We start from the raw sequence: 144,179 nt of genomic DNA on the forward strand, positions 1-144,179 counted from the left end.
CCGGGGGGGGAGAAGGTGTAAGACATGCAATTACGCTCGCTGGATGCCTTTTCCACATGGTTCAGTGTCTTTAGGGTTCCGAGGTGATAAAGCCGCTATAAGGCTAAGTGAGCCCTTCCTCCAGGCGGCTTTAATCGTCCTGAGGATGAGACACTCTTTCACTTTCCCGTCACACAGCGCAGGGAAAGGATGAGGGGGCGAAGAAAGGAATTGAAAGACTCATTACACCTGAATACAAAAGACTGCCAGCGTCCTCTTGTCCTTGACATGTCAATGCAGCCAGCATGGAGAACAGCGAGGTGCACCAGAGACGTGTTTAACACAAGCAGTGTTTGGAAGCCTTACAAAGAGCACATACAGATTTGGATTAAAAAAAAGAAACTGGGGCACTATATGCATTTTAGGACCAAGATCATCATCCTCACAAAAGACATGCTCGGTATCTGGAGCAGGTCTTACATTTTTCCTACAGAGGCAATTCTTGCTAACAAAGCATATAGTATCCGATTATCATTCAAAAAGTACAGTGAAACGTCGGCGTAGAACATCCCGGCTTACAAATTTTAATTTTAAGTACTGAAATTTTGCAAGAAATTTTACACACAGCATACGAAGCATTTTCAACATACGAGCAACCAAACCAAACCGAGCTGAGGAGTTAGCCTAAGTTGCGCGTAGAGGAACCGTTTTAAACTTTTGTGTCAAGTGAATACAAGTGAAGCGAGTTTACATACCTTATGTGTCAATGCAGGCTTTTTGCATTTTGTGAAACATTTACTGAAGACACAGCACCATGGGTCCCAAGAATGTTAGCAAGAAGAAAATGGAGCAACTTTTAGTTTGTTTTTTAAAGCAGAAATTAATAATTTCTTCATAAATTAAGGTTAAATGACAATTTATTTCATATTTTATTTACATGTCTTTTAATTGTTTTTATATGCAAAAATATGATAGTGTTGGACATTGGTAATATTTTTGGGATACTGGAACGGATTATCTGCATTTACATTATTTGCTATGGGAAAATGTGTTTCACAATATGAAATTTCACCTTAAGAACTCGCCTCCTGAACAGATAAAATTTGTAAACACAAAGTTCTGCTGTAACCTCAATCTAGTAAATGTCATATATTTCTTATTACATTATTACAATGAAACAAATTTATGATTATTACTCAGACAATTCAATTCGTTCAATTTTTCGTTCTGTTATTGGCAAATAATTTAGCTACTTTCTAAAAATGAATAACTGAAATTAGTAAAATAACAATAGAACAAGAAATTTTTAAGCTTAAAAATCATAAAATAGCATAATTTTGCAAATTTTAAACATTTGGTTCTAGAAATAAACAAAATTATCTGCCAATAAAACAAGAAGGTTATGCTTTAAAGATTAGTATAAATATATATTTATACTAAATATAGGCTTTAAACATTTCATAATCAGAAATGAATAAAATCAGCCTAACATCTGATACGCCGGACTGCATGAGATACACACGTTTACGTCTCATTAAACTGCATGTAATCTTTCCTTTTCCTTAGTGAGAGCGAAGGATCAGAGGAACAACATTTTTTATTTATCACTCGCTGCTCCAGGTTGCGATTAACACTCAGGTCACACCGTGGAGTTCCGAATATGCTCTTAGCTATAAATTATGCTCAGACATGTTTAACAGGAAATTGTAACAAGCTAAACATAACACACAGCTGCTTTTTCAGCCTCTCTAAAAGGTAAACTGTTTATTACAGGGTTCCACATGGAACCTTTTATAGTTCTTTAAAAGGACTCGGGATACAAGAGCTACACACTTTGACTCTAATGCTAATATTAACCCACAGTCATACTGTACAGTAGGTGCCACAAGTAGTACTATACATTTTTTAAAAAGATTTAATGTGGGAACTGAACAAAAACCTTCCAGAAAGGGTTCCAAGCAGAACCGCTTAAGGAAGCCAGTTACTGAATTTGACAGAACATACACCTAGGTAAAATGACAAAAACTGTCGCATGAATAAGGCATCCTCGTCATTTCATTCAGACTGACACTCAAGTCAAGGACACTGACATCCATTTTGTTTAATAGAAGAAGAAGAAGAAGAAAATACTCCAGGAAGTGATCTTTTTACATTATTATCAAGGTTACTCTCAAGCTCAAAAGAAGGCCATAGAAATGAAACATGCCTGCCTCATTCAAACAACATTTACAAGCAAAACAAAACCCAAAGGAGGCGAGAAAGGCAACAGGCTGTGCACAGAAAAGGCAATGTAGAGTCCTATATCGCCATGCATTGTATGACTGGGTAGTGAGCAGTATATTAGTTTATCGGCTTTATGAAGCCGAAGCATCTTCAAGCGTCTATGAGGGGTGTTCAAGTCAAACCAGGACTTGTGATGAACTTCATTGTGAATGAAGGCGTAAAACCGTTTGACTTCAAGCACAGTACGGTGATAAGACTCTTATTTGAATGATGCAAACGTTTATTTTTTTAAAAAAGGTTGAATGACCGTGAATGACGATCCAGGCTAAAGCGGCTCGGTGCACGCTGCAGCCGTTCCCGTGAAACACTAATGAAATGCTGGGATAAGCGTAGCAGGGCATGATATGGAGAAAAAAAGTTAGATTTTACTCTGATTCTTGTCTTTTTATAAAATCTAAAGTCCCGGTTTGACATGAACGCTCCTTGCATATTTTGTGTAAATACCTCACAGATAGAACGCGTTCTGACTGTAAAATAAATTAAGGTTCAACTTAATTGCAGTTTAGATTGAGCACAGTATGAAAGTCATTTTTAATTGACTACGACGTCCTCTTCTGCACACCACAGCGCCCTCTGCTGATAGGGAGAGACTTCACACTCCATCACGGCTCTCCCACTGGTGACTGTGTTTCCGGATGAAGGACAGAACTTGGTCTTTTGAGAGCTTCTGGGGATCGATGCGGTTCTGGGAGTCGTGAACTCTGACCCCTTCCTCCCAGGCCCAAAACAATCTTTCATGATGGCAGACGCTGGGAAAAAAAAAAAAAGAGGAGGAAAAATTATAAAAAGGATATATTTAGCTTTGGTCGTTACTAAGAAAGTTGAAAAGCTGTTGGTTTTACCTGCTCTGATTAAGTAATAAACATTTTTTTTTTAAATCAACATTCAACACAAGTTACTTTAAGGTATGCATGTGCAAATGTTACTTTCTAGAAGAATCAGGACAGTGAGAGAGTTAGACGACTTCATTGTATTTTATATTCCATGTGATAAACTAAACAAATCATTTGCACTACTTTTAAATGATGTAAAGCATTTCTAAACATGATCATAAATTTTCTTAAACAATACAGCATTTTTAAGTCTACAAATGTATAGTCTTTGGAATGTTAACTACTTCTCCTATGAATAATACGTATGGTAATGTTCAGATCCTGCATTGCTGATTTTCTTTTTGTTTCACTTCTTTTCCAAACACGGCTGTTTCAGTCTCTGAAGCTTTTAATAAACTTCACCTTTAGAATACAGGGACCAGAATCATCCATGTTCGGAACCGTATCAAGTATTTCCCAGCTGTTTTGAGGCTTTTCCCACCCACATTTCTTAAGAACAAAATAAGGGGCGAAATTTAGCGATATAAAAGATAAAACAGGTAGCGTTTATATTGCTAGCGGCCAAAGCGCAGTACAGGCGCTGATTTTATTTACATTTTTTATATATAATACAAAAAATGTGTGCCAAAGAAGCTACTTTTGAAGTTTATGCAACATGGAAGTGACGGATCTTGCTTCCATAAAAAAGTCAAGTTGCTAACTTTAGCCGTTTTGTAAGAATTGCTGCTTAAATCGCTTTTTGGTAAAAGCTTAAAAACAAGCATAGATCGGGAGATAAGGAAGTATTATGAAAAATGTTAGAATGTTATATGACCCTATGTACGAATTCACTTTTTCACCTAGCTGAGACACCTTTTAACATTAATACCATAGATGCAAATATGGCGATGACGTTAAAAAAAATCGTAAAACGTAATAAAAGAGTGTGTGGAAGATCCAGATAAATTAGACGAAGAGTTCAAGACAGAGAACAAGTGAAGACGAGATCGGGGGAAGAAACATTAGACGTTTTAAGGAAGGCTGATCTGAAAAATTGGTTTTAAGAGGCCGGGAAGAGGAGTAAGAAAGAGCACTACAGCCGGCGGTAATGTACCTGGATTTCAACCACTGTTAAACCACAAAAAAGAAGAAGAAGAAGAAGTAGTTAAAACTAAGAGCTGAAAAAAACTAGGTTAGACATTAGATGCTAACCACTAAGCTTGTGAATAGTCACTTACAGCTAACCTAGGTTTATTTACTGTAGCTTTAAAAAATGTGGGCCTGAAGAACAGTAGAGCTGGTGTGTGAGGTCATAATAGGGAGAAAATCCCATCTGATTATGATTAAAAAGTAAATTTTGCTTAATATGTCATCTTTAAGGCAAGTATATGGTTTGTTTTAACCTGATTAAGCTAATGCCCATTTTACTCAGGCATGTAAATAAAAAAAATAGTGGTGCACATTTATCTGCCCATCGATAAGACGTTCATTGATGGTTGAGCTGCACTTTCGGGATACATCCAATAGGTGGTGGTAGAACACCTCCAAAAACAACAAGGTTGAAAAACATCCTGGGAAAATCAGCTGAACTACAGTGTCTCAGAGAAAGGTCAGCACTGTGCCTTCTGTAAAAACATGTTCCTGTGACATTACAAGAGGAGGCACGAGAAGCAAGGTGTTTCTGTTTGTTTTTTCTAACCACATTTACATTCATGTTTCACAAACAAAAGATTGTTGGCCCACACAAGTACTGAAACTCTTCTTATTGAACAGGCAACTGAATAGGAAGCTAAATGGCTTTTAAAACAACTAATTTTCAATTAGAAAAATGATCGTCAAAATATTATGTCAAAGATTCTTTCATAAATTTGAAAGGCTGAATTTGTGACCTTTCAAAGATATTTATAAAGAGCTTAAAAACATTAAAGAAGTTTTTTTTTTAAATGAAACAGGGCCAATAAATTACAAAAAAATGTATATTAGCCAAATTATTATTTTAATGTAGCTATTGGTCCGGAATATCAATCACGGCATCCCTAAATGTTGATAAAGTGTGTGAGTGTGTAAGGAAATTATGTTAAAACACCAAAGTTTTAGACAGATTTAGACGGCCATGATTGCTGAACAAATTCCTTACATAACAGAGCGTAATGTTTGCAGGAGGAGAGCCAAGTCAAGATTAAAAAGTAAATTTAAAAAAAGGTACATTGAATTTGGGTGAAATAAAAAGTGATTTAAAAATATTGTGCACATTACAGTAAAAAGACACTACACCTGTCAGGGAAACACTAACATTATAAGAAAAAGGATAGGTTACTATTTTTAGCCTGTATAATCTAACTTCTTTGCTTTAAAAAGGATTTCAATCCACTTACTGCAAAAGAAAAGAAATAGCTGGTATCTGCTACCATAGCTGTTAATATTTTGGGAATGTATGGTTTCTTAATATTTGTTATGGGCAGAAAAACTCAAGTGTTGGCCAAAAACAAAACATTTTCCATCACACTTCTTTTCACAGATCACCAGACACACTCACACATACATCCCTACCTGAGGGCAGAAAAAAAAAAAAGACACTAAACCTACAGTGTTATTAAAATCTGTAGTGCAGGTTTTGGAACATACTCAAAAGGCGCTATAGCGCTCTGATCCATGACGTAGGTGGACTGTTTTGTCTGTTTATTATAAAAGAATTTCATCTTCGACCTTGAACTGAACGCCATCGTCCACGGGTCTGAAATAATAATTTTAAAAAAAGAAACATAAGAAAGTTACACTTATACACTGAATAACAATTCTGAAAGTCCACAAATCCTCTCCCGCTCCTCTCACCTCTGACCGTTTTGATGATGTAAAGGCCGCTGGGCAGGAAGTGGCGATCGTCGCGGCCCGTGTAGGACAGCCGCGGCATTCCACCAGAGCTCTTGGTTACCTTCATTTCCAATCTGAAGAACATCAAACCTGCATCACACGCTGAAGGTTACAGAGGAGCCAAGGACACGTGCTCACAGAGGTACTCACCTTAGGAAGATCTTGTCCATCTCCTCCAAACGATACACCTCTTTTACTCTGGAAAACAACAGTAGATGTTTACAAACAGACAATGCTTAGGGGGATATTAGTACAAGTTGTCCCCGACTTATAAACAAGTTTTGTTCCAGGAGCACATTTGTAAGTCAGATTTGTTCTTTAGTCAGACAAAGTGAGTTTTATGCGCCTTTGACAAAAATATAAAATCGAAAGAATACGAAACTTGACTAAATTTGTCCCATTTCTCCACACTGCCATCATGTGACCAAAAACTGTAATCGCGCAGAAGAAAATTTATCTCACACACACGTAACAGTGTTTGACCTTTAAATCGAGAGGAGAATCCAGGAAGCCTTATTGTCTCAGAGCTGTTTTCCACTGTATTGGACTGTGAACTCTGTTTTGTGGAGGATTCTCCAAAATTAGGATTATTCACCATCAGGACAGCTTTAAAGGACAGACATTTTTTATCATCGTGATCTAGGACTGATTCATTGAAACCGGTGAGGCCGACTTGTTTATTTAGTATATAGAATATTTCCATTATGGATTTTTTTTAAAAACATTATTTGGACTCTTTTTGTTTTTTGGTAACGGAATGATCAACAGTCTGCAAAAAAACATCATATTAAATACCATAACATCATTCCTAACATGAAATATTGTGATTTTGGCCAGGTTCTGTTCTGGAAAGCAGGAAGCATAGAGACATGCTTAAAAGAGTGAGACAGTTTACCGTATAGGGTTCATATCGGGCCGACTGGGTTTAGACACAGCTTTCACAAACTTCTCAGCCATCTGAATTCTGGACCACAAATTAAAATAAATTACAAGGAATGCAGAACATAAATTAAGATATAGCGAACTTTGAATCACAACTCTGATTACATTATGTAATTGTAGGTTTAACAAGGACTATTACAGCAAGTTCATGTGTTGTGGCCTGGGAAAACTCTTTACAGGATAAAAGATTACCTAACATAGATGGACTAAAAAAAAAATTAAAAAAACTTTTCAAATATAATTTTAAATGGGACATGGGTGAGGGAAAAAGAATTAGTTCTTGAAAAGTTTTGCGAGATCTCTCAAAATGTTTGCGAGATCTTGCAAAACTTGACTTGCTTTCCATGTCCTGTTTTTTGCCCCTTCTGCAGGTTTTTTTTTTTTTTTTTGCATCCCATGTCCCATTTTCTGTTCGTCCTCAGATTTCTTTTTTTTTTTTAAAGTGATTCACTGATCAGCCATGTTGTTTAGCTGTAACCTGAGGAATCATTTTAAAAGACCTCTCTACTTCACAGACTTTTGCACATACAGAAGATATTTCTTTCTCAAGTGTTACGTGTGTCTGAGGTGAAAACAGACCTCTGGTTAAAATGCTGCTCTCTGACATCGGTGCCGTTGAGAACCAGAGCATCGAGGACATGAACGGCGTTGATCCTACGCTGGGCTTTACCCTGTGAACACAACACACCTCATCACTGCACGAATGTAAACGTTTTCAACCCGAGGTAAGGTACTGAGAAAAGGTAACAAACTTTAGCTTTTTCTTTGTTACTAGACAAGTGAGGTCTTTAATATGTCCTGGAAATAGGTTTTGTTGGAACTGACACCATAATGAGGGAACTGAATTGATGCAAGCTGAAGTTAATCAACTCTTAACAGGTTTTTGTTTTAGGCACTGAATGCAACTTTTATAAATCTGGTTTGGATCAGAGATCAGTGATTTGTACACATTCGGCATACACGTATCTGTAACAGGAATCACTCTGCGTGGATAAAAAGGTTTCCCATAATGCCCTGAGAGATCTCACCTCTCCCTTGAGCTCCTGCACAATCTCCACACTCAGCAGAGTGTCTCTGGGCAGCTCCAGTTTAAAGCCCTCCAGCTTCTTCCAGCGCACAGGAGATTTGCCATCCCATGTGTAGATCTGAGATTTCTACATAGACACACACAGACATTTCGCTAGGGGTGTAAGAGAATGTAAAGACATTATTTTATATAGAAATAAAAGGAAAAGATGAGGCTCTAAAGCTCACGGGTAAAACGAAAATGACTATGTTGCAGCGGTGCGGGATACGTTCAGAGCATCATTAGTAGCTATTTGATCGAGGAGGTTTACACTAGGCTAGTAGATTTATGAGGAAAACCTTTTCTTTAGTGAAAAAAAGGAAAAAAAATAAAACCTGTTCCATGCACATATCTCTGGCAGACAATTTCTGTATGAAATGGAGTGATGTACTGTAGCTGAAGTGGACATTTCTACTTCCACTTCCAAGTGGACATTGTACCTATTAGTGCACTTCATTCTCGCAAATAAACCCTTCTTTTTAGGTCACGGGTGGTCGTACAAGCATTTCACTGCATATTATACTGCGAATGGCTGTGTATGTGACAAATAAAATTTTAAAGCTAGTGGAAAGCCTTCCCCAAAAGCGTGAAGCTTATTATAACATCAAAGAAGGAACAAATCTGGAATGAGGTGTTTATCAAATACATATGAGAATGTTGGTTAGATGTCCATAAACCTCTGGCTATATAGTGTTTTTATTATATACAGTCAAATGCTTGACTGTTTTGAATCCAAACTTTATTTCACAACCAATCTCACCCCAAGCCCCAGGAGAAAAATCTGTTCTCCTCCTCCGACGATGCACCGGTGGTCCAATACATGCTCCAGTTTGTCCAAAGTGGTGAGGTTGAGGGCTGTGGGCCGTGAGTTAAAGCGGTCGACATCTGATCTCTAAAAAAACACAAACACACATATATTTCTTTGTCAGGTAAGAGATAAATATCAACATAGAAGCTTTATGTATTGAGAAAAACACCCTTATAATAACTTGGGACACAAAAAAGCCTTTAAGTGTCCAGACTAACCATTGAAAAATAATGTACTGGTACTGGTCGTGTGCTGATGAGCCAAAGTGCAACGTGTTACACACACAAAAGAAAATGGAATTCACTGCCTTGTAAAGCAGAACAGTTGTTTTATTCAAGGACGCTGGATTTACATCCCTAATACAGCACACACTGAGCTTTAAAAAATAAATAATAAATGCTGTTTTTTAGGAACAAAAATATGCAGCTTACATTCATCAACTCACACTCAGAACTTTTTTTCAGCATTCAATTTGGGTTTTAAATTAGGATTAGGGTTTATTCTTTTCCCCCCCTTAATATTACTGGAGGGGACTATAATCTAAGGACAACCTGGTGTTATATTAAGAAAAAAAATTAATAAATCAAAGTCTGTGAACACTGACGTTTATGAGCTCGTGGAACTTGGATTTGGGGTCTAAAGGAGACGGCGCTACTCTGACTTGATCAGGAATCTGCAGAGAGAAACAGAAATCCAGATAACTGTTAGTATTGGACGAATAAATAAATAAATAAATAAATAAATACTATGGGTGAATTATTGAAAAACAAAATACTACTAAATATGTAAATAAAAATATTATAAATTAAAATATTAAAAGAACAGTAAATAATATATATATATATTATAATTATGAATATATAAATATAATTTTATTATAATAAAATCACCTCAAAATAAAACTAACTTAATTAATAAAAAAAAAAATTATAAATAAATAAATGAATAAAAAAAAATTGTAGGAACAAATAAAAACATTAATAAGCGGTGAATAAACAAATCACTGTGACACACAAGTAACTTGAGGCACATTAAACAGATTAATAATAATGTTATATAATGTTGTATTTTATGCTCAAAAAACTTTAAAACAGTTAGGTAACATCAGTTAGGTTTTTTTTCCGTGTATGTGTGTGAGCGTGTGTGCGTGTGTTGATAATTCCATACCCCCCATAGTCTGAGACACTCCTTGCGGATATCAGCTTGCCTCGGCTCAGACAGCGTCCTGTTCCAAGACAGTAAATCCCAAATTAAACAAATATGTACACACACACACACACAGTTAAGTCAACATAAAGAAATAAAACAAACCCAGAGGAATGAAGAACGCGTGACTTACGTGTCTCTCACAAAGGCATGGATCTTAGCGAGAGCTTTGATCTGCACAGCGCAATGACTGAAAGACAGGAACAAAGAGAAAGTCAGATCGACTTTGTGTGTTTAAATCAGATCGACTTTTATCCATCATTACATCCTGGAGTTCTTCCTACTTCATTTTCTAACTAGTTGGCTCTATTGCGCACAATATAAACTACCTGCCTGTGTTATTACGGTAGCACAAACCTGAGAAGTCATGAAACTACAATATATGACCAGACGTTTATTAACCTACTGTATCTTCTTGAAGCTGATGCGACAGCAGCACACTATACATCTGTGTGTTTCTAACTTTATGGCAGAGTTCTGACAGAGTTCCAGCTGCATAGTGTGTATGTGGCTGTCTGAGGTAAACACGCAGGATGTCCTACCTCTCGTTGGAGTCCATCATGTACTGGTAGAAGTCTGTGTCTCCTTTGATGATGTGCAGAGGCACCACTTCTGTGACGTCGCTGTCCGAGTTCCTGAGGTGGTTCAGCTTCAGGTTCACCTTGAACAGGTAATCTCTGACTGCATCAGAGCCTGGCTTCAGACTTTTACACACCACATACCTACACACACACACACACACACACACACACACACACACACACAGTATGATAGAGCCTGATTCACATCAGTCTGTATATGTACAGTAGCACACTAAAGCAAAGGGTCAAGGGCAGTTATAAGTATCCCTAATAAAGATTTAAACGAACAAAATAATCAATCAAACAAATACAGTAACTATATATAAATAAATAAAAACATCAATATGGGTAAACAAACCAACTATCATGGATAAATCTTTTAAATATTACTGTGTGTAAATAATAATGAATAAAAAAAAACTATGGGTAAAAAAAATTACTAAATATGTAAGCAAAATAAAAAAATATTCATAATTAGTGAAATGTATAGGTTAAATTAACAGACAAATAATAAAAAAAAACGTATAAATAAACAAACCTGTGGGTAAATAAAACCATATCAAAATGAATTAATAATTTTATGAATTTATAAACAAATAAATACAAATACATCCCAAAAGTAAATAATAAAAAAGCATTCAATATTTAAATAAATAAAAGAAAAATAATTTTTTTTTAAATACCATTCCATACAAAATTAAAACTGAATGAATGAATAAATTATTAAATAAATAAATAATTGTTTTATTTAAAAAAAAAACAATACAAAAATAAGTAAATAAATGGATGGAAATAAATAAAAACATTAATAATGGTGAATAAACAAAACTATTATTTTAAAATAAAAAAAGTAAACTATTGGTAAATGAACTATTGGGGAAAAAATTAAAAAAAAAAAAGAACATTATGTTTATGCAAATAAATGCATGAATACATACTAAATGTTAAAAAATAAATAGATAAATAAAATAATTACAGCTGAAAAACAATTAACTAACTTAAATAAATAAATCTTTCTATGGGCGAATAAATAAGAACTATTCTGACGTAATTTTTAAAGAAACGGTAATGTCTTTTTTTTATTATTGTTGCTTAGAGAAACAAACACACACTCATACACACACACAAACAAACAGGGACACACACCTCTCAGAGTTGGCGGGTCTGCTGGTGACTGGTTTGAAGAGCGACACTCTATCGAAGCAGAAATACAGCAGGTAGATCAGACCCACACTAAAGGGTGTGAACAGGTCAAACGTCTTACACACAAAGTGGCCTCCTGAAAACACACACAAAAAAAATAAATAAATAAAACCAGACATAATAAACATCAGAGAAATACTGTATATAACATAAGATTTCAACTGGGAGGGAAAAAATGTGTCAGAGAGTCACCTGTTCTGACGGTGGACAAGGCGGTGAGAAACTGGCAGAGCAGAAGCTGCTTGCTCAGGATCTCCTGCAGGTTCTCCTGCCCCTCCACTGAGAAGCCCTGCGTTATTAAACACACCACTACTCACATTTCAGCCAAGCTCCATAATGCACACCACCATAATTACATCTCCACTCATCTCATGCTAATCACTGATCAAACTCACGCCGTCAGCCATGAGGAAGTGAAGCCCTCGCTTTTCCGTGCTCTCCAGGACGAAATTGCGAAACGCACTGATGTTCTCGGGACGCGTGATGTCTCCGTCACCGTCGATGCCACCTTCACCTGTAGCACACCATCGGGTCAGGTTCATATTTTAAAAGCTGCAGTGAGACGTTTTCAGTAATATGACCGCTGGGCTGTTTTTAATTTACACAACTTACATAGCAGGTGTAAAAAAAAGAAATGAAAAAAAAAAATTTTAAACTTTACCATAATAAGGTTCAAAAAGTTCACTGGGGGCAGAGTAGAAGTCCTCGAGTTTAAAATCATTAGCTCCTTTCAGAGTCATGCCGAAGCCTTTGGAGTGCCAACGTTTCCGCCACAGGACGTACTCGGAAAATCCTCCGGGCCCAGCGCACACGTCACCGAAATATAGCAGCTCGCTTTCCTTATCGCGAAATACGAGTTTCTAGGTAAGCATACACACAAACACACACTTATAAAACATAGAATGTGCCTCATTCCTAAAAAAATACTCTAAAAATGTCCCACAATAAATGGTTTTTCTTGGCCTTGTGCATGAACATTGATAAACTGTCAATTACCAGTAAAGTACAGTAAGTCCCCGACTTAGGAACGAGTTCTGTTCAGGGAGCATGTTCGTAAGTTGGATTCGTTTGCAAATTGGATAAAGTGAGTCTTATACACCTTTGACACGAATATACAATGTAAAACGCTACTGTGTTTACTGTGTTTACTGCACGCTTGAACGGACGTCTTTTTGTCTCAGAGCTGTTTTCCATTGTATTGGACTGTGAACTCTGTTTTGTTGAAAATTCTCCGAATTCACCATCAGGACAGCTTTACAGGACAGACATTTTCTATCATCGTGCTCCCGGACTCATTGAAACCGGTGAGGCTGATGCATTTCTCCCGCACACAAATGCAGTATATCGGACTTTAGACATTTTATACATTCACTTACACATTGAAAATATTGTATATAATTGTAAATGTTGGTATCTGGTGCACTGTAGTGCCTTTTTTTTGTTTGTTTAATACACGTGAGCTAGTTCCGTGATTTGTTTTCATCTACGAATGTTCGTAGATCCGCGGTTCGTTCATATCTTCGGAATTTCGGAAACCGAAAGTTGGTAATTCAGGGACTTAGTGTACCAGATTTGCATTCGGTGATGCCCACAAAACACCTTAAAATGCAAAAATCACAGAGGTAAAGTGACAAAAAAAAGGAAAAAACAGACATAGCACCTCACAATATATGGATTTCTATTAGTACTGTATGTTTCCTTATATAATATTTCTTTATTTTGATACTTCTTTCATTAATTTCATAAGTACAAAATGCGAGGTCAAGACAAGGGTCTCCTTGAATTTAGGTGTGTATTCAAATAGGTTAAAGTACCCCTTGGGAGTCCTTTGGATTGGTAAACATGTAGTCGAACACATGGTCCATGTTTGCCATCTTCATCGCAGCTCTGAAAGAAAGAGAGAGACAAAGAGAGAGAGAGAGAGAGAGACAGAGAGTTCACTGTTACAACATAAAAATTCTAATATTAAAGTTTCTAGATTTGAGTTTATAAATATGTTAATAAGTCAGTGGAACGTCTAAATAAGTCTATATTGTGTATGAACTAATTGACAGGATATTAAATCTTCTGTGTGTGTGTGTGTGTGTGTGTGTGTGTACCTGTTGAGGAAGAAAGCACCTCGTATCGTTTCATAAGGGTTGGATCTTGTACGAGCCCGCCTCATTTCTTCACCCTCTAAATTATCAAACACACTCTACAGTGTACACACACACACACACACACACACGGCTTTAATGACAAATTAAGCAGTTCGACATGACATTAGAACTGAAACCATCACTGATGCGTGACCGTTATTTACAGCTTGACTAATACACTCTGATTTTTTGCAAAACCTGGGGGGGAAAATAAATCAGACTAATAGCATAAGCAGCTTTGCATTGAGCTAAAACCTTTTCACCTTGCAGCGTAGCAACGCGTGAAGAAGCTCCTCTGAACAAAACTCGGTCTCGTCCTCGATCCTTAGTTTCCTCTGCAGACGATTTGAACAGCGGGCGTTAGGATGGCACGGTTTGGCATTTTGGAATATTAGCATGTGTAGTTTATGTACAGAACGGTGCAGTACCTCGCCTATAGTCATCCAGTCTCTCAGCTCGTCCGAGTCTGGCATTTCCGTAGTGCATTCTGGGAACCAGGACACTTCTTCAAAAGCACTAGGCTGAGTGAGAGAGAGAGAGAGGGGGAGAAGGAGGGGAAAGCAGACACAAATTAATATAAAATTTCACACATAAGAAACATCGGGCATACTGGTTTATAACGGTGTGTGTATAGTACAGTACCCACCTCGATTTCGTCCTTCCACTCGACGTTGAGATCTCCCTCAAACCCCTGCAGCATCAGACCCAGACCTCTCCTCCCGCGCTGGGTAGACGCCTCCACGATCTCTCTCCGCCCCTGACCAAACTTTCCCAAACCTTCCCCTTCTTTAAAACCCATTTTGGCCTGGAAACAAGAGAAAAGGCTTTGAAGTACTGTTTTACTGTAAGTACAGGCGATATTTGTGTTCCTCAGCTTTAAACCAATCAGACATATTACCATGAGCTTCTGAGAGACGCTGTTGTACATGGAGAAGTCGTTGCCGCTCTGTGAAGCTTCGCCGCCCGAGGCATCGTTGGAGACGGACGGTTTGGAGAAACTGGGTCTCTGGTCTTCGCCGTCACTGAGAGACTCGCTCTGACTCGAATCTGTAAGAAACACAACGGCTACCTGTGTCAGGCTGGAGAGGCTTACGTGTAGGGTTAAGGGCAAGTGTAAAGATTTTGATCAGCTGTGGAAGCCATAAATAAATATCATGTTAAAATAAAAATGTAGACCTTATTGGAAAGGACTTTGTAAATACTGCTTGTAACCAATAGATTTGATTTTATTTACTAATGGACATGACTATGGACTTTATCAAAAAGAACATACAGTAATGTGTCAAAGCATGAGCCCACCCTTTAAAAAAAAAAAAAAATTCCAGACTTTCTTGTATGTATCCCAGTCATGTTTTTTTTTGTTTGTTTGTTTGTTTCTTAGGCAACACAGTGTCCTGTAAATCATTCAAGCATTAAAAATTAACATCTAAGTTAAGGCACGAGAAACAGGTGCATATGATGTCAGATGATCAGGCTGGTGATTTGTATACTGGTGATGCTGAATAAGTGATTGGAACAAGTTGAGAGGGGAAATGAGGTTGCTGCTGAGGTTGTTACATAAACAACCAATTGTTTCAATTGTACTTCGCTGCACAAATGATTCTTCAATTTAATACAAAGTAATGAGTGGTGACTTTTGCACAAGAGCCATACTACAGTTTTCCAAGTATTTTGAAAAACTAAATAAATATAAATATTAGATAAACCAAACAGAAAAGACATTAAAGATCATTATTACAAGCCGGCCACTGAATTTGTTTCTCATCCCACATATCATGGAAAATTTTATTATTAGGATGCAGTGGTGAATTATTTAACTTCCTGCAACCCAAACATACTCATATGACATCATGACGTGAGATTTTCTCCTAACAATATATATGTGTGTATGTGTGTGATCCTCATAGGAGGTTGAATTTCTTCCAACTTGTTCACAGACAGGTGTGTGTATGTGTTTGTGTGTGTGTGTGTGTGTGTGTGTGTGTGAGAGAGAGAGAGAGAGAGAGTGGAGTAAGCTTAGTTATCGAATGCTAATAAAAAGAAACAGTAGATTCTAAGACTCAGGAGGTTAAATTAAGGATTAAGGATATTAAACGTCTCAGTGACAAACTCTGGCTTGGATTCTGATTTCATCATTAGTTGGTTTGGATAAAATGAAAAATGAATTAGTTAGATACAACGAGATGCACATCGAAAGGCAAGGTTAACTGAGTCGGGTGTTCCTGCGTGTACACCGTATCAAAAGCTCTGGCGTCTGGTGAATGACCTCATCGCCACAATGATGTCATCGTTCATCCCGGACAAAGATCGACCCAGACCCACCGTGGCTTGTGGTTTTCTGCGAGGACTCGTCATCTTCGTCGGAGCTGGCCTCGTCCCGTTTGGCCTTCTTCCACTTTATCGCCTTGTCCGATGCATTTAGTCTTCTCTTCATGGTGGCTGCAGGTGAACTCCTGCACAAACACCAAGCAGACAAGATGCGTGTATTCACACTAGGGCAATTCTCATAACCTTCTGCTAAGTCACGTACAGTATGAAAGCATCAATGTGTTATCAAACTCAGATAAAACAGCAATGTTGGTCGTTTTTTAAAGCATAACATGAATAATGTGATGAATTATCTCACAGCCTACTTCCTGAATCATGAGCTCTGTTTTTAAACGCGGATTAACAAACCTACATATCATAACGTATAACCGCTTGTATCATGATATCCGAGGGACGTTCAAGTCAAACCGGGATTTGTGATAAAAACGCGTATGTGAGATGAACATTTACAGATTGTGTACACACAATCATTCACTAACACCACTTGCATGTTGCAGGAACTCATCAAGCTTATTCCAAATGTTTGGGTCATTTAAGGAGTTCTTTAGACGTGAGGCATAGAAGAAAACTTTCGACCTTGAAGCACTAGTGAGACACTGGGATATGTTCATTAGAGTAGCAGGAGATCATATAAAGAAATGAAGTGATTTTTTACACTTATAACTGCGTTCCGGTATTCTGTACAATCAAAGTCCCGGTTTGACTTGAACATCCCTTGTGGTTTTCCCAAACATCCACAGGCAGCCCGTCTCAAGTGTTTCAGGGTGTTTCATTTTGTTCAGCTCCATCTCCTGGAGTTTTGGTTCTTGCAGTGAAGACTCTCTAATCATTCACTTCTTCATTGAGATATACGGTATGTGGCCAAAAATATGTGGACACCTTGTCAAATAATTAAGTTCAGCTTCACTCAATGCCTATTGATGCAGGTGCACAAAATCAAGCACACAGCTAAGCAACCGCCACAGACAAGCACGAGACTTTTAACATGGCTTTAACCTTTAGCCTTAAATCAGGAAGTGTGATTTCTACCGTGTGTCAAAAAAATAAATAAAATCACCAGCTTTCTGGACGGAGTTCCTCAACAACAACTGCCTCAAAAACAACTGTGCACCAGGAGCTTCACAAAATGGTTTGGTGTGGGAGAGATATAATGGTCTGGGGTTAATGGACAGAGTTTGGGCGAGGCCCTTTAGTCCCAGTAAAGGATGAGGTTAATGCGGGTACAACTGTATAATGCTGTGCGAAAGTCTTCGGCACCCCTAGGGTTACTGTTTTTTTTTTTTTTGTCCAAACGTTGTTATACATGTTTATTTTATGACTTCTTTATTAAGTCTGTATGACTAATTTCAAAACATTAGCATTGAAAAACAAAAAAAGTTTAGTCTTACAGGAAAACATCTGCAGGCCAGAAAAGAAAGCGGTCTGTTATGTAAAAGAGCAAAATTCATTATGTAAAAAAAAAAAAGCTTCTGGGGTTTTGCTGCATGAATGAAGAAGCAGGTGTTATAAAGTCCTCAGAAGGACCATAGCTGGTTGTACAGGATGTTCGGTAAAACTAAGCAGCTCATTTTTATTTCCTCATTTCCAGCTCATAAAAAACGGCACACACTGTACCTGAGAATATATTTTAAGCAAAGCGTTGGCACACCAATTATTCACATTGTTTCATTAATTACTTTTTTTCACTGGGATCATCTTGAACGTACAAACATCTTTTTTAAAAAGACATACTTTCACTACAGCTGTTATTTGCAGACTTTTGCACAACACTATTTGTGGCAATAATTTAGGGAAAACGCTCGTTCCTGCTGCACGACAATGCCCCGGTGCACAAAGACACGTCCATATAGATGTGATCTGACGAGTTATAAGTCTTAAACTCCAGTGTCCTGACCATGACCTCCGCTGCAAGCCAGCCCTCCTCATCCAACATCTTATGATCTTTTTACTGGAGGAGCACAAATCCAAAAACACACAGATAATACACTACAAACCGTAATTAGGTACAAATCAGAGGCAGTCCCATGTTAATGCAAATAATGTGAAAATTGGGATGTTCAACAAGCTCATAAAATACCTAACTGTTCCCTCTCTCTCTCTCCCTCACTCGAGCTACATGCTTTATTTATAAAAACATACACAAGGGTGAGTCAAAAATGATCCGCACACCGGTTACGTTAATACTTTTGTCCTATCAGCGCTTTCTGTTTAAGGCTTCTGTCTCCCCGGTCACTGCTGTGCAGGTGTGAAAACAACTCACGGAGAGCATAAACAGAAGCGTTTGAATATCTGCAAACTAATCTCGGAATAATACTCTAAGGAAGGTGAAAGTTTCTTAAAGAGAATCATTACTAGTGACGAGACACGGATTCATCACTTACGAGCCTGAGAGTAAACGGCAGAGTACGGAACGGAAACTTCCTTAATCGCAGACCGAGAAAAAAGTTCAAAAGTCAACCATCAGCTAAAATATTCATCAAGGGCCAGAAATATTGGAACATAATCATGAAAAAAAGCAGTCATAAAAGAGCGAAGATTCCCTCTGATAAAGAAGTGAAGATAGCGGTGCATTCGTGGCAAGGGAGTACAAAAGCTTGTTGGACAAAGTGAATTGAAAATCAAAGAAATTACGTCGAAAAATTATGCATGTCCTTTATAAAAGTTAATTAAAATAAATTCTGCAGATAAGTTTTGATACATCCATATAGAATTGAACTAAAAAAGCTTGATGGTCAGAGTACAGTTTACATTATGCACGGAATATCAAGAATTAGATTATCAAAACCTATTTAAATTAAAAAGATTCGATTAAATAAAAATTAGTAGAAATAAGTTTTTACATTACACGCAGAATTGCTTTAGGGACTCACTTTATCGCTTTAAGATGATCTTGAGGTTGGTTGTTTTTTTTGTTTTGTTTTTTCTGCTTAACTGAGACAAGTCATGCCTGTCTCAAATAAAGTTAAACTTTTAAAAAGAATAAATCCTGGCCAGGGTTTCTGATCTCTTCTTCTTCTTCTTTTGGTCCGATCTCCTTCTCGCTCCCTTTTATCTGGAAACCTAAACTGGAGCTGAAATCAGTAACTTAGGATTGAGTTTCTGTTTCAATTTCAAACTAGTCACTTAGGAAATAAATATATAAATATATATATGAGTAACAAACAGTTTCTTAAGACAGATTTACCCAGGTTTTAGCCAGGTTCTAGTTCTGATGAAACCAATATGATGCACTTTTGCACACTTTCGCAAAGCAGATTTGATTAAAAATGCAAATAATCAACTACTTCACAAACAGGGACAGGATAAGGCTAGCTTGCTAAGCTAAATGTCAGCAAATTTCCCTCCCGTCGGCGTTTTAATGATAAAACATGTACGAAAGGAGCAGAAATAGCCAACGCAACGTGGATATTTTCGCCACATCATTTACAAGTGAAACAACTTTGTGGATAATAACATTCCCTCCAACGTCAACTGCGTACTAATCCCGCGTTCCACTCTACACTGGGGCCTGGAAATATCACCGGCGCATCGTGATGACGTAAGAGGCGTCCAAGCAAGTGCCTGAATGAATAGATTAGGATTTTACTTTGTTTTATTAATCTATTCTGCATTGATTTGCTAATTGAACATATTTTTAAAAGATTATTTATTTAATAGGGTTTTTAATTATTGCATTGACTCTAAAATGCACATCTGTGCAAAAAAGTAGCTTTTTTTTGTAAATACAAGTAGGCTATAGTATGATTATGTACAGTTATTTGAAAGTTAGTTTTTTCACTGTGTTTGGAATTTAAAGTACAGTTTAATTAAAACCATTAACCCACCAGATGGAAAAAATACCGATTCAGCTTAGGATAGGCGGTTCTGTGGCATAGTGTTTAGCGTAGTGTTTAGTCCCCTCGCACCTCCAGGGTCCTGGTTCGATTCCCTCCCCGGGTCTGGTTGCATGTTTGCATGTTCTCCCCGTGCTTAAGTGGTGTTTCCAAATTGCGCATGGTGTGTTTGCCCTATGAGGGATTGACACCCCGTCCAGGTGTACCCTGCCTCGTGTCCTGGAATAGGCTCTAGGCCCTGTGAACCTGTACCCAGAATAAAGCAATATGGAAGATGAACAAATTTTCCCCTTTTCTCCCTGTGATTTTTATTTTTATTTTAACCTATTCTTAATATTCTTCTACACCTTGTTGTATAATCTGTGAACTGGCTGATGTAATTGTACAAATTCTTTTTTAGAATTAATAAAATTATCTATTTGTCCATCCATCCATCCATCTGTCGATCTATGATTCCCTCTATAGTGAATAAAGCTCCTAGTCCCAGCTGGAGAGAGGTACAAACTTCTAAACTGAATAAACAGATGGACAAACTGAGAATACAAATTAGTAAACCAAGAAAACAAGATAATCCTTCTATTGTGACTAGTGTGTAGAGACTAACCATTAATGCCTAACTCAGCCTTCTTCAGCTCCTTTTTAATCGCTAAATATTGAGAGTGTCCTCATGAAGTAATGTTTTTACATACATTAGCTCCACTGATTGTGTTCATCAGAAAGCAGGTGGGAATGGCTTGATAAGTTCCCAAACACAGATGTTCTGGATGATCCCTGCATTCTAAAATGCAGCTGGAACTTTAACACACATATTTTGGTCTTAAGTCTTAAGTAAACTTGTTTAAAAAAGGATGTAAGATCATAATTTACTCCTTTTAGAACAGATTTACTGAATAATCAATCATTATTAGCAGTTAACAGGAAGAACAAAATTGTTGAAGAACCACACATTTCTTTCTGTTTACTTCATGCATATTTTCTTATGAGTTATGGAACAGTATTATATTTAAACTTTTGGCCATGTTGATATAGAAATAAAAATGTACCACCTGCACATTAATGCATCACTGTAATTGTTCTTGTAGCTGGCTATGGCCAGAAGAAGTTAAAAGGCAAAGTAAAAAATGGGACAGATGGGTTCCACATACACAACACTCAAAGGTTTCACTCATTTGTGCTGGGAATATTATTATCCTAATAAGGTATATTAAGAAGTTAAGAAGTGAATGAGGCAGCAAATTGCATTGTATTAAAAACGTATGTGTAACTGCACTCATCATGCACTAACCCGTCTCAGTTATACTACTAATAAAACTTAATTCATATAAAAAAATAATATTTATATAAAAAAAACCTTTGCATTTTAAGGTAGTGCATCTGAATGTACACGACACATCATTTCTTTCATGTTATTCATACAGTTTTAAGATTTATATTTTATATCTGCTGGACAAAACCAATTATCATCAAATAAAACAACATCCACAAAATGTTTGTGAGGCAATGTCCTGTATACTTAAAATATATTCTCTCTGTTTATTTCTGGATTCATTATTAATGAATCTGCTGCATTGTGCAAATTGTTTTTATTTCTTTACTTCTGTTTCTATAAGGTCCAAAGTTACACGTAGACATAAAACTATATTATTTATGATATATGTACAGTTAAAATCCTAAAAAAGAGGTTTACATATCCAGTACCTGAGCCAAATACAATTAAACTCACAATTCCTGACATTTAATCCTAGTAAACATTCCCTGTCTTATTTCAGTTATGATCAGTACATTATTTTAAAATTGTGAAATTTTAGAATAATAGTAGAGAAAGATTTATTTTAGCTTTTATTTCTTTCATCACATTTTCAGTGGGTCAGAAGTTACAAACAACTAGTCAGTATTTGGTATCATTGCCTTTAAATTGTTTTAAATGTTTCGTGTCGCCTTCCATAAGGGTATAGTTTAAATATAGCATACTATCTTTAAACCTCTATACAGTACATCCCATATGGTTCAGGAGCACCAAACTGCATTCGTGCCTTTTTAGTGCTCTTAGGGGCCCTGAGGAGAACACCGCTGCCCTTGCATCTCTGTAGCATCACCAAGGGGCAAAAGTTTAACATCACTATTACTCCCAACCGATTTGACCCAGGACCACCAAACTTTCAAGCATTACTCCTTAGTCTCTTTACTTGCCAAAGGGCAAAAGATTTATGCCTTATAAATCTCCCAGACGGTTCAACCCAGGAACACTACATTTTGATTCACGGTGCTCAAGGCAAGAACATCAAGAAGATGGCCCAGATCAGCATCTACAGTACCAACTCACTCCCACCATGAAAGAATCCCTTACAGGTTACTAATGCAGGTCAGTGGCTGCCAGTGGGATGCTTCATGGATGAAACCATTGTGCAGCAACTACATCAGATTATTCCATCCTGACGACCATATCACAGAGGTACCTGTGAACTCCAGGTCCACCAACGACCAACAAATATCTCAGACTTCAGAGCCTCACAAATTGTAGCTCTGAAAGATTTGACTGTGAAATTACAATATTCACCACCAAAACCAAGAGCCACAACCACAGTGACTTACTGACTTCCGTTTTTGTTTTTTGTTTTTTTAATGGGCCGCCAATCATGTATCCTGTGCTGGGATTTGTTTAGCTTAGAATTAGGGACGCTTCATTATTTCCTGATTAGTCAATGATTATGGCGTCAATAAAACGTGAAACTAGTTTCTGGACCTAAGATTACGGTGTCACTCATGAAAAAAAGTAGTTGTCATCTTCTTGTTTATGCTTGTCCACCACGTCTTTCTCCTCTTCTACCTTGGGTACTTTTTTCTCCACCCAGGACCGCCACATTTCTTTCTTTCCCACCTGAAATAAAAAAATGGCAGACTTTTCATTTGCAGGCAGAAAGATCTCTTTGTGGGCAGTTAAGTAGTACGTGTGGTTAAGAACTGTAGAACTTACAGGTTTCTTAAATTCTGCCTGAGCCTGCTGGAGCTTCACTGCAGCGCGATGACGCCGCCTTTCCTCTTGGGCCATCAGCTTAAGGTGTTTCTCTTTTTTCCTAATCCTGGGGGAACAGACAGAGAGAGAGAGAGAAAGAAACAATGAAAATACGGTTTTCAGCAACTTTTAACCTTCTTTTCAGTCATTACATGATGTCACTTTTGCATTACTTTCTGTTCAGCCCTCATTTTGATCTCACACCGAGAGAAATGTAACCGTACCTTCAAGGTAGACCTGATTCTGTCATTACCCTATTGGTGAAAAGGTGTAAGGTGTCCAGGTGACCACCTTGTAGTCTTATTATGGGTTTTAAAAGGGTGGTCATGAGTCGCCATTATATCCACTAAGCCTACTGGAGAATGTTCCCGAGAAATCTAATTAATATAATCTCAGCTGTGGTCCAGTGATGTTCAGGGTAAAATGGGGGCTGATTTATGCACAGAAGCATCGCTTATTGTATACCTGTAAAAAAAAAAGGTGCACTAATTACATGTCCCCAATGAATTGTGTTTCTGCACGTTCTAACCTGGCTATGTAGTCTCTGCGGTACTCTTTCTTTATAGTTTTCAAATCATCCTCCGGAAACCTGTCGAACTTTTCCAGCAGGTCGTACAAGCACATCTCGACGCTTCCGAGCAGCTGACACGACGTCTGATTCTCCGGTGCGCATCCCATACTGACTCTGTACACCTCTTTGATCTTTTCATACAATTGCTCCAGGACTGCATTCTGAGCATCTTCGCTCATTTGGAAACTTTCGATTTTCTCCTGTATTTCTGCTGCTTTCTCTTTGTTTTCATTGATGGACTTAGTCAGGCAGTCCATCTGCTCATTCAGCCGGGCCGTCTCCATCTCCCTGCATGTACACAGACAATCCAGCGGTTAAAAAATGTAGTCAGAGAGTCTACTTTAGAAGAGTGCATTAGAGGTGTACGGGCTCCCACATGACCAAAAGTTGCAGGAAGGAGCAGGTGATTTTATGGCTCTCATGTGGTCAGTCAGGCAGATATGAAGCCTGTAGGACAAAGGAAAGCCACATTTATTATTATTATTATTATAATTATTATGTGTACAGTATGTGGCGTGCTGTTAATGCAGCTTAACTGTGTTCATTCGAGGTGATGGAGTTGTTCCATAGCTGAAATATAAGTTCGTTTTTGTCTGGACACACACGGACATAAAACCTACAATAACTGCTTTTTACTGTATTGCCCTATTTACATAAAACTATATAATGGTTCAATAGAAACTTGTTGTCTTGTCCGTCTGATCCTAGCACTTTTATTTATAGGATTTAACAGCTCCATTCGATTATGCTTTATAGGCGAGTTTTTCCCTTTAAGATTCTACGAGGCGGTATCAAAATGTTTTGAGATTCGGGTGCCACCGTTTTTTTTTCAGACTGTACATCCTCCATCAGACGTCTTAAAAACTCGGAGTAGAATTAATTATCGACAGTCTGGCCCCGGGGGATGAATTCTCGATGCACAATGGCGTAAATACCAAAAAAGACGGTAAGCATGCACTTGGTCGAGCAGTGAACCTGCATCGCCTCGCCAGTCAAAACACCTTGAATGAGTCGTGCCAATCATCCCTTGCCCAGCTTCACACAGAATTTTACATTTGTTTTAACTTGCTGTTCATGATGAACCAGGTGGTCAGGTGAACACCAGATCCACAGCTCCCGATGTACACAGGATGATGTCTTTTGGCACACTGACTTATGAAGATCGGTGCTCCGTGTGACTGCAGCCTTGTGCTGCCATCTGTTACAAAACTACAGTAGTCTTGAAACTTTTTGATACCACCTCGTATGAGGTTTGATTGTTAGTGTCACTTACAATTGCTTGAGCTCCTTGACCTCGTTTTGTCTGCCAGACTCCAGAGACCTCTCGATGTAATCTAATTCTTGAAACAGATGATTGGTCTGTTCCTCCATCTCTAGCATGATGGCCAGCAGCTGCTTACGGTCCGTAAAATAGAGCTGAGGTTTCTACACATGCAGGCACACAAACTTCACCTTATAAATGATCACATAATGATCAATAATCCTTAATCTTTAAATAAAGCCTAAAAGTAGATATACTTTTTATTCTGTAGTTGTCTAGTAACGTAATCAGCACAGCTTAACACTTCTGATTTGGACAGTCAGATTATTCCAATTAGTCAGCTGTATCTGCTGTAGCGTTTGCATTTATTTACTTTTTATCAGTTCCTGTTTAACTGTTTAGTTTTTTAGTTTTTTGTTGCAAAACTGAATTCTTTTAATAAACCTTATAAGAAATACTTCGATAATAAAGAACGAAGCTAAATTACTAAATTGAGACTGCTCTGTATGGAACAGGAACTGAGATACTTAATTCAGTATTTGTATAGCAAAGGAGCACTGAACATAAGATACAATGAGATGAGATGAGATGAGATGAGATGAGATAAAATAAAAAAGAACCTCGTAGAACTCCAGGTTCTCAATCCCCAAATCCTCTTCAGGCTTCTTGTCACTGCTGAGGTTTCACAGATAGACAGCATTAGAAATACGAGATACATATAGAAAATGCATGTGCATGATACGATCCTCATTACCATTTTAGTAGAAATAAATATGAGGATTGTATATAAAGTAATAACAGTTTTAATAACTGACGCAATTCGTTCAAATTACACGTGTTGATAAGACCATCGACTGTGACAAAGCAGATTTTTAAAGAGGATTCGATGGCACAAATGCTCGGCCTGTGGTGGAGTCTATGGTGAGTCGAGCGTTTGTATAGAGAGTTATTATACCAATACAGTATGTGCAATTTCAAGGACCTTAATTTCAAGCTACAGTAATAAACAGTAACCAACACTTCTGCATTATGTTTGGTACAGCCCTACTAGGGCTGCATGATATATAGAAAAATTATCGTTATCGCGATATTGGTATACGCGATATCTGTATCGCAAAGTTATGTGCCAAGCATTTGTGTCCAAATTGCCCAATCAGATAGGCCCTTACTATCTTTATACCCGCTTATATCTTTATACTTAATAGTATTTTTTTATTACATTTTTGTTTAATAATATTTATTTTTATTTAAAAAAACAAAACAAAACAAAAACAGGCAAGCCAAAGGAAATATTGTGTTTAAAAGATGCTCTTGTTTTAAGACACTTTTAATGAGTGTATGGTTACACGTAAATAAAAAGTAATGTTTAAAAGTAATTCATATTGTGTTGACAGGTCTATGATAACAGCAAACCAGAAATCAGAATATCTGCTGAGGGTTTTAAGTCATTCATAGTGTTTTGAAGTCAAAATATTTGCAATTTCCTTGACATATAGTTTCTTTTCGACACCAGACGAATATCTATTACCTGTTTATTTTAGTATGATCATTACATATAAATAATAACAAAAAAATAGGCAATAATAATAAAAACTGCATTTCTCTAGGGAAATGTTATATCGCAAGAAATATCGCTATCACAATATTCAACAACAATATTGCATATTGCATATTTTCCTAATATCGTGCAGCCCTAAGCCCTACCGCATTGGATGCACTTATATTTTAAGTGACTCTGTTAGACATTGGGTGAAAGATCGATTCAGTGATGTATCGCGATTGTTTTGTGTATTAATTAATGTATCGTGACACTGATTGTTGTTAAGATATATTGTATGACCCCTTTCTATCTTTTGTGACTGTGTGTGATTTTCCTCTTAGGCAACTGCTTGGCATTTTGATTTCGACTTTCTGTGTATGACTGTTCACATGTTTTGACCTTGTTTTTGATTTGCCCTTCTTGGTTCGGACACCTTTCTGCATTTTGTAAATACATTTTGTATATATAGTGTATTGTAAATAGTGGTTTGGTAAAGGTCGACTTCATTTTCTCTTGCTTTTGGTTAGTAAGGGAGTCAGGGTAGTGTGCTGTATCTTTGTTGATGTAGGTATTTCACTTCAGGACTAGTTAGAGGGTACTTTGGTCTATTATTTTGTCCTTGTCAGCTCCTGAAGCTTTTGGGGGATATTTGCAAGTTCACTGTGTAAATGCTAAGCAAATGCACTATTGGTGTCACCTACTTTTAATTTATGGATCAACTTTATTTCTTTTTTAGGGCCCAAGCACTATGACATCAGCGCAATGAATGATGTCATTTTCATCGTTATGATGGTACTATCTTGTTAGAACAACTTTCACTATGCATACCATGGGCTCTACTCAAGAGAACGTCACCCACTGTCGTTCTGGTCCACCCTGGGCGGCAATGGCACCGGTGCTTTGGCCCGATCATCAATCATATTTTTTCTTTTTTTCTTGTTGGGGTCAAGGGTTGCTCAGCGGCATTGGACTAAGTTAAGTAAGTTAAGCCTTTATTCGTCACACATACATTACTGCATAGTGAAATTCTTTATTCTTCGCATATCCCAGCTTCTTGTTAGTAGAAAGGGGTCAGAGCGCAGGGTCAGCCATTTTTACGGCGCCCCTGGAGCAGACAGGGTTAAGGGCCTTGCTCAAGGGCCCAACAGTGGCAACCTGGCGAAGCTGGGGCTCGAACCGCCGATCTTCCGATCCGTAACTCAGAGCCTTAACACACTGAGCCACCACTGCCCCAAGTTTGGAAGGTCCTCTCCAAATTATAATAATAAATTGGGATATTTATAAAATTATAATACTTACAGAATTGCAATTCAAATCAAATTGCCACCTGGATCTCATGATAATATCATATCGGGTGCTGATTCCCAAACCTAGACATTATTTTTTCTTACTCAGACCTCAGGTCAATTCACCACCTCATGTCATGCCCGTGTGACTGATAACAAATTGCTTTTTTGCGAAACCCTTATTCTTTTTCAATTAGTTTTATTGATTACTCAACCAAAAGTTGGATTTGGTTTGACCAGAGCTGTCAGGTTTGATGTATGTGTGTATGTGTGTGTGTGTGTGTGTGCATGTGCCTGGGTATGTTTTGTTTTTTCTTACTTACTTTTTGCAGTTTTCCTGGGAGGCCTTGGAGTTGGAGTTCTGGTCCGTTGGGGGAAGCGCTGTACTAAGCCCACTGATTTGATCTGCAGCTGATTATGATCAAGAAGCCTTATTATATCCGTATTAGGAAGTATATTATCAGTATTACAGTGACAGGAGACTGACATGATATTTTTCATAAAAATTTGAAAAACTGAACTATATGATCTAAACTAAAGTTTAGACTGTTTGCAATCAGAGCACACTTGTGTCATGGGGTGTTTTAATAATTAATCGGCACTCATTATAATGAGTATATAATAACTTATTTATTATTTTGTGTTATATAGCAATGTTGGACTATTGCAAATATATATATATATATTTGCATATCACTATTATACAGTAGCTACAGTAAATCATTCATTGCTTGTTTGCTTGTCTGTTTTCGGTTCGTCCTACCCATTATGCTACCGCTTCCCAGAGAACTATGTGAACATAAATACGAGTTTATGTGCCGATAATTGATCTTAAGTGGTTCAAATCTAGAACGTGGCTCTTTTGAGGTCAGGTGTGTGAACATACGCAGGTCAGCTTGTGCATCCTGTTCCCTCTCATGTGCAGCTGCCTTGATTTTCTCAGCGATCTGCTTCCTGGTTTCCTGCTGCTTCTGCCATTGAGGAGGCGAGATGTTCCAGAGGAACTCCTGACACATTTGATAGTGTCTCATCATTTCCTCATATCTGGCGATTTCCCTGAGAGGAGAAAAAAAGTAGCTTAAATGTTTGTTTACACCTAAAAGCATAAGAACCCTGAACCTAAATGAAACCTTTTCTATTTTGGTTATCCATTTAAAGAAAGAATACATTTTTTGAAAGTTTTTAATCCTCTTAGGAGCCTACTTTTTTATTTTCACAACTTCGTTACTGGTCCTCTGGATCTCTTCCCTTTTCAGCAGTAAGGCTTTGGTTCCTTCTTCAGCACTACACCATGAAAGAAATCAAGAAAAAAATGACAAAAAAAATTTATTAATTTATCCATGATATTCACAGAGCTTATAATATATATAATAAGCAGCAGAACCATAATACACAGTTACAGCCAAATCACCTTACACTGCCAAAACTGCTTTATCTAAGCAAGAGAAGATACAGGGTCAGGGGTAGCTCGGTGGTTAAGGCATTGGACTACGGTTCGGAAGATCCCAGGTTCGAACCCCACAACCACCAAGTTGCCACTGTTGGGCCCTTGAGCAAGGCCCTTAACCCTCAACTGCTCAGATGTGTAATGAGATAAAAATGTAAGTCGCTCTGGATACATAAAAATGTAAGTCGCTCTGGATAAGAGCGTCTGCCAAATGACTAAATGTAAATGTAAGATACCTTAAATATTATTAAATATATCTACACTAACAAACCAAATATAAGCTTATTCCTAGTCAAAATTGAGTCGAAGTTTAAGTAAAAAAATACTGTTTAATAGACAAAGAATTTTGGAGTTTATTTCTTGAAAGAAGCTAAATTCTATGCCAAGAAAACAAGACAGTTTTGCATTGCAATTTTGGTAACATTTGACCAGAACTATGCTGAATAATCTTCTATTGGGTTTGTTGTAAGCTGATTTTAAGAAATTATAGGTAGATTCATGAATATTTTACCTGCAAAATGTAAAAACAAGGATCACCACCAGTCACCAACCGATATTATCACGATACCGCTGTGGCGATTTCATTAATATTCTATAAATATTCTATAATTCTATAAATTCTATTCTATAAATATTCACAATTCTTTAAATATCTCAATAAGATTTTTTTTTTCTTCAAATTTTATTACAATTTAAGAACCTTGAACCTTTAAAGAAATAAAATTAAGTCATAACTCCAAAGTTTTATACCTTAGCTTTATTCATTAGCTTCATAATTGAACATGAGTAATTAAATGTAGTCGGTTCCTTAGAGAACACTCGTGTTGTTTTGAGACGGGTGTAGGCGTGTTTAATGTGTAGGTTTGAGATTAAAGGAGACTTTTTAACACACAACCTTTGATAATGTAACGCCATGAAAATGTGTTTCTGTTGCACCACTCGGAAGCTCGTGCACTCAGCACAGAATAGGTTATATCCAACGTGATCGGTCATCTCTGATCAAGCTGAACAACAGCAAATTAAATCCATTTTGTTGTCAATGTGGCGATACGTGAATTGGCTCACAAAAGAATCACCTCCACAAAGATATCATGTTTTTTGGAGAGATTGTATAAAGGTGATCCTCCTTACGTTTTCAGAGCCAGCACCGTGTTCTCCTCCTTCTCCTTGACATACTTTTCAAAGGCCTCTTCACCAAATGATGCCTCTGCTTTTGCCATCTCCGCTTCATTCATTGGCATCTGGTTTTTCAGACCCTGAACTCTCTTTTGGCTAACTGAAATAGAGTACTGAAGAGAGAGAGAGAGAGAGAGAGAGAGAGAAAGAGAGAAAAGGAAAAGCAGTATAGAAGATTAATGAATATTTGTTATCCTGATCTTTTTTTTTCTTTCGTATTTTGCCCCAATCTGCATGTCTTTGGGAGGAAACCGGAGTACCCGAAGGAAACCCACCAAGCACGGGGAGAACATGCGAACTCCATGCAACCAGAGGAAAATCGAACCCGAACCCTGGAGGTGCTAGGCGACAGTGCTAACCACTAAGCCGCCGCACCGCCTAGTATGATGCAACAGATTAATAATATTTTCTACTCAATCTCTCACCTCCAATTGACAAATCTCCCGCTCCTTATCGACAAAGTCTCTGACAGACGCCATGTGGTGATATTCTGGGAGAAAAACAAGACACAGGAGAATAAAGGGAAGATCTCAGATCTGAAACAGACTGACTCATTATTATCCAATGTTTTTGGTTCATGTTCATCTTTCATGAAAACTCTATGGCTCTAATAAATGATAGTAATGAAATATTGCTGTAAACATTTAAATGATGTTCATAAATTAAGTTGTGTTTTTACTAGATCGCTAATAGCTTATGCTAACACTTTTTCGCCAGCACAGGCTGAATTACTCCACTTGCTCACCCCACTCGGGCAGACTGCATGCGTCTAGAGGAGCGATCTTGGTATCCCGACGTTCTCTCTCCTCTTCTTCTTTCTCGCCCTCCTCCTCCTCAATCTCCTGGAGGTAGCGTGCGACAATCGCGCGGGTGCTCTCTCTGGGTTTTACTCCCCTTTCGTATGCCTTCAGGTTGAGCTGCCTCCCTAGATCCTGAGATAAAACAGGTTGATGGAAATGTGTATACTCAGTTAAATGAAGGATGTGTGGATGTGTGTGTGTGTGTGTGTGTGTACATTCCAACCTGTCTCTTCTTTTCTTTTTCCTGGAAGCTGAAGTGTAAGAAGTCCCCAGGCATACTGAATGCGTTGCTGTTTGACGACGTCATTTTGATGCTTCCTTTCTCTGATTCTGGTCTAAAGCAGATTGATTCATGTTATTCTAACTAACAGCCACAGGATTATAACCACCCCTATTCCTCTGGAATTTACATCAAGATCAATAAAGTATCTATCTACCTATCTATGTATCTATCTGTCTATCTATCTATCTATCTATCTATCTATTGGTCTATTTTCTACAGATCCCCTCTGCTGACACTAAGGAGAAGAAACATATTCTGTCGCCATGATTTACTAAGGTGATAATGAGATTATTCATGTCATGTCAATATTCATTGTAGTTTTGAACTTATGCTGTGTGTCATTAAGTAAATAAAAGTAAACATCCATCTATACTCACAGTTATAAACAAAATCTGTTTTTAATTTATCCATAGGCTATGACATTATTAAATTGTGTCCACGACATAGTACAGTATCTCATTCCCACATCTTAATAAGTCATGGTCATAAAATATTTTTTATATTATTATTATTTTTATTAATATTGTTATTATTATTAATAATAATAATAATAATAATAATAATAATAAAAAATCTGATCTGTCTATTAGAAAAATGACCTAATGTTAATTGGGGGGAAAAAAACCGATTCATCCCGCGCATGCGCAATAATACCAAAGTTTAAATTTATGCTAATATCAAAGCAGCGTTTAACCAATCACGTGACGGCTCTTAAACCGTCAACTATGGTAACGGAAATCTCACGTGAACGCACATGTCATGCGCTCGTGGGCACACCAGGAGGCACAAACCCATAAACCAATCATATTGAATATAATTAAAACAATATCTATATAATTAAAACAATATATATAAACAAAAAACTAAATACCTTAAATTCCTCCAATTAATAAAAAACAGACTCTATAGTGCAAAACGATCCGCTGTTTGTGTCCGTGATTTATTAGACCATACGATTTATTAAAACACGGACACAAACGTTAAAACCAAGGCTTATAAATGTGTCAACTTCGTCAAGTATTTAATAATAAAAAGAGTAACTACAATAAAGTTCAAATAAAGAAGCATCAATTGTACCTGTACCCATGCAAATCTTTTGCGTTGTACGTGCCATCATATACCCGTGGATTGTGACGTCACCGCTTTGTGAGGCGCGCTCACTTTTGTGATTAGCTTGTGCATCGCTGACCAGAAGGTGGCGGTATAGCAATATAGTGGATGGCAAGCGCAGGTCAACAGCAGAAGGAGATTTACTAGATAGCAAGCAAAGCTAAGCAAGTAAAATTAAATAAAATGTGCAATAACGGTACCAGGTTGTACAGTACCAGATATATCCACTAGATGGCATACAGTACTATCTCTCTCCCTATATTTAGTGTATATCTATCTCTCTACCTATATAACAATACCTATATATATACATATATATAAAAAGCAGACGGGTTGGGTTTAGAAAAAGACGTCAGCCTTATATATGTGCTAACATCATGTCATAAAATATATATATATATGGAAAAATAATATTTGTTATGAGCTGTAAAAAATTAAGCGTCTTTTTTCTGAACCCCTTTAAATCACATCTGCTTTTTAGCATTAAATAATGTGTGTTTAAACAGGTAGTTCCGCTACAGCCGTGTCACAGGTACTCCTCCCTGAATGTAACAGTAGGCCCAATTTATGTCGTTTATGTGTGACGTAACAGTAAGGAGCATAAGTCATCACTGACTTATGACTGAGCGTGTCACAGGCGCTCCTCACTGAAAATAACAGTGGCGGAAACGGTTAGGTCCAGGCCCAGCTCAGGGTGACTGAAACCCCGGATCAGACTATAACGTGTCTGCAGCGACAGAACACACGACATGCAGAAGTGAGGGCTGCTGGAAACATTGGATCAGCGTGAGGAGCAGGAGCGAGTTGACCACACACGCCATTCACGGGTAATTTTTTCTTTTTTAGGTAAAGAGGACTATAGTGAAAGAAACATCAAGGCAGATGGATATACTGTGTATTAGATCAATGGAAATAATAATAATAATAATAATGCATGGTAGTGTGGTTGTCGCCTTGCGCCTCCAGGTGTTCGATTCCCACCTTGTGTGCATGAAGTTTGCACTTTGGTTTCTTTTTTTCCCACAGTAGTCCTGTCTATGAATGAGTGCATGTTTGTGCACTGTTGAGGATTGGCACCCTGTCCAGACAGAATCCGATAACACACATTCACAGCAGAGGTGCACATATTTATGAGCAGATAAAAGATCCAAAGACTGGTTCTCACTAATTCTCTCTTTATGTATTGAGAGGAAATGTTTTGCTTTTTCGTATAAAATTTCAAACCAGTCTGTTTTAAAAGAATGGTAACACCCTGAGATTCCTGGACACACGTGCAGTGAAAACGTGGTGGGTTTTTCTCACACTTTGACAAGCAGAGGAGAAAGCAGGTACACAGCCATGTGACCTGTTACACAAGCAGCCTGTCGAGATAACTATCTCTAGAGAACTCTCAGAACAGAGCTTTGGCAAAGTGATGTGTCTGAGCGTGTGAGAGTGAATGCATATGTGTGTGTGTGTGTGTGTGTAGGTGCATGTGAACGAGACAGCTTTGTCCAGGAACCTGAACTGTGAGAAAAGTGATGTTGTCCCAATTTCGACGCCTGACACCAGGATATATTCGATACCTGCAGGTGAGAAAGAAAAAACGTTAATTTAATGTGACCTGTATATTATTCAAATATATTTATAATAAGTAATAAAGAAATTTACACTCGAAGTTTTTTGACTCCTGACTTTTGACTTTGCTCCTAAAGACTCGTGCAGCATGGAGCAGATGGGAGAACGAGGGATCTCTGGTGGCACGGTTCGCCATGCTGCTCGGCCTCATGGGTACTGGGATGTCAGGGTACGGTTCCCGTCAGCTCACTTTACACTACGAACCATCGCCACATCTGCTGCGCTGACGTAGAAGAGGAGAGAGGACGAGATAGAGGACTTGAAGCTTATTGAGTAATAATTAACATTTCTATATTATTTAATTCTGTGTCGTTTAATTTCTGTATCATTTCTTTATTTAAATAATAATCCTTAGTAGTCAGCCAAGCTCTCCGTGAATAGACAATCCCTTAGCACACTTACAAAGGTTTATTTCTTTACTTTGTACATATATATATATATATATATATATATATATATATATATATATATATATATATGTACAAAGTAAAGCTTATACAATATATAGCTCATACAAAAGAGTGTATGCATTTCATGTATTAATCACGTATCTTATTAACACTAGCTGTAAACCTGTCTTTAGCCGGTCATGATAATTAGAACCGGCCTTAAGATCTTGGCTGTCCATGGCAGTTTATGACAGCGTTACACTAACACTTAAGACTCCTTCGAAAAAGCTTGAGAAAATCTCCTTACAAACCATTTGTTCATATCAGTAATGACACCTTAGTCTGTGTCTGCAAAAGAAGTCCCTGTGTGCAATGAATAGCCATCATATTAACGCCATCCATCCATCTACTGTAGGAACCTCTGTTGTCCAACTAGGGACCATAGAGGCCAATAGTGACACACACTGTTTTTACTCTGCACTCTGTCTTTGGAGTGTGGGATTTAAAAACCCACCAAGCACAGGAAGAACATGCACACAGACCCTCAGGCGGAAATCAGAAATCCAGACCCTGGAGGTGTAAGGTATCAGTGCTAACCACTAAACCACTGTGCCGACAATATTAACACCACATAATAATAAATAACACATCAACCCCTGTTATCGGTTATATAATGACTGGATCATCAGGGACACCAAGGCTCACCGATGTCCTTATGGAGAAAAGGCCAGCCTGTCTGGTCCGATCCTAAAGAAAAGCCAGTGCCGGGCAAATTGCTGAAAAAAATCAATGCTGGTTATGATAGAGCACCCAGTGCACCAGAGCCAACAGGTAAAGAGCCCAAGGGTGCTAATCCAGCCTCTGAACCCCCTAGATCCCAATCTAATGGACGCCCCACCCTGCCACTCACAGCACCTGAAGGATCTGCTGATAATATCGCATGCCAGACACCACGGCACACCTCATCCTGTGGGGTCATGCCCCAGGGCTTAAAAAGGGCAGAAAAGGGGAAGCTACAGAATATTAAGCATAAGGTTTTGCACCGTAAAGCCATGGCCGGTCTGTGTAACTATAGAAACCATACCATACTACAACAAATGTATTAAAGGATGGATTTTTAATCCAATTCACATTTTGTCAAATTCAGCACATTTTGATCATCTGGCCCAGTTAGCCTTGGTACTGTACGGTGTGTTCATGAATGTACTGGGCGAATCTTTTAAATAGATAATTTAATATTTAATAATATGAATAATATAGATATGTGTTTTCTTTATTAGGAGACAAACTTTAGAGGAACGTCTAAACGTTCTGCACTTTCTAGGTGAAAAAATGACCATCTGTAATTTTTAAAAAGGAGAAAGAGAGAAAGAGAGAGAGAGAAAGAGAGCGAAAGAGAACCTTGAGAAAGAGTTCCTTCAAATTCCTTAGATCTTAATCCACATGAACATATTTGGGTTGTGCTTGGGGTCATAAATGTCTGATCCATGGAGGCCCCAGTTCATAATCTGCTGCTGGGATTGTGTTAATTGTTTGATTTTGCATTATTATAGAGTTTATTATTTCCCAATAACGGCACTGTGTACAGTATAATTTATTTATTAACAGCATCAGTGAGGACACTGAAAGTGTTATCATGATGAAACCAAGATTGCCGAGTCATGCGATGAAGAGACCGTGCCTCGGATTAAACCAGGAAAAACACGTTAATCCGCTCTTCCTAATCTGATTGGCGCCTGGTGCATGGCGTCAACCGTAACATCGACGTCAAGTCAAACCCCTGTGTGTAGGAGACAGTGTGAAGGACTGGAGCCGAGACAAGATCAGGACAAGATCTTATCATGGGATCAGACTTTTATATAGACGGTCGAGGGACGTGAAAGCACAGGTCTTTCTCAGGTCTTTCTCAGGTCTTTCTCAGCAGTCGAGAGAGGGACAAGTGCTTCTGTCAAATGTCTGAGCTCACTGTACTGTACAGGGTTTTTCTGTTTTTAGTAAGATGCCAAATGTATAATTTTAGAGTTGCTGATATTCCTTTATTTATTTTCTCTGCTGTGTTTGACTGTAATAAATGTATTGTTTGTACTTATTAAAAGAAATAGACGTACATCAATGTGAATAATGTATTTAATAAAGATGAAAATCACTTAAAAGTCTTAAAGTAAAAAAACATTTACATTTTACACACACACACACACACACACAAACACACACACGCCAAGACCTCCAGTATTTTCAACGCACACACGCACACACACACACACACACGTATACACACACACACGTATATATATACACACACACACACGTATACACACACACACGTATATATATACACACACACACACACACACACGTACACACACACACATGTATATATACACACACACACACACACATGCACACACACACACATTCACACCCATTTACACACACACATGCCAACACCCCCAATACCTTTATCACACACACACACACGCAAACACACACACACACACACACACACACACACATACACAAATATACACACACACGCCAAGACCTCCAGTATTTTCAACACACACACACACACGTATACACACACACACGTATATACACACACACACACACACACACGCACACACGTATACACACACATGAATATACACACACACACACACGTATACACACATACACACACACACACACACACACACACACACACACCTACAAATGCCAACACCCCTAATACTTTTAACACACACATACAAAAATAAATAATAATATAATAAACTTGTTAATGGACACATTCATCAATATACCAGTATAATATATTGTAGGCGTGTGTGTGTGTGTGTGTGTGTGTGTGTGCTTTTAGACAGTCACTTACAGGCATTACAACATTGTTGACGAAGTGACCCAGTTCACTAATCTGTGCAAATCCAAACCTCTCTGCACACACACACACACACACACACACTCCTCATGATTACACATAACATGAATGCAGAAAGATTTTTAATGAGCACAGGGTTGAGTTACACGCCCACTCCCACCACGGGCCGCTCAGATGGACGGTCCACGTTAAATGAAATTTCCTGAAAGGTGATACGCCGAAGTCCTCTGAGTGCACGTTATCTATCTTACAGCATTGTTTGGTGTGTGTTATCTCCCCGAGAGAGCGAGAGAGAGAAGCTCAGTCAGGATGAGTCAGCTCTACTGAGACCTCACTCCTCAGAGAGTGAAGAAATCTCTGCTTTTTATTGATTAACCTGTTACAATATGATGAACGCTATCGGAAAACAATCAGTGATGCTGTAGTTTCGTGCGACCTGATGTGAAGAAAGTTGACGATGATTTTTCATGTAATAAGATCTGTTTTAGAAAGATTTCCTTTTTTTGTTTTTAAAAACCACAACTTGTCATGGAATCAAAAAACTGAAACCCTGAAGACGTTCTTTAATGAAAAACGGTGAAAAAACGTACCACCCCGAAACACTGACACCGGAGACCCCTGACAGAAATCTACACCAGATTGATGAATGATGCATTTGTCTGAGAAATAACAATATATCCTTTAATCCTCACTCACTCTCACCGCTTTATCGTGTATACAGGGTCGCGGAGGGGCCTGGAGCCTATCCCAGGAGACTTAGCGCACAAGGCGGGGTACATACTGGACAAGGTGCCAATCCATCGCAGGGCACACACTCGTACACTACGGGCAATTTGGGAATGCCAATTAGACTAATCTGCATGTCTTTGGACTGTGGAGGGAACCAGAGTACCCATAGAAAACCCACCGAGCACAAGGAGAACATGCAAACTCCATGCACGCAGAAACCCCGGACCCTGGAGGTGCCACCATAATTTTGAATATCATCCATGAGACAGACTCGATTCCCGTCTCTGTGTGCATAGAGTTTGCATGTTCTCCCCGTGCTTGGTGGGTTTCATCCGGGTACTCCGGTTTCCTCCCACAGTCCAAAGATATGCAGATGAGGTTGATTGGTGTTCCCAAATTGCCCGTAGTGAGTGTATGTGTGTGTGTGTGTGTGTGTGTGCCCTGTGATGGAATGGCACCCTGTCCAGGGTGTACCCCACCTCGTGCTCTAAGTCTCGCTGTCCTGCTGTACGTTCATGAGAAAAGAAAGGCGTGAAGAGCTCCAGACAAAGAGAGCGAAATGTCATAGCAGAGATCCATGCAGAAGCACACCGTGTGCCGAGCAGGGAGACAAAATGTTCTTCGGTGAAATAAAGGTTAAGGACAACAAGTCCCCTCTGATCTACAAGCATCTGCAGTTCTCTGGCTTTATAGCTTGGACGTGTGCCATTCCAGAGAGAGACTTGGTGCAGCGTGTGCCAAAAGTTTAAAAAGCAGAGCTTGCATAAACAAAGTGGAAAATTCTATTTAGGTACATGTGCCATTCAACTGATAATATTAAAAGCCACAGTTCAGTTTTATATCAATTTAAATTGAATCTGAAACTTATTTGTTTTGCTTGAGGACCGTCACAAAAATGCCAGACTGACTCCTAACCACAGATGTAGTTCTTGAATGAGTGCGCAAGGAGTGACCGTGACACTTAAACACTCTTATAGAGATGACATGAGGAAGAAACACTAAGAGATTTTAAAGGCAACTCCGAACTAATTTTGTAGAAATAACAACTTTTAAAACTGCAAAGTTGACAAACTTCAATTAACAGCACGTCATAGGGTGTTTTATCCCTTTTATACCAGCTTGCTATTATATCAGTCTGTCCATCCATCTAGGAACCTCTGTACTCCAACTAGGGGCCGTAGTAGCTAATGGTGATTACCGTTGTATTTATTAGGGAAATTAGGGAACGCCAATTAGCGTAATCTGCATGTTTTTGGTGAGCACTGTCGCCTTGCACCTCCACGAACCGGGTTCGTTTCCCGGCCAGACTCGATTTATCTCTGTGTGTGTGGAGTTTGCATGTTCTCCCCATGTTTGGTGGGTTTCCTCTGGGTACTCTGGTTTTCTCCCACAGGTAAAAGACATGCAGATTAGGCTAATTTAGTGTGTGAGTGTATGTGTGTGTGCCCTGCAATGAATTGGCACCCTGTTCAGGGTGCACCCTGCCTTAAGCCCTAAGTTTCTTGGGATAGGCTCCAGCCCCCCCCCCTCCCCCCCCGCGGCCCTAAATACAAGATAAAGCGGTATAGAAGACGAGTGAGTAAGTGCATGTCTTTGGAGTTTGGAAGGAAACCTACAAAAGCCTTGGGAAGAACATGCAAACTTTATGCACACAGACCCCGAGGCGGTATTCGAACCCGGAATCTGGAGGGGCAAGGCGACAGTACTAACCACAACGCCACCGTGTGCCTCAAGTATTATTATTATTATCCAATATATTATATTAATCTCCAGTTTGTCATATTACTTGAAAAAAAACACAAAGCAATTAATCTGGTAGATTTTCAGCTTTACCTTTTACAAAAAGCACTGACACTAGAGACTCCTTCCAAAAACAGCACTAACCATTCAAACAAAGTATTCTACAGAGATGTGATATAAATAGAAATAATGAATAAAGACTTTTTAGGTACAATATCTCTGAAAAGAGAATGTCATTTCATGATCTGAAAATGCCGTCACTGTGATTGTGATGGTGAAATCTTTGATTAAGAACATTTTGCCTGTATATCAGTGTTTATCTTAGTGATTTTATTTCATTTCATCCTATTTCAAAACAGCCCTAGGCAATACTTTCACTGGGTGTGTCCTCGAGGAGCTTTAAATCATCTCTCTTTCTCTCTCTTTGATCATAATCTAAGGGCTTCATCATGTAAGATCTCTCTCTCTCTCTCTCTCTAACATGCGTATCCAATATATGGCATTTTCCGCTTCACTTATCTGTGATATTTTACAAAAAAGTATGCTCATCAGAAGTGCATAAGAAACCCACACATCCCCAAGCGCACACAAAAAAACACACTAATGTATTTCTGGCTTTGATCTTTTTTACAGAAAAACAAAATAAAAAACTTTAACCTTGTCTGACCCTATTACCACATTAATGCTTATCCAGCTATCATAGAACAAACTCACAACTCACAGTGCCATCTGTTTACACACAACATGAATAAATGAGTACAGGTGACCTTACTCTCACCCTTTACCTTTCAGCGTAGACATGGACGTAGACCTGCATGAGGATGTGAACCACACAGTGACTCCGTGAGGGTATAACACTGGGCGCATTATGCACCAAACAGAGAATCTGGAGCTGTTCCACAAGATCATTGAGTACTCAGTAAGTAAGGAATGAAACACCCGGGGTTGTGCTGTTGTAGAAAAAGATCAATGATGTTGTGGTGTGAGGCGGCCCGAGACAAAACAGAGTTACTGTTACAATCCTAAAGTGGATTATTTTCCTAAAACAGAAGTTTTTCATTCCTCAAACATGACAATAAAGAAAAATTAGCATCAAGAATGTCTTCCAAAATGTTTCAACCATAGTATGATTGCCGTTCGAGTCAAACCGGGACTTTTGACTGTTCAGATTAACAGAAAAAAGTTATGAAAGTAAAAAATTCTCTATATAATCCCCTGCTGCACTTATGCTCATACCCCAGTGTTTCACTAGTGCTTGGATACCATTAGGGTAGAACGTTTTTTTTTCAGTTATCCAGAACCATGATCGGACTACCTGCCTCACGCTGGCCTCCCAGGAACTCCTTTAACCTCTCAAACATGCGAAAATGGTAGGAGCAAAAACTCCAAGCTTAGTTCCTGTAATGTGCAAGTGCTGTTGGTTTATGATTGTGTGTACAGTTTCTACAGACAGATGTGGCTCGTTCGCAAGTTGGCGCACAAATATAAACCTATAAGGTGAACCAACGAGATTGGTGCGGTAAAAACGTTATAGATGATGAGTGAATAGTTTAGTAAAAGGTTCAAATCCCAGCACCAATAAGTCGCCATCGTTGGGCCCCTAAACAAGGCCCTTAACCCTTAGGTGCTCAGATGTATAATGTATAATGTGACAAAGATAAGGGCGTCTGTCAAATGCTACAAAAGTAAATGTCGAAGTCACACATACACAACAGATGTGAAGGCTAGAAAGTGTGTAAAAAAACAAACAAACACTCGGGAGTATTCCTGTAATTCACGCTCGACTGCAAGTGAACGCAAGTGACGGTCTGGTAGTTCTCTCCAGCTCAGTTGTTTACATCCACACACCTGAGATGTTTGGCAGCAATTAATGACATGCCAAGGGTGGACTCAGTGACTACTCTATGCCTAGTGACTAGTGCGTCACATGCAAATAACACTACTGTGCAAATGCAAATGAATGCAACGTCAAAGATTGAAGCCTGTTTACAGTTTCAGTTTTAGAGTGAAGTATTCCGAGACTTGTAAAGTATCTGTGCATGCGGGTTACTGATCATAGTCTATCCAGACTACGTTTAGGGCTGAAGCTGTGTCGCAGTGTAATTTAGAGCAGAAGCAAGATCATGTGTTAAACATTTAATTTATTTAAGAAATGGTATGAAATTCTTTAAAGCTCACATATTACACCTTTTTTAAGCGAGATAACATAAGTAATAGGCGACATGGTGGCACTGTGGCCTCGCACCTTCAGGGTTAAGGGTTTGATGCCCACGTCAAGTCTGTGTGTGTGTGTGTGTGTGAGAGTTTGTATGTTCTCATCATGCTTGGTTTCTCCTGGTACTCCGGTTTCCTCCTACAGTCCAAATATATGCAGATTAAACTAATTGGCGTTCCCAAATGTCTTGTAGTGTGTAAATGCATGCGTGAATGTTGACCAGATGTTCTACTACAGTCATAAAAATAGGAATAAATACAACGGTCTCCATTGGCCTGCACGGTCCCTAATTGGACTACAGAGGTTCCTAGATGGATGGATGGATGGATGGATGGATGGAAGCTCCATATCAACCCTATTTAAAAAACCGTATACGTATTCTGTCATGAAATAACACTCTTAAATCCAAACATAATGGATCTGTTGCTATTAAAATAATAGCCTGAAGTTTTATGTATCCTGCTTCAGTGTGCAATACAACTTAAGGTAAGCGAAATTAGCCCCAACAGCAGAGCTTTTGCCATGTCTTGATTTTGGCTTTGACATGCAATAGCTCTCTAATGCTCCAGGTCATGACACAAACCCTGATGGGTCCGTTTGGGGTAAATAATGCCCGAAGCTGCAAAACGTGCACTATAGTGCTGTTACTTTCTAAACATAATGTTTCGATTTACTGTTATTACAGCAAACGGTTTTCTCCTGCACATGGCGCCCATTTACAGGACGTTCACTATGTCTGCCTTAACAAGTCTCTGAGCTATTACAGTCATGGTGAAGAAGTCATATCACAGAAAAAGTATTCTGCATTCTAACTGGACCAAAGGTGTTGATTCATTATCTATACAACAGTTTGGTGTGTAATTCAAATGTGCTACAGTATATGCATGTACTTAGTCTAATATGTTCAGATTATTCACAGGGTTTTGCATCATGGATATACAAGGTTATACAGCTAATAATAAATAGATGACACTGATCCGCCATAACATTATGATATGCATAATATTAAATACGACTCCTTTTTTTTTACATCACAATAACAGAGATGCACTGTGTGTTCTGACACTACACTTTCTATCAAAACCAGCATTAACCTTTTCATCAATTTGATCTACAATCGCGCCTCTAATGGATCGGACTACACGGACTACCAGCCTTCACTCCTCATATGTATCAGTAAGTTTTCCTTTCTTGGATCACTTCTCACAGTAGCTACATTTTCAATATCCTCTTACTGCGGCGTCTGGAAGTGGGTGGGATACGTATTAGGTGGCAAGAGAATCTTTTTTTTCCCTGAAGTTGGTGTGAATTCCATGAAGTTGAAGCATAAAACTTGGGCAAGCATAAAAATTTCAGTGACTTTGACAAGAGCCAAATTGTGATGGCTAGAAAACTGGGTCAGTGCAGCTTCAAAACTGCAGCTCTTGTGGGATGTTCCTGGTCTGCGCTGGTCAGGACATACCAAAAGTGATCCATAGAAGGAAGGGTGGTTGGTGGCCAAGGCTCATTGATGCACATGGGTACTGAAGCTGGCACGTGTAGTCCGATCCAATAGAAGAACTAGTGTAGGCGGGTGGGTGCATGATGTTAGTGCATGTTGCTATTTAACAGTGAGAATAAAAACAGTAATAAACTGTAAGGAGATGTTTATGGAAGGAGTCTCCAGTGTCACCTCCTTGGAACATTTTAATACGTTTTCTGTCATAAGAAAGCCTTCAGGACAAAGATGGAGGACTTTTCTGGTTTTTTTGCTTAAATGAAATGCTAAAGAAGTAAAAGAGGGCCTGATGAGAGAATTTCTGTTTATATATTTTATAATATATGTGATAACAGCGACTAGGTTAAATGAAAGGTCAAAAATTGTATTGCTTAAAATTTTTTATTGCTTCGTCTAAAAAAAGTCTATACCTTTACAGAAAAGCCTTTGACTATTTGGGTAGTAGAGACCCTTTACTTCGTGATGAGATCACACGACACTACCTGGGTGTTGATTATTTTCCTAGAACAGCACAACCTGAAGTGTTTTAGTCCTTACACATCGTTCACTACCTGATCTTCTCCAGTGTAACTTCATTATACTGTCTATGTGTATATGAATGATTCTATTGATACCAGCGCCTTCACTCCTACTGTACGTAACCTAGTATAAATGTTTCCCTTATAACTCATTTGCCAGGCAAGCAGTCAATAAATATGAACAAAAGGTGACCTGTTCCTGTTAAAAATAACCGTTTATATAAAAAGATCTTCATCTGTAAGACACATCCTCCCAGAGACAGGAGTTCTTTTACAGGGGAAAGAATTTGTGGGTCTGTGTTACCGACATAGCTTAAAGTAAACACAGGAGTGTTTCAGTTTCCACCTAATCCTATTTGGGGAGTGTAAAACCTTAGGGAAAGGAGAAATAACTAGTGTTGGACATTCGGATAGAATTACACAACAGCAGCATTGCTAAGATGTGATCTCATGTTTGGTGGGCTGATTATTGGATAAGACTGTTATTATTAAACTAACATTAAGCAGATTAGTTTCTTAAAATGCTGGCGGAAGTAAACATACTCTAAATATGGTCAAATGCTTGGATTATTAACTTTTTAAATATATATACTTTTTATTTTTATTTTAAATAATGCCTTGTCTAGTTCTCAGCATGGGCGCCCCTAGAGATTTTGGGCCCCTTGAAAACCCAATACACCGGGCCCCGAACCATGATGAAGTTAACGCTGTTCGACTGCCATTGCATTTTAAACGGCACGATGGAAATAGAAAGGCTTTGAGAGAGAAAAAAGGTTCTGTTAAAACAAGAGAAGGGATTGCAGTGATGTATTGATCCAGTCTCTGGTCTTAGGCACCACCAGAAGTCCAATAGACCTAAAAGCAGGAGTGTAGGAGCTCGGAGAGATAAGGCAGTGCAAGGTATTGCTGAGTAAGTGTGTATTGGATTGTCTGTGCGATGAGTAAACAGCATAACTATTGGAGTATAGGTGAGATCTGGGATGTACGAGTAAGAGATCATAAAAAAAACATGTTTATTTGTCTATTTAAAAGTTTACCAAATGTCAAAGAAGGAAGAGGAAATTACAGTACACCAACAATAAGTGTTATTATATTGTGCCAATATTTTTTTTATTTAGAAGAGGTTGTGTTGTCGAAAACATGATACTTAGATCACGATTTATTTTTTCAAAAAGTGTAATCAGTGACTCTATCTATATCAAATAAATTGTTTGAGAGTTTACACAGAATAGTTTTTTTAAAGTTTAGAAAGTAACATTTTTAGTTTTTTTTTTTTTTTAGTTGGAGTAAGTCATATTTTTAGATCTTGAATCCACTCATGTTCTTGAAGTGGGAGGAAGGTGTGATGCAATGAACCAACTAAAACAGGGATAAACTAAGATTAGAGCTATTTTGGGAGGTGCTGCCTGTTTCCGGGATTTCGAAACAATTGAACAAATTGATATCACATTGGTTCTAGAAATTCAAGGGGAAAAAATCAGGCAGAGTTGCATAAATGATACCCGTGATTTTCATCAGAGACTTAAAAAGGAGTTAACATCTATATCAACTCAAAACTTTTGTGCTTTAGAGAGTTAGATGCGAATGGGTCAAAGATATGTCTTGTCAAGGTTGGAGTATATCCACAGTTATACATCAAGGATTCTAAAAGGAGGGTCAAATTGTGCAGAAGTAGAATGCGAAACCCATCATTATGTGGCCAAAGCTACTGTATATAGTAGTTTATTTTCATTATTATTTCCCTAACACACTGAAGCTTTTTTTCCTGATAGGTCTCACTAACAAGTGGTTTATGGACACACAGCTGGTTGGTGTGAACGTTGTTTTTTTTATGATGGAACTTCACCAACTGTTTTAGTTGGAATCATGGTTATTACATTTTTCTTTTTCCAAGCACATTTCTTCCATATACAGTATGATATTTCAGTGCTAGCTTGGTTTTAATTAATAATAATGCTTTGGATGTTTTCTTTGCTTGATGCATGTTTGTCCCCTTTTTTGAAAATTCGACTTTGTTTTCCCCAATCATCGTGGCTATTATAGCTATTTGATGCTATGGTTACAGTAAGTGAGCGTAATTCAAACATCAGAAACGTAAAAACGCACTGGTCTATAAAGAATGTGTTGTGTCAGAGCTCAGAAATAGAAGGCTCTAATAAATAATTTAAATACTGTTTAGGTTTGTAATGAGATGGGCTGTGGGGGTTATAGTATATTACTGTCTTTAAAAAAAATGAATAAATGAATACAGTTAATGCAGAATGAGGAGGAGCTGTGGTGAGAAAGTAAGAGTGTGAGCTTGAGGCTCATTGCCTTTTTTTTTTTTTTGGATTTTCAGCCTAATATACTGTACGTGAACCTCTGATATTTTTATCTAGGGAGTCTAGCACAGCTTCAGAAATTTGCCAGATCTCTAAAAAAAAAAAAAAAAAAACAGCTTCAAGCTGGTGTAGCCTACTCTGATATTTAAAAAAAAAATTAACTTGTTTGCTGTAGCGCAAATTGGCTTTTTTAGTAAAAATGGTAGCTAGTGAAAAGGGTGAAGGGTATTATTCATTAGATTCTTCTTATTATTATTTCTTGTATCTATAATCTTAGTAACAGGCTTGAATTATTAGGAAGTTGTTGGAGGAATTTAAGCAATGCGAACAATATTGAAAAATTTATTAAATATTTGGGACGTACTCTTCTCTTGGCTATTCTGTTAGAAAGAGTCTGGGTGATAAATCTTTCTGTTTGTTGTGTGTTTTACTTTTCCTTGAACTGGGTAACTGGGTTTCAGTAACAGGGTTCAACATACACAAACAACCAAGAAGTAAAGAGACACCCATAACTGTATGATAAAAATTTATTATAAAATTACTGAAATTATTGCTGTTATTATCTTATTATTAGATCCCAGATAATAGACCCACCTTGACGCATGTCTAGAAGTGAGAATTTCAAAGACAATTTAGATTAAATTCTGTTGCTCACTTTGGACGGTCACAGAGACAAATACAGTAGTTAAGAATCTTAAAATACTCCTTTCCATTGTTAACAGAATTACAGTAAATAAAAAGGGGTAAAACATCAGCAGCCTCACAACCTGATTGATCTGGGCCTTCTGAAAGGCGTCTTTGTGCTGTTCAAAGATCTATTGAAAACAGCCTTTGTTTAAAAGCTTTAAAAGTGGCAGAAATATTCCAAATTAGACCAAGAACAACTAGGTTATTATGAATGTGCAGGCAGTATTAACTAGCTCATTAATTATTAACTCATTTCAACCATGACTAATATCAAGAAGTGGTGTCTACTTAATTTTTGCACATTTGTATATTCGATGGGAAACATAATTTTATAAAGGGAGTTAATTAAAAGGAGGTCATTGGGAATGACATGAATGTGTTTACCTTTAATTTACACACATAACAATTTCACCCGACAAAAAAACATGCATTTGGTCATCTCTCTATAGCCCTTACCCGTATTCTGTACTATAGAATATTTTTTAATAACGTTTATATATTTTTATTTTAGAATAAGCACTGTAGCTTCGCACCACCAGCGTCCAGGGTTCAATTCCCGCCTCAGGTCTGTGTGTATGGAGCATGTTCTCCCTGTGCTTGATGGATTTCCTCCCACAGTCCAAAGAGGCCCGTAATGTATGAATGTACTTTATATGTGTGTGTGTGTGTGTGTGTGTGTGTGTAATGGATTGGCATCCTGTCCAGGGTGTACCCTGCCTCGTGCCTGAATAAGCCTCCAGGGATAGGCTCCAGGCTTCCTGTGACCCTATACAGGATAAAGCAGTATAAACGATGAACAAATGAATGAATATAGAAGACGGCTACTCTGCCTCTGGGGATATTTGATATTATGATATTATTAGATATTACAACTTGGATCCTGGAGGTGCAAGATGACAGTGCTGACCACTAAGCCACCATGCTGCCAGAGGTGAGATTGGGCAAGACGACAATGCTGACCACTAATCCAAAATACACGTATAATAAAAAAAAAAAAAAGTATTAATTTTTTTTTATTATTTTTACAGTAGCATAGCGGTTAGTGCTATGACCTTGCCCCTCCACGGTTGAGGGTTCAATTCTCACAGGCAATTTGGAAACGCTGATCAGGCTACCCTTCATGCCTTTGGACTGTTTGAGAAAACTGGCGTACCTGTAGGAAACCCACCAACAGCACAGAGAGAACATGCAAACTCCATGAACACAGACCCAAGGTGGGAATCGAACCCTCGACCCTTGTCAACCATGTTTTTTTAATTTTTGCTATAACTTTTTTAAAAATTTCTTAATATTCTAAGTGTGTATGTTTTAAAAATATTCATAAGGAAATCCCTAACCCCAATCACAATTAACAATGAGACCTCCCTACTGTTGAGACAGTTACTGTTCTTATTGTTTTTCTTAATATGGATGTTTTACTGATGTTATTTATAATGTAATCAATTTTCTATAATTGCTTTGGCAACTATATATATATATATATATATATATATATATATATATATATTTATTTTTTTTACATTCATGCCAATGAAGCCCTTATGAACTAAACTAATCCAGAATATTGGAGGAACACTCCAGCTAACGGTTTTGGAAACACACTAATAATGGCGGCTGGGAGGATTTTGTGTGTGTGTGTGTGTTTATACAGGAGCTAAGTGCACTAGATAGAGCACAAGGGCGCATGATGGGCCGCAGTCTGGCAATCTGATCTGAAGAAGAGGGGGCCGGAGGGAGGAGCAGGGGTGTGTGTGTGTGTGTGTGTGTGTGTGTGTTGGGGGGGTTTAAGGAATATTCAGGTGCTCAGATCCGGCACAAGAGGAGGCGCAAGACGGCGGGATAAGCTGAATACACAGGGCAGCGGCCACTCCCGACCACACGGAGATAGAGAGAGAGAGTGAGAGAGCTAACACTTCGGCTTTGTTTCATTTCGCTAATCACTGTTTGATCCGGTGCGTCTCTTTGATCTCCCCTAAAATCAGTTCGCTCTCGAAGTGTGGGTGCAAATCGTGTGCCTCTGAGTCCTTTCCTCTCCCTCTCTCTCTCTACCTATCTATCTTTATCTCTGTATATTTCTCTCTCTCTGCCCTGCGTGGAGATGTTTAAAAGGAGCAAAAGCGAAGTTTTAGTGGACGATGAAACGTCCGAAGGGGAAGAGGACGCGCCCTGGCATCGGGAGCGCGCGGAGAAGGTGAGCTCGCGGATGGAGTGATTTAAACAAAGACGTAACGTATTCAGCACGAGCTATCACGCGCGAGCGCCGGTTTAAACCGCATCCATTTGGCTTGTATTTATTTATTTTATTTTATTTTTTATAATTATTTATGTTCTGTTATATCACTTATCACAAGCTTAAATGTAGAAAACTGTACGGCTTTACGAAATTGTTTGATCCAATCGTTGCTAGGGTCGTTGCTAGGGTCGTGTAGATATGGCCACGCCCCCTGGCAACGCCGGCGTTTCAAAAGCTTAGTTAGTTAGCTACGTAGCTAGTTTTTTTTTCTTACTCTTTAGTACCACAGAATGATGGTTAACACACAGGTGGAAACATATCTTCCTTTCCTTTCATTTACAGACTGGAAACTTCTGGAAAATCTCCCTTATAAGCTTATTTCTTATCTATCTAAATATTAAAGAGAGGTTTTGTCTATACATTGGTTAGAACTCACTCTTTTAATGATATCTTTGTTCCATACATGTCTTAGACAATTTTGTTTGTCTGTACAGACAGATTTTTTCAAAGCATTACGTAAAACTGGCTTTACAGAATTTAAAGAAATGTTTGCAGTCCTTAGGTTTTTGCCTAAAGGTAAATTTGCGCCATAAACGAAATCAAAATGTTGAGTAAAAATGAAGTTATGAGCAGTTATGTGCCAGATTATGTTACAGCTTCATGCCAAACTGGCTGGACAGAATTGAATGACACTTTTGCAGAGGACAATTTTAGATATCTGAGTTTAGATTAGATTTTAGATTCTGAGTTTAGTTAATATTTTCACCACTGAAATAACTGTGCTGAAGTGATATAAGTGAATTTTAATGTGCTGGAGTTGTTTTAAGACAAAACTTAATATTTATCCTATCTACTTTTTCGGTTTCTCATTTGTGATTCACTGTCCGTTTACTGAACAGAGAGTGTATTTGGCTGACGATGAAAGAAGTACAACTTGGCGAAAACTAGCTGTTTCTATATCCTCTCTTTCCTATTGATTGTAATAAGATGAAACGACAGTAGATTCAAAATCTTGCCGTGAATTAGGTAAATTTTCTACAATTTCCTATTATTTAGCCATAAATCCAGTGAAACCAATACAATATAATGTTATGCCAAACAAAAGTTAGTAAAATTACCGTTAATTTTGTAAAATTGAGGGGTTCATGTTCCTGAAATAATACTATCACTGATAGCATTATAGCTGTGGATTACAGGTACTTCTGCTAGACATTAAACATGTATAGTGCTGTCCTATTTCAGGAACTGTTACACATTTACATTTATTTTCATACACCGATGACGTCCATAGGGTTAATTTTTATCTAATGCAACATACAAATTAATGAGGATATAGTCAAGCATTTAAGTGTTAAGGTTTTTGCTCAGGGATGAAGTGGCGAGTTTCATGGTGCGGGAAATATTTTTGCTACGATTAGCTACGAATTCACGACTTGTGGGTAGTTATGTGGCAAAAAATCATGGTCTTAGGGTGTTTTGTAGCTGGTCACCATGAGCTAAGACCATTTTAAACAATAAAAAAAAGTGGTGGACATATGACTTTTAATGACCCGTAGGGCTGCCGTACATCCAGCGTGTGTGTCTGGCCTGTTTGTGGTCTTCCGTAGTCAATCCTAGCCAGCCAAGGGGCTATGGAGGTGCACTTAGAGCTATTATAGGGTTACGGCAAGCAGGAAGTAAAGGAACTGTGAAAACAGAGACAAAGCAAGGGAAAAGTTAAAATAAATATCCTTTGCAGCACTTGAATATCCTTTCTAGGTCCTACGAATTGCATTGTGTCACGTGACGACAAAGGAGTCCATAGGCACCATGGTGTGACGGTCATTTTGTCTGTTTTCACAGGCTTCTCTGCAGGGATTCGTAGACCCCACTAGCACCTCCTAGAGCTGTTCGTATTTAATTATTATCATTTGTGGCTTTACTTGTACATGATTGTCCCTTTTCCCTTAATCAGGTCATTTAGGGTGGGTTTTTCCTTTAATGAATACATTACATTCGACTACATGTGGCTGATGCAACCTATTAAAGCCTAGGTGTTCCTACTACAATTGCTCAAACCTTTCCCCCCGTTTTTGGGTTTATTCAGTAATCTCCCACTCTCAGACATTTGGTCTTGAACTATGAGAGTGAGCCCCAGCAGCCTTGAGGTTCAGCCCGGTTCAGGCAGCATGGTGCACGGTCTCGTTCTTCCCAGCAAGCCTTGCTCTGTAAACATCCATGAGCCACAGCTGTGACAGAGTTCAAGCTACAGCTCCCACATCCTAGTCTATAAAAAAGCCCGAAAGAAAGCCTCATGAGCGGTTCCGTTTCATAATCAATTGACTTACATAACGCTGTAAGACCTGCTGAGCTTCTTCTCTCTTTCTCATTTTTTTTTTTTAAAAGAGTGAATTTTACTGAAATCTGATTCTTAAGCTACAGTATTATTTCCTACTGGATCCTGCTTATATTTTCCCAAGGACAGAAAGTCTGTACACAATTTTTTTGTACTGGTGCATTAGCATTTGGAGGCTAATTCCTTGTCCTTGGTTGTCATGTGACTTGCAAAGAGATACTATGAGGCTGTTAAGCAAAAACGTAAGCTAGCGCATTATGCTTTTAAATCCTGGTACCGTAAAAGGACAGAGACATAAAAAAAAAATAAAAATTATCCAGTGCTTTGAGTCTGGCTAATAGGTCCTGATCCTTAAGTCACATGATTTACTGATGTCATTCGACTGATGTCATAGGGTCAGGTCTTGAAAGTTTTTAAAGTTTCACCAGATATAATTTGTTTGTAATAAGATATAAATTATTAATCACGTATGCTAAAAGCACTATCCATTGCATGGAAGATGACTTTGTCATGAACATAATTATTAAAAATCTTTGCAGCTTAGCTAAATACTTTATAACATCTATCTAAATATTATGGAAATCTATAATAATAATAGTAATTTTTATATATAATTGTTGTTGTTATTATTATTATTATTATTATTTAGCAGATACTGTGTGCTTTTGGTGCAGGATGATGATTCATTCCGCTCTGTAATGGTGCAGTAATAGAAAGTGCACACCTCCATCCTGGACACGATCTTGTGCCTATGCCTCATCTCTAACAGCACTCGAGTTTCATATTGTATTTCACAGAAACAGAAAATATCCCTCATACGATTTTTTTCCCTCTATCCAGAATGAAATTAGTTTGCCTTTAGTTCTGAAATGGTTTAACTGCTTTAAACACGGCATGCATGGTGTAATCCCAAGATCAGCATTAGAGAAGGAAGGAATGCTCTCTGACTTGAAAGGCATTCTGATATTTTGATTTTATCATATCACAGTCATATAGACGTCAAGTACAGATTTCCACGAAGTTTTGAAAAGACGTTCATGTGAGTGAAACTCATGCTCCCTAACTCGCAGGAAGGCTGGGAAACTCCCTGATCTTTCGCCGTTCTCACCCCGTCACCACCATGATGAAGCGATGAAGAGTTCAAAGGCCGAAACATTTCAAATATTTTAAGTATTTCATATTTTTTACCCGGCGTCTGCTGCAAATCTACCACTGAATATTCCTTTTGGAGTTGGGACAGCGTGTAGACTTCCTATTCTTTTTATGAATACAGAAAAATCTTTCGCTCTTTCCATTTAAAAATATTAGTTACTTATTATCCCAGGATTTGGACTAAATGATTGTGTGTCTAGAAGAAAACCACTTGTTAATGAGATTTATAAAAAATAAAAGGCTTCAGATTGTCTTAGAGCATAAAGTTCGGACTTTGGAGCAATGGAAAAAGGTCATGTGGTCCGAAGACTCTGGATTGACCCTATTCCAGAGTGATGGGGCATCAGGGTAAGAAGTCAAGAGCTGAAATCAAGATACAGTCATGGCCAAAATTGCTTTTTGAAGTATGTTTGAGGTCATTGTCCTGCTGGAAGACCGAAGATCTCAGACGCGAACCCAGCTTTCTGACACTGGGCCCTTTAATGCGACCCAAAATCCTTTGGTAAACCTCAGATTTCATGATGCCTTGCACACAGTCAAGGCCCCCAGTGCCAGAGGCAGCAAAACAACCCCGAAACATCTTTGAACCTCCATATTTGATTGTGGGTACTTCTTACCCTTTTCTTTGTAGGCCTTATTCCGTTTTCAGTAAACAGTAGAATGATGAGCTTTACCAAAAAGCTTTATCTTGGTCTTATCTGTCCAGAAGACATTTTCCCCCGCAGGGTTTTGGCTTATGCAAGTACAGGGTTTTGGCACACTGTAGTCTTGCCTTTTTATTGTCTCTGCGATAGTTTGCGCTGACACTGATGCTCCCTGAGCCTGCAGGACAGCTTGAATTTCTTTGGAACTTGTTTGGGGCCGCTTATCCACCATCCAGACTATCCTGCCTTACAACCTTTTATCAAATTTTCTCTTCCGGCCACGCCCCATAATTATTATCCAAAAATTTTGTCGAGCCCATTTTTGGAGTTTTGTGTGACATTATGTCAAATTAGCTTTTTTTTCTCCCTTTTTTGGTTTTGTTCCAATACAGACAAAGGGAATAAACATGTGAATAGCAAAACGTGTAAATGCAATACTTTTTTGTGAGCAATACTTGATTTTCTGGAAAAATTTCGGGGGTGCCAACAATTTTGGCCATGACTGTGGCCAAAATTGCACACTGTGCACAATGTAGGCAGTGTTATAATCTGGAGTTGCCTCAGTTTTTCAGGTCTAGGCTCAGCAACGTTATGTGGCAATAGAATAAAGTCAGCTGACCACCTGATTATCACATCTATGGAGTTTTTTTTCCCTTGATGGCACGGCAATACCCCGGGACTTAAAGACACATGAATTGGTCAGTGTGTAATCAGTCGAATGAAATATCAGTGTTTGCATTCAACTAATTTGTTAGTTGCCAGGTTCAGTGGGTGTGTTGTTGGTGAATTGTGCTGGACACTCGCCCACCAGAACGGGATTTGAAGAGCTCTGATGTGTAATTGTTGATTTGGCGATGCTTACTTTAAAAAGGACATATGTTTTAAGTCTTATTAGATTAAAGTAAGTAAAAAAAAACATTAATCACATAAAACCAAAAAACGTAATTGCTATATAGACCTGTGCAATTATTTAATCATAAATGCTTTTGCAATGCAATTCATTATGGATAATATTTGCTAGTCAGAAATTTCGTGAATTTTGTGATTAATTGAAGTAAAGTATTTGTTTATGATTGTAAATAATTTTAAATTGATTAAAAAATACTGGCGGACACCACCTTAATCAGATTATTTGCCTCCATCTTTAGCCTACATAAATATGTTGGAATACCAAATGGGACATTTAATAGATTTATGTCTCAGTTCAAATTGCAATCACATTATGTGTCGAAAAATCGTAGTGTGTTTTTTTTTTTTTTAACAAAATAGTGCAACATCAAATACTGTAAATACATAAAAAGCCAAAAACAAAAAGGTGCCTGCTGACAGCATAAATTTTAAATATGTTCAAGGAATGTAAATTGGTTCAATTTTAATATTTAATAATAAAAAAATGACTAACACAAAAACTCACAGTTGAGTCAGACAATTCAGACAGTCCATGACTATTCTGTGAAATGTAGTTCAAAACAGGACCTTTTTGCATATTTTTCCTTAAAAAAAACAGTTAAACAATTTACAACAATTGAACAACAGTTTATTCGATGAATAATTAATAGTTGATAGATTGATAGATTTTCTCAGTTTTGCATTTGAACAATAGGCTAACAAAAAAGGCTATAAAAAAAATACTGATTTTGTCTTTTTGTCATCATTCAAAAATGACACCACTAAAAATACTGCGCAGCAAGTGCGTCTGTTTGTGGTGTACAAGTTAATGCATATGTGAGCTACAGGGAAATATTATGCCAAAGAAACATTATTGGTTATTTTTTATTTCTTTTGAGTTTTTTTTTTTTTAACATTTTTGTCTCTTCTAACAGGATCTAACATGGACGGTCCACAACATTTAATGTAGAAAATGTAGTAAAAAAAATGATGTAAAAAATTTTTTAGTAAGTTAAAATTGTACAAATTTTTAATTGTGAAAGAATTGTAACATATAGGTAATATAAAAGTAAAGAATAAAACACTTTTGGGGTGCATGTTTAATTAGGGATGGGAATTTCCAGGCATGACTGGATACAAGGTTATCACGATACCTACGTGCCGATACAGTTTGTATTGCAATTCTTCAAGTATTGCCATTTTATATTTATCCCGATCCGATATTATGTTTTATCGAAACTTCACCACAAATTATCTCCTACCACACAGGATGCTGCGCTGCCGCCAATGTATGTATAGTTTAGAGTGCACCACCTGTAGGATTATAGAGGAACTGCAACACTTTTTTTTTACCTCAGATGAAAGATTTAATTCCATAAAAATAAATCGATTCTGGAGTCGGTGTGACAGTACATGAACTTTCAAACAAAAGCACTGCAACATGTACCTGATTATTATTTTCCTCCATCTGTTTATTCAGTGTGGTAACTCCAAATCTCAAACCTACTTTATTGTTGGAGATTGATGTCCTAACTAAACAACAAAGAATACATTTAATTGATTTCATCCAAAACAGCGGCACGAGTAACTCGTACACACTCCAGGAGCTATTAGTGGCCGTTCAAATTTTTTAGCGAGAGGAAGAAAATAAACTGAGGCAGAACCTTTGCAAGAGTTACTATTATTGATCCTGTAGTTAGAGGTCACAGTGGACATGCTTTCTGCCTTTAGTGGGCCATTGTTAATGGAGTGTTGTCATAATGGTTTCTTCTGCAGCCTGGCCTGGGAAATAACGCGCGGGTCCACTGTCGCGAATACTGAAATACTTTAGTGACGTCTGGCAGTGTGTTGATAGCTCGTGTTCTTTACACCACACGTCTTTGTTTATGTTTCGCTACTAAAAATATTTCTTCTCATTAGCAGAACTCTGTGTGTGTGTTTCCTTATTGTGTTATTCACTGGCTTCTGCTTTTCAGGATAAAGAACCAGAGGGAACAGAGGAAGCACTGGGCCCCTCAACCAAGGTACACACATACTCACACACACTCACACACACGTGGTCATGCACACACTACTCAATACACTCGGTGCGTTTAAAATAGCTAAAGCTTCTGCGCCTATAACACGGTATCAGGGTCTCAGTGGAATACAACAATGTTTATTGTTAATTTCCTCACACACACACACACACACACACACACACACACACACACACACACACACACAGGGATACAATAAAGGAATGGAATTACCTTTACCCCATATCTAGACAGGTTGGTTTGTGGTTTCCTACTTTAGTTTTCCAACAGAGCTGTAGGCTTTATGTTTTAGATTGTACATTATATAACAGCGTATCGTATCATATACCACAGTGTTTCATATCATTTGTAAATGTTTATACATATAGGAAGTGATTTAATTCATAATTCAAATATCAGAGCATCCTTAGTGTTTAGAGGTAGGTAACATGATACAATGCCAACATGTGTGTTAGTATTATTAGTGTGAGTGGTACCTCGGCATACAAAGTTAAGAGTTCTTAAAGCAAATTTTTTATTGCGAAACGCATTTTCCCATAGGTAATAATGTAAATGCAGATAATTCGTTCCAGCCACTTAAAAGTACTACCAATATTACCCATTTTCAACAGTATAATCATATTTTTGCATAAAGAAATGACCAAAACATTTAGAAAATACATGTAAATTAAATAAAATATAAAATTAATGGATATTAAACCTCAAAAATTATTAAACCCCAAAAAGTACACGAAAAGTAAAAATTAAATAAATGAAAATTATTTTAATAAAAATTAAGTTTTTTTAAAGTTTTAAAAAATTGTTCCCTTCCGTGACGCTGAGGTCACGTGACCTCATTATAATTTTTTTTAGAAACGCCCATCATGGCGGACATAGAGCCAACTTTAAAAAAAAAAAAGAAGCTTTTTATGAGATCTGCCAAGAAAAATTTTCACTTGTTTGGGTTTACCTTATCACGTGGCCGATGCATTTGTGTTTATACAACACATTGTATTTTCTATAGTGACGTTATTTAATTTTTTTATGTAGTATAAAAGCAGCTCCCTTTTCTTCTTGATAGTGTCCTTGATAACATTCTTGGGACGCATGGTGCTATGTCTTCACTGAATCATGCACCAAATGCCAAAGAAAACAAATAAACAAAAAAAACAAGTAAAAAAAAAAAGTTAACTTGCTTCACTTGGCTTTCCAAAGACGCAAACAAGTTTTAAACGGCTCCCGGACACACGCACAACTCAGCCGGTGTTCGGCTTGGTTCGTTGTAGAAAAGACCGGCATTGTCACATGGAACCCAGACAGCCCACGTTGTATCTTTTTATTGTTAATAATCGATTTATATTTGATCTCACTGCTGTATTTGTATTTATACATCATTCTGTGTGTGGTAGACTTCCATAATGTCTTCTTGTTACTACAGTGGGGTAAAAAAGTATTTAGTCAGCCACCAATTGTGCAAGTTCTCCCACTTAAAATGATGAGAGAGGCCTGTAATTTTCATCATAGGTATACCTCAACTATGAGAGACAAAATAAGAAAAAAAAAATCCTGAAAATCACATTGTGAGATTTTTGAACAATTTATTTGCAAATTATGGTGGAAAATAAGTATTTAATCAATAACAAAATTTAATCTCAATACTTTGTTATATACCCTTTGTTGCCAATGACAGAGGTCAAACATTTTCTGTAAGTCTTCACAAGGTTTTCACACACTGTTGCTGGTATTTTGGTTCATTCCTCCATGCAGATCTCCTCTAGAGCAGTGATGTTTTGGGGCTGTCGCTGGGCAACACGGACTTTCAACTCCCATCAAAGATTTTCTATAAGGTTGAGATCTGGAGACTGGCTAGGCCACTCCAGGACCTTGAAATGCTTCATATGAAGCCACTCGTTCGTTACCCGGGCGGTGTGTTTGGGATCATTGTCATGTTGAAAGACCCAACCACGTTTCATCTTCGATGCCCTTGCTGATGGAAGGAGGTTTTCACTCAAAATCTCACGATACATGGCCGCATTCATTCTTTCCTTTACACGGATTTGTCGTCCTTGTCCCTTTGCAGAAAAACAGCCCCAAAGCATGATGTTTCCACCCCCATGCTTCACAGTAGGTATGGTGTTCTTTGGATGCAACTCAGCATTCTTTCTCCTCCAAACACGACAAGTTGAGAAGTTGAGGTTTTTCATCTGACCATATGACATTCTCCCAATCCTCTTCTGGATCATCCAAATGCTCTCTAGAAAACTTCAGACGGCCAGGACATGTACTGGCTTAAGCAGGAGGACACGTCTGGCACTGCAGGATTTGAGCCCCTGGCGGTGCAGTGCGTTACTGATGGTAGCCTTTGTTACTTTGGTCCCAGCTCCCTGCAGGTCATTCACTAGGTCCCCCATGTGGTTCTGGGATTTTTGCTCACAGTTCTTGTGATTATTTTGACCCCACGGGGTGAGATCTTGCATGGACCTCAGATCGAGGGAGATTATCAGTGGTCTTGTATGTCTTCCATTTTCTAATAATTGCTCCCACAGTTGATTTCTTCACACCGAGCTGCTTACCTATTGCAGATTCAGTCTTCCCAGCCTGGTGCAGGTCTACAATTTTGTTTCTGGTGTCCTTTGACAGCTACTTGGTCTTGGCCATAGTGGAGTTTGGAGTGTGACTGTTTGAGGTTTTGGACAGGTGTCTTTTATACTGATAACAGATGCCATTAATACAGGTAACGAGTGGAGGACAGAGGAGCCTCTTAAAGAAGGTGTTCTGAAGAAGAGGTCTGTGAGAGCCAGAAATCTTGCTTGTTTGTAGGTAACCAAATACTTATTTTCCACCATAATTTGCAAATACATTCTTTAAAAATCCTACAATGTGTTTTTCTGGATTTTTTTTTTCATTTATTTTGTCTCTCATATTTGAGGTGTACCTATGATGAAAATTACAGCCCTCTCTCATCTTTTTAAGTGGGAGAACTTGCACAATGGGTGGCTGACTAGATGTTTTTTTTTGCCCCACTGTATGTATATTACTCTGATTAAACTTATCCTCAACCTCAAGTGCGTCATTATTATTATTATAAGGATTTTTTAAACCTTATCGTGCGCTTCTTCTTGACTTCCGTGACGGAATTCCATATATAATCTTCCAATCTGTCCAGTATTCTGTGTATACAGTACGTACGTGTAAGCACTTTGGTTTCTGACTGAAATCAGTCGTGACTCGAGTGAGCTTTGGTAAGTATTGTCCCTGGATTACAAGGTACAGATGGGGGACACTAAAACAACTTTAATGCTAATTGGCATACAGTAGATGTCAAAACTGACATTTCCCATTCAGTGAGTCCTCATGTATGCACTGTGGATGGAGGGGCGGGGTCAGTCAGGCCACGCCCATTTTAGGATAAAGGTGAGCTTTGTGCCGTATTTATAATGATTTGCCGTGATGCTTGCCTCTAAGGGGACAAATATAGGAAAAGTAGGAAAGCAAATTCAATACAAGTGCGTTCAAGTCAAACTGGGACTTTTGATTCTCTTTATTTCTCTATATAATCGGCTGCTACACTAATGCACTTATCCCAGTGTTTCACAAGTGCTTGGACACCATCGAAGTAGAAAGTCTTCTCAGTACGCCGGAATTCATGTTTAAAACTCCGGCCTCCCAGGAACTCCTTTAATGGCCCAAACATGTGGAAATGGCTTAGAGCAGGGTCAGGACTGTTCAGGGGATGTGGCAATAACTCCCAGCCGAGTTCCTGTAATGTGCAAGTGGTGTTAGTGAATGATTTGTGTACAGTTTGCACGAAGAATCGCGTTTCTTTCTGATTTTCAAGGATAAGGTGTTCAATTCACTGAATGTACACCTTCATTCCTGAGAAATTTCATCACGAGTCCCGGTTTGACTTGAACACCGCTTGTAAATAAATAGATTAAAATAAACAGGTTAACAAATAAATGCCCTCACAGCGTAACAATTTTTGAATTTTCCAACAGACTCACAGGAAAGGTTTGTGGTTGTTCGGTCGCAAGCTACATATGGGGTGATAATGATAATGATAATAATAACAATAATAATAGCCACACATAATTTCCAGTGATATTAAGGATTAACACATGACCTGAGCACCGCACTGCTCTTTCCTAATCAGGACACACCACTTATGGTATTGTTTAATATGGATACACACTCGTCAACTGTTCCATTTCTGAAAGGACTCCAATTCATCCAAATCGACTGAAGGCTGTTTTTTTTTTTTTTTTTTTTTGTGCGAAATTTCTGCATCAAGGTCACCGGTTTCAGACGAACGAGGCTCGTCTTCTAGACAGTTCGACCTTGTTTTGTGAAAAAGGATGTTTGTGCGTATTCGAGTGGTGAGTAAGCGTGTCCGCTGTAATCTGCAGGACGCATTCCTTCACAGGCTGGACCCAAGGAAAACAGTTCAGGGAACAGCAGCGGGCACGTGTTGCGTCTGCTTTTACTCCGACGGCAGCTTCTTACAAAAGCCTTTAGTGTACGGCTGTGTGTGTGGGGCGATTCACCGCAGTCCTTCTGTTGATTTGGAAAAGACAGGAAGTTTTATTTCTCACTGTAGATTGCATTCTTTAAGTAATTTTTTTTTATGTTAAATGAACACAATTAAAACACACCTTTAAATAATTATTCCAGTAGACGATCACAGGCCACTTTGTCCGGTGCTTTGAACCGGTCACATGACTTCTAAGATACAGAACTTTAAAGGATCTCTCTAGTTTTTTTTTTTTTAAGATGGAATTGGAATTATTTATGATATGCACATTAGGCCCAAAGCGTAACAGCTTTTCTCCAAACCAAATCACTGAAGTGCTTTATAGTTTCTATCAAATGCTAGTAATGCAAAAAATTTGAAGTCAAAGTGTATGAAGATAAAAAACAACAACAATAAAAAAAGGTTTATGTTGAGTTTTAATTGAATTCAAATACCCTTTATTTGTCCTCAGGGGACAATTTGTACATTTGTACATCTAGGCGTTTAGATGGAATGAGATGGGCTGACATCAGTGCAAATAAAATAAAATAACATAAAATTGTTGTAATGATAATTAGTTAGTGCAAACAACTGCAGGTAAACAACTGTATACAATAAATGTACACTGTATAAATAGCTAATGCACTGAAACAAAAAGAAGAAGAAGACGATGAAATTAGTAAAGTGAACAAACAATTTATAAAATTTTGTGTACAATTTGTAGAAATCCTTTTAGGATTAATAAAGTACTTAAGTAAATGTACCTTTAGGTTTTGCGCTTTTCTAAGTTAAAGAAGAGTTGCAAAGTGTGTAAAATAATTAAAATATGATGTAATAAAATGGATTGCATAATAAAATACACTTTAATAATGTTAAATAATTTAACAAAAGTAATTTTAGTGCACTGTAGTCTTTCACCTCTCACCAGGATCTGGGTTCGATTCCCGCCTTGAGGTCTGTGTTTGCATGTTCTCCCCATCCTTGGGTGGTTTCCTCTGGGTAATCCGGTTTTCTCCTAAAGTCAAAGACATGCAGGCTAATTGGCGTTCCCAAGTTGCCCGACATTGTGTGTGTGTGTGTGTGTATGTATCCTGTAATGGATTGGCAACTTGTCCAGGGTGTACCCCGCTTCATGCCCAAAGCATTCTGGGACAGGCTCCATGCTTCCTGCGACCCTGTATACAGGATAAGTGGTGTAGAAGATGTGAATGAATTTTAGTTTTAATTTAAAATCTTAAAAATGAAAAGAAAAACGAAAGTCAGTGATTCTATTGTTACTGCAGTTTGCTGCGTCCGCAGTAGATGGATGTAAAAATGACATAAGTGTATAGCTATTTAATAAAAGTGCATTGTTTGTCTTTATTTGACAAGTGTTCAGGAAACAGACGGGGAAAATCGCAAGTGTTCTGTGATTCACTGTTTGGAAGCAAACACACCCGAGTAATCTCGTTAAATTCTAAACAAAATTAGGTCGTTAAATTAGCTCAACTAAGCACACGGTTTTGACTTCCTTATTTAATCAAACTTAATCAAGCGCCGATCGCGGATAAGATACCGATGATTATGAAACCACAAAGGGGAATTTATTCTTAAGGGAAAAAGGAGACGAAGGAAAGATGGGTGTCTGGGTGAAAATTTTAGGCTAATCAGAGCTGATGTTAGATGTAAGAGAAAAAAAATTGAATACATCTCAAATACGGTGTTCATCAGAAGGGATTATCGCCTGATATGATATCATGATACCTAGTTTAGTTTGTATTGCAAATTTTTAAGTATCACGATTTCAAAATTAATCCCATTGTCTTATTGTTGTGTTTTTTTTTTTTATTATTACAATTCTAAACAAACTTAGCAAATAATGTTCTCCTACTACACGGGATGCTGTTCTACCTGCCAATATGTGAATAGTTTGGAGCACGCCACCTGCAGGATTATAAAAGAGCTGCAACATTTTACCACCTCAAATGCAAAGAAAAATAAGTTAAAAAATAATTTTAAAAATATGAGAGTCTGAGTTTTAGAGTCCGCGTAGGGATACATGAATTTGCCACCCAATGGAATCAAAATACATCATTCAATCATTCACCGTCTAAACTGCTTATCCTGCATACGTGGTTTAGGGAGCCTGGAGCCTATGCCAGGTGACTGTACCTGGGGTGCCAATCCATCGCAGGGCACAAATACACACTCACTCATTCACACACTACAGGCAATTTGAGGACGCCAATTAGCCTGATCTGCATGTCTTTGGACTGTGGGAGGAAACTGGAGTACCCAGAGGAAACCCAGCAAGCACGGACAGAACGTGCAAACCCCATGAACACAGACCCCGAGGCAAGAATTAAACCCTCGACCCTGGAGGGCTAATCAAAAATCGTTGTGGTTTTATCACACAGATGTTACAGTGCTAATCAAGTTGGGTAAAAAAAAATGAAAAATCAAGGTCTAAAAAAGATGAAAAAGTCAATTTATTTATGATTTATACTCATTCTTATGTCTGTGCAGATAAAAAACAATAAATACAAATAAGTGTGTCTGCTAAACGCTCTAAGTGTAATTAAAATAAGTCTACATGAAAATGCACCATACTACTTTTGAAGTTAGGGATACATTAGTCAGCTTTTTATGTGTAGATTAACACACACACACACACACACACACACACACACACACACACACACACACACACACACACACACTCCAGAACCCGAGCGGGATCTCCAATGAATTTCTGACTTTTGTTGATTTTCATCTATTTTCAGTCGAACAAATAAAATCCGTCTGTATACAACTTGATAACTGAAGCCTGGCGTGCTAAAAGAGAATTACCATTCTGTCCAGACTTATTAGTCAGTAAGCTGCTTACACACACTCACACTTTTCGAGTGTTCTGTGGGGCTACACACGGGTTGTGGTCATTTTTAGGTCACCGTTTTTCTGTTCAAAAGCACCGGATTTGATTTCTTTTAGCATTTCAATGTGAAAAATGTACTACTGAATCTTCACACACACACACACACACACACACACACACACACACACACACACACACACAGGAAGATCATGAGTCCTGTGGGTGAGAGGTGAACCTGGGTAAATGTTTTTTACCTCCATAAGCTGTAAAGCCAGCCCGGTATTTAAAATCCCAAGCTTCTGACGAACTCGCGCAGGAGGGCAGCATGCAGGAATGCGTACGCTGGCCAAATGCCCCTCAAGCACAGAGCATATAAAAGACTTCAAGATTACAGATTTAATAAAATAACAATCAAAGAGTTGGTCTATGGGCAATAAACCTGAAAATAAGTTTGTGTATGTTGTGTACTTGTACGGTAAAAAATTTTCAAAGATACTTTGAGCAACAGAGATCACCACGATATCCAGGTGCTGATTCGATTTGTATAGTCATTCTCGTGGAATCGCAATTTTTTTACAATTTTAAACAAACTTGGAAAATAATTCACTCCTGCTGGACAGGATGCTGTGCTGTTCTTCCAATGTGTAAATAGTTTAGACTACACCACCTGTATGATTATAGAGGAACTGCAAAAACTTTTTCTCCTTAAATGCAAAAGTGTGTGTGTGTGTGTGTGTGTGTGTGTGTGTATATGTATATAAACCTCGGATTGCGAGTAACGCGGTTTGCGAGTGTTCCGCAAGACGAGCAAAGATTTTTTATTAATTTTGACTTGGAAAACAAACAAGTCTTGGTTTACGAGTACCGAGTATCATGCATGCGCTTCTTGTTTTGACGCAGAATTGTGGGTAATCGTCTCCCCTGATGAGTCTTAGTACGTGTCTCTCACTGGTATAATCAACATCCGTGCACGCGTGTACTGTTTACAATAACACTGTGACCACGTGTTTGTGCGTAAAACATCTTTTTAGTATGCACGTCATTGGACACCGTGACCCTTCATACACACACACACACCACTCTTCCTCTTGCCTTTACACACACACCCCTCTTTCTCTCGCCTTCACACACACACACACACACTCTCTCTAATGAAAACACTGCTCTGTCGCAATTCTTTTCAAAGGTCAAGTGCAGCTCACGCGAGTGTCATTAGCGATGTTCCTTGCTAATTTTTTCCAATGAAACAGTCTTCCAGTTAGTGTGTGTGTGTGAAACTTAAATAAGACAGGAAAGAGGTTTACTGTGTAAGATGAGAAGAGGGAAGGGGGTCTGATTCCTCCTCTCCTTTTACTTTAGCTTTACACACATACACAAATTCACACACAGCGCCTGCGTGCATAAAAGCAAACACTTAACTGTTGGGATTTCTTTTTTTTTTTTCTTTTTTTTTTTACAAGTAAAGTGCAGGTTAATTATTTTCTTTTTACTTTATATTTTGTATTTATTGAAAATTTTTTTTTTTTGCGCTGTGGAACGAATAATTTGAGTTTCCATTACTTCTTATAGGGAAATTCGCTTTTAATTTACGAGTGTATTGAAATATGAACCCGTTTCCGGAACAAATTATGTTTGTAATCCATAATCCAAGGTTCTACTGTGTTTGTGTGTGTGTGTGTATATGTGTGTATATATATATATATATATATATATATATATATATATATTAGTGCTGTCAACTGATAAAAAAATTAATTAGTTAATCACAGTGATAGTCTGTGATTAATCATGATTAATTTTGATTAATTTGATTCATAATTTCAATTTAAGAATATTCAGATTTACTTGTGTTATAACTGTGCAAAGTTGGAATACAGAAATGCCTAACAAGCTGACTAGAGGAAACGGGCACATCTGGTAACGTCGCCTCAGTCAATTATGGAAAGCCACTCGGGTCAAACTTGGTCATATGATTAATTTGCAGTAAAAAACAGTAAGGTGTTAAAATTTCTAGATTAATCACTTGTGTTAAAATTGAAAGCTCTAATATAAATACAAAATGAATAATATATATATTCTGGAATCAGTGTGGCGATACACAATACATCGCTTAATCTTTTTTTTCCCCCATCTCTACTTCATCAATAAAGTTTGTGACGGTATGCTTGGAGAGCTCTTTTTTTGTACACCGCTGTTTCGATTCCTGCAGGAGCTCTATATAAATCCCTGTGTGATTTGTTACTAAAAAATTTCGACACAATAGAATAAGTGTATTAATATAAATTTTACTGAAGACTTGAAAGTTACTTGACTTGAGAGCTGCTGTTATAGAAATTAAATCAACACCTTCTGACCAATCAGGTCAATCAGGTTCGAGAATTCAACATCACCGTGGTCTAACTGAAGTTGATCAGAGTGTTTATTATTATTATTATTATTATTATTATTATTATTAGGTGTGAACTCTTAACATTACAATCAAGATGTTTCATGGCTGTCGTTTCCCCACAGGACACCAAGGCCAAGAAGGTGAAGCCTAAGAAGGACAAAGGGGACAAGAAGCTATTTCCTTCACAAGACGATGAGCACTTCCTGCTTAAAGGAGTCACAGTGTCGCACAAAAAAGGGTAAGCTCATTCGACGCTGCAAACAAACGTGGAAATGTCCCAGGAAATCGGAATTAAACCCCAGATTCAGACTGAACCACGGCGATCGTTAAACTGCTGGAATCATTTTTTCAAAAGCTACTAGTGTTTAAAGTGTAGCTGGATGTAGACAGAAGTCCTTTACAGAGTGCGTGTGGACTAACGTAACACCCTGAAGCATTAACGTAATGGAGGAATCCAAACATCTCACTCATGCGCTGCGAATGGAAACCCCACCCCGAGTCTTACACCGTGTCCTTCCTCTCAAAGCTGGGGAAACTATGTGTGCCTTAAAGCTCAGCTTCCTGTCGAAGGGCAGTAAATTATCATACCTGTCCTAAGATCATGGCAAAAATGTCAGGCACGTCTGGTGTAGAACAGCTCCACTCATTCTTTCATACAAACATGGAATGTGGGGTTTAAGTGAGTTTAAAGTTTTCCGTTGGTTCATTCCGTGTTACTGAAAAACAAATACACCCAAGTTTCTGGTTAGAGAGTTTTTTTTTTAATGTTCCCCTGTCTTTTATGGATGTCATCATTATACAAAAAAGTGTAGTGTATTTGTTTTAAAAAGTAATCAGGACTTCAGTGGATGCTGCATCACCTTCCTTCTTTCCACATTCCTCCACATTCATTTTCTTATTTGTCTTGTTATTCGTTGCGGTTTTCTTAGCGTTTTCTTATTGGTTCCTGACTTTTTTTGGAACATCATGTATTTATTTTTTATCATTTATTTATTAAAATTTTCTCCCTAATTTAGTCGTGTCCAGTTCCTCCCCATCACTAGGGGGCGCTCCCACATTAAGGCTACTACTACCACTCAGTCATGAGGGCTGAAGACTATCGCGTGTTTCCTTCAAACCACGTGACGCCACCAACCCCATCTTTTCAGACTGCTTGCTCACGCACTGTTGGGGTCGGAGTAACACACTCGGAGGACAGTGCTATCCGCTTCTTCCGCTTGTGTGAGCTTACAGACGCCCCTGATTGGCTGTAGAGCCGTGGTTAATGTGGGAGCATGAAGTACCTCTCATCCCTCCCCTCTGAGAGAGCTCGGCTAATCAGCTCTCTCTAGACCGCCGGCTGCGAGAGGTTACAGCAACACCCGAGGAATGGAACTCCCGATCTCTAAATGATAGGACGAGCTCTTTACCACTGCGCCACCCATTTTTTAATAATTTTTATAAAAAATTTAATAAAAATAATAAATACATGGTGTAAAAGTGAAATTTGACTTCTCCTGATGTCCTGCTGCGAGAGAGGACAAGTGCCTTCATGGAGCAGTTAGTCTTTGTTATGAGCTCTCATGAGGTTTTCAGCTGGTCGATACTACTAGTGTTGGCACTACTAGTTATTTTGTCACACAGCTGTTTAACGCTGTTCATCTAGGGTTACATACGCTCCTGTTAAGGTGCATTTCCTTTGCTCTCTGCATGATGTACAATACATTATTATTATGTAAATGATTTCTTACATAAAACCAAGCTATCCAAGCTGATTGTGTTTACATACGTTTTCAGATGAAAAGTCGGTAATTCCTCTTCTGGTTTCATCCCCTTGAAAAGGGCTAAATTTATGTCTGCAGGTTAATTGAGGCAGGTGGAGACTTGTTTTTATTCCATAGCTCGAACAATCTATCTTATATCATGTTAAACATAGTTTACAGGTTAATTGTACCATTGCACAAATATCACAATAATGTATAATTGATTACAGCTACATGTGTACTTGTTGATGCAGTTTATTTGGGTCGACACGACACCATTTAATTCCCACTAACGATACATATGATGTATAAACGCAGTGTAGGCATGCAACTGTTAAAGTTTTCATTCTTCTCTCAGGTCTGCTAAGAAGAGCCTGGAGGAAGAGAAGGAAAAAGCTAAAGCGCATTCCGAGAAAGACCGTGTCCAATGCCTTTGGGACAGCATCACCATGACCATGCGTCAGATCACCCCGAACCGGAAGCTGGACAGGATGGAGGGCTGGGAGCCGCCGCAGCTGGGCGAGGAAGCCGAGGGGAAGAAGAGCGAGGGAGAAGGGAAGAAGATCGATTCGTCTCCGCTCTCTACCGGCCTCTCGCTGTCTCTGCCCAGCTCTTTGACCCTGCCGTCCTGGACGGGGATCGGCTCAGAGGAAGACTCTTCACGCTACTCCAGTCTGAGCGAGCCTCAAGCCACGGGACCTTCGCAGTGGGCCGCTCGTGCTCGAGATAAACTGGCGGCTGTGCGACGCCGCAGCCCCGGCAGCCAATCAGAGAGTGCGTGGGAGGGGCTTAAGTGAGAAATCCGACCTCTCCCTAGACCCCGTATGACCCCGAACACTCAAGCGCATGGAAACGTAACTCGGATTGGATAGCATGCACAGAAACAAGCAAACAACAAAACAGAGGGAGCAGGTGATCAGAATGAGGACGTGCCCTTTTGAGTGTACTTGACGAAAATGGTGTTTTTTTTTTTGTTGTTGTTTTTTTTTAAGGTCTAAAACAACACAGGACGATATCTGTTGAGATCCTGTGGCTTTTGAAATCATTTGGTTAAACTTAAAATGCTATGATGAATCAGTTTCTCCTGTAAAACACACTGAGTGTATGGACGGACTTCGCCGTATCTGCTGCCTTTTTGACCAGTGACGCACGACCGTGGCACTGAAATGCTTGTTAACGCTTGACCAAACCATTTAATATTTAATCAGAATAATTAATTACAATCAGCCTTAAATTCTTTTTTTTATTGTTTTGACCAATTGGCTTAGCCCTTGTTTTTGATGAAGAATGTCCGCGTTGCTTGAAGCCACAGACAGGGGGCGATGTAAGAGACTACTGTGCCTTATGAGCTCTAAAATGTACTGGGATGTCGTGATTAGTGCTTGAAAGTGATGGAAATCATTTCAACAATGCCTTATACCACCTGACTGTGAATACCACACAGTACTGTACCTTCACTGATGCTTTTGTTCGAATAACCATTACAGAAAAGGAGTCATTCAAAACACATCATGCTGTCGGTGGAAGCTTCCAACTCAGGCGTTTAGAGCGTTTAATTCTAGACGGTGCAGACGTGTCAACCTTTTTGCAATGCAGCTTCATATTTTACTATCGGAGTATGGGGTGCAGGTGAGCCAGTCGACACGTTCATCTACAGTATAGTAGTCTGTTGACTTGATCTAACATTACAATGGTCAGATATAATGATAATGAAATCGATTTACTGATAATGACTACACTGTTCTCCTGCTGCACGGAAATATTCCAAATGTGGTCAAGCCCCAGTGACTACAGGAACTGGAGTGCGTATGTATACAGGGTTTTACATTAACCATCAGGTGCTTGGGCGGAAAAATAAAGGTGCGAGTCATCTGTTTTAGGTAACATATTAGGAATAGAAAAGTTTTCCTATTAAATGCTGCATGGAAACCTGTATCAAGACATGCTTTCCATTTTCAAATCAGGTGGCTTATCTGGCCAAGTTGTCCATTTTTTGACAAAAAATACCAACAAGCCACTCGGGTGCCAGATGAGTTGAGTCACTTGGGATCCAACTCTTCTGGCTCCCCTATAAATGCAGACTCTTTAAATTTATAAGCATAAATTTATTTTATTTTAGGACAAAATGTCAGAGATGATTGTGAAACCAAAGAACTTATTCTTTTCAGTGGGTTGAGTCATTTGGTTTGCCTCACCAAAGGACAAAATACCAATGAGTCACTTGGGTTCCAATGGAGGTGGCAGTTATTGGAGACCTGAGCCACTAAGGAGCCAACTTAGCTCCCAAATAACTTTCCTCATCAATTAGAGTCTACCAATTTTTGAGTCACTCATGAGCCAATACATTAGGCTCCCAAATGTCTTGGCTCTCCGATTAGAGCACTTTTTGAGCCATAAGCAGTTGGGACAAAATGGCAGTGAGTTGATTGTGACACTGAAGAGTTGACTCTTTTTTAGTGAGTTGGATCATTTGGTTTGCTAACTCAATTGACCGGTTTAGAACAAATTATCAATGAGCCACTTGGGTGCCAATAAAGGTGGCTCTTTATGGTGAGCTGACCGACTTGAGAGCCAAGTCTTTCAGCTACCAAATGAATCGGCTCTTCAATTAGAGCTGACTCTTTTACTGTGAGTCAGCTCTAATTGATGAGCCGAGTTGACTCTTTTCACTTGGAAGCCATTTTTTTTTTTCAGCTCCCCAATGACTGGAGTCACCATTTGGACCTGACTCTTTTACCAAGTCACTTGGAAACCAAATATTTTGCCACCTAAATTACTTGACATATCAATTATAGTTGACTCTTTTCTGAATCACTTGGGAGCCACATCTTTCAGCTCCAAAATGACTCGTCTCACCATTTAGATCTGACTTTTTTTCACTTGGAAACCAAAGCTTTTGATTTCAAACAACTCGGTTCACCAATTAGAACCGACTTTTTTCTTAGTCACTTGGAAGCCATATTTTTTAAAAAATGATTCTTTTTTTATTTACTTGAAAACCAAATTTATCAGCTCCCATTTATCAAACTTCCCATTTAGATCTTTTACTTAGTCACTTGGAAACCAACCACTTAGAGTTGACTTTTTTTTTTTGTTTACCTAGTCACTTGAAAACTAAATTGTTCGGCTCCCAAGTGACTCGGCTCACCCCTTAGATCTGACTCCATTTATGAGTCACTTGGAGATCAAATCTTTTGACGAACAGATGACTTGGCTCACCAGTTAGAACTGACTTTTTCTTAGTCACTTGGAAGCTAAATTTTTCAGCTCCCCACAATTGGGTTCACCATTTAGAACTTTTTGATTTACTTGGAAACCAAATTTTTTAGCTCCCAAATGACTTGTCCCACCATTTAGAGTTGACTCTTTTTCTGAGTCACTTGTAAACCAAATCTTTTGACATCCAAACGACTTGGCTCACCAGTTAGTTGCTCTCCAAGAGTTGACTCTCATCAGTGAGTTGAACCAATTGGCTCATCTCATTTTAGGACAAATACCAGTAAGCCAACACCACTTGACACTAATGAGGTGTCAAAATGAGTCTGTTTATATTGATGAGCTGAGCTACTTTGAATCCGACTCTTGAATCCGTCTTTTGAATATCTAGTGCATCCTGATGCTTGCCATAAACCCCTGCATTAACACATACTCCAGTTTTGGGATGCCACAGGGTTACGTGCTATTCCTCTTCAGGGTTGGCAGGTCTGCAGATGAGATCTTCACCTTAAAGGCATTTGTAGAATGTTATCACAAGGTACAGTTTCTCACTGCCTTATGAAAGCTTTACTACTGTAAGATATCCATTCCCTTCCTCTTTTTTGAGCCTTAAAAAAACGAGTGAAACTACTGTATGGCTACTGATGCTGAATTTCCTGCTTCATCTTATAATTTACACTGAAGGATTTTAAGAAGCATTGGAATAAATACCAAATTAACACACTGCAAATATAGTCGATCGGCCAACACACACTTGCTACTGATGAGTCATGGAGGGTCATGCAAAATCTTTCAGGATTCAGGCCTCAGTATGATGTAGCACACATCAGGGATTCTCTGTACTTCCACTGGTCTCATTCTAACACACTTTCCCCTTCTGATGTCGATGCTGATCTCTTTTTCTCTTTTGTTAATTCGACTTGATTTAGTTATAACGGAGCCTCCACATTGATGCTCTCCATAACTAGTCCAAATCTGCCAAACCTCCACCGCGTGAACAAAGACAATCATGCTTGTCAAAATTCTACTGATGTTAATAGGTTTGTGTATACTTTTGCATAATGTCAAGTTCTTTTTGAAGTATCATTTTAAATTATATAAGATTTTTATTTGATTGTTCTGTTTGCTGAAAATGTCTAAACCCTACTTCTATCATTTGATTTTAATCACCAGACTTTTGATTCCAAATAAAGCATCTTTTCACACCCATGTTTACAGCAAGTTTGTTGTTGAGCATACAGTACAGTAGCAGTAAATGGAAAATGGACCCATGCAACAGATCTGAACAGTTTAGAGCATTTAACACCACCAGTATCAAATCCAAACATCCAGGATTTGCTGCCCATTTCTGACCTACAGTTCTGCCAAATTTTTTGTGAAACTTCTTGTTGGAGATGTTTGGAGTTCTAGATCTTTTCACTTGGCTCTTATTACTGCGCTGAGGCAAACATCGCCAAATTTGACTTATCTGAGTTACAGTATAAGCAGGGTGTCTGTTTTAGCAAAAAAAAAATATACAAATGAGCTGCTTGGGAGCCATACAAGTTTCTTATTGTTGAGCTGAGTCATTTGGAAGCTAAAAGAATCAACTGTTTTTGCTCCCAATGACTTGGCTCACTGACTCTTTTGAATTATAAACGATTTCCAAATTTTACGTTGGAAGGAGCGGACACTTTTGGTTTGGAAGGAGTCAAAACTAAATTGTTTAGTTTAGAAAAACTGCAACAAGCCACTTAGGGTGCCAATAGATTTAGATCCTAATGGTTGGGATTTGGCTCAAAAGCTGGAGTTGATCCTTTTAAAAAAAAAATTATTAGGATCCAACTATTTTTGATCCCAAATTACTCAGTTCAGAAGTAGAATTTTTTTTCAACTGGCTAACCCTAATCCGTTTTTAAGAGCTACAATAAATAAGGCTAACCATGTGAGCTTTGGCTCTTAAGAACGACTAATTTAGTAGTAAGCAGTTACTAAAAGGCTAACCTAGCAATACGTAAATCAAGTAGCGGTTAAGAGGTTTTACTTGTTTCTTTGTTTTTAATATTGTAAAATATTGAGGATGTCATTTTCCTTTTATTTTTATTTTGTTCTGCATAAATGCATGTGGAAATTGCCCAATAAGGTTCTGAAAATTGTTCTTTTCTAGTCCATGCATTCTAATTCGCTAGGAAAATGCTTTTGAAATGCAAAGGAAGTTCTGGGGCACTTCATTTAAAGCTAAACACTGAATCAGCGCATTTGGAAAAGGAGTGAACGTTTTGGGACCTCCAAGACTTGTGTTAATGTGTTTAGAACGGTGTTCAACATGTTTTAGCTAATTTACAGTAAGAATAATTTTTCTTGTTCTTTCACTAATGTAAAATGGTACAGTAAGACCTCAAGAGTCATTCTGCCTTACTTGGAAAGTGACTTCTAGATAAAAGCATTTGTGAATAAACGTGACTGTAATTACTAATTAGATCAAGGTGATTCGAGTCCGACGTGAAAACTCTCACCAGCTTTCCAGCAAGTCTCGAGTAACCCAAGCATTCCATGATACAGGGCTCAGACTTCTGTCTCCTACTAAAGTAATAAAAAAAATGAGAATTTTTCCCATGAAAGGTTTAATATATATATATATTTTTTTCATATTTTTATCAAACCTTCATCAGTACCATCAAACTGGCCAACTTTACCCATTACATCTACATTCCAGGAATATACCAAAGTGCAAAAGAAAGGATATAAAATACATTAGCTCATAAATAGCAGTGCTTACATTATTGTTTTGAGAAAAGTGTGTCGTAAAAAAGTCACTGTTTGATATGGCAAAAAGCAACTGGTGCAAACGTACAGTACACTTTTAGTGTCAAACACATCTGATAAATGCACAACACAACCGAAGAACAAGAACAAACCCGACGCTACTGACTACGTCCGCATGCATCTGGTTACTACGAACAGCCTCGTTCGATTTCTCCCAGCGGCCTCCTGTACACCTCCCCATCCAGCATGCAACAATGCCTTTATATTAACTCCACCAAACTATTCCACAGACCAGCACTAAACATAATGAGATAAAAACACAAAAAACGAGAAAACACTAACACCATGACATCTTTAGAATTAACAAGCCCTTAAGGTTGAGTGAGGAAAAGAAGAACGGCAGTCGTCCGATAACAGCAAACACGCAACAGGAATGTCGGCCCGCTCTCTCCCACCGCTGCTAACGAGGAAGAGGAAAAGACGAGCGAAGTATGGAAAAAAAAAAAATGAAATCAGGAGTCAGAAGTGAGACCTACTGTAGGGCCCTTATTTACTCAGCGCCTCAGAATAGGAATTTCTCAAATTTTTGTCCTACTTTTAGGAGTAGGAGTAAGAGCAATTTACCAACATTCCTAAAATAGAAAATCACTCCTTTTTCCACTAAAGTTCTATAGGTGTCCTAACTGGTTAGGAGTAATGAGGAAATGGTGTTCAGACAGAGACGTGCGCGAAGGAGAGACGTTTTGGTAACATTTAATGAAAGGGAGCTCATTAAAAGCATACGGTTCGGTTAGAAATGGAATACATTTCATGATATCTTGTGCAGTATGCAAGTGGTCCATCAACAAACATTTCATATGCTGTCTCCGCAAAAACGACCGCGACTGTTACTTTACGTTGTTTTTTTACTGCGATGATGCAGCTTTAAAACAGCGGTGATTTGGGTTTGTCACGGAAATGATAAATCAAACGTTGCTCTAAAAGCACCGCAGATCATGCGGAGATTCATACATTTTCCCACGATGCAGTTTGAATTCATGCGCATCGCTTAGCTACCGTGCAGTTGTACGCATCATCCGCAGCACACACAATACAATAGTCGTCATAAGGAAGCTTATGTGAGCTGAAAACATCATCACAGCATCAACACTCAAATAGATATGGATACAACATGATCGATTTAGATTTATATAAAAATTATTTGATCAAACATAAATTAATTTCATTATTCTGAATTCATTATTTTGATTTTCCACTGTTTACCTAAAAAAAACTGCCAAAATTAGAACAGCTCACTATACTTTGTATAATTTGGCTCTCGTGTCCTAAACTAACTTTCCTAGGAGTGATTCTGAGACGATCAGTAAATACGGGCCCAGGTGTTTAATATAGATTTAGTTCTTTAGTTGGATTTCAAAACTTAAAGAGATCTATGAAGTTCTGGGGTGAGACGGGGGTGAGGCAGCTGTCAGGGTCGTTGGCAGTGCAGGGGTGTCCCGAGTCCTGAAAAAGAGAGAGAGAGAGAGAGAGAGAAAGGAGTCAACACGAACTCAATTAGAATTTAAGAAAAGGACATGGATAATGACACACCTCATGTCGTCATAAATCATGTGATCACTTACTCTACAAAAGCCATGAGCATTTCCTTCACTCACCAGCTTCTCAATTTTTTTTCTTTTAAAATATAATAAGACAAAAGCAGACAGCGTGTGATGTAACAAAGAAACTGATGGTTTTTATAGCGGCAGAAAACGGTTCAAAGCTCTGACACTGGAGACTCCTTCCGTAAATCGGTAAACAAACGAGGACATTAAATGAGGACGAGCGATAGGAATTCGTTTTGGATGACTGAAAGAAAGCATAATCTGAGAAAAAAAATAAATAAGCAAAGAAAAGGACAAATGAACACGACAAATGAATTGAACACAAACAACAATGTGAATTTCAGCCTGTACCTTTAAAAGCAAAGCCACGTGTCGGTCCTTTGGGAGGGAAGAAGCCAGGGTGGAGGAGCGAAAAAAAGGAGAAGAGCAAAGGCAGTGTAAAGGATAGTAAATAATTAGAACTGTCTATCAAAGGATGATTTGACTTGGTTTCATTAATAGACGTTGCAAAGGACTAATGTGCGTTATCTGATTTGTTTTAAACAGCTATATTTCTAACAGGTTCTGAAGCAATAAAAAGTGTGAAATGATTAAACATTTAAACGTCATTTAAATATCGCGTGCTCCACACTCCAGTCCAGTAGGTGGCGGTGTTGCACCCCCCACACTCATCTTGTTTAAAATACATCATGTTTCTGGGACCACGCATTACTTTAAATCAATAGATCATATTTTAGCAAAAATATGCCTGGGAATGTTTATTTTTTGGAGGTCCAGAAGAAGAAAGAAAAAAGCCAGACGCTTCACTTTAGCCATTTTAGCAGCTGTTATTTTAGCACTGCTATGAAATCCCATGCGCCGATGATGACATCAGCACCCTACGCATGCTCAGAGGCAAAAAACGTCACATGAATTCCTATCTGTCTTTCATCACTCAAGTCACATGACCGCATATTGGTTCTAGAACTACATACAAAAGTGACTCATATCCGATCTAAAAAAAATCAGATTTGAATCAATTCAGATTGGTAATGAGAACGCTGCTGTTGTTATAGGACAACAATTTAATGTCATTTATTGGTATTCTTCATAACAGCATCTTCTAAAGTGTGTTATTAACCACAGCAGCACAGTAACCGGCAATCTATAACAATTTTTAATTAAGTAATAAACAGCTCACCATACATTTAATATATTAATGAGACAAGTTAGTTCCTGTTATCACTTACACTATAGCAGCTTTTCATAGTTTTTCATTTAGTATTATTCCAAAGGAGAAAGCACGCTGGTGTCTGAGAGAGATCGTTTAATAGAAAACTCGACCCCAGAGTCTGATTACTTTTTGATCAGTGAAAACATAACGTTACCCCCGAAATATCTGTAATATTAGGCATACAGCATACTGATGTAAATACATGAATGTCGCCAATGCACAATTTTTTTTTTAAATAAATGGCCAGTGGGGGGAGCAATCGATCCTCAAATCAACCGTGTCTAATGTGAAAATGCCCTAAAAAACATCAAATAGTTAATAACTGTCCATAACACACAGACAAACTAGCACTCTGATAATTTATTGAAAATAGCACCACCCTCACCTGTACAGTTAGTTTCTGATCAGTTAGATAAACATGAGTACAATAACTGTACTCTGTATATACATAGGAGCTTGATCGATCTACTTATTCCCAAATCCCTGCCTTCTGATCCTCCCCCAGGATCGTTACTGCTATTGTCCTCAAAGTAAGTGCGTCATTCGGTATTTAAAAATCTGACGACATCTTGCGAGTCGTTCCCAGCGTCTTAGTGTTTACCTTCCAGAAGAGGATGCTACAGTGTCTGCAGAAGTGGAGTGTGTCGCCGAATTGCTCCTTCTTTGGGTAGTACTTCTGCAGCGTGAAGAACATCAGCTTCCAGTCCACGTGGCCTTTCTCAGACAGAATCAAGTGCCTGCAGAACTGCACACGTAAACACACACACAATCACTTGTATGGCATTAATCACACACACAGCATTACTGAGAATCACAGCATGACTCCTGAAACCTCTGACTTTTCACCTACACTGCCATCTTGTGGATTTAGTAAGAATAGCATCTCATCAACATCACAATTCAGTATATCAAAAGGATGTTGATTTATTTTCTTTAAGCGCAGCCCTGAGAGTAGTTTCAGCTGCGAGGTTTATAAATGACAGGTCTATATGAAAATATGACAACACGTCATTATTGCTTTTATTGTTTTCTTCAAGATGTTTGTTTAACATTTACAGAAGAACTCTCTAGTGTTGGTGCAGTCGGAGTTATAACAGTCTGAGGACTGTCTTAAGGGTTTGTGTTTTTTCTTTAATATGACAAGCTGCAAATCTTTAAAGTCTTTACATTTTCCAAATGGCCAAAACATAGGATTGGTGTTGATTTTGTGTTATACATATAATACAGAAAATGTGTGTTTGCCAAAGAAGCTACTTCGGAAGTGACCGATCTACTTTTGCTAACATACTTTTACCGATTGCTAACTTCAGGGCTTTTTGTAGAGATGATTTTATATGTGCCCTAAAAATGGCCATTTTTCAGTGTTATACTGTCTCGCTTTAAACAATAATAATTAATAATACAAATTAATTCATATTTCTTTGAGTATTGATATTGAAATTGGTGTAAGCTTCCAGAAGTATATGACTGTAAAAATTGTTGCTTATATTAAGATTAAGAATCCCACACCCGAAAAAACCTGTAGTGTCCGTAACCATGTCAAATTCCTGTTGCAATATCTTAACAATTTTGCAATGTAGAATGATACACTTTTTCAGGTTTATGTCTTTTCATGTAAAATCTAAATTGGCCAAGTTTCATCTGAATGACAATTAAGATAATTGAAAGATTTTAATTCAAAAACGTTACGGACACTACTGACATAAAAGAGCATGAAATTGTATTTAAGGAAATGTGTTTCTTGTTATCTTGTAAAAAAAAAAAAAAAAAAAAAAACGTTTTACAAAAAACGAAGCATGGATCGAGAGATAAGAAGTGTTAAGTGTTATGAAAAATGGTGTTATATGACCCTTTCTTTATACTATGTACACACGAATTGATCACCATACTCACCGTGTGCCATGATCAGCGATAAAGGTGATGGAATGAAGTATTACAATGTGCGACTTTTATTTGTATATATTTATGAAGTTATTTTTACTTTCCTATGACACAAAATACTCTTTTAGGCTTAGCAAGAGAAGAATATCAACAGGAACAAACTAACCCTAGATAATAACCCTTACACACCAGACGAGGATGTGAGAAACCACTTAACGTCTATTTCCAGTGCCATCATAACACATTTACTACAGCGCCTACAAAGCAAGTCACACCTCCACACTGTGTCACATGACTAACGTCCCACTGCTCGACCAAACTGGAACTGGACTTAACCTTCCTCGGCCTCATCTTCAGCACCCAACCCCAACACATTCCTTATACATGTTTATCTCTTATGTGAATTCTTTTTTATATGTATTTTGATTTTTACAAATGTGCTGTAGTCTCCGGTCAAAGTCTACAGTCCCTGTATTTCACCTGTTTCTCAGCGAAGTGGAACTGGCACAGCTTCTTCCACAGCTGCCGGTCCTCGCTGAGCACGTGCAGTGTGGGCGTGGCCTGTCCCAGGTTGATGATGTCGCAGGCATCGCTGAATTTGTACAGGATGTTGTTCTGCATGAGTATTGGAAGGTCACTGAGTGTCATGCCGTTGGAGACCTGCTGGAAACGGGCGTTATTAAGATATAAAATCAGATAAACTAATTTACAAACCTCTTGTTGTGTTGTTATGACTCGGCCGTTCTGAACAAGTACCTGATCTTAGTGCTCCCAAGTCAGAAACATGTAATTACCAAAATTCCAATCCACCATGTAAGGGATAAAACACCACAGTGGTGTGCTGTTATAGGAAAATAAATAACGATGCAGTGCTCTGATGCACCTTTTTTCTTTTTACCTATTTCTCCCTAATTTAGTACATTTTTACCGGACATCAGGGGCTGATGCAAAGCAGGGTTTCCATTACCAACCCCAAGTTAATTTCCAAAAGACATGTCTAAAATTGGTTTCTTTAGACACACTACCGTTCAAAAGTCTGGGGTCACTAACAAATTTCTTTGTTTTTGTTTAGTGATTTATTTTCTACATTCTACAACAATACTGGGGATTTCAAAACTATAAAATAACCCATATGGAATTAGGTAATTACGTAACAACAACAAAAACAACAGTTAGTTGTTATTTTAAGACACAGAGGTCAGCCTTTCTGTAATAGTTCTTGCAAGAACAGTATTGTCAAGTGCATTTGCAAAATCCGTCAAGCACCATAATGAAACTGGCTCTCATGAAGGCCGTCCCAGGAGGGCGAGACCAAAACCTACCTCTGCCGCCCGAAAAATGACCAATTAACAACCAGCACCTCAGATTAGAGGCGTTATGAAGTCTTTACAGAGCAGAAGTAGCAGAAACATCTCACCATTAACTGTTCAAAGGAGATTAATGCATTTTTTGGACGCCTTCAGCATTCCTTTACAATGTAGAAAGAAATAAAAATCAGGAACCATCATGGAGTTAGAAAGTGACCCCAAACTTTTGAACGGTAGTGTAGATAGATAGATAGATTACACTGTCCCACTTTAAACAATAATAATTTAAAATACAAATGATTAATATTTCTTTATGAGTATTGATACTAAAATTGGTGTGAGCTTTAAAAAGAATATGAATATAATATAAAAATTGCTGCTTAAAATTTTTTTAACAAAAGCTTAAAAAAAAAAAAATCTGTAGTGTCCGTAACCATGTCAAATTCATGTTGCGATATCTCACATATAGTCAGTAGACCGCGTAATGTAAAATGACCAAATTTACTAGTGCAATGCTAAAAACAAAGATCTACAAGATATATGAAGTATATTAAGTGAAACCTTGCAATAGGCTGAGCTGATGTGTAGAAAAAAAAAGCAACACTAATTAACCAAACAGTTCCAGCATTAAAAAAAGTGGTCCAAATATACTTGGCTATATATAACCTGGCTAACAATTTTCATTTATTTATTTTACATTAAGTAGCTAGACAAGTTAACAGTGCGCATGCTAACATACAATAATGTTTAATTTAATCATTAAATCACTAAATCACAGAAAATCATTTTTTTTACTCTTGCCTTATTTGCCAAAACCCCACATCATACCCTATTTGTTGTTAATAACTGTGTGCTTCTTTTTTGTTTATTGTTTTTTTGTTTTGTGACGTCTCTCATCTTATTTCTGATTCTGAAATTTTGTAAATAAATCCAGTGATTTATGATAAGTAGTACATTAACCCAAAGATATATTTAAAAAATCAGCATGTGCAACAGTCTATCAAAACCCTGCTCAGAGTGTTTATCTCTCCAAATCAACACACACACACACACACACACACACTAATACCTTTGGGATCTGGAGATTGTTGAGCTGCTGTTGCCAGTTCTGAATGGTTTCCAGGCGACAGAGCCAGATGTTGATGTTGCCCACGAGTACAGACTTGCCTACTTCACGGATGAGTGTCCCAAGGACTGAGCTGAGGTCCTGCAGCAAGGCTTTGATTAACCGCGGGTTCTGCTGATCATCCAGAGCTACAGTAACGAATAAAATAAAGAAACAAAAATGGAACTAATTTTTTTAAATGATTCCTCATGTTGACAAAAGCACACTTTCACAGTTTGAATGCTAGAATATGGCAAATAATATTCGTTCCATCATGGATAGATGTGATACTCTGGTCATTTAATACATTCAGGTCGTCAGCTGACTTTATTTTATTGCCCCATAATGAGTCTAGACCTAAGCGACTAGAGCCAAACCCGACATGATAACACTGTCACAGAGAGGTGATGGGTGCATCGCTTTATGTGCTTCCCTTCTTACAATCTGGACTCAACAGAGCACATGAGATTTTTTCTTCGTCTGTTCCAGTTTTTCTTCACCAGTTCATGCCTTTTCTTAGATGTTTTTATACTTAAATCATTTATAGGAAACAAAACTATTCCTCTGAAACAGTTCAGGTACTGGACTTGCCAAAAATGCAAGGAAGTGTGGAGAACTATGATAAGAAAAGATGGAGGTTCAATACTTTTACACAGTGCTGTAATAAGGCAAAAAAAAAAAAAAAAGATTTGAAAAAATGATAAAAATAAAATACGGCTTTTCTAAAGAATATTCCAAATATACGTGTTTTTTTTTTTTTTTTAACTAAAGAGCGGATGCATGGGATTTCTGAGCAGGAATGTAAAAAAAACAAAAAAAACTGTTTCTATTCAAATGTAAAATAAATCATTTCTTATCCTTGAGAAAGAATGACATCTAAAAAAAAAAAAAAGAAAAAAAAAAAGGAAAGTCTGGATTCTGGTTCCGGGCCCGTCTCTCACCCTTTCTCACGATCTTCTCCAGGACGTTGAAGTAGTTTTTCTGAGCAGCTCCGCTCAGAGACGTCAGCTGTGACTTGGCGATCAAATGCAGCAGCTACGGAGACAGAAACGAGTCAGTCGATGAGACAGAGTGGCAGAGAGACAACGGCATTAGATCTAAAAGAGAAGCAGAACATCATACTTTGACCACGTAGCTGAATCTGCGCAAGTCCTGGATGGCGCTGGAAAAGTCCAGCCTGTTAAAAGCTTCCCCCAGCGTACAGTAGCCATGTCTCTGCAACATCACACACACCATACACACTTTAATAAAAAATTAAATAAAATTGATATGTTTACGGTTAAGCTTTAGGAAGAAAGTGTAGAGAAGTGTAGGAAGGTGAGATGGCTCACCTCTCGTGTGCTCTCTTTCTGAACGTAGATCCACCGCTCCTTGTACAGAACTAAACACAAATAGAGTCATACTGCTGATTGTGGTGAGAAGTTGGGATTTTGACAAGTACATGAGTCACGTGATGGTTTAAGATGTACAGTATGAATGGTACGAACAGGGATCAGTCCGTCGAACAGCTCAGAAGCTGTTAATATATATTAGTCCTCTTTCGAACAAGAAGATATATTGTATTATACACGGTGAGCCACGGAAAAGTAGTCCTACAATACCGGTGCCACACCATTTATCATACTATTATCCTAATAATAATATAATAATAATAAGAAGAAGAGGAAATTTATATAAAAGAATAATATTATTCAAGTTCTTTAAATGATAACACTTTATTTAAATGGAAAAAAAAAAGAATAATTTCTTTATTAATATTTGTTTATTTGTTTATTATATTCTGAAATGTGAGAGATTGATCAGAAGTTCTAAATTCTTTATCCATATTAGCGAGGGTAGTGCTGTTAGCTGTAAGATGAATCCCGGGTTCATATTAATACAGTTCATTTTCATAATAAATGGGACCCAGGGCCACCTATGGAAATTGTGTTTGCTGAAATAAAGATGTTTATAGAATGCTATAGAATTTATAAGGACTTATATAGTGGGTTCTCAGTAAGGCCATACTAATGACTGTTTTGATGGCTTGAATAATCTATTGATTATTGAAACGAATAAATAAACTGTGTTAGATGATAAATCCTGTGATACCTCAATGGCTCTTATTTAGCTTTTAAATGTCGCTTGTTTTAGGCATGTGCTAAATTATGATAAAAGCAAAAAAGGATGAATATTTAATTAAAAAGTATATCTTTTAATAATCTTTGTTTATATAAATATAATTTTTTTTTCTAAAATGAAGGTTATGCAATAAAAACAATTACTTGAAGCTTAAAGGTATCATTTATATTATTTAAAATAGCAGTTGAGTTGAAATGTTAAGAAAACTAAGATTAATTAATTTCCTCTGATGCTGGGAGCCAAAAGACCTTCTGGGGTCCGTTCTTTGTACGTCACTAACTCGGTTAGCTGGATTTGATTGTTGTGGATTTGTCCTGATCTTGAACTGTTTAGTTCTTCGATGCACATCTCGCATTTGTTGTCATAGCAACATGCCCGTAAGCTTAAACCTGCTCGGTAGCAGGTTTATTTCATGTAAACAGGATTTAGGCATTTAGGCTTATGATTGGTTTAAATGACAAGGTCACATCTGATTGGTTATGTAGATTATGCATATCACCTTTTAAACCAACGCACAAACGCGCAATAATCCTAGACAACTCAATCCAGCTATACTAATCATCAACAACAACTTAGCCAGATCGTAATTAGCACGATGATCTCATCTTAGATGTATCAGTTCATCTCGACGTACGAAGAACGGACCCCAGGTGTTTGGGATCAGCACTACTGAACAGGCAGAACCACAGCCTCTGATTGGCCCAACAACTAAGCTCTATAGACTTTAATTGGTTTTTCAGCACAGAATCATGGATTAAACCATAACATCAGTTATTTTTCACTTGTTTAATCAGACAACTGCATAAGGCATTTCGCACACTTGTTTGCATTGAGCTAACTGGCTAACTAACTCACCAAAGAGTAGATGTTATTATCCAGAGATCTAGCATGCATCGTATTTAGATGCCCCAGCATGAGTAATCTGCTCACATACCAGACAAGTAAATATTATCATAACTAAAATACTCCTACATGCTGGAGACTTTTTGGTTGCATCATTGTTCATTTTAGCAAGAAGTAATTTGCCGCATGCCAAAGCTTTTCCAAAAAAAAAAAAAAAAAACACACACCTGACGACATCACTAATTAATCGTGAACTGAATTCACTGGCAACTAATTTGGTCATTGATTTTACGCATCTACATTGATTACTGATTGCACTCTAATTCTAAGCGTAATGCCACTTGGTTTACATTTAAAATTGTTCTGAAATGTGTATAAACTGTTCACAGAATTATCCCTTTATTTAAACTGGATCACACAGAGTAGATTAAGAATTGCTGGTATGTCTGCATACCTTCCAGGGAATTGCACTGATTGGATAGCAAATGATCCCAGGCCAAATATGGGAAAGTCATGGCAATGGTAAAATGTTTTTCATGCTGTAAAACTTTTACAACAGACAGAAATGATCAAATGCATGCACCTGATTATATCCAATGCACATGCTTCCAATGCAGTGTCAGATCTGTATATTCTACTGTATATGTCCATCCCATGTCAGAGATACTAAGTTATTGAAATATTAAGGGGAAGTTGCCTCTGTCTGCTGGCACGCAGGTTCGGATTTCTTCATTCCACATCGGTATGCGAGCCAGATTAAAGTGGTGAGCGCGCACCGGCACTCGGCCATCACTCATCTGCTATCTGACTTCACCATAAATGGTAATCTGAACTCGTGCTACAACGGGATCCTTACAACTTTATAGAAGACTATTAAGAGCAGTTCAGATCTATTCCACTGGCAGACGGAACTTACACTGTGATTTTGTGTTGTTGTTGGCGTTGTCCTTTTTTCTTTTCTTGGCAGCAACTTCATGCATGTTTTCCATGTATAGGTTCTCTTTGTTCTCATTGTCAGGTCTGTAGCAAAGAAACAGAAAGACAGGAATGAAGAAATAATAAATCACCGTTTCGATTTTTTTGCAGAAGCCTGATGTGTCAGAAGTCAACTTAGGTCAAGGCCAGGCAATGAGTCTTAACGAGGCCCGTTGTTGCAGGACAGTTACTAAAGAACAGTCACTACACCTGGACACAAAATTAGGAAAATGCTTTACACGCACAAACATAGTCACATACACGTGCGCACGGATGTTGACTATACGAGGGACGAACACGCACTGAGACCGGGCATAAGAGACGATCACCCATAATTCCGCAGCGCGAGAAAGAGAAGAACCATTGGCTCAGTTGGGATCACATGACACTCATCAGACAAAGCGCAAGTTTTTATCAAGTTAAAATTTATTTTAAAATTTAGCTCGTCTTGCAAACCACTCGCAGGCCAAGTTACTCGCAATTCAAGATTACACAAAGACTAAAACCTTTACTAATAAAATTTTAATTGGAAACTAGAAGGCGTGTCCAAACATTTGACAGATAAAGTACATACAAATTATGTACACAGTTACGAGTCGCTTCGTCTGGATTCTGCAAATATGCAAGTAAGAACTTCTGCTGCTGCAATCATAAACTCTATCCTGTGCTCATCCCAAGATTTTTATAATAAGTTTCATTAGATGAACATCCTTGGAAACCTGTCTGACTTTATAGCATACAGCTGTCAAAGAGTAACGATTTATAATCCAGTGTCACTCAGAAAAAGACAAGATCCTCAGGACAATGTCTACAGCTATCCGAATCGATTCCAATTTGTTCTCCTGAACTAAACACCTAATTAGCCATTCACATGAGCGGTGAAATGAAACATACTGAAACATACAAAACATAAACATGGGTGTGTGTATACATGTTTCTGGTTAAAAGAGGAAACCAAGAATACTCATCAGTATGCTGAATACAGGCATGTCCACACATCTAAAACCTACTCACTTCCACTTAACAATTTACGTAGCCTGAACGCAACCTGACCTCCATTTCTGAGCAGTAATTACGGGTTATTATACCACACTCACGTCTTTCCAGAATGATTCTACACAAAAGCAGTTTGTTGTTACAAAAAAAACGTACAGTACTTTTATACACGCATACACATGCCCGATACTGTTTGTAGGACAGTGGCTAAATCTTTCATATTACTTTATATGGACATTCAATCCATTATATGAAGGGTTCAGAGTCCAATACGTTTCATGCGCCTGATAAAACATTAACTGATGAGTCCATGCTGCACTCTTAAGGTAATGTTGTCATTTTCCATACAACATGGCCATCATATCCTCTTAGATTGGATGTTGCTTTAAATAAAAGTTTCTGCCTTTAGGTACCATTTAATTTGTATGTACTTTACCAGTCAAAAGTTTGGACACGCCTCCCAATTCAGTGGTCTTTTCTGATTTTCATTTTTTCTACACTGTAAAACAATGCTGAAGGCGTCCAAAATATGCAATATTCTTTTTTAAACAATTGATAATGAAATATGTCTGCTACTTATGCTCTGTAATGCCTTTTAATGGCTGTAATCTGAGGTGCTGTTTATTCCTAAATGGTTTTCTAAATGAAACATATTAAGCATGGGAGAACATGCAAACACCATGCACACAGACCCAGAAGCTATCTATTTATCTATATATCTATATATCTATATATCTATATATATATATAAATTTCAAGAAGCCTAAGCCTAATATAGCCTCAGGGTCTGTATGCATGGACTTTGCATATATACATTATACACAGTAGACAGATAGATACTATAGATAGATAGTTAAAATGAAAAACCATTCAATTAATCATATTGCCTAGGTTGTGCTAAAAAAAGGATATGTCTAAAGACTGAGGATAACTCTATGGTACACAATCCTGACCCCTTATATTTATTAGAACAGAGTAATGAAAAAAGGCCATCTTTTTACGAAAAAAAGAGTGCTTATTAGTTTTTTTTATTTTACTTCGTCTTCCTTCACAAAAAATGTTGTGCTAAAGGTCATATGTATTTATTGTTAGTTGTATGTACAGTAGTATACCCTTTACTGTTGGCAGATAATGCCGGCCTGTTAAGCTGGCAACCACTGTAAGTATATTTCAGACCAGTGGAAAACACTGAGTATATATACATATATATATATATGTGTGTATATATATGGGAACACTTAGTCCCAGTTTGACTTGAACGCCTCTCGTATGTGTATGCATGGTCATACATTGTGTTCCCTTTATTTTTTTGAGCAGTATATATATATATATATATATATATATATATATATATATATATATACACACAGTATATAAAATCAATGTTTCCATCCATCCACCCAGAAATATCCAGAGATGTATCCATCCTTCTCTGTAGTCCAACTAGGGCGACCGTGTAACTTGGTCTACATGTTTGGAAACACCAATAAGAAAGCTAATCTGCATGTTTTTGGACTTTGGGAGGAAACCAGAGTACCCAGAGGAAACCCACCAAGCACATAATAAGAACATGAAAATGAACACACACAGACCCTGGAGGTATACGCCGACAGTCCTGACCATTCATATCCTTATATAAAAGATATAAAAGGAGGAAGAATAGATGTGCATTAATAATGACCAGGAAACATGCACTTTGTTTTTTGTTCTTAAAGAAATGTCATGAATAAAGTGGCCTCAATCAGGCTTCTTGATACAGTTATGCATGTAAAATATGCAAGAACATAGCAAAAGCAATATACTTACTGGTCCAGCTGCAGGTTTTTACTGTTAGCCCCAAAAAACTCAAAGGGTTTCCATCCATCATCAGTTTTGATCCAACTCCAGCCTGGAGATCTCCAGTCTTGGCCCAAGAATGGCATCTTGATCATTATACAGTACACAGACAAGACAGATATTAATGACACTCAACACTAAAGAGGAAAAACACCCCAGGAGATTAACATCCACATCTGTCCAGCTGTGTGAACGCTGATGACGTTGTTTGTTACATAATAATTATAATATAGACCAATTAAACAGCATGGAGACTGATAAAGCACGAGTGACAACGCTTAGTCAGACCAGACACGGCGTTAGATTTAATAATAAACTTTTCCCTCACCGCGGTTCCTCTGGCTTTGTGTTTGTTGAAATCTCTTCTCTCTTCCCTTTTAATATTGACGGAAGTAAACAGTCTCAGTGCGGCGCTAACTGGAGCGCCAGAGAGCGCGCGCTGATTGGTCGCTGCGCGCGGTTTGTTTTTGTTGCTACCCGGAATCCTGTGTTCCGATTGGCGGGCGGAGGTGTCACTCATTCTTAGGCGCCGCCTCTGTGTTTTGTTAAGGCGGCTCGGCTACACGTGACTGCCAACCACACATGTTTCCAGTGGGGTTTTTGTGTTGGAGAAAAGGAGGGATGAAAAGGGAAAGGAAAAACCGTGAATGTGCTCTAAATGGTGGACAGATTGAGCCAGGAAGTTATTATGAGAGAGCATAGGAAAATGAGCAGTTACACTAACTTACTGCACTGTTTTTAAAATGTGTGTGTGTGTGTGTGTGTGTGTGTGTGTTCAGTTGTAGCATATGATGATGATAATCCAATAAAAAATATATATAATCATGTTGCTCCCTACACTTATACACGATATAGCCAAAAGTAACCATCCAACCATCACACTCATTGACCAAACCTGGTAATTATTGCTTTCAGGTCTTTCAATCAAGTCTCTTATGAAGGGACCAGTGAAGAGCAATCTTAATGCTTCAGCATACCAAGACATCTTGGACAATGCTATGTTTCAAACAGTTTGGTGAAGGCCCGTTTCAATTCCAACATGACTGTACACTAGTGCACAAAGTAAGGACTATAAAGACATGGTTTGATGAGTTTACTGTGTAAGAACTTGACTGGCCCGCACACAGAGCCCTGATGAGCACCAGCACCTTTGGGATGTTTTACGGTAAGAATTCCCATAAAACACTCCAAAATCTTGTGGACAGCCTTTTTAAATTTAAAATTTTAATTTTAAATCCAATTAAAATTTACATGTATTTTATTCACACCTTCCACAGGCTGTTCACAAGATTTTGGAGTGTTTCTGAGGGAATTTCTTTTACCCACAGAGCATTTATGAGGTCAGGTACTGATGTTGGATGAGAAGGCCTGGCTCATAATCTCTGTTCCAGTTCATCCCAAAGGTGCTTGCTGGGGTTGTGGTCAGGGCTCTGTGCGGGCCAGTCAAGTTCTTCCACACCAAATTGATTAAACCATGTCTTTATAGTGCTTGCTTTGTGCACTGGCGTAGACTCATATTGGAATAGAAAATGTTTACTTTTACATTTAGGCATTTGGCAGACTCTTTTATCCAGAGCGACTTACAAAAGTGCTTTGTAGTTTCCATCATTGGATAGACCCTTACACTAAGTTACTACAGTAGGTTACTAACTAAGTACTACAGTATGAGTCAAACAATTTTGGGAAATTGTTACACTGGAGCATTAGGATTGGATAAGGAGTCTAATTGAAAGAAATAAATAATTAACAGGTTTGGTCAAATACATTTGTTTAGATTCAAGGGCATTACGGGAAATAATAATAATAATAATAATAATAATAATAATCTAGTGTAGAACAATGTAGTTCTCCACAAGTTACATTTAAAACACATAAAAAGCATAAACTCTTAGTTAACACTGGTTTCATCTCTTGCCTGTTCAACTTTTCTTGTTTAGATTCACTGTTTATACTACTAAAGCATATCTGATAATGTCTTCATGAGTTTAAAAGCACACTATCAGATATCCTTTAGCAGTATATACAGTGAATCTGGACAGGTATGCCTTACCTATCGGTGTTGAAACAAACAGAAAGATAAAGCCCTGTTAAGCCCTTGTGTAGTTCTTCATGGATATGTCTGAGCATGTGATTTCGCAAAAATTAGTGGCCTTGAGCTACATTTTTTTTTACCTAATTCTTTGTCTCCCTCTTTTTAACAAATCATGTGCTTTTAATTATCAATTATTGAAACAAACCAGATGTTTTTTGTACAGTGAGGATTTTTATACATACCATTTTTATACAATGAAAGAAAGTGACATTTCAAGTCTAGCTTGAAGTACAGTAATAGATCGGGGCAAATCTCTGATTCACACATTGTATTACACTCAGTGTGGGTGTTTATTCCCTAGCATTTCCTGTCAACAGAGTGTTTTTGCATTTTAATAGTGTAAAGCATACAGTGTCAATGCACTTTGTCAGTTTAAAAAAGTGTGAGGTGAGTGTTCACACACACACACACACACACACACACATGGGCTGGGCATTCTTTCTTCATCCTCGACAGGTATTACACAATATGAAAGTAAACACTGTTCATGCAGGGTCATATTCCTCAGTGTTCTAGAAACACACATTTAGTGCCTGTTGAACTTCGCTTCGTCTTCAAACTCGTCTCAGGGCTGTCCAGGTTTTCCAAGTGCCCAAGTAAAATCAAATCTACATTAAGGCATCTATTTAATGCAAAAGTCTTAAGTGCATTAGTGTATCAGGGGATCATATAAAGAAATAAAGGGAGTTTTAACTCTCATTGCTCTGTTATTCTGTACAATCAAAAATCCCGTTTTGACTTGTAATTTACTATTCATGCGACACAAGGGCACTAGAGCAATGTAGCTATGCGGATACACATCAAGAGCTTTAAATAATGCTCGACCCAAACATCATGCAAGAATGTGTGATCTTAGTGGTTTTGACGATGGCATAGTTGTGGTTGCCAGTTTGAGTATTTCAGAAACTGTTAACCTCCTGGGATTTTTATACATGACAGTCTCTAGGGTTTATTTACACACTAAATGGATAACAAAGCCACTAAGCAAAATTATGTTTAAATGAATTCATACTAGTAGTGCTGATTTCTTTGCATCCATACATCCATGTATTATCTATAACACTTATCCTGTGCAGGGTTTTGTGGGCTTAGAGCGTATCCCAGGGCACAGGGCAGAGGAAACACCCTGGATTTGTTGCCAAGGTATCCCATTGCTCAAGTACCCCAAACACTCGCGCGCGCGCACACACACACACACACACATCCAATTACACACTACAAGCAATTTGGAAACACCAATCAGCATACACCACATGTTCATGTACAGTGGGAGGAAACTTGAGTACCTGGGGGACATCCATCAAGCATGGTGAGATCATGCAAACTGAATACAAACAGAACAGAGGAGAGATTTGAACCCCCAACCCCCGAAGGCATGAGTACAAAGCAATAGCAAAGGCATTGTTTTCATTTCAACAGGTGTAATAATAATAGTAATAATAATAATGATGATGCGATAAATGCAAATTAATAGAAAGCATGATAATAGAAAGTTTTCAATGTGATTTTATTCATTTATACATAAAAAAGTGTAACTGTTGGAAAAGTGCTGCAGCATAAGAGGAATAAAACACTCTTGGCATGATATCATAAAAAAATGTGTTTTGAGTTCTGGTCATTATTTTCCTATAAGAGCACACGGACAAAATGTTATATTACTTTTTATTGACAAACAATACTGTAACCATACATAACTGTGCAATTGTAATAAATCTATGTAATTGTTAATATATTCATATTTATTTCTACCTGATGACACATAAATTTTTTTCAAGCTATTGCTGCTCTCAGCCCAAACGGCATAATAAAATCTTTGGTGGCCTTCGCAGCACAGGAAGTGCTAAAAGTCTTGAACAGGAAATAACACACATGCCTATAAATATGTACGCTGGTGTACAGTATACTAGTAAATTGTTGCTGTATGTTTTTTCACCCTGATACAATATATAAAAATAAAATACTTGAAATGACCTAATTTCTAATAAATTAGGACCAAGACCATTAAAGCCTAGTTTCTTTCCAGTTCCAAAACAACAACAAAAAGACAATATTGAAAGTGTGAAACCACCAAATTCCAAAAACTATGGAGAATTGGTATTATTTTTGAAGGTTTTTTAAAATACTGTAGATATCTTACGCACTCATTGTTTATACCATTGTTTATACAAAGGCGAACGATAGGTCATGTTTTTATTTCAGTTTTACATTTATATTATATAGTACCTGTACAACCAACATGTTGGCCATTGGCTGCCCTGATTTCAAAATTTCGGCATCGCAATGGACCGTCATAGATTAACTCAAGTGTATTAAGTCCCAGACTTACGAATAAGTTCCGTTGCGGAAAGCACGTTCATAAGTCGGATTAGTTCGTAAGTCTGACAAAATGAATCTTATACACCTTTCTCACAAAAATACAATGTAAAGCATAACGAAATCAAACACACAGGTTTAATGTTTTGGTTTCGCGAGGGGAATCCCAGTGACTCGCATGGTCAGCTGAAAGTATCTACCAAAATAATAAGAAACATTTTTTAAACTTTTAGCACAAATGGTCTAGAAATAAGCCTAACAATCATATATTTGGTCTGTTGTAATTTATGTTATGAAATAACATAAATAAATGCAGTATTAGCAGCCATGTTGATTGGGGTGTCACTTTTGGAACATGAAAAGGAACTGGTAGTGGACTTGTAGACCATCAGTTTGCAAATTGAAATTGCAAGCTATGGTGACATTTTCTGTAACTTTTTCTAGTTGTATGTGGGGAATTATTCCATCTTGATGCAGCATTCATCTGGGACGTGTAAACTGAACCTCTGCGTAACATCTGGTTCGGAAAAGTGCAGGTACTCTTTCTCATTTATATTGTTAGCAAAAAGACATCTCATCACTCCTCTGGAGGTAATTAGAGTACTGTAGTTGCTGCTGAATTCAACCTCTCAACCCTGTAAAAAAACACCTTAAAAAGTATCATCAGGCCATGCAGAAGAAATATTTCAGGTGGTGAAGGAGTTGCAGATGTTGTACGCACATCTGGATTTCTTCCCTGCCAGTGCAGCATTTACACCTGGTGTTAATGACCGCAGGTGTTCAGGATTTTGCGACTAATCCAGATCTCGCAGCATTTTCCCAGACTGACTTGCATTTCTGCAGGTGTACAGCCATTTGATGACTCGAGCGTTGCGCTCTATAACTGATGAACCTTGCTGCCGTGTCTCTTTCACTTCTTCCTCATGAAGCCCATCGGCATCACCGCTGGTGTGTGAAATCTCTCCATCTGATGTTGCCACGCTTACGCTCCGGATCTTTGCTGTGGCACACCACAAAAATATCGTTACCATTCGTCTTTTATAGATCTTCTAAATAATTATTGACATACAGAATGTTTAAGGGGAAAAAACTATTCACATACACTTCCTGGCAAAAAAAGTCCCATATCAAAGTTTTTTTTCTCCCTCTATCTCTGTCTTTGTCCCTGTCTCCATCAGGCTTTCGCTGTCTTTTCTTTGGTCTCTCTCTGTCTCTATCCCTATCTTTTTCTCCCACTGTTTCTGGGAAAGTGTCTTTTCTTTTCTTTCTCTGTCTCACTAGGAATTTTTTAGCATCTTCCTTTTTGTGGTTCTGTTTCTCTCTGCGTCTTTCTATGTTCATGTCTTTGTTTGCGTCTGTTTCTGTTTGTCTCACTGTCTTTCTCTCTCTCTCTCTCTCTCTCTCTCTCTCTTTCTCTCTGTGTCCCTGTCTCTTACTTTCTGTTTTTGTCTCCTTCCATCTCTGTCCCTGTCTCCATCTGGCGTCCTCTGTCTTTGTTTCTGTCTCTTTTTGTCTCTTTGTGTCCCTGTCACAGTCTCACTCTTTCCCTCTGTCTCTGTCCCCTGTGTCCCTGTTTTCCTTAATCTCTGTCTATGCCTCCATCCGTCACTCTCTCTATCCCAGTCTCTGTCTGTCTCTCTGTGTCCCTGTCTCCATCTGTCTCTGTCTCTCTCTGTTTCTGTCTCCCTGCGTCTTTACCTGTCTCTGACTTTTTTCGGTCTCTCTGTTTCTATCTTCATCTGTCTATGATTCTATCTCCCTTCGTCTGTGTCTCTCTCTGTCCAGGGCTTCCTCTTTGTTACTATCGATCTCCCTGACTGTGTCCCAGTCCCTCCGTCTCTCTTTTTCCTTGCCTCTAACTATCTTTCTCTTTGTCACTGTCTCCTTCTATTTCTGTCACTTTCTTCCTCTGGCCCAGTCTCCCTCTTCCTTTGTTTGTCTCCCTCTATCTCTATATCTCTCCCTGTCTCCATCTGTCTTCCTCCGATCTCTGATTCCGTCTCCCTTTGTCTTTTTCTCTCTCTTTTCCTATATTAATATATCTGTAAAACTCAATATTTTAAATGATCATTTGCTCAAAATAAAAAATAAAAATAATCATGACACATTTTCTTTTCTTTCGCCATGTCATCTTTTGCACAGTGTGTAATTTAAGTAAAATATCACGCTACCACTTTGGCGTCAGCTCTCTTTGGTTGTAATGGCCCAGTGTCATGAAGAAAAATCTCAACTTATAACCACGGATTCTGAATATTATTATTATTATTATTATTATTATAAGAATGTAGGCCAGGGCCTCGAAAACACGCCAAAGTTACAAGGTTTTTAAAGTAGCGTGTCCTGAATAAATCAATAGATCAAACAAACAATCAATCAATTAATCAATCGATGAATCAACCAATCAATCAATTAATCTGTCTCTGTCCCAGTCCCTGTCTTTTTTTTTCTGTCTCCATCTGTATTTCTTTGTCACTTTCTTCCTCTGTGTCTGGCCCAGTTTCCGTCTGTCAATGTTTCTGTTTCTGTCCTCTTTCTTCATCTCTGTCCCTGTCTCCATCTGTCTACCTCCGGACTCTGATTCTATCCCTCTTTTTTTGTCTTCCTTTTTTTTGTCTCTCTCTCTGTTTCCGTCCCCATCTGCCTCTTCTTTGATTTGATTGATTGATTGACTGATTTATTGATTAATAGATTGATAGATTGAGGGGGGGATGTGATGATGCTGCGATCAACATCTGGTGCTGACCCCTACCGTAGGAAAGGTCACGCTCATCCGAGCGCGAGGAGAAGTTGTCCTTGCCCAGGGTCTCCACGACGTCGCTCTCCAGGCCGCAGTAGGTGAAAAACGCGTCGAAGTCGGCGAAGTTTTTGGAGTAGCGCGAGCTGATGTCGGAATGCGACCGTGACACCCCTTTCCTGGCACGGTCCGACTCGGGCCCTCCTCCTTCCCCTCTTTCAATGGCTCTCCTGGCCAGGTTGATGCGCTCAGGGCGCCGCCGCAACACAAGGCCCTCATTATCGTTATCTTTACCTTTATCTCCATCATTCTTACACTCCTGTCCTTGGTCCGAGTCGGATGAACTGTCAGCAGTCGGACCCGCTGAGACCGGAGCGCCCACATTGTTCCTCTCTCTCAGTGATTTCAGCAGTGTGCGCTTGCGCCGGTAGTTCGCACCCGGAGCTCCCCTGCGCAGGTCGCACTTCTGCCTGTACAGTAACACCGAGTCTGGTCTGCTTTTGGAGCTGTTCCGCTTCACGCTGATTTCCTGCTGCTCGGGTGTACTGGACGTCGGTGTACTGGACGTCGGTGTGCTCTGCTCGGTGGGCCCTGGGCCGCAGGGGGACCCTGTGTCACCGGTAACCGGCTCCGGGGTGGAAGCAGGGGATGAACCTGTCACCTGTGGAGTCTTGACGTAGTTGGGCTTGGTGGCTGCCAGTCTTTCCGTTGCACTTACGCGCCCATTGCCCCCACGTTGCAGCTCCATCTGCTTCCTCAAGTACCCGGGCCCCTTCTCCAGAATTCGCGACGCGCCCAGCATTGTGCACCTCTCACCTTTCTCACACACACACACACTCACACAGTTATAACATTACAAACGAGGTTTAAACTGATTCACAAGTTCAGTAAGTGAGAGAGATCTGGACTTTGTAGCTACTCTTTGTAGGGTCGATCCTGTCGCAACATGTTACAACTCCAAGCATGCGCTCTTCATACACACACACACACACACACACACACACCTTTCCCGGATCGTTTTTACACACACTAATGTCTCCACCCCTCACACACCCTTAGCTTACACATTCCTACCTCCTCTTTCCTCCTACTGACTTCTCCTTCACACACACACACACACACACACACACACAAACACACACATGTTATAATCAAGCAAGACAAACAGGAGATTAGTGACTCAAATCTCTCACTCTCTCACTTCCAGTGTCTCTGTAGCAAATGTCTTACTCTAAAAGGTTTACTCTCTCTCTCTCTCTCTGTCTCTCTCTCTCTCTCTCTTTGTTTCACTCTTTCACGGTATGTGTTTGTGAGTCTCATTGCTTCTTCTGTCCTTACCCTTGTCCCCATCTCTCTCTGTCCCTTCTCTCCTTGCCTCTACCTAATATCTGTTCTTTTCTCTCTCTCTCTCTCTCTCTCTCTGTGTCTCTTTGCCTTTGTCCCCCTCTATGTCCACCTGTCTCTTTCCATGTCTCGCTCTGACTTTTTATGTCTCTCTCTCTGTCCCATATTTCTGTCACTGTCTTTATTGTTATCTCTCCACCCGTCTCCGCTCTCTCTTTCCCCATCTCTCTCTGTCCCTGTTCCTCTTTCTTTATGTGATTATCTCTGTCCCATTCTCTCTCTTTGTCTCTTTGCCCATGTCCCACTTTCTGTCCCCCATCCCTTTGTGATTGTCTTTTTCCATGTCTCTGTTCCTAGCTCCCCCTGTCTCTATATTTCTTGCAATGACTTTTTTCTGTCTCTCTCTGTCCACCCCTGTCCCTCATTATCTCTGTCCCTCTCTGGCATTGTGTCTAGTTGCCTGTTTCTCTATCTTTTTGCGCTAATCTCTGTCCCGCTCTCTCCCTCTGTCTTTCTTCCGGTCTTGCTCTGACTTTTGACTCTCTTTATTTCTGTCCCTGTCTCTCTAATCTCTACCCCTGTCTCTCATTATCACTTGTCTCCCCTGTCTCTTTCCCTGTCATTCTTTTTTCTAGCTTTGGCCTTGTGACTAATATCCCACTCTCTCTCACTCTCTCTCTCTCCCTCATTGCTTTTCATTTGTCTCCCTTTCCATATCAGTGTCCCTGATTGTCTGTCTTTCCTGTGAGGAGACAGAATAGTGAAGTGAAACAATGGTATAAATGAGCAGAACAACATCTATACACTGTATATCTGTGACAAACAATATGCAGGAACACTGAGTTTAAAGGGCCAGCAGAGGGCAGTATCTTAGTGCTGAATGAGTGTGTGTTTTATATCTTGATGTCCCTATAGGGATGGGGGTATCTTGACAGTTTTGTCCGTGCGGCTGGTTTACACAATGGAAATCGGAGTGTTAAAGGTTGTAATGTAGGATGTAAAGTGGCAGTTCAGCAGGTTAAGGCTCTGGGTTACTGACCAGAAGGTTGGTAGTTCAAGCCCAGATCCACCAAGATGCCACTGTTGGGCCCTTGAGTAAGGCCCTTAACCCTGTGTCCTCCAGGGGGCGCTGTGTCTCGGTGAAGTATAGTATTAATACAGCAATGATTATAATAAAAGATTCTTACAAAGATAGTAAGACAAATGTGTGTGTGTGTGTGTGTGTGTGTGTGTGTGTGTGTGTGTGTGTGTGTGTGTGTGTGCACGTACAGGAGTGTATTCTAATATGAGGTTAAACCTTTGTATAAGTGCGTTGTTTTCATGACGCAAGACATAATTGCTGCTCGCTCTGAGTACCACGGAACATTTGAAGATAAGTATCTTTCTCTAACATGTCTCTTTTATCACCTGAAGTGATTCCCTCCCACAAACACAGCTTTGATCATCATTCATTCAAAGATTGCTCTAATCCTATTCATCAGAGAGGATGACTCAGGCGCGTGACCTGAACCAGAGTGGGTGCTGGGTTATGTAAAAACCCCACAGGACCGGCGGAGCTGGACGGCTGACTTGTGGAGGTCAAATGCTGCATGATACAGTATGACGTTTGGCTGTGGTGGTGAGTTTATCAATGTCCCACTAAGTGTTATCAACGGAGAGCGCACTCATCAGTGGAAAGTTAACCAGGAGGCCAGTTTACAGACTCACACATGCTTTCTCAAACTCTCCACTTACAGTCTGCGTTATGGGAGAAACATTCACACTCTGATAGATTGATATAGCAGAGATATAGGACATATTGACATTATTCCTAAAGACAATCCTTGACAAAGTACTAATGAGTCAATTACAGCCCAATAAGTTAATTAGACCTTATAACTACAGGGTGTCCAAACTTTTGCACACTATTACTTTTTCTGTAGTTATTCTGCAGTATATAAATAAAAAAAAAAGGTCTTGCCTCTACATTGGTCAGAACTCACTCTTTCAATGATATCTTTACGTTTCATACATTGGAGGAAACGAAATCAGTCTCTGAAAAATTTCCGTCTGTCTGTCTGTCTGTCTGACCGTCTAGCCAGATTTTGTCATAGCATCATGCAAAACTGTCTGGACAGAATTTAATTAACTTTGGCCATATGTAGGTATTATGGCCAGTTCTGTGCCAGATTTAAAAAACTAAAGTTTGGGCACGTCTTAAAACTTATTTTAAATTTTGCAGCACTTACAGTACATATCTGCCGGAATTTTAACCTGCACCATAAATGAAATCAAAATGTTGAATTTAATATTAGTGTTATTAATTGCAAAAAAAAAAAAATTATAATTTTTTCAGATGTCCTTTTCTTCTTCTTCATATTATTATTATTACAAAAAAAGATCAAACGCATGACAAACTAATCATTAATATAACAAGTCTGAAAAAAAAAATTATATATGAGTTTCCAGCTGTGTCCTAAAGCTGATAAAGCAGAGGCTGAATAATGACTATCTGAGCACAGAGTGGTCCAGATCAGATAAAAACCAGGCTCATGCTTCTCCGCTTTTCCTCTAGTGAAGTGTTCAGATCAGATCTGATAAGATAAAATATTCTCTCGATGCAGCGCAAAATGCAAAAAAAAAGAAAAGAAAAAATTGTCTCTGCTGAATTGATTAAAATTTAAATATTAATATGTCTTTGGGAATCGATAATTTTGGATGATATTATAATGAGAGTGTCACATCAGTCCACAATCCTACAGTAGATTATATCTAATATAAACTTGTTCCCATCACTGCTAGTTAGCTGATTAGAAACCCATGTAAAATCGACCTATGATATGAAATGTATTATAGTTATATATAAAGGAAAATCTTTAGTTTACGATATCATTAGTCTCCTTCTCTACCAGCTTTAGTTTCACTTTGGTACATGACGACAGCTCGATATCATAGTACAGGTACAGGTAATGTATGTACCGTTTAACCAACAGCTTCCCACACACAGCATGTGCGTCTCATTTCTCTTGTGCATATTTAAAGTTTTAACACTACAGCATCCCACATAGCTTTGTCATGTATATAACACGGTGTTCAAATCATATGTCCTATTTCACAAAATGTATTGCATAAATTAAGCCACATATTCACTCAAAAGTTTAGACACCCCTGAAAAAAAGTTCCTAAAGGCATCTAAAATATGCAGTAACCTGATATTGAGATGCAACTTATGCTCTGTAAAACCTTCATAACGGCTCAAATCTGAGGTGCTGTTTGTTAATTGGTGATTTCTGAGGCTGGTGACTCTAAATGAACTTCTCCTCTGCAGCAGAGGTAGGTTTTGGTCTTGCTTTCCTAGGATGGTCTTCATGAGAGACAGTTTTGTCATGGTGTGAGGTTTTGCAAATGCACTTGATAATACTGTTCTTGAAAAAACTATTACAGAACAGTAAAGCATCATGTCTTAAAATATCAATTGACTGTTGATGATGTTGAAATTATATAATTCAATATGTTTTATTTCCTAGTTTTGAAATCTCCATTATTGTTCTAATGCAGAAAATAAATCCAATGTTTTAAATAGCACAGAGCATACCTCCCAGAGTCATCAGGTATGCAGTGCAGTGCGGTGTCATCAACAATTACATTTTATGTTGACTAAAATCCAGGAGGCAACCTCTTCAGAACCCGATGACGTCATAAAAACCCACGACCCAACTAAAATAATGAGGCTGCTGGCAAATTGCTCTAGTATAAAAGAAATAAAACACTTTAGAATGTGTTGGAATGAATTGGATGCCAGGTCTTCCCAGGGCACCATGCACACACTCACACACACACAAACGCATTCACACCTTTACAGTAGCCATTTCACCTAGGGCATGAAGATCGAACCTGCGCCAAAGCAATGTCCTGATTTCTACTTTACATATTTATCTTTGTGTATTGTATATTATATAATTTGTTTATGTTATTAGAATTTATGAGGACATCTATAATAGAATAAAGTCCTTCCACCAACTGTTTCTGTTTGAACTCTAATTTGAGCCCTGGGCAGAGTGGTGCGAGAGATGAGTGTGGAATCAGACTAAATCTATATTTCTCTTTTTATATATAGAATATTTTTATATTTATATATTTCTATACAGATTTCTATACAGATTTCTATTTTACGTATAATGTTAAGCGTATTAAAAAAAAGAGGATTCATAAAGCAGAGAGTCCCAGAACTACACAGCTGTCAATCTGTACTGTAGGTCTTCATTCACAACACAATTTCCAACCATGAGTCATTTTAAAGTGCGTTTTCCTTTCTAAAAAAAACAAGCAGTGTTTATCCTCTGTTCTGAGCTTGACCCATAATCAAAGCCTGGCAAGAACGAACATTGTTTCATTCCAAACTAAAAAGTGTGTGAAGGATTTGTGAAAAATATGCTGTTGTGAATTATTTCAAAATGCGTCATAGAATAATAAATCGGTACTTTAGAAAAAAAAATACTGTATATTAAACAATTTGTACAGTACACTTTTTGTTTTAGTCTAGCACCACAGTTCTTACTTTAAAAATATATTACAATATAAATAAATGTATATTAATACACTTTACTGTTTTTACTAAGGCCTTCATTTTCTCACATACACATTACTACATAGTGAAATTCTATCTTTAGGTATCTGAGTTTCAGGGCTGTGGTCGGTGTGCAGGGTCAGACATGATCCAGTGCCCCTGGAGCAGATCGAGTTAGGGGCCTTACTCAAGGGCCAACAGCAGGGCTGGGGTTTGAATTGCTGATATAAATTTAATTAACACACTGCCATGTCTTATTCATGCCATCATTTCCTTATTAACGAATGGTTTGCCTATGTGTGTACAGTCAGTGATTGATGTGTCTTAGGTGGTGGTAATATTGTAAAAGTGATCTTTCTTAAAGAGCAAAGTGAGCTCCTGATCTCCAGTTAAACACATTTTTTTTTTTTTTTTTAAGAATATAACCTTTGTTTACTGTAATTGATTTTAATTACAACCTGGTTGGGTAAACCCACAATTACTCACTTATATGCTGAGTTTGTTGCCTCAGCTGTAAATTGCTTTGGATAATGTCAAATAACAAAACATAAAAGACCTTGAAGACATAGAACTGAAGTACAATAGCTTACATATGCGTAAGTACTTGAACAATTAAAACAGAGCTGGGATACCTGAAGAAAGAATTGGACTTATAGATTATAGTTTAATCTATTTTTAATGATGCAATATGATACCAAATACACAGATCAGGGTTCAGACTGTGAAAGTGAAATAGGCCTATAGGGATTTGAACTCACTGAGCCACCTCAGAAGTCCAGGGTGCCTGATTGGATCTCAGCTTACTGACCGTGTGAAGCTTTACATATTTTCCCAGTACCTGCTTAAACTTTCCTCCAAGTTTTTTCAGTTTCCTCCCACTTCATATTTGTTTCTAGGTAAAAAAATTAGTGTGTGACTGTGTTTGTACAGTATAAGTGGTCCCCTGTGATGGACAGGTCACATCCAGGGTGTTCCCTAAATAGGTATCCATCACAACCCTGGCCAGGAAAAAGCACTTAAGATAAATGAATGAATGATGTAATTCAAATTCAAACTTTATTTGTCACATACACAGTCATACACAGTACGACAGTGAAATGCTTATATGACCGCCAGTGACCCTAAAAAACATAATAAAAACTTATACGTAAGAAATAAATTTGGATAAAAAGAAATACTTAAAAAAATAAATTTAACTAGTAAAATAAACTGTACAAATAAGGGCATAATAAAAAATATTACAAAATATAGAAATATAGAAGAAAAACTTATATACAGTATATAAATTTGAAAGTGGTAATGGTTGTGCAAATATGCATAAAAAGTGACTTATTAAAGTGTCTTGTGCAATGTTCCAGAAATGAAAATATAAATATGTAGTGCAAGTGTGTATGAATGTGTCCATGATTGTCCATGACTATGGACAATGTTGGAAGTTTTAAAAAGATGTTATTAGTCCTGTGTGGTGGTGTGATTGAGGTGGGTTATGCATATGTGAATGAGACAATTTTAGTGGACTGCAACAGGTTATAATCTTGGCAGTACTTCCTGTGCAGTCAGTGCATGTCTCTTGAGTATTTCAGTGAGGTTATCTACAACAGCAGGAAGGTTATCCCACTCAAGTTAAGTCACTCACTCACATCAGTGATTAGGTGATTAAGTGATTAATAGCTTTAAGTTTTAAAAAAGAAACTTAAGTTCTGAGATCAGTCATAATGCTCACAGAAGAGAAAAATACAAAATAAAAGTGCTAAAATCAAAATTAATGAAATTTCTCATTAATAAGGGGGTAAAACATTCACAAAGGACTTTATGCACAGTACAGTACGGTGATGAGACCCTTAGCCATTGTAATACATGTGGTGCAAACATTTTGAAGGATTCTGTACGTTAATGAATGGCGATCCCAGTCAAGGTGGCTCAGAGCCCATTACTTCTCTCTTTCCAGTAAACAGAGAGAGGAACCTCTCTTTGGGGGGGAAAAAAAACAGCCTGGTTTGATCACCAAAGGCGTTCAGTTTTTGCAGGACATTGCACAACCTCATACTGCCCACCGCATCACTTGCACATCACAGGAACTCAGATTGGAGTTATTGACACATCCCCTGTACAGACCTTTAAGCTGCCTCTACATGTTTGGGCCATTAAAGGAGTTCCTGGAAGGCCAGCACGAAGGTTCGGCCACGAAGCAGGCAGTCTGATCATGGCTTCAGAGTACTGAGAAAAAATTTCTAACTTGATGCCATCCAAGCACTAGTGAAACACTGGGATAAGTGGATAAGACTAGCAGGGGATTATATAGAGAAATAAAGGGAGTTTTTACTCTCATAACTCACTCATCTCATAGTCTTTACCATTTATCCTGTATGCAGGGTATTGCCAATCCATTACAGAATGCGCGCATACACACAGGCAATCTGGGAACACTAATTAGGCTAATCGGCATGTCTTTGGACTGTGGGAGAAAACCAGAGAACCCGGTGGAAACTTTTATTCTGTACAATCAAAAGGTTCGACTGATTTGACTTTTTATCACCTGGAGAAACTTTTTGTTTCATTTGTAGGTAGGCCATCAGTCAATAAAGTAAAAGCCAAGCCTTATATTACTACTGCAACACTGCTGTGGAATGATTTCCATTTTATTATCATTATTTATTGATTTAGTTAGTTACATTGCAATTTTATAGAGAAGCCTTTAGTATTCCACCTCATGCTGTGTGTATCTGCTCCATGCCTGACACAAAACTAGCTAGCTGTATTTGTATTCAGGCAGAGGCTGGGGCAGCTACAGACAACATGGCTTCCACCTCAGGAAAATCCGTTCTGTTCGTGTGTCTTGGTAAGAGCTCCTAAATAAATGCTCTCAGACCTCAGTAGCACTCAGGTGGTAAATTCAAGATGGTAGTAAGAGTTTAAGAGAAATGATAAGAAAGACAAGACAGTGGCTTTGAGGAGAGTTTAATTAATTATATGACATTTCAGCTCGCAACTTCCGGTTTCCCTGTCTGTCAGTCATCGCGTGCTCTTTTACTTCATACTGACTTCACCGCTCAGGATTGATTGATTTATAAATAAGTTTTACTATTCCATGTTGTTTTTGCTTTTTTTTGTCTACACTAAAGCAGTTCTTTTAACTTACTACGTTACCTATAAACACTAGTATGTAATAAATAAATTTGTAAAAAAAAAAAAAAACGCACGACGTCGTTGAATACTCGAATTTGATTGGTCAGATTTTTGAATAACTACTTCCGGCTTTAGTATGAAAAGAAGCTAATGTTAATGATGCGCTCGTGCAGCCTTTTTCTGCTTCTATGGTAACAGGGACTACATGGATGGCCCACAAGTTTGTGTAGTGTGTTTTATATACAGTATAATACATTAAAGCAAAGTTTCAAAGAGTGTTACAGTCACCTGAAACGCCTTTTATCTTGAATACCTACCAGCAAACAGCCCTGTATGTTGTGGTTGGAAACGAGATACTATGTTGTGACCATGACTTACTAAGGCATGGGAACGAGATAAATCGTTAAAGCCACGACTGACTGAGGCATGAGTATGAGATACTATGTTGTGACCATGACGTACTAAGGCATGGGAATGAGATAATTCATTATAGTCACGATTGACTGAAGCATGAGTATGAGATACTATGTTGTGACCATGACTTACTAAGGCATGGGAACGAGATAATGCGTTGTAGCCACGACTTACTAAAGCATGGGTATGAGAGAATTCATTATAGCCACGACTAACTAAGGCATGGGTATAAGATACTATGTTGTTACCATGACCTACTGAGGCATTGGAACGAGATACCATGTTGTGGCTACAACTTACTAAGCAATGGCAACAAAATAGTATAATGCGTGGCCATGAGATACTATGTTCTAAGTTTACAATGTCTTAATCTGACATATTAGTAAGTCGATGCCACACATTATACTATTGGGAATGAGAGAATATGTTGTGACCATGACTTACTAAGGCATGAGAACAAATTAGTATAATGTGTGGCCACAAGATAGTACAGTATCTCGTTTGCTCGCTCGCCTCAGTAAGTCATGGTCACAAGATATTTTTCTCTTTCCCAAGAGTATAATGTGTGGCCACAACTCACTAAAGCGTGGGACTGAGAGGCTATATTGTAAGTGGTGGCCAAAGAATATCTTGTTCCCCTCTTTATCGCCAGAGGCCTTTGTAAACTTAGTCATGAATGGAAAACAATTCTGGAGTGAGCTGAGAACACAATCTGGGTGGGACTTGAGTTTGTTGCGAGACATTATGCACTTATGTTCACACTAAGTGTTTTTGGGAGGTTGGAGGAAACCCGGAGAAGTTGAAGGAAAGCTGCCTGGATATTGGGGAAAACTTAACAAGCTCAAGATCGAATCCTGGAGCTTTGAGGCAGCAACAGGAACATTTTTCATCACCGCTTTACTTGTGCGTTTTTATTATAAAGCATTTAAAGCAGAATGTTGGTGGTACAGCGGTAAAACAGGTAGCTTTGATCTTTCCTAGCTTCTAAACGCAGTGTCCTATCTACAATGTTTGTCTCCCAAAAACATGCCTGCCGATGAATTGGCTGTGTTGAATTGTCCCTAGGTGTGAACATGACTATGATCTGGAGTGTTTGCACCTCACTGAGGGTGCATTCATTCCTCACAGGCATTGTTTTTGGGATTGACCCCGGATCCACCCCGACCCTAATAAGAATACATCGCTGACTTATTTGCTTAATTATAAATCATTAGACTTTAACGTTCATGCAGATATCTGTTCTTAATAGATTTCCATCAGTCTGATGGAGTAATTCGGACATCCGAGTGCTCTAACGGCAGTTTTAAACGATTTTGTTTTCCAGGGAACATCTGCAGGTCTCCGATCGCAGAGGCTGTCTTCAGGAAGATGGCCACAGAGAGCGGCGTGGTGGACAAGGTCAGAGACGGTGCACGTCATATTTCTATGCGTAAGATGCAGGAAAATGTTAGACACGTGTAGGTGGGAGTGGTAATACGTTTCACTGGAAATTTAGACAAAGTATTAGTAGTATTAATTCATAATGTGTGTGTGCATATGAGAGAGAGAGAAATGAGCTCCACTTTAGATTTCTGACATCTTTCTGAAATGAATTGTGTGATGTAATGTGATGTGTGATGATGGTCATGTCAGGACACTGCTGTCAGTTTTTAGTGCTTTGTCTCCTGCTATATGTTTGTGTGTGTAGTGGAGGATAGACAGCGCTGCCACCTCCACCTATGAGATCGGGAACCCTCCTGACTATCGAGGTGCAGCCTGCATGAAGAAGCATGGCGTGCCCATGCATCACGTGGCGCGTCAGGTACGTTGGGCATGAACGTAGCACTAGTTCCATTCTGTGTGTGTGTGTGTGTTGCAGTGGGTTATAGATTCCGGTGCCACGTCAGACTGGAACATAGGCAGTGCTCCGGATCCTCGTAGTCTTGACTGCCTCAAGAAACATGGCATTGATACAAATCACAGGGCACGACAGGTACCTGCACCGTGTGTGTGTGTGTGTCTCTGTCAATTTGTGTATGTCATTGTTGTTGTTGCTTTTATATTACACTGGCAATGCATGCAATAAAATCAATAGGTTGGTTATGTAAAACTGTAAAAAAAATGGACAATGTTTTATTTAATTTATCAACAACCATAGCTGTTATAATGATGATGTCGGGGAAGTGTGTGTGTGCTTAGTGCTGTAGTTTCCTCAGCCTAGTAACTAAACCAAATTGTCATCAAACTCCAATATAAAAATTATTATTATTATTTATTATAAAGGGTAGAAATATAGACATACATGCCATTGCTAAATATTTATATCTTTTATTTACAAAAGATCTCTCTCTTTTTATTATAAAAAAACGGAATATGCAAGACATACAGTTTTATACTTTTTACGATCTCTTTATAGCTCATGTCTGTTATTATCACAGTGTAAATAAGGCCTGCTTTTTATTCTCCCTAAATTCACTCTGACCTTTGTCCTCTCTCTTCACTAGCTCGATCCTCTGACCTCATCTCTTCTTTGTGCTTCAGCCATTGTTGATTTCTTCAGTGGACATCCACTGGAGATGCCCAGAGCTTGCTATCTCGGATTTTGGATTACTTAAATGAAAAACAAACAGCAAAAAAAACAAAGTCACAAACTAAACACTGACCACAAATATAGAACAAGTTTCAACTCGTCTAGTAAAAGGAAAAGGCTTTACTTTGGTAGAGAGTTTTTAAAGAGTGCTCTTTGGAGCAATGGAAAAAGTTCTCATGGTCTAATAAGTTTAGATTGACCCTATTCCAGAGCGACGGGCGCAATTATGACTTTACCATCACTTTACCATCTTTCACTCTTTTGCTCCATTTTTTTCTAGTGGAAAAATTACGTTAGGTTAAAGTAAAAGTTCCATAAGTTGCATTGTGACTGTTCACACTGAGGTCACTTTGTAAAAAAAAAAAAAAAAAAAAAAAGAAAGAAATCAGACGAGTATCCGATTTAGGGGCACTCATGGAAGTGGCGCAAATCAGAAACGATAAGATTAGATTAGATTCCATTTAAACTGATTCGTTTCCCTGCAGTGTGAACGTAGACCTGGTGTTTTATTCAGGCTTCATGAGGTCATGGTATTGTTCAGTACACTGTGTGGACTATTATCAAAGTCCATTTATTTGATTGCAACAGTTCCAGTTAATTGACTATATACAAATGTTTTCCATGATAGGTATTTATTGGAGTCCTATTATTTTAAACCATTGAACCCAAAAACACTAACACATTGAGGGTCGTTAAAGATTTCATATATACAGCAAAATTCCAGTTTGTTTCAGTCTGACGTGGCTTATGCTCTCTTTGATGCTGGTTCATGTCTGCTGCTCTTTGGTCGCAATATAAGTAGAATGAAAAATTAACCATCGCCCCTTGCTCCGCTGTCTGGCAAAAATAATGTCCGCCCTTGCTCAACCCGTGCACAAACACGTAAGACTACACATGTGTCCACAGATGTGCTTTGATCTGCATCTGCATCCCCAACTTGTCTCGTAGCTCTCCCTCCTTGTCTAAACACTGCTGGAATGCAGCCAGTGCACTGACATTCGGTTACGCCTAAAGAAATCCAAAGAACAAACTTTTTAGGTGTCAAGGAAGATGAAACGATGCATGTTTACTCCTCTCATTCCGTCGCTCTGTGTGTGTTTCATTCCCGTTAGGTGACGAAGGAGGATTTCACGACGTTCGAGTACATTCTCTGCATGGACGACAGCAACAAGAGGTATGCCCAGTGCTTTGAAAAGGTTTGTCCCGATTTGTTAAAGTGCCCTGTTCTGTTTGACGTGGTCCCAAAAGTGCATCACCCTTGTGCGTCGTGAGCTGCTGTTCAAACAGTGCCCTCACGGTGGAACCCAAGTTGCTGTGGATCCATGTCCCGTACACCAAGTAAACACTCCCTGATCAGGACCAAATGTCCCACAATGTTCACAACATGGTATTGTTAATGTATCATGCATTTCTAAAGTTTTAATAAGCAGCAGAGATTTTTATGCTCTATAGATAAAGCTTGTCCCGACTTAAACAATAGGGTTTCATAAACTTTAAACTTTATTTTTTGGCGTGTTTAAATGCATCACTATGACATCCGTCATTTTCAGAGACAATAAAGTTAGAATAAAGCTAGAACTTGACAGCCTAACCGTTAGACAGTCAAAAAAAAAATTTTTTTCTTTCTAATTTCATCATAGCCAGCTTCTTCCTCATTTTAGGGCCTATGTCCTGCTTTTTCCGAGACTCAGACACCTGCATTTTAGTTTGCATGGCACGTCTTGCTTAGAGGAACCACTTCCGCCTGCATGAACTCTCAGGCGCCCATGATTGGCCTTATTTGAGAGTGCAAGTATGACTTCCACCATCTTCTGCCAATCTTGCTCGCTTGCAATCCTGCTCACTGACAGCGTAGTATTCTCTTTGGGAACCGTGTTTTTTCAAAAATGAAGTGAAACTTTCAACTGGAAAGCCTCTCTTTTAATGTCATAAACCATAATGAAGCAGAAAAGAGCATGTCGATGTTTTTCTCACTAACGGACCGATGTGGGAAGGATAATTCCCTAATCACATGTTCCCAGTCCCCGTCCATGTGCTTCCTGCTTAAGCGGCTTACAGAGTTCCTCGGATTCTTGCATAGATGAAACTTCAGCCCTCTTTTTGATGCATGGGTCTGAGATGTTTTACTCTATTTCCCCCCAAGGAGCTTTTTTTTGGGTCCAACCGGGGATGTCAAAACAAACTAAGATTTACTAGAGACATGAACTTCTTGTCTTGGAGCTTTGAGATGAACCCTCACCACACCCCATCGTCCATCTCGCATAATGATCAGTGGGTGTGCAATGCCGGCGAATGACCGACATTAATTCTGTACTTTATCTTGACGTCGTGTGTCCCCAGCAGGAAGAATCGGGCCTGGGTAATTCAGGAAAGGAATGAGATGAGAGCTGATAGTCATGTCAGTTTGAAGCGACAAGGCTGAGAATTTATAAGAATGAATTTAGTGTTGTGTAAACAACACAGCCTGGCCCCAAAAAAAAAGTCACGCACACTCTAAGATTTCATTTAGTTACCTTTAGCTTTATTATAGCACACAACGTGGTGTCCAGGTCATATGTGAAAATATAAAGAAAAACTGCCTCCAGAGGTACAGTGGCCGCTATGCATGATGGGTGTATCGCTTCATGTGCTTCCCTTTTTATCCTGACGAATCTCTTAACTTCTGTGCTACTGGAGCTTCTGTGGATTAGTGTGAGATTGCTTTTTGTCTCGTGTGTGAATGACTTTATACTTTATGTTTGTCTTTTGTTGCAGAGACCTAGACAGGAAAGCGAGCGGCATAAAGAACTCCAAAGCCAAAATCGAGCTGCTCGGCTCATACGATCCTGAAAATCAAGGCGTCATCCAAGACCCCTACTATGTAAGTCTGCGTTCATGTACACACACTCACACACAAGCTGTTTTATTAGGAACACCTGTATACCTGATCATTATTGTTTGTTGTGAAATGCTTTTCTTCTTGTAAAGAATGATTATTTGAGTTACTGTAATTTCCAGTTAGCTCAAACCAGTCTGGCTGTTCTGATCTGACCTCAGTCATGAGATCACGTAATTTTTTTTCCCCGTTCCAGTGTTTGATCTGAGCGTTAGCTTAAGCTCCTGACCTATAACATGATATTCTTCTGCTATACGATAAGCTGATTAGATTGCCCAATCATACAAACCAGCAAGAGGTCCTATTAAACCGGCCACCCAATATACTGTAGGTATTTCCAATAATAGTATTTCTTGTCCAAACTAAAAGTATTACAACATCATGTTCAACAAAATGGAGCTCTGAGCTCATCGGTGGTCGAGCTCGTTCCAGCTCAAGGTGCATTTGTTACAGAGAAGCTGACTCACTCTTATGCAAGGATCTTTACCATGACCCAGAATTCCCCTCTTCACTTTATAGTGTCTCTTCCTGACAGGCCCTCTCTTCTCTATCTTAAACATCAGCTCATGTTTGTAGTGCAGGTAAAGTGATCCTCAGAGGCCAATAAATTGATCTTTTTCAGGAACGTGTAAAGAGCTGCAATAATACCTCCCAGTAAAACTTGTCCACCTCCATGTCCAGTCCAAGTTACTACACTTATTGTGTTTTTCAAAAACATACTTTATATGGTTCTGATTTGGAAAATATAAACCGAACAATAAAATTATAAAGCACAGGGGCGCGTAGAAGAAACTGAGATTGTTTTCACATTAGAGCCCCGGAATAATTTTCGCACAATTGTTGTTGTTGAACACAATTGTTCTATTTCAACCGGATCAAATCAGATATGGAAGCAATCGTACCTGAACATTGGAAGTACATCACCGTTTAGTTCTCCAGAGTTTTTGCCAGACTTGGCAGCAGCCTGGGGACGAAACTTGTCAGCAACACGGCGCAAGTTTAAATCACACGTGAGGATCCCCTGATCTCTCATTGTCGCCCTTGAACCACACATGCCACTCAAAACACCTTGAACGACTCGTTGCAGCATCACTGTAAACTTACCGAATCATATTCATCGTCTCTGTGACAGAATACGCGGAATTTGTTCGCTCTTTGCTCTAACTTGCTGTCCATGATGAAGTCGCAGACGTGATAACGCACGTGGTCAGAACAGCACCAGGTGCACAGCTCCCGATGTACTGTACACAGGACAATGTCTTTTGGCACCCTAACTTGTGATTCGTTGGTAGTCTCGAAACTTTTTGATACCACTTTGTATAGTAAAATTAGAATATTTTTTTTTTTTAAAGATAAAATTAGAAAATTTATATTCAGAGTTCATTGTTGATAGTGTGGGTGGGCTATTACAAATAAATCAGTGTGTGGGGAAACACTGGATTGTGCAACTAGAACTTTTTAAACTGAAAGGGAAATGTGCATATGGTTATCATTAACTATTAATGATTAATTGATTATTTGGTGCGGGGTCTGGTCGGAGATCTTGTCGCATGGACGCCCCGTGCTGTCTGCTTGTGATGCGTGTGGTGACTGGGGACGGTTCCACTTGACCATTACCTGATATACACAGCTGTTCTCTGATGACTACAGTTGCACCATAATTCAGGACTGAAACAGTTTTATTCCTGAGCCTCCAATAATAAAAGTGAACCCCATATTAACTTAAACACATCTCCTGTGATCTCTGATGAGAGAATTATAATGGCTATTTAAAACCATATAACAGTTTCCATCTAACAGTATGTGATGACGCAACTGAAAATCAGAAGATTTGTCAAGATACAACTAAAGTCAATTTATTGTGATGGAAAATAGCTTGTTAAATTGTCCACTAATCTTGTTTTGTTTTTAACTGCGCTGATTCAAATGCCTGAGGCATTTGTAATAGAAGCGTCTGCCAATTTTTTTTTTACTTTCTTTACTTTAACAGGCATGCTGAGATTCGTTTCTGTACATTTCCTGCTCAGTATCATCACAAAAAAGATAATGGGATGTGTAATAAAACCATTTCAGCATTCAGGTTGATGAGTAACCACCCACCTTTAAAATAACATGGCGGAGTTAATTCTCCTCCACTTGGCCTTTTTGGTGAGAAGCCCTTAGACTGGAAGCGGCAAACAAGCTTTTTTTAGCACTTATATTGTTAGACCTCAGTGCGGGTTTGTGAAGGAAAATCAGCATCGATGAATGGATGGATGGATGACTGGATGGTTGAATAGATGGATGACTGGATGGTTGGATGGATAGAATGGAAGGATGGTTGAATAGATGGTTGGATAGATGGAATGGAAGGATGGTTGAATGGATGGTTGGATGGATGGAATGGAAGGATGGTTGAATGGATGGATGGTTGGTTGGAAGGCTGGCTGGCTGGATGGATGGTTGGTTGGAAGGCTGGCTGGATGGATGGATGGATGGTTGAATAGATGGATGACTGGATGGTTGGATGGATGGTTGGATAGATGGATGACTGGATGGTTGGATGGATGGTTGGATAGATGGATGACTGGATGGATGGTTGGATGGATGGAATGGAAGGATGGTTGAATAGATGGATGACTGGATGGTTGGATGGATGAAATGGAAGGATGGTTGGTTGGAAGGCTGGATGGATGGATGGATGGATAGATGGATGGATGGACGGTTGGTTGGTTTATTGATGTCTAAGGAAATTTTCAACATCCAGTATTAGGGAAGTTCACATAATAGACAATACACACATAGCAATTACAGATTGTCAATCGTGTAAAAAAAAAAAAAAAAAAAAAAAAAACACACACATATATATATATATATATATATATATATATATATATTTATATATAAGTACTATAAAGACAATTAAATAAATATATGTGCAAATATCTCTGAGTGAGGATGAATATTAGGAGATGGACTACAGAAAATTGAGATGTGCAATGACGTATAGCCATTGAAAATGACAAAAGTGCCAAAGTGGATGGTGCAAGACTGAGGTAGTGGAAGTCAATGCAAATACATGATGAGATGATAAATAAACAAAGGAGCAGAGTGAAAGCAGTAGTGCATAAAAATATGAATTTTTAATCAGACATAATAGTAAACAAGGTGAAGATCCTGGAGCGGCCTTAGGGGGCTATACAGGACCTGCAACCAGATTTGTAGAAGATAAAAATATAAATTGTCATGAACTGAAGTGACGGAGAAGTGAATGGTTTTCCGTGGCTTTCTTGAAATGTGTGAAATGTAGGCAGAGATTCTTTAAATCCAGTAACTTTTTAACACCTTAGTTTCTCATTCGTCAAGATATCTTTAGTTGCTCAATGTTATAGTGGATTCGAATGATGTTCCAGTGAATGAAACAATGTAGCCCCTGTTAAATTAGGGTATAAAGCAATGGACATAGATAATAGTGTAATTATCACACCTTTACAATGGCAGAAAGCCTGGGAACACCATGTTTTTCTCTTTGTTGATGCCTTTGCAGACCACATGCGATTTCCTCCCTTTTTTTATTTATTTATTTATTTATTTATTTATTTTTGCAGGGAAGCGAGAAGGACTTCGAGACCGTGTATGAGCAGTGTGTACGGTGCTGCAGAGCCTTCCTGGAGAAAAACTCCTAACACATACGCACAGCTGTTTTATTCTGTGACATGTGTGATAAGTATTGTACATGGTGTCCCAAAAATCTCCATATGTAAAGATGTTAAATGTTCTGAGGTCGGTCGCCGTGGCCGTGTGGAGTTGCACCCGAGATCTCCAGATCGAAGTCCAGCTGATTTGTTTTTTTGTTTTTTGTTTGTTTTATCTATTGGAGCAAGGAAAAGCTTAAAACACATGTATTGAGACTTTTAGGACACCCTGAAGTATGAATAACAGATTGCACTTAGTTTCAGACACACACACACACACACACATACACTCATACACTTATGTATCTGCTGTTTAAAAGAGATGTTGTAATAGGAAGATAAAGTTTATTTCATTGTGGTATGTGTGCTTATTGTAAGACATGCTGTCCTCTTCATCTCAAAGGAAGGGAAATGAAACCAAAACAATAAACCAGATAACAGAATCTCAGCGTATGTTTTTTTTTTTTGACACTCCAAAAGTTCTGTACTAACCCTCAGATGAATTCAAAGTTTCTCGTCCTTCAGCCGTCCCCCTCCTTTCCAGAGCCCTTATGGATTCAGATGCTCAATAACAAACATCGATTGTTCACATTTCCGCCTCGGGCGATTGCGGCTGAGCGTTGGCCGTTTAATCGGAAGGAGAAAGGGCAGGAACTGGTAGAAATCAGATCTGCACTGGAAAAAATACAAGGATAGATGGTAGAAGGGCTTAATTGCTTTCTTCTTTCGACTCTATTGCGTTTTCACTTTCTCTTTCGTCCTCCTGGAAAGCTTTATAGGGATTTCTGTTCGAATTCTGCGACAGGTTTGTGAACAAGTTAAACATACTCGCAAGCACTTTATAATCTTTTGGAAAATAAATAAAATCTAGAACCATTAATGTCTGTCAGGAGTTAAGTTCGGTGTTGTATCGAGTGTTTGCCAAGTTGTGCATAGAACCCTTAAAGTTTTTAAATATCCCACCATTTATTTTTTATATATTTGTATTATTATAAATACACACCATTTTTTTAAGGAACATTTCTATAATGATACATTATTACAGTCGGTGTGAAAAATGTTTAGCTAGAGAAACTTAATTAATCTAACCCGGTAGAACCCTTAGACGCTTACATGATGTAAAAAGTTTTCGAAATGAATAAGAGTTATCCTGTTATTCTTCTAGAAAAAGCTTTAAAAGTTGTATGTACTGTGGAACCCTGTAATCTGGAAGAAAGCTCAAAAGGCGCCTTGTAATGTAATGGCTGATTCGGCACACAGCAAAACCAGGATATACGAAAAGTTAGGGCTAAACAGCTGTGTGACTATGAGAAAACAACTTGTTAGTAGAGATTGCATGAAGCGATGCACCCATCATACACAGTGGCCACTGTATGAGCCTCTGGAGGCAGTGTTACGATCTGGGTTTCTGAGCTACTGATCTGAAGGTTAGCGGTTCAAGCCCCAACTCTACCATCATCCTGCTGAGCAAGGCCCTTAACCCTGTGTGCTCCAGAATTTCACAGACAAATTAAGGCTTGGTTTAATATCTTGGTCTGATATTTTTTATTGCTCAGGATGAACCATAGGTTACATTCACATCACAAGCCACACTTTTCAATACTGATTTTTCTTTTTTGGTCAGCTTGGATCTGCCCGTCATGACACGTTCACACTTATAACCACAAGTGACTTTTATTCGACTCTAATGTGGATGGCACATATGATTGCAGGTTGATGATGTCAGCACCTACGCTTATGCAAAGGCATACACATGACTGTGTATCAGATGTATATCCGATCTAGGACCACATACGAAACTGACAGATCTGAAACACCCATACCTATTCAGGTTTTTTTTTTTTATCTGGAGCCGTTATTTTATTGCGCTTTTAGAAGTTTTTTTTTTTTTTACTTTGATTTACTTTTCTTTATGGAATCTTTACTTCTAGTACCTTTTTCCTTGTGAAGTATCAAATATAAGTTTTACTTGTTTTTCATTTAAAAACTTCTCATATTAAATAAAAAAAAAATGCTCGTTCAAGTCAACCTGGTACTTGATGGAATTTTTTGTGAGTAAAAAAAGCAAAGAAACTTAAAAAACCCAGGAAAACATTTAAATGATGCAATCATTTCAAAGAAGCCTGTACGTTTGTGAATAACAACCCTGATTGAGATGGCCTGGAGCCCACTGCAGTCATTCCTGGGAACATATAGTGAGTGGAACGCCTGATCCTTGAAAATCGACAGATAACTTATTAGCAACTTGATGAAGAGACGCATCTGTCTGTAAATCATTCACCAACACCACTTGTACTTGGGAGTTATTGCCACATCTCCTGTACAGTCCTGACATCTCTCCAAGCCATTTTCACATGTTTGGGAAATTAAAGGAGTTCCCGGGAGGCCAGCGTTTGAGACGTGAACCAGGCAGTCCCTATCTATTTTGATGGTATCCAAGCACTAGTGAAACACTCTGATAAGTCTCGGTTTGACTTTTTTGTTGTTGTTGTTGTTTTAACTGTTCAGAGAATGGGCGCTGCAAGGACGCATTAAATCCTGTTCATTAAAAAAAACTTTAAACTTTTTTATATATAAAATAATGCATTTAGGAAAATTAAAAAGAAATCACCTTCGCTATGAATCTTGACAGACTTGTTTTATACTGTATAACGCTCCCAGAAATGATTCATGGTCACATAGTGTAACAATCATATAATTTATTTTAAATATACTTTCTCTTAAATATTTATACGTATCCCTTCACGTCACAGCTCTATCAGACATGTATAGCCTTATGCATTTGTTACAGGGATTTTAAATCTTCTTTATGTACAGTATTTACACGTGAATTTTTGGTTTATACCTCTATACATCATGTACATCAAAATATATATGGACTATATATATATATATATATATATATATCCTATTCCATAATCACATATACACACACATTCAGGTCAACAAACATCTGGTCGTATTACAGATGTATGCCGGAGAGATGAAAAGCATCAGGATGAAAATAAGTTAGCTGTTAAGTTTCAGGAAGCAGGAACTCCATGATCCTTTTTTCTTTTTGCAACATAATGACATCGAGAGTGTCCATCTGTTTTCAGGGCAAAAGACAAACCCAAGACGATCCTTTAACTCTTGGAAACCATAGAAATCCGGTTTTTGAGCTCAAAACTTTTCGATGTAGCTCAGCTGAGGTTGCATCTCAGACCACATAAGTTTACAAGAAATACGTCCATTTTACTCCATCATCATCATCATCATCATCATCTCCGTTATGCGCTCCGTCTGTCCTTTCGTCTGTCCGTGAGTCCTCTGATGGAGCCAAGTCGTGTCCTGGATGGAAATTGCTGATTAGATGGAATGATGAAGGGTTGTCCAAAAGGCACTTGATGATTTTTTTCACTGGTTCCTCCTGGTTTGGCGTGAACCTGCTGACGAAGGTGGAAAAAGCAACAAGCTTAGCGGTATGAACTGTATAAATATTCTTGGATGCTTCTGAAAAGTCTTTTTTAAATGGACTTTAACCTACATAAGTCCTGGAACATAACATCCAGGTGCATTCACACACTCATTCACACCTGGGTACAATTTAGCTTCACATTTTTGGAAGGAAACCAAAGAACCCAAAGGAAACCCACAGCACAGACAGTAACCTGAGATGTGCCGATACTACAGATTGCGCTATTTTTTAAAATTCTGTTAATGTTTACAATCTTTTCTAGATCTTTTAACAAGCAGAACTTCAAAGACCTTTTTGCAATAATTAGAAATGTCTACTTAAGTTCTGCCTGTAGGTAAGGTTGCGTAGCAGGTAATGTTGCTGCCTCCCATATCTCCTGGAGTCCAGATTCAATCTTGAGTCTGTGGATGGGTTTGCATGGTTTCCCTGGATCCATGTGGGTTTCTTTTAGGTTCCTCAGTTTCTTTAAACTGCCTCCCAGGTCTGTTTCTAGAAGTTGAGCCATTGCAACCGGAGCCATTGCACACATCCAGTGTGTGAGACTTCATCCTTTGCGTAACCCCACAGGGGAAAAAAAGCACATGGAGTGAGATCTGGACTTCCTGGAGTCCATTTATGAGGTTTGCGTCGTCCCAGCCAACGTCCTCTAACCACGCACGCACACTAAGAGCTTGGTGCAACATCCTGTGATACTTTGGTGCTACTACAAGTCCAACAGCCAATAAATATTTCCTAGTTATTTTTCACCCACCCTGTCGTTGAGGTCCTGAACCAAGCTTGGATGAGTAGTGACACATTTTGAACCAACAGAAAGAATTCCAGTTGTCATGACCCAACTCTTAAGCAACTTCACCTGGATGATGAAAAATCTTCATGGGGGTTGACATATGGCTTGGGCGTGGGTACATGCCAAGGCTAGGGGCAATACGTTATCCCTGTGAAGACTTTTAGTCATCCAGGTGAAATTTACTCATGACTGCATAACCGTGTTCAGGGATAAGACTCACATTCTTTTAAATAAAATCAAAAGAAAAAGAACACTAACATTCATCATTTATAGTAAAAGAGTACCTGGTTGAAGTTAGCTCTCTAGGCACCTCGGGCTCCCGGCTAGCCGAGTGAGAAGCCGCGCACATCTCCGATGATCTGAAAATAAAGCAGAGACACGGGATAAAATTCTTGGATATACTGTGCACTTGCAATATAAGTACATTGGGCGATCAGTTTCTTATAAGATTATTGTGGTCCACAAATTGCCAGATAATTGATTCATATTATATAACTGAATCGATTCCTCCCCAACACTTGTGTATAGAATTTATAAGAATATAAAATGCATTCATTTGACCAAAATGTGAGATTATTTTGGACCATAAAACTGCAACACAGAGTGAATCCTTCTAAAACTGATCAGAATTTTCGAAACTAAACCGGGTCAATTCCGTCTTTAAGCCCCAGCGGTGCATGTGTTGCAGTGGGCCGTACTCACATGCAGGAATGGTGCAGTCTCTGGTGTTGTGGTAGAGCCTGTAGACATATTTCCTGCACTTCGGACTGAAGTATAGAGGACCTGAAGTTCAAAAATTCAAACGTTGTCAGTTTCAACTTTTCAACTATTTAATCCAACATGCATCCTTTTTATGACATGACCCCTGAACTGTATATCCAGCGTCCAGTGCTCTATGTGCTTACCAGTTAAATTCTTTAAAAACTTCTCCTTCTTTCTCAAGTCTCTGGGAAAGATTTCTGCAAGAGACAGAGAAATAATGGGTTAAAGGTTAATTCCTAAATCCGCTGACCTAAAAAAGCGAAGGATGACCCTAATGGGCAGATTTTGCTTCGCTTCTAACATTCAATAGCAGATCAGGATAAAGCTAATCACTTTAGTAAGTTAAAAAAAAAAACAATCATTGAGCACTGCAACAGCCCACAGTCACCATACATCCTATATGTGCACAAGTTGTTGTTAGTTTTTCAGCAGCTCCCTTCGAGGGGTCGCCATAGACCATCCGATCTGAACACACAATTTGCAACATTTTACCCCTTCCTGACTCAACCTTGCCATTTTATCCCAGCACTGGGTGGGAGTTGAACCCAAGCCATTTGGATGGCGGGCAAGAAACCTACCACTGAGCGACCAAGGTCCAATGAAAAATAGACAGACAAATGTGATAGAGCTAAAAGCTTGGAGCAGCTTGAATAAATCCCCAATCAGGCTGTTTCTGAGGAATCGTTTTAGACCCATTTGAGTTTCCGCAGGTTTTGCGGGTCAGTTTTTTCATTCAGGCTGTCTGAAAGCACTTATAAAGCGTTACATCTTAAATGTAGCTTCAATGTATTGGTTTGTTTGTTTGTTTGTTTATTTACCCATTAATGCCACTTGCTGTCTTTGAAACATCACTCATGTAAACTCCTGATTTTTGGTGCAGAATTATGAACAGCTGCAGAGATAAAGTAAAGGTGTGTTGGGTTTATCTGTCTCACTGGCTTTTCTGGTTTCAAATAATATTTTGCGTGACATTAAAGTAATGCAATGTAACCACAAACCAGGTTAAAAAGGGCAGTGTTACTTCCATCAGAAACACAGTAAAGTATCATAATGTATCTTCTCTCTCACACACACACAATTCACATTATCAGATAGTTGCAGCTGCAGTAGTTGGATTGTTGTGTTCGTTTGCTCACCCAGGATCTGATCCCCGCTCTTCGTCTGGTGGTGATGGTGGTGATTATGATGCTTGTTCTCCTTCTCGCCCGTGGCCTGCGCGAGTTCTCCGCCACCGTGCTCTGCGTTCTTCACCATTTTCAAGATCCGTGTGTACAGGCTGTGGTAGCTTCGCAAGCTTTCCGTGTCTGCCCATGTGCTCGCGCTGTCATTCGAACCACCACGCACGGTGGCGCACAAGCACAATACAACCCCCATGACGACAAGCACAACCCGCAGAGCACGCATTGTTAGAGAGACACAAACCGGTGCACTGATGACCACACACAAGCTCAGAGGTGAAGCAGAGAGTCAGCAGGATTTAGTATATCCAAGGTGATCTCCACCAGCTGGAAGAGAAAATGTAATGTTTTAGACTTTTATTTAAGTTTGTTCTCATCAGGATTTAGCAGTTTTGAGTTACAGTATCCTTAAAAAAAAAAGTTATCTACTTTTTCAATATTGAGATATAAATATGACCTTTTGTAAATTTGACTTAAAAATCTGAATGGCTATGTAGAAATTCATAATTATCTCAAGGTTTAGACTTATAGTCTCAAAGTTTTGACTTACTATCCAAAACATTTCACTTAAAAATTCTGGCTTATCTCTAAGTTCGCCTCAACAAAATCTCAAAATTAACTTATAAAACTTGTAACTTATAAAACTTATTATGCAAACCTTTCAACTTATTAGTTGAAAATTCTGACTTGATAGGCTATCTGTATTTCTTTAATGTTTGCCTTCTTATCTTAAAGTTTTAACTTATCTCGAAAATTTAATTTATTACCTTAAAATTTCAACGTTATCTCAAAACTTTAAAATTTATCCAAAAAAATTTACTTATTATCTAAAAACTTTAACTTATCCAAAAATCCCAACTTTATTTTCTTAAACTTTTGAATTATCTTAAAACTTTTCTTAAAATTTAAACTTATTAGTCCTAACTTATGAACTCAAACTTTTGATTTATTCCAAAGTTTTGACTTAACTTACAAATCCTACTTACCTCCAAATTCTGAATTATCTTAAAAGTACAACTTATTATGTGAAAACTTTAACTTATGTCAAAATTCTAACTGACTTATCTTACAATTCAAACTTATTATTTGAAAATTTTGACTTATCTTAAAGGTCCAACTTATTATCAAAGTTTTGACTTAAAATTCCTACTAACCTCCAAATTCTGACTTATCTTACAATTCAAACTTATCTTAAATGCCCAACTTATTATCTGAAAGTTTTTTTACTTATCTCAAAATTCTAACTTATGATCTCAAACTTCTGAACTATCTGAACGTTTTGACTTAACTTAAAATCCCCACTTAACTCAAACTTCTGACTTATCTTAGTATTCAAACTTATTATCTGAAAATTCAGAATTATCTTAAAATTCTAATTTATTAACTTATTTATGCATTTTGGGTTTCCATGTTAGTTAGATACAATATAGCAATTAAAAAAAACAATATTATCTGAAAATGTTTACTTCACTCAAAATCCTAACATACAATCTTAAACTTCTGAATTATCTCAAAGTTTTGACTTAACTTAAAATTCCTACTTACAGTACCACCATATTCTGACTAATCTTACAATTCAAATGTATTATTTGAAAATTCTGATTTATCTTAAAATTCTAATTTATTAACTTTTTGGGTTTCCATGTTATTCAGATACAATATAGCGGTTAAAAAAATGCAGGGTGTAAACATGCAAAACTGACTAGTTGCGTGTGAAAAGTATTTCTACTGCGATTATGCTTTTTTTTTTTCCTCTTTCTTTAAATAATCCATTCATATAATTATGTAGTAGAAATGAAACTCCATAGCTTTCCAGTCTGGCTGCTGTCCACTTCATGAGCGGTTTCCATCTCAAATGAAAGAGAATAAAGAAGCAGTGCGCAAACACACAACCATCTGTAACTCACATGTGTTCTCCGGAGGGTTAATCTCAAAGTGCTCCAAAAAAAAAGAAAAAAGAAAAAAATCCCCAAAACAACTTTGTTCCAGCCCGGTGTGCTGTTCCGCGTGAGATCAGCGCGCTCCGCTCGGCTCGGCTCGGGTCGGGTCGGTTGGTCAGCGCGTGCCGGCGGCAGAGTGTGCTGCGTCCGTGCGCGGCGCGTTATTATAGGCGCGCGTGGGAATTGCGGGGTGGCCACTCATTCGCACGCACTCACTCGCGCGCGCACGTGGGGAATTCATCAGAAACACGTTGCGTCGCATCTTTACGTTCCCGTCCGTCGCCTGCCATGGAACGGCTTCGCTTTCTCGCCTCGTTATTCGAGACCCGCGTTTACCGGGAAGTGATCCGGACCCGGAGTTCCTTCTGACTCAAAAGTAGAAAACGGGCAGTTTGTCATTAACCGGCTCTGTGTCCACTCTGAGCTCTCCAGTTACAGATCATCCACATGCCTGGAAGTGATGTGACCCGTACTGCTGATGTAATTAATACAATAATTAATGATGTAATTACTGCTGGGGGCAGAGAAACTCTCCAAACAGCAGAACACACACACACACACACACACCAAAGAGACTGAGCAGTCAGGCATCAGACTCCTTCTCTGTTTCTGTGTACCTTTTTTTTTGTCTTTATACTCCCCCCATGAGATTAGTAGAACATGTAGCTGTTCCTCTAAGGGTGTGTCTGGAAAAAAAAAAACCTGTTGCCTACTCTAAGTGGGAAAGACTTGTATTAGTGATGTGCCCTAATCTGTGAGATAAAAAAAAAAATCTAAATAATAAATATTCAATAAAGTTAATCCACAAAATGTAAACAAATGAGTTTGTCCTTTTAATCAGCACTGATTTAACTGAAACATCAAAGGGGGGCACTGTGGCTTTATGGTTAGCTCTGTCGTCTTACACCTCCGGGGTCCAGGTTCGTGTCTGTGTGCATGGAGTTTGTATGTTCTCCCCTTGCTTGGTCAGTTTCCAAAATGTGTGAATGTGTGTGTCTGCGCCATGCAATGAATTGGCAACCTGTCCAGGTTGTACCCCGCCTCGTGCCCTCCAGGGAGGGCTCCAGTGCGAAGTCTCCAGGGATGGCTTCAGGTCACCCCCCCGCCCCTTGCCCCTGAATACAGGATAAAACGGTATAGACGATGAGTGAGTAAGTTAAGCCCACCGTGGGAGGAAGCCCACCAAGCACCAGGAGAACAGGACACAAACCAGAAGTGGGATTCAAACCCTTGACCCCGGAGGGTGCAAAGACAAAGTGCTCACCATTACGATTATACCATTTACCATTAGTATTTGTGGACAGTGAGGGCAGAACTGTGCGCACATGCAGTATCATGCGAGACCACAACGCCCTTGGTTATCAGCCCTTTGTGTTTAATCTAAAGTTTAGGCTTCAGCTCTTTAACAAACGTCTCACTGTAACAAGCACTGTTGATTGTTGACTCTTTTTTCTGATAATGTTCCAATACAAGAACTTGAGACTTCCAGAAAACTGTAAATGAATAAGATCTTAGTTATAAAAAAAAACACCTAATGTACACCTTGTGTACATTAACATTGGAAAATGGCAAGTCAAGATAATTCAAATTCATAATTGTCACATGACAATAATGCAACACAGTCGGTATTGTAGTTTTGTTTGTCGTTTCCCCACTTTGTGTCTCATCCAGTTAAAGTCTTCTAAAACACTGACTTCTCCTTTAAACACACCCTACATGCATGCAGTGCAAATACCTACCCCCTTTTGCCCACACTTTGCAAACTCCACAGGAATGTTTTATCAACCGGTCACAGTTGACTTATCGCTGGATTTATGCTAACTGTGCTTTAGATATTATTATTCTTTAAAATGTCAGGAGTAGGGGCGTGGTGCTTCGATGGCAAGCGCTGTTTGTGTGTCTGCATGTTTTCATGGTGCTTTGTGGGAGTTCTCCAGGAGCTCTGGTTTCCCTTACAGTCCAAAAACATCCTCTGCTGTTTCCAAATTGATCCTAGTGTGTGATTTGGTGTCTACATGTGTATGCCTGCCCCTTAAGGTGAGTTGGCATCACATCCTGTGGTGTCCCCTGCCTGGGATAGGCTCCAGGCCCCTCTGCGACCCTACACAGGATAGGAGGTAGAGAAAACGACTGAATACATTTTAAGGAATTTTACTAATTTTAAGGTCAAATGTTAAATTGAGTAAAATGTCACTTGGTACGGTGGACAATTGTTTTCAATTTACTTGGCAAAAGTATTTTGTTGGCTTATATAAGTTATCTTAAAATAAGTTATAAAGTTAAAAAACTTTTCACCTGATGGTTTTGCAAACTTACTAATTTCAAAAATTGAATTTTACAACGTCTATTCCAGCTACAGTGTTCTACAGCCCTTTTGGATGACTAGGTTTTATGGTTTATTTCAAAAAGAAGAAATGGAAATGATGACAAATAAGAAATACAAGGACATGCAATTGGTTCTAAACCGAAACAGACCTGCTACCAAGAGTAAAAGCTTCAGCTGGCCATGTTCTCAGATTTCTGAAGAATGGTCTGTGGAGCTTCACTGGTCAACACAAGTTTTTTAACTGGAGACACGTGGTGTGTGAGAAGAGCCATTCTTTGAACTAGGGTTTGGAAACAGCACAATCCAAATGCAATGAAGTAACAAAACATGCGAGATTTATCAAAGAAATGCCTCTGTGATACTCTATGGTGGAACTGTCCAGCAACTGTTCAGCTTAATATTAGGAATTTCAGGAAATTTCAGCAACATCTTACATTTTTATAAATGTCGTCATTTTCTCCAGTTCGGTGTACTGTTCGTTTTTCAATATTTTGTACAAGAGAAAACTTTTTTTTTCTGATTTGCAAATGAGGTGCACATGTCATTTCTGATTAATTCAATTGTCTGAACTCACACAGTGGTTACTGTAGTGCCAGGTGCAAAGCAAATCCTATAGGTTTACATTACATAAGCAGTAAAGAAAGCACACTTAGGAGAGTACTGTCGTAGTAAAAGTAATCGATGGCATGATGGTGTAATGCGACCCAACACATGATATGATGGTATTTTTATAAAAAGAACAGAAGCGTTAGTTTTATTACATAGTATAGTACATTGAAATTCTTCTCTTTAAATTTTATTGCAGAGGATAGGGTTAGATGGAGGCAGATGATTCGCTGTGGCGACCCCTGAAAGGGAACAGCCGAAAGACAAAGAAGAAGAATTTATAATGAGCAGCGTCCAAAATAGACAACTATCTAATGTGAACAGTTGAAATTGAGATGTATCTCTTACTTCTGCTCTGTAAAGCTTCATATCAAAGCTTCATGATCTCGGAGGCTGGTGACTCTAAATGAACTTCTCCTCTGCAGCAGAGGTCAGTTTTGGTCTTGCCTTACTGGGAAGGTCTTCATAAGAGACAGTTTCATCATGCTGCTTAATGGGTTTTGCAAATGCACTTGACACAAGTCGGAACTGTTCCAGAACAGCTGACCTTCATATCTTAAATTTATTATTGTTATTGTTTAATTACCTAATGCCTTGTGTTTGTGTGTGCATAGTTTCATGTAAAAATCCAGTATTGTTCAAGGAGGTAAAAAATAAATCCAAACTTGTGTGCAAACTTTTGATTTGGTACTGTACAAATACTGTACTCGGCACATAACAAAATCACATTTTCGTCAATGTGCAAAGTACATATAAGTTATAAGTTATGGATGGTGCAGAATAAAAGCTCTATCTGCGTCTGGACCCGCAGCACGGTACAAGGCAGAAATAATTTAATTCTTGTTTATGCTACTTTTATAACAGTATTCATTTCTTCACCAGTTCACCTACTGGAAAGATTTTCGCTTTTGGAGAAAACTGTAAAACCCAGAGCAAGCCCATGGAGACACATTAAGCTGAGCTCAGGATCGAGCCTCTGCACTGTCCAAAGAATTTTACAGACAAAAACAGTTAATATTTTTCAACAGAATTTAACAGATCATATTGTCAGGACTGTTTACCTGTCATTAAAAAAATCAAAACAGTCATCATTCTTGGCTTAAACGCCTCTGATTGTTTTCCATCAGCATGCATTTAAGAGCTTCTCATGATATTGGGTTTATATTAATTATTGTATTAAGTCTTGCATTTCTTGCACTTCTCCTCGTTCTTTTTTCTGATCGTTTTTCTGTGGTAGTTGTGATGCATTTGATTACTAATGTAATCATTTTGTACAGTAACTGGCCACCATCCGCCAGTTCAGAGAAAGACGGGTAACTGGAGCACTTCGTAGCAATTAGTGGTTTTAAAGAATCAGCAAGATGACTGGCCGCACTTCAATTTCAAATTACTTTGAAAAACTGCGATTTGAGAAACCTTTACCCAAGAGACTGCTCACATCTCCCACATCTGCGATACTGTATAAATGTTTATTCCGAGTTTAATTCTTACCTAGCGCATTACGCCGACAACATTTCTTCCACAGAAAACACACACTGTACATTACATGTAGGTGTATCCACCATGAGGTTAAGTTTCATGCTGCATAAAATAAATGTCTATAGAAGTAAACAGCCAGAGCGAGATTTAATTTCTTTGAAGTAATTGTTAATATTGTAGCATGTTGTTACGAAAATAAAGCAAAACAAAAACTATTAAACTAGCGCTGTCAGGACGACGGCGACGGGGGCAAGGAAAAACTCCCTGAGATGGCAATAGGAAGAAACCTTCAGAGGAACCAGACGTAACGGGGAACCCATCCTCATCTGGTTGAAAACCGATAACAGGGATTGATCTGCATGCATACTGTGTGTTAGGAGGCTGGAAGTTCAGTATAACGGGAGATTCATGAAATACTGTATATACGTATCCCTTATAACTTATTATTGGCATTTTAGCCAATTTTTTTTTTTTTTTTTTTTTTTTTTATAAAATACTGTATATAGGCCTCAGGATTGTGCAGTACGATTTCATTTCATTTTAACTAACTATACAAACATGAGCACAAAATAAAAAAAAATGGGTCACATGGGCAAAAATGGGATCACGTGGTTCAAGGTTGTTTTTGTTGTTTCTATGACCAAAATAATAATAACTATAATATGAACATTTTGAGAGTTCTACATCTTTGCGACTTACATTACAGCATTTGGCAGACGTCCCTATCCAGACCGACTTACATTTTTTATCTCGCTATACCGTACATCAGAGCAATTGAGGGTTAAGGGCCTTGCTCAAGGGCCCAACAGGAACAACTCAGCGGTCATGGGATTTGACCCTGGGACCTTCCGAACCTGACTACCCCTGAGCTACCCCTGACCCATTGTTAAAGTAGTGATAGTTTTAAGGGTTTAACAAGTATAGTAAATGTATTCGGTTACTGTACTGTTACACCTCTGCCCTTTAGTCTCGCTTCTTTCTTCAATTCAGAATGTTGTGGGTACTGTACATCCGTAACCGCGAGTCCCCTGAAACCCCCACGCATTTGCGATCATTTTTCTGGTGTTAACATGACTAAAATGACTTGCTTCCAGTTGGATATATTTATCCCAAATATTAAGTAAATTACGAATTTCCTGATGATGACAGTGGACAATGATGGTAACAAGCCTATTAAAATGCATTGGGGAAAAAGCCACAAAAATGCCAATTAGATCGTTCTTGTTCATGTCTCATGTCCACTTATCAGATATGTTTCCATTCTAGGAGCTTGTGGGTAAAAATTACGGAAAACGCTTACAGTTATCAGTTTATTGCTGTAAAAATAGCATCACAAAATCATCACACGCATGACTCGAAAGACATTGGCTAATCAGAGACATAATCAGATACATAATCACAATAATAAAAAAAACATTCTCATAAAAGTTTGTAATGCAGTTTAGATATAAAGACCTTGTTGTTCATTCTTAAACGGCTGGGATGTGTTCACTAGCTGTGCAACGTCTCTTCTAGACTCCTTAGTGGCATCAGTTGATTGATGAAATGATTAGGTGTTTCATGTTCTTGTCCTTTGTCAAGCTCTGTAAATACAAAAATGGCATTACGGTTTGTTTTCTTAGCTGTGTCACTTGTTGTTTTACTAATACTTCAATATTAATAATAGTCTGACATTGGTTCTGCTTAATAATCCACCATGAAGATGCCAGTTGGTGGTTGATCTGCTGTAGCTGTGAAAGCCTAGCTTTGAGCGGCAGTCCTTGCCTTAGTTGCTGCACATGTAGTTTGTGGGTGTGGGTCAGCGTGCCTCCTTAGACTTTGTGACTTTCTCAACACAATGCCACTGCATCTGCCAGTTTGCTCTCACCATTGTCCAGACCTTTCTTTAGCTCCAGTGTCTTGGGGCCAGTTAAGGGGTAGGTGGACACCAGCGTCTGTGGACCAACCAAAGGTGCAGGTGTCAAGAGAACAAAGTTTTACCCCAACCACTTCAACATCCCGAACAAATCAATCACTAGTTAGGGCCCAAGCACTATAGGGTGCGCAGGATCCTCTTGTTTTCCTAAAGATTCTTTTTTTAGGTGTCTTAACATGCTCAAAAACTCATGACAATTGGCAGATCTGTTAGGAATCTGCAGCTGTTAGGATGCCTGAGAGTCGCGTGGCCCAGGGCCCTCAGGGGCCCACACACGAGATTTTGCTGCATAGCGCATACACACTTGCACGTAGGCACACGAAACTCGGTACACATTTAGAGCTCATTGAGCCGAACAACCAACGCACTGCATGTCCTGTCCAACTCAACAGGAAGTCAGTTATTTTGTGTCGTTCGCAAGAATGTGCAAATCCTATGGATTTTGATATACTTCTCCTAGGAAATTTATATAATCGCCACCAAACCGGGCCGATGTGATCTAAAGACATTGAGAATGCAAAATTGTAGAGGAATTTTCGATATCTCAAACGGGTCAGCCGTGACGATGCTTTAAACTTAAACTGAAAAGTGGTTAACTCACAACTTTCTGTGTGGCATTATGCTGTATTGTGAGTGACATTATATTCAGTGACACATTCAGTGACCTCACATTGAGTAACATCACGGTATGACACCCGGGTGAAAATGGCTTTTTGTAGGTCTTAACACACTCAAAGGACAAACAGGTTATGTGGTGCGCCCGGGTGGCGATGGCGCAGGGTGCTTGGGCCCGTCATCGTTTTTCCCAAGCACCACCAAGCATGGTGAGAACATGCAAACTCCACGCAGGTACACATAGACCATATAGAGGGAATCAAACTCTCGACCCTGGACGTGCGAGGCCACAGTGCTAACCACGTCGCCATCGCGCCGCCTCCAAAGCAAACGAACTGTGAAAAACAACTTTCTTAAACACATGCACAAGCAAAAACAGACATAAAGCCGAATCCAAATAAAGACACATTCAAGAAGAAAATCTCCTCAATTCCAGGAGAGGGGTTTTGTAATACAGTCTGTTGTGAAATCATTATTTACAAACGGATTACTTTCGTTCCTTAAGCATGCTCCTTTAAACTTTGTGCAAAGAGTTTGTGGGAGTGGCTGCCCAGGTGCTATGGAATATATGAACAGGTAAGCGAGAGGACATAACTGGGCATGTCAGAGCGGTGCATCATGCATTAAAGATGTTTAGATTGCTTAAGTAAATTTCTTATTTCTATTTTGGACACATTTTCCTTTCCACTTTCTCCTGTCCTCCGCTCATGTTTTACACATGAAAAACGCTCAGGCTATATTGAAGGAACTCCCTGGGCTTCGCTGCACTGGTATTTTTAATGTTTGGGAGGATAATCCCGTGTGAATGTTTCAGCTTGAGCGTGTTTGTTTAGCAGGGATCAGGCTCCTTCAGGTCTGAAAAAGCTCCATCTATATCTCTAGATTGATCGAGGTTTTAAGATGACCGAATGGAAAGCAAGAATGTCTCGTAATTCCGAACAATCGAAGCGAGTAAACAATGTGTATGTGTGTGTGTGTGTGTACTAGGCCTAGGTGTCATGAGAATGTAGCAAACAATTCCCACCGTTTTCATGTGGAATAACCGATTGCATGCACTTGTAGTCTGTGAGAAGCACCTGAAGGAGGACGATATTTTCTTTCTGTTTCTCCGCATCGTTCTCTCTCTTTTTCTCTCTCTCTCTTTTCTCCATATTTTTATCTGTTCCTTTTTGCATTTATGGTTTGATTGTTGCATTATTTATTACTCTTTTTTTTTCTATTTCTCTGTCTCTCTCTCTTTCTCTCTGTATTTCTCCCTGATGTTTTTTTTTTCTCTCTCTCTCTGTATTAATCTTTTTTTTAAGTTTCTGTGCTTTTTTTGTGCCTCACTGAATGTTTATTTTTGTTTGTTTTTCCGTACTGTTATTCTGATTTGTACAACCCTTTGCAACAAAGGAATCACTAAACATGCAAGTTTTTTTTTTTTTTACATTATAGCAAATAAAAAATGACATTTTCGTTGAATACCTGAACATGATGGCTTTGTTAAACCTACCTCCATCTAATTTACTTCACTCATCGTCTATCCCGCTTTCTCCTGCAGGGTCATGGGGAGCAAATCAGGACAGGGTGCTATTACATCACAGGGCACACACCACACACACACACACACACTCGCAATTTCCCCCACCAAGAATGGGAAGTCCCTGCACACAGACCCCGAAGTGGGAATCGAACCCGGACCATGGAGGTGCAAGACCACAGTGCAAACCACTATACCGCCATACGGCCTTCTAATCAAATTTAATATTTCAATTAATACCATAGCTATTTCCAGATCAAATACAAAGGGACATGGCTCCAACAATAGAGCTGTCCCCTGAAATAAATGAAAAGATTATAAAATTCATCCAGGAAGGAAATTCAGCACAGAGTGTAGGGGACAGTGTAGGGGACAGTGTGGGGGACAGCTCCCAACTTGGTGCAAGTAAAAATAAAACAGGAAGGGAATACATGGAAAAAAAACATGCAAAAACAAGTGTGATACAGAAATGTAAAAAAACAGAAAAACTGATAGGAAAAAACAAATGAAAACCAGCTCTTAGACCTAAACAGAAGAAAAGTGGGGATGTTCTGAATAAATGTGATGAATCATGAATTTGCATCGACCAAAGAGACAACGCTAAGACTTTTCTCTGGTGTCTCTCTAATATAACATATAGTAGACTACCTGGAAATGTTTTTCTTTTTTTTCCCCTTTATGATCTGGTGTTACATGTCAGGAAAAGCACCAAGGGACACTGCAGTAGGAGCTCAAATGTTTAAGGATTTGCATATCCTGGATACTTTAAGCAAAGTATCCAGGATATGCAAATGCTTAAACATTTGAGATTACGTAGCAATACATAGAGATTAATGTGATGTGCTCAAAAGATGCAATATGCATGTAAAAGACAGGGGCAGTCTTGTCAGGATACACATCAAAAATACCAAAAAGTTTCGAAAAAAAAAAAGTTGTGCAACCAAATCTGTGATTTCTTCCACTGTATGCACGTCAAAACAATTAGCAGGAGATTTGTACTATCTTAAATGTCGACATGGGAAATCGAGTGTCTCCATGTTTGTTTACTTCAGGCAAAAACTGTCTGAGTCAATTCAGACGTGCCTCTGCTGTACTGTAGGCAACTATATGAATATTCTTTTTTTCTTTTTTAAAAGAAACAAAAAATAGTGCAAGCTATAATATAAAATATACAGCCAAAATATTGTGTCAGAATTGTTTAGGTTATATCAATATAACCTTCGCATGATTTTGCAAACATTATAATAATAAGGATATTTGAAAGGTGGATCAGGTTCCTTAGTAAAATTGAGATGTTGGCTGTCTAGTAAAATTGGTAAATAAAACACTTAACAATTTCCCATGAACGAGCAGAAAGAAACAGATTTGTTTTATTTCCGTATTAACATATAAAAGGATGGATAATAAGATGATGAAGATGAAACAGTTGTGCCAAACCGGAGGTTAAGACATAGCGTGCATAAACTTGAAAAAGGCTTGTTTTTTCTGTCAAACCTGCTTTTATTTAAGATCCCAACTTGTATTCATGAGACATCTGGATGGAAAGTGAAGCGAAATTAGCTTTTTAATCACAAGGACAGATGTTTTGTTTCTGATCCCAGATGAAATCGAATTAAAATCTAGTATTCCATTACAACTGGCAGCAATTCAGCGAAGTATCTAAAGTGTGTGGGAAAAGTGATTGAATGAAGGAAAGGTATTAGAATGCTGTGGACGTAGAGCAGGATAAAAATATTGATCTGTATAGAGTCGTAAATGGCAACGTACATATAATTTAAAACAAATGAATAAACCAAAAGAAAAGAAAAAAAAAACAATCTCATTACAGTCCATTAGGAAAATCCCTAATAGTTTCCATCACATAATGGGAATCAGACTCTGTTTTGACTTAAAACAAGCTTTTTTCAAAAGAAACAATAAATATTACAAGCTGTTCATTGAGTCATACAGTTGCAAAAAAAAAAAAAAAAAAAAGCAGAAATGGCAAAATGTTATGTCAAAGTTGTTTAGGTTGTATCAGTGTAACTTTTGTATGATTTTACAAACTCCACCTGCCACGGCTTTATCACAATAGATCAATCAGCCTGCGTTTGTTTTTGAGGCCATGAAAATAAATGGTTCAGTATCAATAGTCATGTGGTTGATTTCTAATCACAGGAATAGAGATAAGAGCAAACCAGAGTAAGGAACAATGTCGAGTTAATTGTGCTTTAGAATATTAGCCAATGTCTGAGGTTCTGAGTTTGAGTCCCAATAGCAGGAAATGGAAAGCTAGTGTGTTATGTAGGGTGCTCAATCCCTTGTTCCACACACGAAGTAGTGTCCTTGATCATGGATTAGAGAGGGATTTGGGATTCAGCCATGTGTTAAAAGCTAGTTAGCTTTATAGCCTGACTGAAACATGAACGGTTCAGAGATAATTTTGACTTACAACAATCACTAAGAACGCAAAATGTTGTTTAAGATGCCATAACTGTAAAGGTATTAGATGTGTTTTGTTGTTAAAAGTGCTTCCGTTACTGGTTTTAAATGTGGGTTTTGGCAGGCAGCTGCTCTCACAGCCGACAGTTAAAGTAATTAATGATTGTTAGAACATCTGCGACACAGACGAATGCATGTATAGTTAAACGTCCCACTGCTGTTATGATCTATGTTACAAGTCATGGTACTCTATACTGTACCTCTTGTCCAATCAGATTACTTTCATCCATCCATCTAGGAACCTTTGTAGTCCAACTGGAGACTTTTATATACAGTATAACATTTAATGCTGTATTTCAGATTTTACCATGTTTACCTTAGCACCCTTTTTTTTCTTTAACTTAACATTTTTTTTCCAATACCTTTATATACAAACTCATTAGATGTAGGTGTTTGGTAAAACATTGTTCCATGGCAATAATTATCAATAATTATTACCTAAAAACGTCACATGGATATTGTACCTGGAGGCGCGGTATCTTAGTGGTTAGCACTTTCGCCTCGCACCCTTAGCATCTGATTCGAATCTCACCTCTGGTTCGAATCTCACCTCTGGTTCTCTCCTACCTTATCACTAAGTCCAGAGAAGAGACATGTTGTGATGGCCGTGACTGGGTGTGAGAGTCTGCTAGCCAGGCTCCAGGTTCCCAGCGACCCTCTAAAAAAAACCATAGAAAATGGATGAATGGACAACTATTCCACCTGTTATTATCCCCTGGAGATTAATGTTGTGTTAGATTTAACTTTATACACAACTTTATTATTTATTCCCTATATCCACAACCTTCAGGGCCATTAGGCCAGGTGATTATTGTAACAAGATGTCATTAAAACACATCTCGTCTTACTCAGCTTGTGGTTGTGTTTGACATTACCTTCTAATGTGACTGATACACGTTTAACTGACTGCTAATGGTACACGCCATATGGACGCGGTGGGTGATCTTCAGCAGAAACCTGGACAAACCTGTCCACTAAAAAAACAAACCTAGTCGGTGTCAAGAACACCAGGGACATGATGACAAGAGCTAAATGCTCAAGATTTGTTTCTTTTTTTAAATCTTTTTTAAGCACAATCCACTTTCTCTCATCTACCCACACCGGCATAAGATTTAAGCATTTTCCGCGCACTTCAAAGTGTTATCAGACTTTTATCCAATTTATGACCCTGACCTGAAGGTTGTATGTAAACTTGTAAGTAAAAGTGGTTGAATACCAATGAGATCTTTATTTTTGATTACCATAAAACAATACTGGTTGGGGATCTAGCACTTCATTTTACATTTCATTAAGGGCATTGGTTGGATGGTTGTATCAGGAAGGGCATCTGGTGTCCAACCTGAGGGTTGTGGCGACCCTTCGGAAGCAGCTGAAAACTAACAACATTGTCTCAAGTCGGTATTTAATGAAAATTTTGACTCAAATTAAAACTTAAAATAGTTAAATATTAGAGGCTCTCGGTACACACAATGTGATGCGTAAAATCTTAAGAAACGCTAAAGATATCTTAACTACTGAGAAAGAAATCTAGACTGGCTCCTAGGAGGTGGAATAAACCTTTATAATCTTTAAGGAATGACTAAAGACTAATCTGTTTCTTAGGTATTTGGATTAACTTGACTAATGGTACATATGATTAGTAACCTAGTAAACTAGTGTATACCAGATATATATCTAATGGTTGAAACTTTAATGTACTTACAGTGGTGTGAAAAACTATTTGCCCCCTTCCTGATTTCTTATTCTTTTGCATGTTTGTCACACAAAATGTTTCTGATCATCAAACACATTTAACTATTAGTCAAAGATAACACAAGTAAACACAAAATGCAGTTTTTAAATTATGTTTTTTATTATTTAGGGAAAAAAAAAAATCCAAACCTACATGGCCCTGTGTGAAAAAGTAATTGCCCCCTGAACCTAATAACTGGTTGGGCCACCCTTAGCAGCAATAACTGCAATCAAGCGTTTGCGATAACTTGCAACGAGTCTTTTACAGCGCCCTGGAGGAATTTTGGCCCACTCATCTTTGCAGAATTGTTGTAATTCAGCTTTATTTGTGGGTTTTCTAGCAGGAACGCCTTTTTAATATCATGCCACAACATCTCAATAGGATTCAGGTCAGGACTTTGACTAGGCCACTCCAAAGTCTTCATTTTGTTTTTCTTCAGCCATTCAGAGGTGGATTTGCTGGTGTGTTTTGGGTCATTGTCCTGCTGCAGCACCCAAGATCGCTTCAGCTTGAGTTGACGAACAGATGGCCAGACATTCTCCTTTAGGATTTTTTGGTAGACAGTAGAATTCATGGTTCCATCTATCACAGCAAGCCTTCCAGGTCCTGAAGCAGCAAAACAACCCCAGACCATCACACTACCACCACCATATTTTACTGTTGGTATGATGTTCTTTTTCTGAAATGCTGTGTTACTTTTACGCCAGATGTAACTGGACACGCACCTTCCAAAAAGTTAAACTTTTGTCTCGTCGGTCCACAAGGTATTTTCCCAAAAGTCTTGGCAATCATTGAGATGTTTTTTTAGCAAAATTGAGACGAGCCTTAATGTTCTTTTTGCTTAAAAGTGGTTTGCATCTTGGAAATCTGCCATGCAGGCCGTTTTTGCCCAGTCTCTTTCTTATGGTGGAGTCGTGAACACTGACCTTAATTGAGGCAAGTGAGGCCTGCAGTTCTTTAGATGTTGTCCTGGGGTCTTTTGTGGACTCTCGGATGAGTTGTCTCTGCGCTCTTGGGGTAATTTTGGTCGGCCGGCCACTCCTGGGAAGGTTCACCACTGTTCCATGTTTTTGCCATTTGTGGATAATGGCTCTCACTGTGGTTCACTGGAGTCCCAAATCTTTAGAAATGGCTTTATAACCTTTACCAGACTGATAGATCTCAATTACTTTTGTTCTCATTTGTTCCTGAATTTCTTTGGATCTTGGCATGATGTCTAGCTTTTGAGGTGCTTTTGGTCTACTTCTCTGTGTCAGGTAGCTCCTATTTAAGTGATTTCTTGATTGAAACAGGTGTGGCAGTAATCAGGCCTGGGGGTGACTACGGAAATTGAACTCAGGTGTGATAAACCACAGTTATTTTTTAACAAGGGGGGCAATCACTTTTTCACACAGGGCCATATAGATTTGGATTTTTTTCCCCCCATAACGTAAACCTTTATTTAAAAACTGCATTTTGTGTTCAATTATGTTCTCTTTGACTAATAGTTAATGGTTTTTGATGAGCAGAAACATTTAAGTGTGACAAACATGCAAAATAATAAGAAATCAGGAAGGGGGCAAATAGTTTTTCACATCACTGTATGTACGTTGCTACGGATAACGCCTAAATGTAAGCGCACAGTTTTGTAAGTTAAAGTCCTTGCTCAAGAGCCCAACAATGGCAACCTGGTGGTGCTGGGGCTTGAACTGCTGCTGACCTTCTAATCAGTACGTCAGTGCCTTAACCCCTTCAAGCTTTTAGTCCACTTACTTAGAAAGAAATGTAGAATCTCTGGGGTTTTTTGTTGTTGTTGTTTTTTTAACTTTGTTTTATTTATTTCATTATTTAAGTCCCTATTGTCAGGTACAAAGAATATTAATGTTTGTTAACATGTCTTATGGCTCTGTAATGTTAATTACAGAGCAATAAGATCTTGAGTCTAGTGCCAACTTTTTATATCTTATACAATGGGAGTGTTTAAAATGGTACGATTTTCATTTAAATGTTTCATACAACAAATAAATATTAATAATGGCTGCATGTACAGCAGATGTTACATAAAAAAAATACAATGGAAAGCGAACAACAAAACAAAGCCCAAAATAAACACATGATTTATTACGAGTGTTAAAACAACTTTCCAGGAAAATATTATATTTTGCCAAAAATAGATTGATGAAGATTTAACCCAGATGCACCCCGGTGTTCACCACGGAAGCTTTTCTCTATTGATCCATTCATTTCCCACAGTGGTTATCCTGTGTGTAGGGTCATGGGGTCCCTGGAGCCTATCTCAGAAAACACAGGGCATAAGGTGACTCGCTCCAAGGTGGAACTTACTCCAAGGCACAGACATGCCACACACACAATCATACATTACTGGTAATATAGAAACAACAATAAGATTACAACATACATCTTTGAACTTTTGTTAAGGTCCTTCACTCACTGATGCGAAACAAGAAGCATGATGTTTGTGGCTGGAGTTGAAAAAGTGCATAAACAGAAAGATTATGAAACGCAGAAAGAAATGAGGACAAGCCATTTATGCAAACACAACTGGTGGGGACTGGAATGAAGCGAGTGTCCCCATAAGCTCAAACTGTCATGTTTGTGGGAAACTTTTATCCCTCCCAACACACACACACACACTTAATGAAGCTGTTTTTTTCAAGCATGCATTTCTCACCACATGAACACAGCTGACAATTTAACTCACAGTAAACATGTCATATAAACCTATCACTAAAATCCTTTAAAAATATTATATTTATATTGGTTACATCACATCTTGGCAGCGTGGCCTAATGGGTAGCATTGCTGCCTTGCACCGCCAGGGTGCGGGTTCGATTCCTGCCTCGGGTCTTTGTGTACATAGAATTTGCATGTTCTCCCAGTGCTTGGCGGGTTTCCTCCGGGTACGCTGCTTCCCTATTACAGTCCACAGACATGCAGATTAGGCTTATTGGCGTCCCCAGATTGCCTGTAGTGTGTGAATGAGAGTGTACAGGGTGTATACCCCAAGTCTTCTGGGACAAGTTCCAGCCCGCCCCCGCAACCCTGTATACAGGATAAAGTTATATGGAAGATGAGATGAGACATCACATCTTCATCATTTACTCTTACATGTTTGTGCACATGCACAATAAACATGTCATACAAAGTGCATGATAGAGTCCAAGTCATGACTAATCCCTTCAGGCATGCCACAGCACACAGCAAAGGAATGAAGCTACAAAACTCCACAACAGAAAACATCAGGCGTCCATCTCTTAAACAATCAACAGCCGAATGGAAGCACACACAACACGTTATATATATATATATATATATATACTGTATGGATGATCGTTCCCAAACGACGCGTCCGAATAATCATTCTCATCAGGTTCTGAGAAATTTTCAGTCCATGTTTTTTGGTCTCAAGTGTGTGGTACTTTTATTCTCACTCCAGCTGCTCACTGGTTTACATTAGATTCATTTCCTCTCCCAGGATTCTTTATCATAACCATCATAACACTGTGAAACCCAGTCGAGTTCGCTGGAACCGTTATGCTGCTTTGTCTCTTTTTTTTTTTCTTTACGGTCAGTCGGTATCTGATTACATGCACTGTATGTTCCTGCTAATGCTGAAAAAGCACAAAGCATGGCAACCATTAGGAGCTTCAAACAAGTTTCTGGTAATTTTGAAATGTTTATTTATAATATTTAGTAAATTTCACATATCATTTTATCAGGTGACTAATTGTAGATGCTTTTGGTACTTTGGTAAAATGATTTGAATGTGTTCCATGGGGGCATGGGGGGGTGTCACATGGTCTCTGATTTTTAAGCAATTTCCCTCTGGGATTAATAAAGTTCTTTGAATCTTTAATCTTGAATCATGTGGTAACAGAATGTGGTTTCATTCCAGTTCGGTTTAATTGACCTAATAATATTTACACTTATCAGTCATAACATTAACACAAACATAACATTAACATCACATAACATGGCTTTTTTTTATGGCTGATCAATGCACATGTGTAATGATCCTGACCAACAGTTATAGAAATAGAATGGCAAATATTTCAAGGATGTGATACAAAACAAATCATTGACAGACTGAACAGATTCTCCTTTTCAAATGAAACCAATAATACACAATAAATATTAAACAGATAATGTGATAAATACTGTAATTGGATTCATAATAGCATGGTGGCTTAGCATGTTCGGCCTTGCACCTCCAGGGTCTGGGTTCTATTCCCACCTCGGTATCTGTTCAGCCTTTATAAGTTAGTAGTATACATTACTGCACAGTCTTTATTTTTCGCAACAGCCATTGACATGCAGATTAGGCTAATTGGTGTTCCCAAAATGCCTGTTGTGTGTGAATGCGCGTGTGAATGTTGACTCAAGGTCCCATCATGGTCAAAAAAATAGGAATAAATACAATGGTCACCATTAGGATCCCACCATCCCTAGTTGGATAACAGAGGTTCCTAGATGCTCTACAGATTTATTCTGTTCTTCAGGATGATTGGCACACAAGAAAATAATAGGGTGTGAATTGGACATGCATAGGGATAATGCATTTATCTGGTTAGAGTGTGAAACACTCACACTCTCACCAGATATAATAAGTTTGACTCCCCAAATAAAAAAAAAAGGTTATTAAACCATGTTTAATAATTTTGAAAGTAAGAGCATTTCCATACACAAATAATCTAATAAGAGCTCACAGTATTGCCACTAAAACAGCTGTGTGGCCATAAGACAACCACTTGCTAGTAAGACTCATCAGAAAAAATTTATCAGAAGATCAGAAGGTCATATTTTGGAGCAATGAAAAAAGGTCATGTGGTCTGATAAGTCCAGACTGGCCCTATTACAGAGCAATGGGCATGTCGGGGTAAGACGGGAAGTGCATAAAGTGATGCACCCATCATGCATGGTGTCCACTGTACAAGCCTCTGGAGACAGCAACGTTATGATCTGGGGTTGCTTCAGTTGCTCAGGTCTAGACTCAGCAACGTTATGTGACAATGACCAGGTTATCACATCCATGGAGTTTTTCCCTGATGGCATGGAAGAGTACTTCTCGGAGCATAAGGAATCATTTACACACATGGACTGGCCACCAAATTGTGTGCCATAGTCAAAAATAAAGGCGATTGAACAAAATCTTAGCATGTGTGACTATGGTTTTTTTTGTTTTTTTTTTAAGCCAGGCAGGGTCTATACCAATTTCCCACCAATTTATACTTCCTAAATTTTGTCAGGTTTGTCAGAACAATCTAGGAATTAAAAAAAAAAAAAAACTAGAAGTTGTCCTCACCTGACTCAAAACTCATTCATTCATTCATTCACCACTTTATCATGATCAAGATCTTCAAAAAAACAAATTTCCACACACGGTAGCTTTAACGCTTTTAAGTTGCTACAGTTGTTGATAGTTCATGTGGCAAGACGTGAGGTTTTGACCACAGTACAGAGAGCTTTGGATGCATTTCAGTAACAGTGGCTTAATCTCTGTTGAAAAAAAAAAAAAACTTATTTGGTTGTACTGTTGTAGTTTTTCGACACAAATTGTGTAATATTTGAATACCATTATCAAGATGTGGACCAAGACCACAAAAGCACTGGTCCCTCAGTTTGTAAGTGTGTGCATATTGGTGTGTGTGTGTTTAAGACGAAAAGAGTATGTTTTTATATTTTGTTGGGGACCAAACACACAACTAAAGCAATATCCTTACAAGGATAGTAATATTTGACCTAGTGCCGGTTATGCAGTCATGTTCAAAAGTAAATACCCCCTCTTTTATTTATATGTTCTTGTGTAAAAACAATAAAAATCATCAGTATTAGGCAAATACAACCTCAGTTGAAGAACAACATACACTTTTTTTTTTTTTTTTAACTGGTCCATTATTTATTTAACAAAAAAGAAGTAAAAAGAAGTACTGCTTCCACAGGATTTAAGAGGGTAAATTGCAGCCATGTGCTGGTATTCATCAGCCCTTGGTTAATTGGTCATCAGCAGGTTAGCAGACCTTGACCATTAAAGCAGAAGTTTTTGGCAGTTTTCTGGTTCGGAGCAATCAGGTGTGTATTAACACAATGTCAAGAGGAAAAGAAAAGCAAGTAAGTCTTAGAGAAGTAATTGCTGCTGCACATCAATTTGGAAAAGGTTATAAATCCATTTGTAAATAATTTGGAGTTCAACGCTCTTTAGTGAGAAAGATTATTCATAAGTGAAAAGCATTTGAGACAATTGACAACCTTTCCAGGAGTGGACATCCCAGCACATTTACACCAAGCATAGACTTGTGCAATGCTCAGAAGAAGAAAAAAAAAACACAATAGTTCTATCTCAGAGCCTACAGGCCTTACTGAGTATGTTAAATGTTGAAGTCCATGATGGCTCAATTAGAAGAAGACTGAACAAGAACTGTTAGCTTAGAAGTTGCCAGGAGAAACCTTTTCTGTCTAAAAAGGACACAGACTCATGACTGAGGTTCACAAAGCTGCATCCAAACAAAGCATGAGACTTTTGGAGGAGGATACTATGGACAGTTGAGAGCAAAGTGACGTTGGAACCAAACAGCAGTCCAGCAGAAACACCTTATAATCTGCTCATCTTGATTCCTGCACACTTACATTCCATACAGACTTAAATAATTCTTTTAATTGTGTATAGCTGCTTTGCGACAATGACAATTGTTAAACTCGCTATACCAATAAAATTGAATTGAATTGAATTGAATTGAATTCATACCCACTGTCAAGCATGACAGTAGAGGGGTGATGATTTCAAGTTCAAGTTCAAGTAGGCTTTATTGTCACTTCAACCATATACAGTTAGTACACAGTGAAACAAAACAACGTTCCTCCAGGACCAAGGTGCTACATGCAACATAAACTTACAACATAGAGATTCCTTCAAGCCAGATTTGGGCCAACTTTACAGTCACAGGACCTGGGCACCTTGTGGTCATTGAGTCAACCATCTTATTCTTAAGGTAAATGTGAGGATATCTGTTCGACAGCTAAAGCATGTGCAAAATTGAGTCATGCAACATGATAATGATCTGAAGCACACCAGCAGATCTACATCAGAAGTGCTCAAATAAAGGAATCAAGGTTTTGGATTGGCCTAATCAATTCAATTTAATTTAATTAAATTTTATTTGTATGGTGCTTTTAACAATTGACATTGTCGCAAAGTAGCTTTACACAATTAAACGAATTATTTAAGTTTGTTTTAATTGTGAATGTGTATGAATCAAAATGATAAGCCTGACACTGATAAGCAAGCCGAGGATGACGGCGACAGTGGCAAAGAAAAACTCCTTGGGATGGTAATAGGAAGAAACCTTGAAAGGAACCAGACTCAACAGGGAACCCCTTCTTATTTGGGTGATAACGGTTAGCAGGGATTGATCTGCATCATACTGCAGATCAATAACAATGCAGAATCATACTGCCTCATACTTCAGAAACTGAAAGTTCAGTATGTCAAGAGATGTGTTAAAGTAAAAATGAAGTCCAGTTCGTTCCTGGAGGCTCAGGTAGACTGTTGGAAACTCCAGTCCTGAGCTATCAAGCCTCAGAGAACAGCTCTCTGCATCAGCCAAGGACAGGACCGTCTTCATGGAAAAGTGGAACCATCCACAGTAGACCACCCGGGGCATCCATGTGATGAGATCTCCAACCAGAACCAGGACACCAGAATGGGTCAGGCAGCTCCTGGTTTTGCTGAGACGTATACCTGTGTGTCGTCAGCATAACAATGAAAACTAATACCTTGTTTATGAATTATGTTGCCCAGAGGAAGCATGTACAAAGAAAAAAGCAGTGGACCTAAAACTGAGCCCTGTGGAACACCAAACTCCACTAGAGAGCATGCAGAATAAACACCAGCCTGTAATTGGAAAGCTGACAGGGGTCAAGGTCAGGTTTCTTTATTACCTGTTTAATATCTGCTACTTTAAAGGATTTGGGAACATACCCACTGTTGAGTGAACGGTTAATTATTTTCAACAGGGGTTTTGATATTGCTGGATCTATCTGCTTGAGAAATAGGTCCAGGTCGGTGTAGGATCTGAACTCAAATGAATCTCAAATGAATGAGTGAATCAACATCCTCAACCCAACTCAAAGCGGGACCTTAACCAAGCTGTGCATAAACAAATGCTAAGAAACCTTAATAAACCGAAGCAATGTCAAAAGAAGAATAGACGTGAAAGATGTGAGAGAATTACACGTCATGCAGGAACTAATTACTTCATGTTAATGCTGCTAAAGGTAGAGCTACATGCTATTGAATAATAGTAATGATACTTAGCATTACACAACATGCTGTAGCATTTTTTTCTTTATGGCTTCATTTTTGTTAAATAAATAGTGGCACAAGAAAAAAAGTTACATCGGAGGTTTGTATTTGCCTAATACTGAGACTCACTATGATCAGATTTGTCCACATCAGTGAGCGTATCATCTCTGTTTCTGTGTCAGTATGCTGTGTGTAAGAGTGTGTTAAGTGTTTGATCTGATTTATTTGTGGTCCCTGCTGCCTGGTCCATTAATATCAACAGAGAGGAGATCATTTGGCTCTGCCTGCGCTGTGTCTGGGTCTAATTCTTCCACAGAATTCATCCTCCACACCCTACTTACAGTAATCTATCTTTCACCCCCGAAGAAGCGCTCTCTGATGGAGCTCATGATAACTCCTCTGTGTGCCCTTAAGACCAGACAGAAATTGGTAAGGAGACAGGACTGGTTGTTGTTTCTCCTGTTAAGGAGGATTTGTGTCATCTGTAGGAACATGGTTTTATGTGTGTGTGTGTGTGTGTGTGTGTGTGTGTGTGTGTGTGTGTGTTTGTGATCTTTCGTGTTATGTCTGTTAGATGAAGTTGTTTTGAACTTTTTGGTCAATTCCTGATAAAACGACCTCTTCACCAGAATACCGAATATAATCACTACTACAGTATAATTTGTCCGAGAACAAGAGCCATTAGGATATAAATAACTCTGGGAAGTCATTTCTGTCTGACCGCGGTTCTTGTGTATAAGACGATTCAATTACCATTTTATTTTCCGTGTCATGATCTCAAAGCCATGATCTGATTTTACTGATTGTATTTTTCCTCTGAGTGTTGTTTAACACTAGGGCTAAACAATGATATATAAATTCTCTATATAAATACTAATAATTCTAATAATTTTAACAATATTTCTACAATTCTTTTCATTTGGTCTTGTCATTTTCTTATTTTTACATTATGCCTAAATACAGTATATGCCTTAGTGGTAAGCACTGTCGCCTTGCACCTCCAGGGTCCAGGTTCGATTCCTTGGGGTCTGTGTGCATGGAGTTTTGCATGTTCTCTCCGTGCTTGGTGGGTTTCCTCTGCATACTCCAGTTTCCTCCCACAGTCCAAAGACATGCAGGGTAGATTAATTGGCGTTCCCAAAGATTGCGTGTAGTGTGTGAATGTGTGTATGTTGACTGGAGGTTCCACTACAGTTCTGATGATAACCATTGATGCCTCAAACAATAATACATAAAAAAAAGAAACTGTATATGTTATGCCATAATCATCATTCTTTTTTTTTTTTTTAAATAATGTGTTTTCCACAAATACTATCTGCTTTACAATCTATTCGTCATTGGTTACATAATAAAACATAACTTTATTCAAGCTTATTTATTATACTTTATCAAAGAACTTCATCCTCTTTATGTAAGCTGGCTGGCCAAAAAAGTTAAAATATTTGGATCAAGAAAAGTAACGACTTAGAAGATGAATGAAATGACTTGAATTGGGTTATGAACTGTCTAATACATTAATAAAAACCTGGAAGGATAGTACTGAACTGTCAGTTTCAATGCGTCCATACGTTGTGGTCAATTATAAATCAAACTTTTAAACACTTTAAAAAAAGTTGCATCATTAAAAAAAATGGACAGTAGAAATGACGGCTATGTTTAA

At 38.4% G+C, this 144,179-nt stretch overlaps 8 protein-coding genes across 13 annotated transcripts; 3 read left to right on the top strand and 5 right to left on the bottom strand.

The window, feature by feature from the left end:
* Positions 1-2,055: 2,055 nt before the first annotated feature.
* Positions 2,056-19,710, bottom strand: cmtr1 (cap methyltransferase 1). Its single transcript, XM_053482284.1, has 25 exons — positions 19,402-19,710; positions 19,088-19,288; positions 16,212-16,342; positions 14,788-14,936; positions 14,536-14,694; positions 14,318-14,410; positions 14,153-14,224; positions 13,851-13,945; positions 13,566-13,638; positions 12,413-12,611; positions 12,147-12,265; positions 11,944-12,040; positions 11,695-11,827; positions 10,510-10,689; positions 10,101-10,157; positions 9,929-9,986; positions 9,366-9,434; positions 8,714-8,845; positions 7,916-8,041; positions 7,467-7,558; positions 6,841-6,909; positions 6,096-6,143; positions 5,907-6,019; positions 5,700-5,808; positions 2,056-3,011 (listed from the first exon to the last, which is right to left on the bottom strand). The coding sequence occupies exons 3-25, from the start codon at positions 16,321-16,323 to the stop codon at positions 2,855-2,857; spliced, it is 2,511 nt and encodes an 836-aa protein (XP_053338259.1). The 5' UTR covers positions 16,324-16,342; positions 19,088-19,288; positions 19,402-19,710; the 3' UTR covers positions 2,056-2,854.
* A 2,043-nt stretch (positions 19,711-21,753) lies between these two features.
* On the bottom strand, positions 21,754-32,727 carry LOC128510190 (cilia- and flagella-associated protein 100-like). Of its 2 annotated transcripts, none has more exons than XM_053482286.1 (13): positions 32,511-32,727; positions 31,368-31,474; positions 31,090-31,276; positions 30,770-30,834; positions 30,300-30,457; positions 28,925-29,005; positions 28,608-28,777; positions 28,045-28,132; positions 25,516-25,570; positions 24,908-25,059; positions 23,593-23,922; positions 23,025-23,130; positions 21,754-22,928 (listed from the first exon to the last, which is right to left on the bottom strand). In XM_053482286.1, exons 1-13 carry the CDS (start codon positions 32,542-32,544, stop codon positions 22,812-22,814), a joined length of 1,650 nt encoding a protein of 549 aa, XP_053338261.1. In that variant the 5' UTR covers positions 32,545-32,727; the 3' UTR covers positions 21,754-22,811. The 2 variants fall into 2 exon arrangements, with proteins under 2 accessions (XP_053338261.1, XP_053338260.1); XM_053482285.1 differs by having other exon boundaries at positions 32,505-32,727.
* Positions 32,728-33,027: 300 nt separating this feature from the next.
* Positions 33,028-34,543, top strand: zgc:193593 (uncharacterized protein LOC564090 homolog). The gene is made up of 3 exons (XM_053482300.1): positions 33,028-33,364; positions 34,006-34,108; positions 34,232-34,543. The coding sequence occupies exons 2-3, from the start codon at positions 34,058-34,060 to the stop codon at positions 34,379-34,381; spliced, it is 201 nt and encodes a 66-aa protein (XP_053338275.1). The 5' UTR covers positions 33,028-33,364; positions 34,006-34,057; the 3' UTR covers positions 34,382-34,543.
* Positions 34,544-48,920: 14,377 nt separating this feature from the next.
* On the top strand, positions 48,921-72,312 carry si:ch211-225h24.2 (uncharacterized protein LOC564539 homolog). Its single transcript, XM_053482291.1, has 4 exons — positions 48,921-49,317; positions 56,355-56,402; positions 66,272-66,387; positions 68,250-72,312. The coding sequence occupies exons 1-4, from the start codon at positions 49,225-49,227 to the stop codon at positions 68,686-68,688; spliced, it is 696 nt and encodes a 231-aa protein (XP_053338266.1). The 5' UTR covers positions 48,921-49,224; the 3' UTR covers positions 68,689-72,312.
* Positions 72,313-75,220: 2,908 nt separating this feature from the next.
* fbxo25 (F-box protein 25) lies at positions 75,221-88,145 on the bottom strand. Of its 3 annotated transcripts, none has more exons than XM_053482288.1 (11): positions 88,062-88,145; positions 87,704-87,819; positions 84,843-84,946; positions 82,294-82,343; positions 82,085-82,177; positions 81,904-81,997; positions 80,927-81,111; positions 79,031-79,210; positions 77,271-77,414; positions 75,808-75,834; positions 75,221-75,355 (listed from the first exon to the last, which is right to left on the bottom strand). In XM_053482288.1, the coding sequence occupies exons 2-11, from the start codon at positions 87,817-87,819 to the stop codon at positions 75,266-75,268; spliced, it is 1,083 nt and encodes a 360-aa protein (XP_053338263.1). In that variant the 5' UTR covers positions 88,062-88,145; the 3' UTR covers positions 75,221-75,265. The 3 variants fall into 3 exon arrangements, with proteins under 3 accessions (XP_053338263.1, XP_053338262.1, XP_053338264.1); XM_053482287.1 differs by having other exon boundaries at positions 79,031-79,213; XM_053482289.1 differs by lacking the exon at positions 75,808-75,834 and having other exon boundaries at positions 79,031-79,213.
* A 3,339-nt stretch (positions 88,146-91,484) lies between these two features.
* Positions 91,485-95,806, bottom strand: fam110c (family with sequence similarity 110 member C). Its single transcript, XM_053482290.1, has 2 exons — positions 94,888-95,806; positions 91,485-93,138 (listed from the first exon to the last, which is right to left on the bottom strand). The coding sequence occupies exons 1-2, from the start codon at positions 95,672-95,674 to the stop codon at positions 92,933-92,935; spliced, it is 993 nt and encodes a 330-aa protein (XP_053338265.1). The 5' UTR covers positions 95,675-95,806; the 3' UTR covers positions 91,485-92,932.
* A 7,736-nt stretch (positions 95,807-103,542) lies between these two features.
* acp1 (acid phosphatase 1) lies at positions 103,543-113,863 on the top strand. Of its 2 annotated transcripts, none has more exons than XM_053482295.1 (6): positions 103,543-103,601; positions 105,627-105,700; positions 105,990-106,103; positions 107,984-108,045; positions 109,626-109,731; positions 113,334-113,863. In XM_053482295.1, the coding sequence occupies exons 1-6, from the start codon at positions 103,559-103,561 to the stop codon at positions 113,409-113,411; spliced, it is 477 nt and encodes a 158-aa protein (XP_053338270.1). In that variant the 5' UTR covers positions 103,543-103,558; the 3' UTR covers positions 113,412-113,863. The 2 variants fall into 2 exon arrangements, with proteins under 2 accessions (XP_053338270.1, XP_053338269.1); XM_053482294.1 differs by lacking the exon at positions 105,990-106,103 and adding an exon at positions 106,161-106,274.
* Positions 113,864-116,339: 2,476 nt separating this feature from the next.
* Positions 116,340-121,553, bottom strand: LOC128510197 (ALK and LTK ligand 2a-like). 2 transcript variants are annotated; one of them, XM_053482297.1, is made up of 6 exons: positions 121,512-121,553; positions 119,563-119,931; positions 118,570-118,623; positions 118,367-118,447; positions 117,949-118,023; positions 116,340-116,845 (listed from the first exon to the last, which is right to left on the bottom strand). In XM_053482297.1, exons 2-5 carry the CDS (start codon positions 119,828-119,830, stop codon positions 117,959-117,961), a joined length of 468 nt encoding a protein of 155 aa, XP_053338272.1. In that variant the 5' UTR covers positions 119,831-119,931; positions 121,512-121,553; the 3' UTR covers positions 116,340-116,845; positions 117,949-117,958. The 2 variants fall into 2 exon arrangements, with proteins under 2 accessions (XP_053338272.1, XP_053338271.1); XM_053482296.1 differs by having other exon boundaries at positions 116,340-116,848.
* Positions 121,554-144,179: the final 22,626 nt, after the last annotated feature.

Source organism: Clarias gariepinus, chromosome 22 (assembly GCF_024256425.1).
Source record: "Clarias gariepinus isolate MV-2021 ecotype Netherlands chromosome 22, CGAR_prim_01v2, whole genome shotgun sequence".
NCBI lineage: Eukaryota > Metazoa > Chordata > Actinopteri > Siluriformes > Clariidae > Clarias > Clarias gariepinus.

Excerpts from the sequence above, each read along its gene's own strand:
- si:ch211-225h24.2 (XM_053482291.1), top strand. The coding sequence starts at position 49,225 with ATGTTTAAAAGGAGCAAAAGCGAAGTTTTAGTGGACGATGAAACGTCC. Across the intron at positions 49,318-56,354 it reads ATCGGGAGCGCGCGGAGAAG|GATAAAGAACCAGAGGGAAC; the intron begins GTGAGCTCGCGG and ends TCTGCTTTTCAG. Across the intron at positions 56,403-66,271 it reads CACTGGGCCCCTCAACCAAG|GACACCAAGGCCAAGAAGGT; the intron begins GTACACACATAC and ends GTTTCCCCACAG.
- fam110c (XM_053482290.1), bottom strand. The coding sequence starts at position 95,674 with ATGCTGGGCGCGTCGCGAATTCTGGAGAAGGGGCCCGGGTACTTGAGG. Across the intron at positions 93,139-94,887 it reads TGAGCGTGACCTTTCCTACG|CAAAGATCCGGAGCGTAAGC; the intron begins GTAGGGGTCAGC and ends GGTGTGCCACAG.
- fbxo25 (XM_053482287.1), bottom strand. The coding sequence starts at position 87,819 with ATGCCATTCTTGGGCCAAGACTGGAGATCTCCAGGCTGGAGTTGGATC. Across the intron at positions 77,415-79,030 it reads TCCACTTCGCTGAGAAACAG|TTCTGCAGGCACTTGATTCT; the intron begins GTGAAATACAGG and ends TTACGTGTGCAG. Across the intron at positions 75,356-75,807 it reads ACGTGGCTTTGCTTTTAAAG|GACTCGGGACACCCCTGCAC; the intron begins GTACAGGCTGAA and ends TCTCTTTTTCAG.
- LOC128510190 (XM_053482285.1), bottom strand. The coding sequence starts at position 32,544 with ATGATGGCACGTACAACGCAAAAGATTTGCATGGGTACAG. Across the intron at positions 31,475-32,504 it reads AAAGATTTGCATGGGTACAG|AATCAGAGAAAGGAAGCATC; the intron begins GTACAATTGATG and ends GCTTTAGACCAG. Across the intron at positions 28,778-28,924 it reads GAAGTTGTGAAAATAAAAAA|GGAAATCGCCAGATATGAGG; the intron begins GTAGGCTCCTAA and ends TTCTCCTCTCAG.
- acp1 (XM_053482295.1), top strand. The coding sequence starts at position 103,559 with ATGGCTTCCACCTCAGGAAAATCCGTTCTGTTCGTGTGTCTTG. Across the intron at positions 106,104-107,983 it reads TGCATCACGTGGCGCGTCAG|GTGACGAAGGAGGATTTCAC; the intron begins GTACGTTGGGCA and ends CATTCCCGTTAG. Across the intron at positions 108,046-109,625 it reads ATGGACGACAGCAACAAGAG|AGACCTAGACAGGAAAGCGA; the intron begins GTATGCCCAGTG and ends CTTTTGTTGCAG.
- LOC128510197 (XM_053482297.1), bottom strand. The coding sequence starts at position 119,830 with ATGCGTGCTCTGCGGGTTGTGCTTGTCGTCATGGGGGTTGTATTGTGC. Across the intron at positions 118,624-119,562 it reads GAGCGGGGATCAGATCCTGG|AAATCTTTCCCAGAGACTTG; the intron begins GTGAGCAAACGA and ends TGTCTCTTGCAG. Across the intron at positions 118,448-118,569 it reads GTTTTTAAAGAATTTAACTG|GTCCTCTATACTTCAGTCCG; the intron begins GTAAGCACATAG and ends TTTGAACTTCAG.
- zgc:193593 (XM_053482300.1), top strand. The coding sequence starts at position 34,058 with ATGTTGTCCCAATTTCGACGCCTGACACCAGGATATATTCGATACCTG. Across the intron at positions 34,109-34,231 it reads GATATATTCGATACCTGCAG|ACTCGTGCAGCATGGAGCAG; the intron begins GTGAGAAAGAAA and ends TTGCTCCTAAAG.
- cmtr1 (XM_053482284.1), bottom strand. The coding sequence starts at position 16,323 with ATGAAGAGAAGACTAAATGCATCGGACAAGGCGATAAAGTGGAAGAAG. Across the intron at positions 12,041-12,146 it reads ACTTCCTCATGGCTGACGGC|GGCTTCTCAGTGGAGGGGCA; the intron begins GTGAGTTTGATC and ends TTAATAACGCAG. Across the intron at positions 11,828-11,943 it reads CTTGTCCACCGTCAGAACAG|GAGGCCACTTTGTGTGTAAG; the intron begins GTGACTCTCTGA and ends GTGTGTTTTCAG.